General features: G+C 40.6%; 1 protein-coding gene and 1 pseudogene across 1 annotated transcript; both read right to left on the bottom strand.

The window, feature by feature from the left end:
* Nucleotides 1-902: 902 nt before the first annotated feature.
* LOC103228670 (heterogeneous nuclear ribonucleoprotein A1 pseudogene) lies at nucleotides 903-35,123 on the bottom strand (annotated as a pseudogene).
* A 649-nt stretch (nucleotides 35,124-35,772) lies between these two features.
* Nucleotides 35,773-69,660, bottom strand: CASR (calcium sensing receptor). Its single transcript, XM_073009618.1, has 6 exons — nucleotides 69,246-69,660; nucleotides 65,898-66,204; nucleotides 60,868-61,752; nucleotides 47,226-47,456; nucleotides 39,878-40,031; nucleotides 35,773-38,417 (listed from the first exon to the last, which is right to left on the bottom strand). The coding sequence occupies exons 1-6, from the start codon at nucleotides 69,428-69,430 to the stop codon at nucleotides 36,913-36,915; spliced, it is 3,267 nt and encodes a 1,088-aa protein (XP_072865719.1). The 5' UTR covers nucleotides 69,431-69,660; the 3' UTR covers nucleotides 35,773-36,912.
* Between the last annotated feature and the right edge of the window lie 52,236 nt (nucleotides 69,661-121,896).

Raw genomic sequence — 121,896 nt, 5'->3', positions numbered from 1 at the left:
TTCATGTAACAGTTGATACTTGTTCACATTTCATATGGGCAACCTGCCAGACAGGAGAAAGTACTTCCCATGTTAAAAAACATGTATTATCTTGTTTTGCTGTAACGGGAATTCCAGAAAAAAATTAAAACTGACAATGGACCAGGATATTGTACTAAAGCATTCCAAAAATTCTTAAATCAGTGGAAAATTACACATACAACAGGAATTCCTTATAATTCCCAAGGACAGGCCATAGTTGAAAGAACTAATAGAACACTCAAAACTCAGTTAGTTGAACAAAAAGAAGGGGGAGACAGTAAGGAGTGTACCACTCCTCAGATGCAACTTAATCTAGCACTCTATACTTTAAATGTTTTAAACCCTTATAGAAATCAAACTACTACTTCTGCAGAACAACATCTTACTGGTAAAAAGAACAGTCCACATGAAGGAAAACTGATTTGGTGGAAAGACAACAAAAATAAGACATGGGAAATAGGGAAGGTGATAACCTGGGGAAGAGGTTTTGCTTGTGTTTCACCAGGAGAAAATCAGCTTCCTGTTTGGATACCCACTAGACATTTGAAGTTCTACAATGAACCCATTGGAGATGCAAAGAAAAGCACCTCCAAGGAGACGAAAACACTGCAATCGAGCACCATTGACTCACAAGATGAACCAAAGTGGTGATATCAGAAGAACAGATGAAGTTGCCATGCACCAAGAAGGCAGAGCTGCCAACCTGGGCAGAAACTAAAATAACCTGCTATACAATTAGTCACAAATACACTCCTTGAGTTTTTTTTTGCCCGTGTACATGAGTATTGTCTAAAATATGCCTTCTTTTTAGCAGCTAGGCCCTGCCACCACTATGTTTGGCTAAGTTCACAAATCTATTGTAACCTGTAAGCTCCCTGTCACTTCTCTGGCTCTCCTCTCCTGCTAAGCTTTGTTTCCTGGCAGGATTTTAAATCTTCTGCCATTGCCATAGCTACTGCTCTTGCTGGAACTGCCATAGCCACCTTGGTTTTGTGGTTTGGCAAAGTATTCGTCTCCACCACCATAGGGGCCAGAGATTCTGCCTCCAAAGTTTCCTCCCTTCATGAGTACAAATTTTAAGATTGATTGTTATTTTTTCAGAAATCACTGTAGCTTCCATGCCCTCCCAAATTGCTTCCACTCTCACCACCAAAGTCACGTACGCCTCTTCCATTGTTATAGCTGTCACGGCTGCCACCCCCACCATAGCCACTGCCCTGGTTTCCAGAATCCTGTCCACTACTTCCATAGCCTCTGCTTCCTCCAGAGTAACCAGGGCTGCCTCCTTCATAACCACTATCATTACCAAATCCATTATAGCCATCCTAATTGCCGCCATATCCACCATCACCACAGCTGCCACCAAAGGCACCACAAGCACTGAAGTTTCCTCTGTGACCAAAGTTGTCATTCCCACCAAAACCACCTCCACGACCACCACCAAAGTTTCCAGAACCACTGCAGCCTCATTGGCTAGATGAAAAACTGGCCATCTCTTGCTACTACAGGGCTTTCTTTACTTCACAGCGGTGGCCATTCGCAGTATGGTATTTCTGAATGACAATCTTATCTACGGAGCCATGGTTACAAAAACAAAAGCCCCTCCTTTTGCCAAAGGTTACAAAAGCAACGCCCCTCTTTTTGCCACTGTCTCAGTCAGTCATGATTTCAATCACTTCAATTCTTCCCATACTCTTCAAAATAATCTCTTAGGGGATGTTATTCGGTCTTCTTTAATGCCACCAACAAATATCTTTTTCAGAGTTAAGTGGGCACCTAGTCTCTGAGAATCTTCTCTTGAGACAGCTCTCTTTGGTTCCACAACTCTTCCATCCTCCTTGTGTGGCCTTGCATTCATGGCTGCATCCACCTCCTCCACAAGGGCATATGTGACATACCCAAAGCCCCTGGAGTGCTTGGTGTTGGGATCTCTCATTACCACACAGTTGGTGAGCATTCCCCATTGCTCAGAACGGCTCTTCAGAGTCTCATTGATTGTTTCGAAGCTCAACTCTCAGATGAAGAGCGTCTGCAGCTGTTTGGGTTCTTTAGGAGACTCTGACTTAGATATGACAGCAGTGGGAAGAAAGACTTTATGCTTCCTCGGCGGTGTCCATTGGCATAAAAGAGTTAGCTAATGGATGAATCTGTGTATATAATTCTTCTGTTGGTAAAGGCATTAAGTTCCAGGCTTAATGAATTTATGGATTGCTGAAGCCAAAACTATCAGGCTCTCAGATTTCTATCCTTTCACCAATCCCCGTAGATGTATCTGTCCTCTTCTACTTTTCCTCTGTCATCTATTAAAATGGACTCTTACTGAGTCTAAAGGATATGACAAAAAAAAAAAAAAAAAAAAAAGAATGAACTCTTAGAAAAGACTCTGCAAATCTTTTGCAAAACAGTACATGTAAAAAAATCTTATGGGTATCTACATTTTGACTGAGTAAGTGCTTTAAGATGAAGAAATAGAATGGTGAAATTTTATGCATGAGGTGAGCAAATACACTCTGGGAAGTAAGGTGGTTTATAGCATCCATGCATCACATCAATTAGGTGATCACCTCTCAACTTACGTGTAAAGCCGGCGGCGTTTCTTTGATTTAAAAACTTGTTCTGATTTGTTAAACCACAAGAGTCTATTCTACTTCCATTCTTGTCTAGGAACCTGCCTATATCCATTTCAACAGCCTAAAGTTGGCAAGGATGACAGTTCAAAAGTTGCTGCACAAAGCAGGAGGAAGTTTTATAATATTGGAAAAATAATGTTGGATTAAATAATTCTAGAGAAATGTTGAGAACTCAACAAAAATGTATCTAAACATATAGCTATTTATATTTACTTATATTTTCTCTAGATTATAAACTCTTTTTAAATATACAGTTCATCCTCAAACAGGGGCTCATACCTATAATCCCAGCACTTTAGGGGGCCAGGGTGGCAGGGTTGCTTGAGGGCAGGAGTTTGAGACCAGCCTGGGCAACTCAGTGAGACCTTGTCTCTACAAAAAACAAACAAACAAACAAACAAAAAAACAAAAAATGTAAACCAGTCATGGTGGTGCATACCTGTAAGTCCCAGCTCCCTGGGAGGCTGAGGCGGGAGGATCATTTGAGCCCAAGTGCTCAAGGTTACAGTGAGCTATGATCACACCACTGCACTGCAGCCTGGGCAACAGAGTGAGACCCTGTCTCAAATACATATACACAGTTTGCATTAAATTTTCTTTAATGATTATCTTTAATTGAGCTGATAGTTATTTCTCAAAAGGTATAATGTACATATGAATTTACATCTCTTAGCTAACCACATACTAATTATTGGGGTCATGGTATTCTAGCCACTTGGAGTTTCTTTGCCATCCTTGACTTCTCAGGCTATAGAAAATTCCTAAAAGTACAGGAAAAACTTTTTTTATTGTAAAAAGTAAAAATAATTGTAGCCAAGACAAGGCAAATTTAAAAAAAATCATTCTGGCCACAGAGGGCTCTGGCTTTCCACTGGGGCTGGTTGTCAGTAACAACCAGGGAGTGAGGCCATAAGGAGATCCCCAAAAGGTGAGTTTTGAGCCTCCGTGTGTTAGAGGTTAGTACTTTGCAGTGAGTTAGGGATGGAGATGCTTTAGGGGAAAGAAAGGCTGGGATTGGAATGTGAGGGGATTGTTTAACCCATGTCTGCTTCTGTGGTCCCGGACTTGGCTAACTTCAATGAGGCTTACACAGATGCACTGAGAATGAAAATGGAAGATGGGATGAACATAACTAAAGCCAACAAGGCTGGGGGAGTGCCTGCCCTAGGGCTCCTCTCTGGGTGCCAGGACACAGCGGGTGAGGGGTGGGAGTGAAACGGGAAAAGTTCCCTTGTCCCCCTCACAGGGCGTGTGACAGGGGGAGTGGCTCACTTCTTCAGTGCCCAGCTGCTCAAACTTTAAGGGGAGCTTGCAGACGGGTAGGTTGTGGGGCTCCGACCCCACGGTAGCATCTAGGGGTGAATGCTGACAGCTCCTGAAGCCCCAGTGGGTGTGTGTTACAAAGTGCTCTTTTAGCTTTGCTGTCTGTAGGTAGCTTGTGTCAATCAGCTCTATTAGACCTTTTGCCTTATCATCAGGACAGAGGGCGTCCTGTATCCCCGGGTTTTTGCCTTGGTATACCAGAAGACTCCGATCACATGTGGGCTTGGAGAATGAGTGCAAGGATTTTTATTGAGTGGTAGCTCTCAGCGAGGTAGATGGTAAGGCCAGAAGGGGGCTGGAGTGGGATGGTGGTTTTCCCCTGCAGTTGGGCCTCCTAGTAGCTGGGCTCTTCTCTGACCACCCCAGCCAAACTCTGCATTGTTCCACCAGTCGATGGCCTGCCGAAGTCTGTCAGTGCCTGTGGGTGTGCTCTTATGCTGGTGTGTTCCTCTCAACTTCCAGTTGCTTGTGTCCTCAGCCATTGGTGTGTTCCTCTTGATGTCCAGCTGCTTGTGTGTGTGCCCACTAGGATCTTGGAGTTTTTATAGGCACAGGATAGGAGCATGGCAGCCCAGGGTGGTCTTGGGAAATGCAATATTTGGGCATGAAAACAGAAATGCCTGTCTTCACCTAGGTCTGTGGGCACAGGTCTGGGGCTGGAGCCCCAGCCGGGGACTACGCCTTTCCCTTCCCAGCACTTCCCTGCCCCACTTGCCGCACTCTGTATCAGGAGCATAGTTTGCAGGGCTGTAGAAACAACGAGCTACCTACCATCTTTCCAGAGTAAAGTTTTCAGCCACCCACAACTTTTCTCACTTCAAAGTGAGCGTAGCAGCAATCATTTCTCTCCCTCTTCTCTTCAGGACAAAGGAACCAGTGGTCTCAACGCCAGTGGCTTTTGGGTCCTCTCAGAACAATGTAGAGAAGCTTGTATGGGCTCAGGGGTCATTCAAACCTTTGCTCAGTAGCCTGGATTGTGAGTTGGGTTGCATTTTTGCCCTTTAGGGGAGAAAGAAGTTATCGTAGAGGCCTTCCCACCCTGTATACTCATCAAATGAACCAGCAATACTGGAGTTGCCTCAGTTTTTATGACTAATAGTAAATTCCAGGGTGGAGTAACGTTATACAATCAATGTTGCTGTGCCTGTCCCTATAGAGAAAATTATGCCCTGCCAGAAATATACACTGGGATCATAGGCTCTCCCAGTGTGACTTTGTATCAGTTTACACCCTAGGAAAAATGAGCCCTAAGACTCACACATAATCATAGAACCATGCTCTCAAAGGCTTCTTGATAAATGTTCATTTATGAGTTTGGCTTTAGCATGGATTAATTATGCTGCTAGGTTCAACTTTGCAGTGCTCTGGTAAGTTGGGCTGGGAACCACCGACACCAGAGTCAGCTGGGATGCCTGTTCAGTACAGATTCCTGAGTCCCATTCCTTGATTCCTTGATTCATTAAATTACAATCTCTTGAGGGTGGGCCCTAGAATCTGCATTTCAAAAAGAGCTCCCTAGGTGATTCTCATATGCATTAAATTTAGAAGCCTAGTAACTTACAATGTTGGTGTCCTAAGTTTATAGAGGCAGGAGGGAGGTGAAAAGGTGGGAATCTGGAAGAGTAGTCCACTGCTAGGTGGAAGCCATTTTTACAAAGAGAAAACACATGAAAACAGCTGAAGGAAAGAGCCAAAGCAGATGTTGGCAACATGTGCTATTCATATTGAGGTGGGTGCAGGTGGATTCTGGGTTCCTGTTGCAGCACTTCTAGTATATACTACACGGGGGCCTGTAATGTGTCAGTCCTGCAAAGTTTTGTCCTAGCCCAAAGGCCTACCCCCAATCCTAGTTGAGGATGCTGTGCCTAGGCAGGTGGAGCTCTTTAATCAACAGGGACAGGTGGTGGTTATAGCTTCACCACTTCATGGGATTATCATTTTCTTCTATGTCATTTCCACTTGGATCCTTCTAGGGTTCCTTTTTGCCTGCACTGACACAGCCACCTAGGAGAGAAGAGAAGGGAGAGTTAAACTTTAAAACTTCTAATTTTTTTGTATCCATTGATATTTAGAAAAACTGGATTCTTACAGAGGACACTTTAAGGACTGAAATAGCGTATTAGTAACCCAAACCTTACATTACATTAAACAAATGAGGTCTTGGCGTAATACTTCTAAGATGTTGGCAATTTACAACTTAAAAGCTCATTGCGTAGAAACTGAGGGGGAATATTGCCAGGAATTACGCAAACGTACCGGCAGTGATGACTCTGCAAAGTCTTTCAATTTCACCCTTCCTTGCTGTTTTCACAGCTATCACTCCCTTAAAGCTTTCATCAACCTCTTATTGGCTTATTGTTGACACTCCCTGGTTGGATCCTACCCTTCTAGTTTCTCCTGAAAACCAAGCTCTTTCTCATACACTGAAAAAATATTGCTTCCTAACTTGGGTACTTCCTGTCATCTATCAAATTCATTTACAATTTTAAGAATAGCCTCCAAGTACTCACAGGTCTTCTTGAACCAGATTCTTTCTCAGAGTTTCTCTCTAGCTGGGTCTTCTTAGATCCTCTTGCACTTCTTTCTCATTCTCGTTCTTGCTCCTGTCTCCTTGTTCATACAATGCCCCTTGACAAGGATGTGATTCCTTCTGTTCTCCGTTAATTTACGTGCAATACTGCTTTCAAAAACCACACCACCCAGAGCCTTCTGTGGTTTCCTGTAGTTCTTGGTTTGTATGACATATTCCTGTTATCCCAGTTATTACACATATATTTTCTGTTTATCTTCTTGCTGATCTGATTATAATCTCTTCCATGGCAGAAACTGTTGTCTTGACTGTTAGCCATCACATCTCCTAGATTATGAAACACAGCAGCTGCCCAGCAAATATGTGAACAAATTCATAGATCTCACCACTTTCTCACTGGGAGAAGAGGGCAACCAGCTAACATGGACTTCTGGAGTCCTTAAAGGTCATTGGATAAACATGTCTTGGTCAAGTTTTCCATTTTGCAGCTGAGGAAACTAAGGATCAGTTTGGGTTACAGTGTTTGTTAATCAGAGGACTGAGACTAGACTTTGTTGCCAGTTTAAATGGTCTTCCTTTAAGAATCCAAAGTAGGCCAGGTGCAGTGGCTCACGCCTGTAATCCCAGCACTTTGGGAGACTGAGGCAGGTGGATCACGAGGTCAGGAGTTCAAGACCTGCCTGGCCAATATAGTGAAATCCCATCTCTACTAAAAATACAAAAATTAGCCAGGCACGGTGGCACCTGCCTGTAGTCTCAGCTACTCAGGAGGCTGAGGCAGGAGAATCACTTGAACCTGGGAGGTAGAGGTTGTAGTGAGCTGAGATCACACTCCAGCTTGGGTGTACTCCAGCTTGGGCAACAGAGTAAGACTCTGTCTAAAAAAAAAAAAAAAAAAAAAAAAAGAATCCAAAGTAAAGAAAACACAACAGGACAGCCAGGAGTTCAAGGTTATATTCCCTGATGATCAAAGGGCTCCAATCTCTCTGCATTGCTGGCCAAGGGATGGCCCAGATGCTTGGACAGTTTGATCAGAAACTTATCAAGTCTGTTCGTGTAAGTGAGTTGGCTGGCAGTCTCTATACATGGCCTGAATTAAGCCTGAGGCCTGGTAGCTGGATCCCAGCTGGCACAGTTATGGACCTGCTGGGCTGCACAGTTCCAGGAGCATTATTCCTACTGTATTCTAAAATGGAGCTCAAGTTCATTGGACGTTTTTACTAATAATACTTTCTTATTTTTTAGTAAAAAAAGGTATGAAAAAAAGAAGGCTTTTGTGGAATGGCTTTAACTTCATCCCAATTCTCGAAGGAGGGCTTGCTGGAGGTAGAGTAGCACAGCAGTTAATAGCACGGACTTTGGAGTGAGGGACAGCTGAGGTCAATAATCTGCATAACTCTGTAAACCTGGGCAGGTGACTTCACCTTTCTGAGCATCTGTTTCCTTGTCTGTAAAATGGAGGTAATTAACTACCTCACAGGATTGTGAGAATTAAATGGAAAATGTATGTAGAAAATTTAACTCTGTGTCTGGTATATGTGTAGTTAGTGTTCCTAAATGGAAACATCATATTTTTGTTTCCAGATATCTTATAAACTATAGCAACCATCCTTATATTTTGTGTCCTCAGCTGCATTGTGAAGGGTCTAGAAATATAAAAGGAGATGAAGAAAGTAAAACAGGATAGAAGGATGCATTTGGATTTTTGGGTTAATTTTTCAATATTTGAAATAGAAGAGATAAAAGTCTCATAACCAAAACTAAGCCAGGTTGGATACCTAAGTAGTTTTTCTTCTTTCCTTTCATAATGTAAAATGTGGTACTTAGTAGAGATGTTGGGTGGATAATATTGGGTGGTCTCTTGGTTACAGGGTCTACTTCTGACTGACCCCTTCACCTTCTCCTGTACGTTCTCATCCTTTCACAGTCCATGCCTTGTTCTTCTCATTTCCCAAGTTAGAAAGATGGGTGTTATCCTCCACTCTTCCTTGATGCTCAGCCCTCTCATCCAGGAATTTCCAGAGCTTGTCAGTTACATCGACTCCCTTCACTTCCGTCCATCTGGCCTGCACTGCCCTGGCTCAGGCCGTGGTATCTCACCACTGAAGAATAGCAATAGCTTCCCCTGGCCTCCTCCTTCAATCATGTTCCTCTTTCTTCACACAATATCCAAATATTTCTTCTAGAAAGCAAAGCCGACTGTATTGTTTCCTTAATGGAAGCCCTTCAATAGTTATCCATTATCCTTAGAGTGTCCTTCTCACTCTTTAGCACAGCCTTCTCTGACCTGGCTCCTGTCAAGTTCTCCTAAGGTGCCTTATTCCTCTTGCCTCTTTGCTTAGGTTGGAAACACTTCCTTTTGCTTCCATTTGTCAGGCTGATTTCTATTGATCCTTTATGCCTGTTATGGGTTGAACTGTGTCCCCACCTAAATTCGTATGTTGAAGTCCTAACCCGCAGTACCTCACAGTGTGACTGTATTTGAATATAGTGTCATTAAAGAGGTAATTAGGTTCACCTGAGGTCATTAGGGTGGTCTGTAGTTCAATATGACTGGTGTCCTCATAAGAGGAGAAAATTAGGCCACAAAAGCACAGACGGAATAGCATGTGAAGACACAGGGAGCAGATGGGATGATGAGCCAGGGAGTGCGACTTCAGCAGAAATAAACCCTGCCACACCTTAATCTCAAACATCCAGCCTCTAGAGTGAGAAAATAAATTTCTGTTGTTTAAGCCACCCAGTCCGGGGTACTTTGTAATGCAGATCTAGCAGATTAACACAAGGACTCAGCTGAGATGTCTCTTCCCCGGGACACATCCTCCTACCCACCGCATCCTTGTGCCTGTGCTGTATACTCCTGTTGCACATTGTCATTAGAGCTCTTACCACAATCTACTGGAATTCCTGGTTTGTTTTTTTGGAGTGTTCTTTTTGTTTTTGTTTTGGCTTGTACCTCTGTCTAAGCCATAAACTTCATAGGCAGGGACTATGTCTGTTTTGTTCACCATTGTATCCCCAGTGCCTAGCAGAGTGTCGCACACATTTCAGACATTCAATAGTTGAATGAATGAACACATTGGAGATAGTTAAAATCCTGGAGGTTAAACTAGTGTTAACCTCAAGTCTGCTAGGCCTAGAGATCCAGGGTAAAGTTTGGAGGCTTTCCCTGCAGAGTGAATGTCAGAGATCAGGATTAAAAGAATATTAATCAGTTACAGTGCTCAGCCCAAATCACAGAAACATCCCTCTTCTGCTACTGGGGTTACACAGCTACCCCCAAACCAGAGGACAGAAGGGGCATGGCATCGTGGATTGATGCAAACCACTTTAAGACTCCAAGCTGGGCACGGTGGCTCATGGCTGTAATCCCAGCACTTTGGGAGGAGGAGGTGGGCGGATCATGAGGTCAAGAGATTGAGACCATCTTGGCCAACATGGTGAAACCCATCTCTACTAAAAATACAAAAAAATTAGCTGGACGTGGTGGCAGATATCTGTAGTCCCAGCTACTCAGGAGGCTGAGACAGGAGAATCACTTGAACCCAGGAAGCGGAGGTTGCAGTGAACCGAGATTGCACCACTGCACTCCAGCCTGGCGACAGAGTGAGACTCTATCTCAAAAAAAAAAAAAAGACTCCAAGTGGAGGTAAAGATAACTGAGTCAGACACAAGAAAAGTAAAGTAATTATAAGAGAAGTCAGGCCCAGATTTGGCAGTGACAGGGGAGCTCTTCTTACTCACATTCATAATTTTTCACTAGTTATGCCTAAGACCAGTGCTGTTCCTACTTCTGATACCATTCCTCTACCTTATCTGACCTGCAAGCCTATATGAGAAGGTGAGGCTGTCAGATTTCTCCTGAAACAAATGAGACAGAGCAGAGCCTGGAGAGAGAGGGTGGGGCCAGCAGTTACAAAGTCTAGGACAGGTAGTTAGACCAGATTTTTACCCAACAGGTTCTTCATGACTCAACCAGCGAGCCAGGACATTCATCATCTATATGACATATCGAGGTTACTTCCTGGTTCTATAGTCATTTGTGGGGAGACAGTACATTTTAGGACAGTCTTCTCTTTGGATCAGTAATTAGTATACGTATGATTTGAAAAATGTTTTTATTAAGCACATTAATAGCTGAGAATTAAAAAAAATAAGATAGTACATTTTCCATGGGACAGACAGGAAATTTAACTAGTATGTCTCGCTCACAATGTCCTTGGTGAGCGAGAAAGCCCAAGCAGAGACTGAGATAATCTCAGGGAAGGTTTCTTTTCTTTATTATTCTCGTCACTGGAGATCCCTGCTCTTGTATTTTTAAAACCATTTTTTGAAGTACAGCATATACATAGTGTACAAATCATACTTCAATAAATGCTTTAGTTTTAAAAATAGTATTTCTCTGATTATAAAAATAGCACATGTGCATTGTAGAAATGTAACTGCCCAATGGGTTCGCCTTGTCCGCTGTCCAGACAGAGCCCTATCAAGACGGGGAATTGTAATGGAGAAAGAGTAATTCACGTAGAGTCGGCTGTGTGGGAGACCAGAGTTTCATTGTTACTCAAACCAGTCTCCCTGAGCATTTGGGGATCAGAGGTTGGTATTTTTTTTAGACGGAGTTTCGCTCTTATTGCCCAGGCTGGGGTGCAATGGCATGCTCTCGGCTCACCGCAACTTCTGCCTCCCAGGTTCAAGCGATTCTCCTGCTTCAGCCTCCAGCATGTGCCACCATGCCCGGCTAATTTTTCTATTTTCAGTAGAGATGGGGTTTCTCCACGTTGATCAGGTTGGTCTCGAACTCCCGACCTCAGGTGATCCGCTCGCTTCGGCCTCCCAAAGTACTGGGATTACAGGCATGAACCACCGCACCCTGCAATAAAGTTTCCCCAGGTGAGTCCTACACACATTAAACTTGGATAAGTGTTGTCTTTTATTTATTTATTTATTTATTTATTTATTTATTTATTTATTTAGAGACAGAGTCTTGCTCGGTTGCCAGGCTGGAGTGCAGTGGCATGATATCCGCTCACTGCAACCTCTGCCTCCCGGATTCAAACAATTCTCCTGCCTCAGCCTCCCGTGTAGCTGGGACTACTGGCCCATGCCACCATGCTTGGCTAATTTTTGTATTTTTAGTAGAGACGGGGTTTCAACATGTTGGCCAGGATGGTCTTGATCTCTTGACCTTGTGATCTGCCTGTCTCGGCCTTCCAAAGTGCTGAGATTACATGTGTGAGCCACCGCGCCTGGCCAAGATCAGAGTTTTTAAAGATAATTTGGTGGGTAGAGGCTTGGGAAGTGGGGAGTGCTGATTGGTCAGGTTGGAGATGGAATCATAGGGAGTTGAAGTGAATTTTTCTTGCCGTTTTCTGTTCCTGGGTGGGATGGCAGCACTGGTTGAGCCAGATTGCCGGTCTGGTTAGTCTCACCTGATCCATCGAGTGCAGGGTCTCCAAAATATCTCAAGCACTCATCTTAGGTTTTACAATAATGATATTATCCCTAGGAACAATTTGGGGAGGTTCAGACTCAGAGCCAGCGACTACATGACCCTTAAACTGTAATTTCTAATCTTGTAGTTACTTTGTTAGTCCTACAAAGACAGACTGGCCCCTAGACAGGAGAAGGTCTTTTCAGAAAGAGCTATTATCAATTTTGTTTCAGAGTCAAACCATGAACTGAATTCTTTCCGAAAGTTAACTTGGCCTATGTTTAAGAATGAACAAGGACAACTTAAAGGTTAGAAGCGAGGTAGAGTTGGTTAGGTCTGATTTCTTTCAGTGTCATAATTTTCTCAGTTATAATTTTGTAAAGGCAGTTTCAGAAATATTTGAACATATGAAAATAAAATCATTATTACCAATAATCCCACTTGTAATTTCACCACTGAGAGATACCTTTTAAAATTCTGGTGAGGAATTTTGCAACCTTTTTTAAAAGGCTATATTTAAGTATAGACATTATAAAATTGTGATTTTATAGTTCCTACTACCTTTATTATTTTTATTGTGAATATTACCACATATTCTTCCTCAATGTGACATTTAACAGCTGCATAAAATTTTGTCAAGTGATCTTACTCTACTATGGAAATATAGGGCCACAGTAGAGAGAAGCACTTAGTTGAGGAAAATGGGGTTAGAAGTAGAAAGTGTATTTGCCAATTAATTTCAGTAGATGGGGTGATGATTATAGATATTAAATTGTGCAAGCAAGTCATCTAAGAACCTATATAAGTACTGAAAAATAAACATGTGGCTGGATAATATTTCAGGTATTTACCTGCATTTTTATTCTTCTTGAACTTCTCCCTGGCCTTTCCCCCATTAAAGCTAGTGGCCAGTCTGTCCTCATTGTCACAAGAGGGAGATGTTGCATGTTAGAAAGCAGAAGTCTGCAAGACTTTCTGCTTTCTGTTTTTAAGACATGAAATTCTAGAATGGAGAGAGTGTAGACAAGATGTCTGCTTGAAATGGAAGTAAAACTTGAGAATATTGTCCCAGTTAAGTGGAAGGAAATAAATGCACAGAGAACCCTGAGGCCTGGAGCAAAGGAGGGTGGTAGTAAAACTCCAAAGGTGAAGTAGCTTCCAGCTGTGTCCAGGCAGATGATTCCTCAGCTGTCCTAAAGATGTTAAAAGTCCCCACTGACTTCATAATAGGAGAGCTGCTGTGACCAAATGCTGCACGGTTCCTGGCTTACTGAGGGCACTCAATGTGCATCCCCCCAGGGCTTCTCCTCTTCAGCAACCGAAGCTCCCTAACCTCGAAAGACTTATTCATGGAGATGGGGCATTTTATAACCTGTCTCCTTCTAGAAGTAGCTTTAAGGCTGCCTGTCACCAGGTATGGGTCTAAAAGCAGCTAGCTTCTTTCTCTTCTCTACCATTTACAGGAATTTTTGCACAGACTGACCATAAGTGTAAATTTCCAACATTTTATTCTTGTAGCTATTAGAACCAGTTACGTGGCCATCCAACTGATCAGATCTTGGTGGAAAGATGGGTGTTCTCACGGGTGAACAGGGGAGAAGAACGAATGCATGGATTCCTGTTTCGGCTCATACTTCAGATTCTGACCGTGTGGAAGAAAGGACGAACAGAAGGTCAAGTAGAGCTCTTACCTGGAACTCGCTGTTCCATGAAGTAAGTCTAAGTTAGCCATTCTCATTTACAGCAGACTTAGTGGAAAACTATTTTTTTTTTTTTTCAGTAGAAAAGAGAAGTGAGGTTTTTTAGGGGCTTTCCAGTTGGGAATTTTCAAGTCTAAACAACCATAAGGCAGTGATTCTTAGACACATGAGGATAATTCTGGGATTCTGTGGTGAAGATAGGCAGGAAGAAGGACATGTAAAATTTGGAAACCCACATACATATTTGGAAGAACAAAGATAACTACTTTTCAAATAATATGAGCTGTATAAAAGATGTGACATCTTTTAAATTCTTGTTTAATGGGGATATAAGTAAATCAAGTTTGAGAAACTGCTTTAGGCTGTAGAAAAACGTGCAAGATAGTGTAAAATACATATAAACCTAGTGTTAGCTAAATAAGGAATCAATACCAGTTTAATCAACAAAGACACAAAGCTGGAGTTTAGAGAACATCTAGCCCAATGGTTCGCAAACTACAGCTCCGTGAGTCAAATCTAGTTTAGCTGCTTGTTTTGTTTTGTTTTAAATAGCCGTCAAACAATAGTTTTTATATTTTTAAATGGTTGAAAAGAAATGGAAAGAGTTGTATTTCATAATGTGTGAAAACTATGTATAATTCAAATTTCAGTGTCCACCAATGAAGTTTTGTTGGAACACAGCCATGTATTGTTAATTGCTGCTTTCATGCTACAATGACAGTTGAGAAGTTGTAACAAACAGCATATGGCCTGCAAAGTTTTTTTCATTTAAAAATGTTCTTTTCAGAGACAGTCTCATTCTGTTGCCCAGGCTGGAGTGGAGTGGCACAATCATACCTCGCTGCAGGCTCCAACTCCTGGACTCAAGCAAGCCTGCCACCTCAGCTTGCTGAGTAGCTGGGATTACAGTGCCAGCCACTGCACCCTGCTGGCCTGCAAGGTTTTACCTGGTACTTTACAGAAAACATTTGCTGACCTCTGAGCTAGCTCACAGTTCAGGCAAGGAAATTGAAGTCCTGAAAGTTTAACTGATTTGTTCCAGCTCAGATGACTACACAGTGGTAGGTTCTTAATATTATTAATGAAATCTCTTTACTGTCTATGTATTTTTTGATATTACTCCTATGTAAGCAGTTTTACTTTCCTTTTGAACCTTTTCTAGCTCCAAAGATATTTCCTAATAGAATTTTCCAGAGTGTAACCACAAATATTTTTGGCAAACACAAGGTATGTTTTGCTTTGCTTCTAATGCACCTTTAAAGGATATTAAGCATTTAGCTGATCTTTCCAACTAAGGCACCTTGTAAACTGCCTCAAATGTCTTTATAAATTAGCTTCCAAGTCTGTTAGCATGCTGTTTATTACCATTTAAGAACTTTACATGCAATTAGGATGTATTGCCACCAAGTGGCCAATGGCACCTCTGTTATGCTTTCTCCACTGGGCTATCAGAATTATCATAGTCTCACAGGATCTAGTGGTTGGAAGGAACCTTAACTCCAGCTGCTTAACAAGGAATTGTTGCTTAAAGAGATCATTATGCTGTCTGATCAAGTGTTAGAAACAGAAAGAGCTGTTTTTTCAACATTAAGCATACATTCTTTCTTAGTCACTTTTAAAGCCAGATAGAAGCTCGCAAATACGATTTGGTGTTATCCTAAGACTTCAGTTGTTATTAATCATTGATAAAACTAACCCTGTTGTCAGGCTATGTAGCAGCTTCCTAACTCAGTCTGTTATTTCCAGTTAAGTATCCCTCAGATGTGTCTTAAAACAATCTGACATAAAAGCCCTTGCAGCTTGATTATTTCTCTTTTTATTAAAAGAGAGATGGTGCTAACTTTGCTTATAACCTATCAGGACAGGAGCCTGCTCACCTCCACAGCCTTTTTCTTAACTTCATGTAATGGCGTGTTCATGTCTTTTGCCCATTTTTATATTGGGTTTTGGGATATCGCCCATCATCTATGATAGATGTTGCAAATATTTTTCTCTTAGTGATTTGTCATTTAACTTTGCCTTGGTGCTCTTGTTTGTGATGTGACAATTTTGTATTTTTATGTAGTCAAATTTATCAATAAGTATTTTCTTTTACTGAATCTGGATTTGGAGTCACAGAAAGTTAATAATTCACCATTGATTTCTTCTAGTATTTATATGGTTTAGCTTCTTCTTCTTTTCTTTTTTTTTTTGAGACAGAGCCTTGCTCTGTCGCCCAGGCCAGAGTGCAGTGGCGTGATCTCGGCTCACTGCAACCTCTGCCTCCTGGGTTCAAGTGATTCTCCAGCCTCAGCCTCCTGAGTAGCTGGGACTACAGGCACGCGCCACCACGCCTGGCTAATTTTTGTATTTGTGGTAGAGATGGGGTTTCAACATATTGGCCAGGCTGGTCTTGAACTCCTGACCTCGTGATCTGCCCGCCTCGGCCTCCCAAAGTGCTGGGATTACAGGTGTGAGCCACCGTGCCTGGCCAGCGTCATCTTTTATATTTAGATCTCTGATCTATTATGAGGTTCTTCTTCTTCTTCTTCTTTTTTTTTTTTGAAATGGGGTCTCTCTCTGTTGTCCAGGCTGGAGTGCAGTGGAGCAATGTCAGCTCACTGCAACCTCCGTCTTCCAGGCTCAAGCAATCCTCCCACTTCAGCCTCCCAAATAACTGGGAGTACAAGGTGTGTGCTATCACACCTGACTAATTTTTGTATTTTTGTAGAGAGCGGGGGTCTCACTATGTTGCCCAGGCTGGTGTGGAACTCCCGAGCTAAAGAGATCAGTCCACCTTGGCCTCCCAAAGTGCTAGGATTACAGGCGTGAGCGACCAAGCCCAGCAGAATTTATTCTTATGTATAGTTTGAGGTGTGGATTCAATTTTATCTTTCTCAAAATGGCTGTCACGTTGTCTTCCCACCATGTATTAAATAGTCATATTTGCCCCAGTGATTTTTTTAGACGCCATATGATTTTTTCCTACCATATTTTAAATTTCCATTTATACTTAGGTTTAATTCTGGACTTTGAATTCATTTACACAGATCTGTCTATGTGTGTGCCAATATCAGACTTTCATTATGGAGCTTTTCGTTTTATTTTTAATTTAATTAAATTAATTAATTTATTTTTGAGACAGTCTTGCTCTGTTGCCCAGACTGGAGTGCAATGGCACTCACTGCAACCTCCACCTCCTGGGTTCAAGCAATTCTTCTGCTTCAGCCTCCTGAGTAGCTGGGACTACAGGTGCCCCCTACTATGCCCAGCTAATTTTTTGTATTTTTAGTGGAGACAGGGTTTCACCATGTTGGCCAGGCTGGTCTTGAACTCCTGACCTCAGGTGATCCACCTGCCTTGGCCTCCCAAAATGCTGGGATTACAGGTGTGAGCCCTCGCACCTGGCTGTAGATTTTAAAATGTGTTTTAATGTCTGGTAGTGCTACCTTTCCTTTATAGTTCTTCTTCTTTTTTTTTTTCTACCCACGTGAACACTGTCCTTCTAGTTCTTTTTCAGTTTTGTTTTTTTTTTTTAAAGCTGTTCTTGCACATTTATTTTTTCACATGAACTTTAGTATCAACTTATCTAGTTTCAAAAAATCTTCTGGGTATATTTAATTGTGAATTGACTTGGGAAGAACAGACATCTTTTGGATGTGATCCTATTCAAGAACATCTTTCCATTCATTCAAGTCTAGCTTTTGGTATTTTAGGAGTGTTTCAAAATTTTCTTCATACTGATTTTGCACATTTCTTGTTAAATTTATCCCTTAGAGTTCATCTTTTTTGTTGTTATTGTCAATAGGACTTTCTCCTCTATTTTATTTTCTGACTGGTTACTGTTAGTGTACCTAAAGGCTGTTGATTTCTGGATTTCTGTTATGTTAGTTTTATATCCTGCTAACTTTAGAATTTTTTTTTTTTTTTTTTTTTTTTGAGGTGGAGTCTCGCTCTGTCGCCCAGGCTGGAGTGCAGTGGCCGGATCTCAGCTCACTGCAAGCTCCGCCTCCCGGGTTTACGCCATTCTCCTGCCTCAAGACTCCCGAGTAGCTGGGACTACAGGCGCCCGCCACCTCGCCCGGCTAGATTTTTGTATTTTTTAGTAGAGACGGGGTTTCACCGGGTTAGCCAGGATGGTCTTGATCTCCTGACCTCGTGATCCGCCCGTCTCGGCCTCCCAAAGTGCTGGGATTACAGGCTTGAGCCACCGCGCCCGGCCCTTTAGAATTTTTTAATTGCTTGGTTAGTTTTACTTTGTTTCTGTAAGATTTTACAGATACATTATTATGTCATCTGTAAATTTCTAACTTTAGGACTGAGGTGTATATATTTTATTACATTAATACAAAAATACATTAATTCCTACATTCCTGAGTGCTTTTTTGACAGCAGAAATAGGCTTTGAGTTGTGTCAAAATTTTTTCAGCATTTATGGTGATCATCATACGGGTTTTCTACTTAGATCTATTAATATGGCGAATTACAGTAATTGATTTTCTAATAATGGACCATTTTTGTGTTCCTGGACTACCTCCCATTGGACATGGTGTATTATTTTCTGAATGTGGCATTGGATCCTGTTTATTAATATTTTACTTTAGGATTTTTACCTAAGGTACATACGTGATATTGTTCTGTCATTTTCTTTGTGTCACGTTTGTCAGATTTAGGAATCAGTGTTATGAATTTGGATGTTTTCTCTTCTCTAGAACAATTTATATTGGATTGAGATGATCTGGTCTTGGAAGATATGATAGAATTTTCCTTTGCAACTGATTGTGGTGCTTTTTTGTGAGTAGCTCATTGATCATTTCTTACATGGATATTACTCTGTTTAAGATCTTTAAGTCAATTTTGATAAACTGTATTTTAGTAGGAATTTGTCCATTTAATCTAACTTTTCAAATATATTTGCATAAACACGTACGAAGTAGTCAGTTAAGATTTTAAAAAATATCCTCTCTGTTTCAACGGTTATTTTCCTTTTGTCATTTATTATTTTGTTTGATTTGTTGCTTTGTTGATTTTTCAGAGACCAAGGATTTTGATTAATTAGTTCTTTTTTGTTCTTTTTAAAAATGTTCTACCTCATTAATTTTGGCTTTTAGATTTATTAGTTCTTTTCTTATCTTTTCTTTTGGTTACTTTTATTCCCCCTAACTTTCTGAGTTGTGACTTCAATTCACCTATTTTCATTCTTTAACTTTTAGTTGCTATAAGTGTTTAAGACTATGAATTCTCCTCAGATCATTTTTAAATGGATCCCGTGTATTCAAATATTTAGGTTTATAGTCTCAACATTTTCTGCAAATTCTCTCAAAATTTTTTGCAAATTCAATAATCTCAGGGAAAATGATATATATTTTTCCTTTTATCCAAAAATTGTTTAATAAAACGTTTCTTACTTTCAAGGTGGAATGGCCTTTTGGTTTTTTGATTTGGCCATTAATGACTGATTTTTATTGTTTTATGATTATCTTAAATCTCTTATAATACCTACACCCTCCTGCCTTTGTTTCCCATATTGATTTTTTGCAGAAACCAAGTTGCTTATTTTATATGATATTCCATATCCTGAATTTGGCAGGAATGAATGATGTCATTTAACTTTTTAAATAAAATAATCCATGTTTCTGTAAATTGCTATTTATACTTCCAGGCTTGAATAAATTTAGGTTGATTGTTTTAGGCAATAATACTTCATGGGCATGCTATATACTTCCCACTGCAATATGTATTAAAACATGTAATGTTGCACTTGAGTGATGTAGATATTATTCAGGGCTTTAGGTGGGTCGGCCTGATCCTCTCTTATAAAGTTCACCTTCACCCTTTATGAAATGGTTTTGGCATCAGTGTTGTAACCTTGACCCATTGCTTTATTAGGTGTAGTGGAATGGTGATTTTTCTAGTCCTGTCAAACTTTTGCTATTTGTGTTTGTTGTTATATTTATTTTTTGACAGTTTTATTGTAGTATAATCGATGTACAATACACATATTTAAAACATACAATTTAATTAGTTTTGACATACTTATATAGCCAGATAGGTTATTATGTAGTCTGTTACTAAATTCTGTATGTTAATAACTGAATTCTTATATAAAGAAGAATTTTCCATCATCAATAATTTGATTACCCTGAAATACAGTTCAAATAGCGAAAGGAAGGCTAAATGCTTACTTTTTTCTCTTAATTGATCAATGAACAAATAATATTGTCCTGAAACTTCCAATGGTGAGAATTAAGGTTTTTTTAATTTCTTTTTTTCGGAGGGTGGGGTTTAGGAGAGTGGTATTATGAACTAATGAATTTTTATATATTTAAAATGTTTCAGGCAACCTACAGAACGGGAGAAAATTTTTGCAAACTATACATCTGACAAAGGTCTTATATCTAGCATCTATAAGGAACTTCAACAAATCTATGAGAAAAAACAAATAACCTCATTAAAAAGTGGGCAAAGGACATGAACAGGCACTTTTCAAGAGACATACCTGTGGTCAACAAGCATATGAAAAAAAAGCTCAACATCACTGATCATTAGAGAAATGCAAATCAAAACCACAATGAGATACCATCTCACACCAGTAAGAATGGCTATTACTAAAAAGTCAAAAAAGTAACAGGTACAGTCATGGTTGTGGAGAAAAAGGAATGCTTATACACTGTTGATGGGAGTGTAAATTAGTTCAGCCGTTGTGGAAAACAGTATGGTAATTCCTCAAAGACCTAAAAACAGAACTACCATTTGACCCAGAAATTCCATTCCTGGGTATATCCTGAAAGGAATAGAAATCATGCTGTCATAAAGACACTTGCATGTGTATGTTTGTTGCAGCACTCTTCACAACAGCAGACACATGGAATCAACCTAAATGCTCATCAATGGTAGACTGGATAAAGAAAATATGGTACATATACCCTATGGAATACTGTGCAGCCATAAAAAGAACAAGATCATGTCCTTTGCGGGAACATGGATGGAGCCGGAGGCCATTATCTTTAGCAAAGTCATGCAGGAACAGAAAACCAAATACCACATGTTCTTACTTATAAGTGGGAGCTAAATAATGAGAACACACGGATACATAGAGGGGAATAATAGAAACTGAGGCCTATTAAAGGGTGGAGGGTGGAAGGAGGAAGAGGATCAGGAAAAATAACTAATGGGTACTAGGCTTAGTACCTGGGTGATGAAATAAACAGAACAACAAACCCCTGTGACATGAGTTTACCTACATAACAAACCTGCACATGTACTCCTGAACTTAAAAGTTAAAAAAGTTTTCAATGAATTACAATCATGGTCTCTTACTGATGCTCATATCGTTCCATCTTAGGCTTATAGAAACCCCTCAAGTTGGCTCTTACGTCTTTTTGATATAATTACAGTGGACTTTGATAGCTTCTTTGTTTTTTGGCACAATAACATATCATAGATTCAGCTTGTATATTTCCTACCACAGCCATGGAATCAATCATTTCTTGAGGAAGTCCTGGTTCCTTTTAATAGGGAATGGCATACAGAACTATGGGCTATTTTTATATTCTTAAAAAAAAACTTTCCAAAATTTTATGTTGGTTCAGTTACTAATGATGTACATTAATGACATACATTATTGGGTTAATGCTTTTAAAATAAATTGTCTAAGTTAATAGTGTTTAGTTTTGTCTTTTTTATATCAGAGCTAAATAATTGATTTCAAGTAACATTATTCTATTTTGCCTATTATCTTCACTCATATGATCTATATTTACTTACCACAAAAACTGTTAAGAAAGGGAACTGGGACCAACTAACAAGGAGGCCTGAGGACTCAGGCTTACTCTTTAGATGGCCAGAAACTTGAGCAAACAACCAGGTCTTTCTTTGTTTCTGACTCTTTGTGTACATAGGCAGGGGTAAAGGCAATGACCTGTCTTTGTGAACAGTTGGCTGCTGTGTACGTTACTTGGTCATTTGATGTTAGCAGCCTGTCAGTCTTAGCCAGAGAAGCAAAGGCAGCCAAGAGAGGACTATAAAAGGGGCCAGACAAATTAGAGACGCATCCATCTTTCAGACCCAGAAAAAGGAAGTGAGTATGAGTGGAAAAAATAGACCCTGGCCATTTCTCACTTAAGTCTTTTAAGACAAAGTTTTCTTGATGGGGTGATGGGGAAGATAAAATGTGAGCCTTAAATTGGATTAGAAACTCAAGTTTTGGCTGGGCATCGTGGCTCACACCTTGTAATCCCAGCACATTGGGAGGCCAAGGCAGACGGGGGGCAGGGAGGATTGCTTGAGTCCAGGAGTTTGAGACCAGCCTAGGAAACATGGCAAAAACTCATCTCTACTAAAAAAAAAAAAAAAAGAAAAGAAAAAGAAAAATTAGCGGGTAGTGGGGTGTCGTGGCACACCCCTGTAATCCCAGCTATTTGGGAGGTTGAATTACTTGAACTCAGGAGGCAGAGGTTGCTGTGAGCCAAGATCATGCAACTGCACTGCAGCCTGGGTGACAGAGCGAGACTCAGTCTCAAAAGCTCAAGTTTTAAACTAGACAAGACTTTTTAATAAGTGAAAATTACTAGAAAGATATATATTCTACCCAAAATTCTGGTAAGGGATGGGATGAAAGATTTGGCAAAGCCTGGTCAAAGGCAGTAACTGGAGGAAAGTAAAACTATTTGAGTTTGTAGCCCACAGTGTTCAATAAACTGGATATATTTGGTAACCATAATGGAAGAAGTCAAATTTTGTGCATCAATATAAGAAATAGAGATTCTGGAATGAAGACTTAGGTGAGATTTTTATTTATTTATTTTTGAGATGGAATCTCACTCTGTCGCCCAGGCTACAGTGCAGTGGTGCAATCTCGGCTCACTGCAACCTCCACCTCCCAGGTTCAAGCAATTCTCCTGCCTCAGCTTCCTGAGTAGCTGGGATTACAAGCACTGGCCACCACGTGCGGCTAATTTTTTGATTTTTTTTTTTTTTCTTTTTTAGTAGATACGGGGTTTCACCATGTTGGCCAGGTGGGTCTTGAACTCCTGACCTCAGGTGATCTGCCCAAGTCGGCCTCCCATAGTGTTGAGATTACAGGCATGAGCCACTGCACCTGGCCTAGGTGGGATTTATTTTATTTATTTATTTTTTGAGAGGGAGCCTCCCTCTGTTGTCCAGGCTGGAGTGCAGTGGCCGGATCTCAGCTCACTGCAAGCTCCGCCTCCCGGGTTTACGCCATTCTCCTGGCTCAGGAGCCTGAGTAGCTGGGACTACAGGCGCCTACAGGCGCCTGCCACCTCGCCTGGCCAGTTTTTTGTATTTTTTAGTAGCGACGGCGTAGCCAGGATGGTCTTGATCTCCTGACCTCGTGATCCGCTCATCTCGGCCTCCCAAGCTGGGATTACAGGCTTGAGCCACCGCGCCCGGCGCGCCAGGCCGGTGGGAGTTCTTTAAACTAGATGTTGACAATCTCTCCTACCCGCTCACCTCAGGCTTTTACTGCAATTCGGTTGTATTCCACCAGGTGGTAGCAGATGTCTTGGCTCTGTCATCCACAATATGATCAAATTATAATTTTCTGTATGAATTCCGTTGTAGATTTAAACTATATATTTTCAAATAAAAATTAAAAACATTAACTATTTTAATAAAAACTTTTAATTATTAAGTATTATTTTAATACTTAATATCTAATGTATTTATATTACTTATTTTAATACTTAATATCTAATATATTAATATTAAGTATTATTTTAATATAAATAGAAATCAGTATTGACTAGTCATATTTTCCAAAGTCAAAAAGGCAAAGTATATAAAAGTAGTTTTCATTCTATCTCTAGCTAATCCTGTTCTTTTCTCTGGGTTTACTAGAATGATACTGTTTAATTTTTTCTCTGATGTTCTCTTGTATGTCAGTAGGAAATGACTGGCACAGCTCTGGGACCTTAGTCAGACTTAGAAGCACAAATTTCTTGCAGTCTCCTTCTGCTACTGGTTGTAGGATGTTGGTGTTTAGGGAATAATTTTTGTGCCTGCCTTCTTTTACTTGGCAATAATTTTCTATTTATAATATTCAGAGTTTCACTTTTATCCCTTCTGTTGGCAAAATCAAGAAATGAAAATCTCAGACCTGCTCAGACTAAAAATCCCCATTCCACTAAGTAAGTCTTTCTTCAATGAGAGGGCAGTAATTTCCCACTGATTCATAGAAGAACATCACTTTTTTTCCCATGAGCTTTTTGACTGGAAACTTATCTAAACTATTTTACATAAGGTGGTAGTTATCTTGCCACAAATCTGAGTTGCTACAAATAGTTTTAGAAAGTTCTGTACAAAGGGAGCATCTTGAAGCCAAAATGTAAAGTTTCTGAGCAAAAGTTTAACAAACATTCGTAAAGAGTTTTTAAAAACAAATCCCCCAACTTTTTATTACAAAATTTCTAAACATTCAGAAACAGTGTAGCAAATACCTCTATATCACCACTCAGATTAAATAACTATGAGCATCTTGCCATGTATTTTAACATATATCTGTGTCTATTTTTTTGTATAAAACATTTAAAATTGAGTTGCAGATATTGTGACCAGTTACCTCAAAACTGTTTGGCATTCATCCCCTAAATATAAGGACATTTTGTTACATAACCACATTATCACCCCTAGGAAAACTAACAATACTTCCTCAACTTTATCTAAAAATCCGTTCAAATTCACATTTCCCAAATTTGTCTTTAATTCAAATGTTATAATTACATTTGGTTGCTATATCTCTTTAGACTTGTATATTAGAAATGCCATATATATGTATGTGTGTGTGTGTGTGTATATATGTATAGACATAGATATAGATATTGACCTTTTGATGAGACCGGAACAGTTGCCCTATAGAATTTCAGTATTTTGGATTTGTCTGATTTTTCTATGTAGTGTCATTTAATCCTAAAATCATATTGTCAAATTAATTTTATGATAACCAATTCCTATTACCATGTGAAAGTTTTCAGAAGTTGCAGTGGTTTGAACCCACAAAATCTTGTGGTCTGAGAAAGAACTGATTCTTTCATGGTTCAGCAAGACTCGCAACCATAGAATGTCAGAGCAGAACCACCCTTGCCTCCCCCAGTGGACACATTAGAAAACTGAGGCCCAGAAAGGGCAAGTGTGATGGTGTTTGTTCTGTTGCTGTTGTAACAGATTACTGTGAATTAGTGGCTTAAAACAACACAACTTTGTTACCTTATAGTTCTGGAGGTTGGAAGTCCAAAACGGATCTCACTGGGTTAAAGGTACTGGCATTTCTTTCTAGAAAGTCTAAGGGAAAATCTGCTCCTTGCTTTTTCTAGCTTTCAGAGGCCACCTGTGTTCCTTGGCTTCTCGTCACTTCCACCATCTTCAAATCTCTCTCTGACTCTGACCGTGACTCTCCTGCCTCCCTCTTCCACTTATAAGGACCCTTGTGATCCAGCCCACCTGGATACTTTTCCTATCTCAAGGTCATCTGATTAGTGATCATAATTCCATGTGCAACCTAATTCCCCTTTGCCACAGAACATATTTACAGGTTCCAGGCATTAGGACATAGACATATTTGGGGGCCATTATTCTGCCTACCACAGTAAGCGACCTGAAAAAGATTATACTGTGAGTTAATAGCAAGAATCCTTTAGTACACTGCCACCTGAGATGTTTGTTTGTTATGCACTGGAATTTGGTAAAAGGTGATCCTATATTGAATCCTGTTCAAGAGAGTTTAATAAAAGAGGCATTAACGGGATTTTATTGTAAAATAGCATTCTTTTTTTTTTGAGACGGAGTCTTGCTCTGTCGCCCAGGCTGGAGTGCAGTGGCGCAATCTCGGCTCACTGCAAGCTCCACCTTCCAGGTTCACGCCATTCTCCTGCCTCAGCCTCTCAAGTAGCTGGGACTACGGGTACCTGCCACCATGCCCGGCTAATTTTTTTTAAAGTGGAGATGGGGTTTCACATTGTTAGCCAGGATAGTCTTGATCTCCTGACCTCGTGATCTGCCCACCTCAGCCTCCCAAAGTGCTGGGATTTAGAATGAGATTCTTATAATCAGGTGGATGCACAGTTTGGTTCTGGAGGATAGTGCTAATTTGTGTATCTGATATATCTGAAGTCAGATCGTTTTACCTGCTAGTTTTATTAAGGAAACTGAGTGTTTTCTTTGACTATAATTAGAGAATTCAAATCACTTGAGTCTTACTATTAACTTCAGCTTGATATCCTAAATTCTACTTGCCTTCTTTTATCACTTCAAGGTACAGTGAAAGAATCCAAAAACTTAGGAGAGGCATACACACCTTTTGTGGATTATCTGCTCAAACCAAATCCAAGAGGATCATGCATCAATGTCCAAACTCATGTGGTGTCAAGACTTAATGCTTTACTAAAAGGTGAGTCTCTGCTGTGGTCTTAGATCCTTTCAATGTCCACAAGGCTCTGTGGGGTTGACTCTTGTTATGATAATTTCTATAACTGCCAATGTTGCAAAGAAATTTTTGTTTCTGGCTCAAATAAATATTTTCTCCAGATCAAAATTTTTGTTTCTGGCTTAAATAAATATTTTCTCCAGATCACACTCATTGATGTCCATTAAATGCAATAGAATGTGTCTCATTAATGTTGGTGGGGTTTTTCTGAAGTGGCAAATGAAAATCATTGAATATTGTTGATCAAGTAGGAAAGTCTAGTTTATTGGGAAAGGTGAACTATGAGGTTTTAGTTAACAGAAGTGAAATGTTTTAAATTAGTGGTTTTAGATGACTTACTGGGGGGAGTCAGATAAGATAGGAAGGAAGAAACTACAGAATCTTGAATATATAACAGAACAGGGAGTTGAGCCAAGAAAATAGCTAAAGTCAAAACCAAATGTGTTGAGGGATTCAGTTGAACTTTGAAATCTCTACTCTTGGGTGTCCTGATTACGTGGCCAACTCCTTAAGGATATTATAATGAAAAAAGCCACAGCTCCCACCTTAGGAGAATGTCTGGAAGGAGTTTGGGAGGGGGCTTGGGACCAAGGAAGTGATCTTGAGGGCATGATTTTGAATTTGAAATAACAGTTGTTAAAAAAAAATTACCCAAGCACTAGTTAAGATGGTCAGGCAGATTTTACTGGAGGGGGCCATGGCAATAGGTGTAGGGACCACTGCAACAGGGTCTTGCCAATCAGACTTAACTCTGACCCCAACTAGGACAAGAGGGGGTTTGTAGCTGAGGAGCAGGGTGGTGACAGTGGGTGGAAAATGACTAAGACGAAACATCAGGGATAAGGGGTGTCTGGCTAAACTAACTTGATAGGATTCTTGCTGCAGGCAGGCCAGGGTGATAAGATATTGAGGGTGGTCAGATACCTAGAGTGGGGGATTTCCTAACCTGACTTAACAGGATTCTTGCTCACATTAGATTCAATAAGGACAGAGAGGGAAGCCCAAGGTTGGGCCTCGTTAAGAGGAGCACTCAGAGGAGCTTGACTAAAGTTTTGGTCAAAGGAAAGAGTCTTTGTACCTGTTATTATTCACACCTGTGAACTCAAGAACATTTCTGGGCATTTCAGCTGTGTTGAATCTTCCATGGAAGTGGCTGTTGGGGGAAGTAAATGGAGTATTTCTGTGTATCTTCATTGCGTCATTTATTTTATCTGGTGGCCCTTGCTTCCTGGAAAAGAACCCCGGGGCAATAGGATTTTAGAGTTTATTCTTCTGCATGTTCTTAGGTCCCGGTCAAGAGGGATGCCTGGAGGGGCAAACAGAAACTAGATATATCATAGGATACTTCCGGCTGTGGAGAGTATATCACCCCCATTAAGAAACCTGGAGGAGACAGGTCTCCAGCAATGGAAGAAGGATCCGAAGAACACATGAGAGTACCCACAAGCAGAAAAGTCAGCTGTAACTTACTTTCCTTCCTCCCTGTGCCCCAATTTCGGAGGGGTTAACCACGTGTGCACAGAGGAAAGGGCACGGCACAAATGGGGTGAAGGGGGAAATGGCTAACCACACCCTCTTCTCTGACTACAGGTTTGTTCACCTGCAGGAGGCCTGAGCTGAGGAAGGGGAGGAGGCCGAAATGAAACTGTGTTCGGAGTTTTGACTATCACATGAAATTGTACAAAAATGAAGTTACTTTAGGATTCTATCCCAAGAGTTTTGCTTGCTCAATAAGATTGTGACAGTTGTGATGGTCCAGGCTGGAGATGTCTGGGGCCTTCATTAGCATGGTGGGAGGTGGAGGAGGATGATGAGGCACAGAAAGAGGAGACACTGAGCAATGCTAATAACATTTTGTCTGTTTTGTATTTGGTTGCAAAACAAAGTGATGTTAAAAAATTATTCTTTGAATGTTTTGTCTTCCACCTTATCACAGGTCACCTAATATTGACCACAGTGTGGGAAATGAATTAGCACTCTCCACAGCCTATCCAATCAATAATTCTGCTGGATTTACCTCAAGAGCCCAAAACTGACTTCCTCTAATCTCCTGTCTCCTAGAATCTTAGCTGTTTTAGCCCTTAAATCACAGTTAAAATATATATCTCAGATCTCAGATAAGGCTTTCTTCCGTCCTCCCTTCTTTTCTTCCCTGCTTCCCTCTCTCCTTCTTTTTTTACAGCAAAGTTATGTAACTTTACAAAATAAAAACAAATGAACAATAAACTCAATTTCCTCCATCCTATTCCCTTATTTTGCTTTTCAGTGAAATTGTATTCATGTTATCCCGTGTGGACATCCTATTCTGTGTCCTGTTCTTCCCTAAGCATTATTTCTAGAACTTGATTATGTTTTGACATAGTCCACATGTTTGCATAGCTAATGTCTGTGGGCTCCTTGATATGGAATTATAACATAATTTCCTTAGCCTGGGTGTTGGGGGCTGGATCCTCTCTTATTTTTCTCACAGGACCTCAGCAGTTGCCAGTGCTCCCCTCAAAGCAGGCCTCCCCTCAATACGGCCCAGACAGGTTCTCATTTAGCCTGAATATGTTGGTAACTAATTAATTTTGCTACCTGTTGGATTATTTACTTGGGACTGTACATAAAAGAGAAATTTCTGGCACAAAGGCTAAGAAGGATCTGTTAAGAAATTTTTAACATTTTGCCAGAAGACAATAAAAAATGTGAACCAGTCAAGAGTTGGTTCATCTAAGGACAAGATCATAAATGGATGAAATGTTAGAAGATCCAGGGGACTTGTTTTTCATCAAGCTCCAGGAAGACCTTTCTGATATAGTCCTAAAATTACTTTTTAACCTTGTTGTGAAAGTCTTAATTTGATTTTAAATTTTTTGCTTTTCAATGACAATTTTAGCTGCCTGGCAGACTTTCAGGTTCTCTTTTTTGTGAGTGTTTGACAAACTTTTCTTGCAACTAATTTGAACCAGTCAAATCAGTGAAATTCTTTTGTGTCATTTTTTTTTTTTTTGACTAATAGTATTTTTTATCCTTCCACTGCTTTTTAACATTTTTTATTATGGAAAAAAATTAAAACTAAAAAAAAAAATAGAAAAATGAGCATTCCCTTACCTGTCACCCAGCTTCAGTGACCATAATTTTCTGCTCTTCCTGTCTTATCTTTCTCCCTTATTCCTTTTTTCCTCCCCATTCCAGTATTTTAAGGTAAATCCCAGACATCATATGATTTCATCCATAAATACTTCATGTGCATCATATTTTATTAAATGACCATGGCACAAAGGACAAAGCAAATGGGTTAAAATGTAAACGGTAAGTGAATCTGGGTAGTGGGGATTCAAGTGTTCTTTGTACTACTTTTACTTTGGCAAATTTTCTGTAAATTTGAAATTATGTCCAAATAAAAACTTAAACAAATGAACAAACCAAAAACATATCCATAATATTGTCCTATCTGAGAACCCAAGTGACAGATTTTTCTTGTTTTATGATACATTATGCTCATGGAAGGAAATTAAGGAAAAAAAGCCCAGAAAAATATTACAAAGAAAATACAAATCACTAATAATTCTAACACCTGACATAATCACTTTTAAATGATTATGCATTTTCTCCAGGCTCTTAAATAGACACTTCTTGTACTGGACCCGTATTAACTGCAGTAGGGATGGCACCAGGTTCAAGAGGCTGAAGAAGAGACTTGGAGTCAGCAAAGGAGGCATAGGGTTTACTGAAGGGGACTTAAATACAGGGCAGTCCAGTGGTGGTGGACTGGATGGGAGAACCTCAACCTCTTGTAAAAAGCATGCCGTTCACATAGCATTTTCACTTAGCACTCTGCCCCTAGCAACCTCCATCTGGGAACCCTCATTTCTTATTAACTTATTGCTATCAGGCGAGGTTACCATACAACACTGACACACACAAAGACACACATACAAACATATGCGTGTTATTTAAAAAGACAAGTAGTACTAATCCCCTGCAGTGCATGTTCCTGCTCTGTCTCCATCTCCTCTGCCAGCAGGTTCTCCCTCATGGTAAAATGCCAGGTGTAGTTCAGTCTCCAGCACAACATCTTGTGGATCTACCACAGCTGCGGAGATGAAAATAAATCATATTTTGCTTATATTTTTCTTAAGAGAGTGTGTTTTTCATGTTGTGTTTGATCTTAAAAATCTTTGTTTTGGGGTGGTAGACACTGTGGACGGGCTTGTTCAGTAGCCACTCTGACCTTCTTCTAGCAGGTCTTCCTCCACTATAGAGGCTGGGAAGCAAATGCTACATTTCCAGACTCCCTGACAGCCAGGGCTCTGCATGTGGCTGATGTGAGACTTGGAAAGTTCTTATGAGTGGGGCCAAGCACAGGCAGAGGGATTTGGTTCCTCCAGCTGCAGTGAAGGTTCCAGTGTCTAGTTCTGTGTGTCTTGGTGCTAAGTGGAAGGCAGGGGAGGTTATGAAGCTTTTTCCAGAACACCCTCATAGAGGGATTAGGCATTTCTCCTAGGTGAATTGATCCTGATTGTATAGCAACTAAATTTGGATCACCGAGCCTCCCAAAATGTTATAAGCTTCCTAATACTATATAACACGTACCTTTCTGCTTGAACTAGTTAGAGTGAATTCTATTGCCTCCAACTAAGAAAGCTGACAGAAGAAATCATTATATTCCATGGTACTTCCCGAGATTTCAAAAGCAAACCCGCTAAACTTCAGTCACCCATGGTTTTAATAATTATTTATATTTTGCCTATATTCCTGAAGTCCCTTTCAAATCACTTGTTTTATTTGGCAAACAACCGTAGTTGGTAATTATGGCAGGTAACAGTCTATCTACTTTTCTTTTTTTTGAGACAAGGTCTGACTCTGTTGCCCAGGCTGGAGTGCAGTGGCTCTATCTTGCTTCACTGCAGCCTCTGCCTCCTGGACTCAAGGAAGCCTTCCATCTCAGCCTCCCAAGTAGCTGGGATTACAGGTGCACGCCACCATGCCCAGCTAATTTTTTTTGTATTTTTTATAGAGATGAGGTTTCACCATGTTGCCCAGGCTTGTCTCAAACTCTTGACCTCAAATGATCCACCCGCCTTGGCCTCCTAAAGTGCTGGGATTAGAGGTGTGAGCTACCATGCCTGGCCTATGTACTTTTCATAGTGGAAACTGAGACAAAGAAAGCTTAACTGCCTCATCTAAAGACGTGTAACCTATCTGTCGTACTGCCTAGAATCCCACTCCTTTCCACTATTCTATGTCCTCAGCCTGTTCAGAAATTTAAAAGTCCCATGAAAGTCTTGGGAGCTAATTAGAGCTCTAGAAAAATTTGTAGGAGGGATGACTAACCCAATATGGTGATTCCTATCTAATATGATATGCTTATTTGTTTAAAATTTGGTTACATGTTTATTTTAAATTCTTTTCTTTATTTTCCTTTTATAATTTTGTGCTTAATGTACAAAACTTGGGAAAAATTTAGAAAATCCTAAAGAAGCAGAAACAATCATCCATTAGTCCACTACCGAGCAATCTTCATTTATAATGAGGGTATGTTTCTAATTCATACGTTTCTCATTTATAATGAGAGGTCAGATAGAAACCAAACATTTAAAGAAAATCAGGATATTTTGAACAATAACCACATCTTTGGGTTGATATCAAGGAAGACAGTCACATTCTTCCAAAAACATTTCCTGACGCCTTTGTGAGGGATCAAATCCTGTAATGACTCCAGGGGTTATTCTTGGGCTTTGATCTCTTACCTATTTTCACTAAACTTGAAAATATTTGCCATCCATGTGCTGAAATTTCAGTCGCAGGGTTTGCTGCTTTTAGTTGCTCTAACTTCCTGTGCTATCTAGTTACCCAGGTGCCCACATTTTAGAGGCAGGGAGCTGGTGCTGTATCTCTATTATTCCCCCACCTCACCTCTATCTTCCAATAAAGCTCTTTTTCTTTTCTTTTCTTTTTCTTTTCTTTTTTTTTTTTTTTTTTTGACAGGGTCTTACTCTGTCACCCAGGCTGGAGTGCAGTGGTGCAATCACAGCTCTCTGCAGCCTTCACCTCCTGGGCTCAAGCAGATCCTCCCACCTCAGCCTCCTGAGTATCTGCCACTAGAGGCGCATGCCACCATGTCCAGTGGTTTTTTGTTTTTGTTTTTGTTTTTTAATTGTTTGTAGAGATGGGGTTTTGCTGTGTTGCCCAGGCTGGTCTTCAACTCTTGGGGCTCAAGTGATCCTCCCACCTCAGGCTCCCAAAATGCTGGGATTGCAGGCATGAGCCTCTGCATCTGGCCTCAGCTGTTGATTTAAATGGGTACCCTTGCTTCTGTCCTCCACTCTTGTCCGGGGGTCAGGGGAGGGGACGGATGTGGTGGTTATTCCCAACAGAGGAGAAGGTTCCCCTAGCCCCACTTGGTGCTAGAGTCACAGTTGTCCCTCCAGTTCCCAGAGGCACCTTCGTGCTGGTTCTGCCCAGCTTCCTGCCCTGTTGGCCTTCATCTAGTGGTTCTCCATTTCTCATACCACTTGCTGAGCTTTTCCTCTCAACGTTAAGACTCTTCTTTGGATCCTTGGAATGCACCTTTATTCCTGTGACAGGTTCTACCCTGTGCTTGTTGTTTCCCTGACCCCTGCCTCACTCTTTGCATAATAGCAAAGTCACTCAAAGTTGTCATCCAAGTCTTGATATCTTTTCCATGATCTTGGCCAGGAAAACCAGCATCTCCCAGAGGCTGTGATCTCACTATGGCAACTTCCTCCCACCTACCCCAATTCCACCCACCTTTGGGAGGGTTCTTGTCTCCAGTGGACTCCTAAAATGACCACTCAGCCTCAGACAAATGAGGACCACCTCCTCCGGTGATTAGCCAGCAACCCTTATTGATGTTCCATTGTTTTTCTAGCAATAATTATTTCAAATGCAGCAGATGTGCAAAGGGAAGCTCCGGCTGGGCAGAGCCAGCCCATAGCTATGCGATCTCAACCAGAGCAAAACGACAGACAACGTTGCCTTGAAATGTGACTTCTGGAGACAGAGGTAGGGTAGCCCCAACTTCCCCCAAATCAAAATTAATGCAATTAGACAATGTGTGACTATCATAGGGACTTTCAGGGTATTGATGTTATATGTTGATCGTCACCTCTAAAGTTCCAACCTTGATTCTTAAAATCTTCTAGGACACTTTCATTTGAGTGACAATCTTTTTATAATTCATTTTAATTTTCAAAAGAAATGTAATCAGTTTCCCACTGTTAACAAAAGCTAAGAAATATTTTTAAAAGTAATTAAAAGGGGAGCATATATTTACCTCCTGACTTCCTTTATTCAAGAGAAAAGCAAACACTAGTTTGTTGAAGCTACCATTTTCAGGTTTCTGCTACTTATGGATAATATAATGAGACAACATGGCTGTGTATTTTCTATAGCCAAAGCCAGGAAAGACTTAGAATATGAGGTTTATACTTTCCCAAGCAGATGTGGAGGAATAGAATATTAGAGGAGAACGAGTGAGCTAGGTGGAGGAAAGAGGACCACAGTGAGAACAGGAATAAATCCTTGGCTGCTAAAACTCAGGGAAGGAGAAGACGATACAAATGTATTTGTTTTCTGTTGCTGCTGAAACAAATTACTGCAAACTTCATGGCTTAAAACAACACAAATGTATTATCTTACAGATCTGGAGGTCAAAAGTTCTAAAAGGGTGTCACTGGGCTAAAATCAAGGTGTTGGCAGGGCTGCATTCCTTTCTGGACGTTTTAGGGGAGAATCGGTTTTCTGGCATTTGCCAGCTTCTAGAAGCAGCCTGCTTTCCTCAGCTCATGCCCACTTCCCTACGCAAAGGCAGCACTGGCCGGTGGTGTTTTTCTCATACTGTATCGCTCTCACACTGACTCTTCTCCTTCACCCACATTTAAGGGCCCTTCGGATTCCACTGGGCCCACCTGGATAATTTGGGACCCTCTTCCTATCTCAATGTCAGCTGACTAGCAATCTTAATTCTACTGTACTTTAATTCACCCTTGCTATGTAACAACACAGTCATAGGTTCTAGAGATTAGGACGTGGGCATCTTCAGGTGACCATTATTCTGCCCACTACGAAATCTATTCAGGTTTGGAGACATGTACCCTGTTTCTTCTCTGGTACCCTGGAGTCTTTGTTAGCCTCCATAAGCTCTGTGTACTGTCATGGGGAGACAGCAATCAAGTAGATGTGGAAGTGAGGCTGCCAGTGATTTCTGGGCCCCAGGGATGAGCATGGAGGTAGCTGCAAGAGCTGGCAGGCCCCACAGGGACCTACTGGTTAGGACAGTGAGGCATGCGTGAAAACCACCACGAATCCCGTGATGGGACTAGATGAGGACACGATGCCTCAGAGCACGCCAGCGAAGGCCACATAAGATTGCTCTCAGCAATGTCATGAGGGAGCTGCCGATGACTGAGGAGGCCCACCCAACATTACAAAAACCCTCCTGGAGGGGAGAAGGAACAACCTCCGAATTGATCCCCAAACATCTAAATTGACTCAGAAAACACTGAAGTTACTGTGAAAACCCCGATTTGACTCAGATGAAGTTTCTGTTACTAGGCTGGATGGGAATTTGAGATAGAAATTAAGTTGTTTTAGAAAAATAATGAAAGTTTGTATTTCACACCCTGATTTTGGCTGAGTTGCACCTGCTGCGTATAAATGGGCACAGTGTTGCTGTATCTGCCTTTCTGACAATACTATTGGGAGAGACTCCTTTATATGCAAGCACTTGGTGAAATGAAAGCTCACTGTAAACCTATGTTTTCCTCCTTAAGCTCCATAGGTGAGGTGGACGTTGAAGTCAAACTCCGGAGGGAGAAGTATGTGACATTCTGTTGAGGCTGTTCCTTCGTAGCTATTCTGAAACCATCATATTTTCAGCATTTTTTTTAAGACCAAGTAAAATGTTAAATATAAAACCCCACTCAGCTCTGTGAGAGGCATGACTGCAGGGGGGCACAGGCTGGGTGAGGGGTGGTGCCTTTCCTGGGTAGGGGGCAGGTACCTCACTCGGGTCGTCCTGAGTCACCACCTTCTGCTCACAGTTGTGCTCCCACATGGTGCCCTCTAATGGTTTCTCATCATAATCTTAACAAATATCAAGTCAACTAATTTGCCCTACAAATCACTAAAAGGAGCCCCTTTGGAAGGAGGTGGTTAGGGGAAGAAGTCACCAAGAGCTGTACGATTTGAGGCTTCAGGTGATTTAATTGCAACGGTTTGACTTCAGCTTAAGAGTAGCATTGAGAGTGATCTGAGAACTTCCTCCTAGACAGGTGATGGTCTTCCCTGGATGCTGGAGGTCCAGGCCCTGACACTACAGAGACAGGGCATCAGGCTGCCTGAGGGGCTGACCAGCTTTCTGGCTTCCTCACCATGAGCCAGTGTTACTAGGGCTGACCCCATGTGTTGGGCCCCAGAGCTCTTGGGCTTATTGTAGAGAGAGTGATGGTGATCAGTGGGCTAGCTGGTACAATCTGAATGGTTAATATGTATGTTTCATTTTGTATTTGAAGGGAAAATAATTATTATAGTATCAGTAATAATAATATTAACTAATATTTATTGAATGCTTATTGTGTGCTAGGCACCAGGCTAAAGTACTTCACATACATTATCTCATTTAATCTACATCAGAGCTCTGAGGGGAAAGAATGATTACTGTCCTCATTTTAGAGACGAAGAAGCTGGGGCTTAGAGAGGTTAAGGTTCCCTGCCTACAGTCACCCAGCTTGCAAATAACCAAGACAGAGCTTTAACCCTGGTCTGTCTCTCTGGCTCCAGAGCCTGGGTGACCAGCAGTATTAACACCACTGCTGAAGGGAACATAGCTCTGACATTTGAGGGTGGATCTTTCTTGGAACCATGCTTTCCTACCCTTGCAGCTATTAGCAGGCCAATAGTTGGGAGCTTACTCTGCACAGGGACAGGGTGGATCTGGCTTCATGAATTCTTTGGGGTAGGGATGGGAGGGACTTCTGGACCCTTGAGTCACTGAAGGGGCTCACATAAGGCTCAGCTTGTGGGAGTGAAGATGGTGGGGTGGGGAAATAGAGCTCAATAATACTGCCTTATAGAAACCAGACTGACATTTTCCAGTTTATATTGTCTATGGACTATTACAACAGAAGCATTTTCCTAAGGATAAAACTACATACAGGAATATTAATTACAGATACAGCTCATTGATTTATGCAGTCCCTTCCTAACAATTTGAGGTGATTCTTGTGATCCTGGAATCTAAACATGGCATCACTGTCATGGCCTGGACAGAACCAGACATATGGTATAGGAGGGGTGCAAACCTTCTGGATGTTACACAATAGCAGCAGCAGGTAGGAGAGCAAATATCATATGGTTTTCATAAATAGGAGGAGATACATTCTGCATATGTTGTGAACATTTAAAGTTCAGTCGGTTGTCAAGGCATTGGGCAGGACTGGTGTCACTCTGTCTTTCAGGCTCTCAGCTCTGGTGTTGGCAGAAATTTGATGTCCCATCAGTCTGCACACTCTGGAGGGTAGTTTAAAGCCATAGTTTCATCTCTGAGCTATTGGGTGGGACAGAACAGAGGAAGAGACATTAGATGTGGGCGAACAGCAAATCTGACCATGGAGATCTCAATGATTTGAAATGCAACCACAGAAACACAAGGTTCTTCCTCCTTTAATTTTAAAGGGAACATTGGTCAATTCACTGTCATTTAAAATGGTGTGACTAAATTTGGGGCATCTGATGTGTTTATTATCCCTTCTTCCTCAGAGGAAAGGAGTCTGGGGCGATTCCTCATCCCTGGGACCCCAAGAAACCTCTCTGCATTCTCCCTAGACCAGTCTTCTCCTTCCATTTTATGAATGCAGTACGTTTTCTGTAACAGTGCTGCCTCCACCACTGATGACAAAGCTCTGTGAACTGGACACTACAAGTGCTGGGGACAACTCTTCAGGGTCCTCCACCTCTGGCCGGTGGTCTCCACCTACTGGTCCTTGCAGACCTGTTTCCTGGACGCTCAGATCTGAGTCCGCTTCCCCGCACTGCAGCGGGAGTAATGCCTGGTGTCGGGTCAGCGTATCGCTGCTTTTCTGGGCCTCCAGGGAGTTCTGGTGTGTAGAATTCCTGTGGGCCATGGCGTTCTTCTGAGGCTCATCGAAGCTCAGTGAGAAGGTGACCGTGCCGCTGCCGAAGATGACCTTCTGCTTGCATCTTGGCTGCTGCTGCGATTGTTGCTGCTGTGGGAGGGTCAGGGGCTGCTGCTGCTGCCCTTGTTGGGTTAGGGCCAGCGGCTGCTGCTGCTTCTGCCTCTCGGGCTGTGGGAATGGGTCTTCGCTGTTGCTCTTGCTGCTGATGGAGGAGGAGGGGGTGGATCCAGTGGAGCCCCCAAGGCTGCTGGACCGCTTGCGGGAGACGTTGCTGCGGCGCAGCGTGGCCCGGGCAGCCACCTTGAAAGCGTGAGCTGCGGTGCTGCAACGCACCTCCTCGATGGTGTTGCGGGATGGCTTGAAGAGAATGATGTAGATCTTGTTGAAGAAGATGCACGCCAGCAAGCCAAAGCTGGCTGCCAGGATGGCAATCACCTCCACGGCAGAGACAAACTTGCCGTAGGTGCTGGCATAGGCTGGAATGAAGGAGATCCAGACAATGAAGAAGATGAGCATGCTGAAGGTGATGAACTTGGCTTCATTGAAGTTCTCTGGCAACTTCCGGGACTTGAAGGCAAAGAAGAAGCAGATGGCAGCCAGCAGGCAGGTGTAGCCGATCAGGAAGCCCAGGGCCATGAGTGAGCCCTCGTGGCACGTGATGAAGATGATCTCATCCTCCAGCTCATGGTTGCGGTAGCTTGAGGGGGGCGCCGTGTAGAGCCAGATCACACAGATGACAATCTGCATGAAGGTGCAGAGGAAAACCAGCAGAAACTGCAGGTTGAGCCCCCACCACTTGCGGTGGAAGCTGGTGGGGATCTTGGCCTCAAACACCAGGAGGACACGGTTGGTTTTCACCAGGATGCACGAGATGCAGAGCACGAAGCTGATGCCAAAGGCTGGTTGGCGCAGGCGGCAAGTCCAGTCCTGGGGCTCCCCAATGAAGAACAGGGAGCTGGAGAAGCAGCAGAGCAGGGAGAAGAGGAGAAGGTAGGAGAGCTCTCGGTTGGTGGCCTTGACAATGGGCGTGTTGCGGAACTTGATAAACACACCCAGCACAAAGGCTGTGAGGAAAATGCCCAGCACGGCAAAGAGGGTGAGTGCAATCCCAAAGGGCTCCGTCCACGACAGAAACTCGATCTCCTTGGCAATGCAGGAGGTGTGGTTCTCATTGGACCAGAAGTCATCTGGGCACTTGTTACAGGCACTGGCATCTGTAAAATGTCCCGGTGAAGAGTGAGTTATTGTGTGGCACAGACTAAAACATGTGAGTGTACATGTGGTGGTGGGAATACATAGTTTTTTGAATGTGGTCACTACATATTTTCTTCATTTTGATGAAAACATTCTGATTTTTACATTATCAAAAAATATGCTGAACCCCAACATGTTTAATAACATGGTTAATTTCATGTAACTCTGATGGTTCTATTGTTTGTTTGTTTTCCCTTTGCACATGACATGGGTGGGGCCCTTGCTTCATTTAACACTACCTGCTGATGGTTTATAGCAGGGAATGATCAACCTTGTTGGACAGGTGGCTGCCCTGCACACCAGAGGTCTAGCATGGTCCATCAACGCTTCACAGAATGATTCAAGCTTAACCTGATTTATTTATTTAAATATTATTGGGTAATATTTGAGGTTTACAACATGATGTTGTGGGATACATATGGGCAGTAAACTGGCTATTCTAGTGAAGCAAATGAACATATCTGACATCTCATATGGAGACTGATTTATTTTGGATATATGGATGGGCTTTGTAGACACGCCAGAGCAGACTTCCTTTAGATCAAGGCAGAATATCCCACGTACATGACCTATGCTTTCCTCACTCCATATCCACAGCTTTTCGATGAGGGAGGCTGCAGACTCATTCAATTGACAACTGTTTACTAAGTCTCTGCTAACTCCCAGGCAGTGTGCAGTTTTGGGCAGTGAAAGGAGCAGGGTGTTTGGAGTTAGAGATCTGGATGGAATCCTGGCCGTACTACTTAATGGTGATGTGACTTTGGTCAAGTTTCTTAACCTCTCAGAGCCTTAGTTTCCTAATTTGTAAAATGGGAGCAGCAATAATGCCATTATTGGGGTGAGGATAACATGAGATAATAATATCAACTATAGTTAATATTTATAGAGTACTTCTAAAATGCCAAAGTTTTGTTTAACAAATATTTATCTAGAGCTTACCATGTGCATTACCAATATTAATCGTTTAATTCTCAAAACTCTATAGGATAGGTTTACTTATTATTCCCACCTAAAAGTAACCAGAGAAACAGGAAAAGCACAAGTAAGATAGCAAATTCAGTGCCAGGCAGCCAGCAGGCAATTCTATCATGGCCTATTAACTCTGGAGTCTGGAGCAGACAGAACTTTGTCCATTCAGGGCCACTAAACTCTAACAAAAAGGAAATATATTGGTCAGCAGTATAAAGTAAGAGAAAGATGTGTAATAGGTGTTGTTAGCTTTCACGGTATTAAAAGAACATCTAACTTTCTTTTTCTATTCCACCTCCATGATCAACATTTTGTGATGCTCAGACATACCCTTGTTAAATGAGAAACTGTGCAAAGCACCATCTCAACCCAGCCCTTCCATGGGCTTCACTGACCCCAGGCCTCCGAAGTGGACCAAGCCCTGCACAGTGCCCAAGAGGGGTTCCCTTACCTGTCTCATCGCTGTACTCCCCATCAGGACACTCCACACACTCAAAGCAGCAGGTGGGCTCCCCCTCAATGATCCCTTTCCTGGTCCCTGCCAGACAGTCTCGGCTGCAGTTGGAGAAGGGCACCTGGAGGACAGACAGCACAAAGGTGAGTGGCTGTAGCTGTAGGGTCAGGGGCCAACCCTACAGTCTCTTCAAAACATGTAAGAGGGGGGAGTTTAGGCACAAGAATCAGTGTGACAGATGCTGGGCCCATTCCACGCAAAGGGAGGTCCAGAGGTCCCTGGTTCTGATATCTGTGAAAGAGACAGATGCCTGTGGGCAAGTGGGTATACATGCACACACACACATGTGCATGCACACATACACACACACACACACGCATGGGATTCTATGATGATCTGGGAAAAGCGCCACTACTTTCTACTACTTGAAAACAGATGAAAAATACTAAAACACTAGACAACATACTCAAAGGACCTAAGAAAGAAAATGTATTATGACCATGTTGAGTTTATGCTCAGGAGTGCAAAAAAGTCTAATATTAGACAAATCTATAAGTATTATTCACTGTATTAACAAATTAATGGAGAAAAAATCATATGATCACCAACAGATAAATAAAAAGCATTTGACGAAATTCAACACAAACTATTGATAAAAGCTTAGTAAAAAAGGAGTGGGAAGAAATATCTTTAGCTTGAAAAAGGGTACCAAAAATCATCTTAGAGTAAACATCATTCATATAGAGAAAATATTAAAAGTATTTCCATTTAAAACAAGGATGTCCACTATCACCACTACCCTTTAACTTTGCACTGGAGGTCCTAGCTAATGGAATCAGACAAGAAAAATAAGTGCATACATTTTGAAAAGGACCAAATAAAACTGTAATTATTTGCAGATGATATGGTTGCCATAGAGAAAACCCAAAAAACAACCAAATTATTAGAAACAACTGAAGAGCAGGCCCAGGCTAAAATGCCACAGACTACCAGTGTTCTTACCAGAATTTCATTAGTTTTTGTTAAAAACAAAACAAAACAAACAAACAAAAAAGCCTTCACCTTTTGTTGTGTGCTTTTGGTTAACTTCCAGGTTCTTCAGTGGTTTTTGTCGGTTTTGTCCAATTTTATCATTGCTTCACCATTTCAAGAAGTCCTGCTTCTATCTCATTCTTTGCACCAACTAATTGAGTATTTATTCTAGAAATTAATTAGTTATTTACTATCTAACAATCTGTATGTTTCAAAGACAATAAATGTATCATAAGAATGAAGCCCATTTTGCAACAGCATATGCATTTTAAAGGTAGAGAGCACTTCTCACTCATCTTTGTAACCCCAGGTACAAAGCCTGGAGTAATGCTTAATACGTAGTAGGGCTCTTACTATTTCCATAATGTCTAGTCATTAAGTCTCCCCTCTACCTACTACTTTGTAAGATGTCTTACAAACACAGAAAGCAGTAAAATAACCGTCATTGTTTCTAGCAGAAATGACTGGCTTGACAAAGGAGTTAAAAAAAACTTGAACAGAAGATGATTGACATTATCTTCTAATGAATGAGGAATGGAAAGGCAGTAATGGACCTGATGATTGCCAAGACTCTCGTGACCCAGGGAAGGGAAGGGAAGGGGAGGGAATAGGACAACTCACATAATCATCTTCAACTATGGTGACAAGGTCTCCTCAGAGATGTGCTCTCAGTCCTTAAGTTGCCAACCCATTTGATCACTGAATGAAAGCTAAAGGCCCTGTTTTCCAAACCCACACTAGGAATGCTTCTAAATTTTCCCCATTAAAGAATGATGGTTGCTTCCTCTCTTCCTATTTGAATACCCTTTACTTCTTTTTCTTGCCTGATTGCCCTGGCCAGAACTTCCAATACTACGTTGAATAAGAGTGGTGAGAGAGGGCATCCTTGTCTTGTGCCAGTTTTCAAGGGGAATGCTTCCAGCTTTTGCCTATTCCATATAATATTGTCTGTAGGTTTGTCATAAATGGCTCTTATTATTTTGAGGTATGTTCCTTCAACACCTAGTTTATTTAGTTCTTAACATGAAGGGATGTTGAATTTTATCGAAGGCCTTTTCTGTGTCTATTGAGATAATCATGTGCTTTTTGTCTTTAGTTCTGTTTATGTGATGAATTACGTTTTGCAGGAACAGAAAACCAAACACCCCATATTCCCACTTATAAGTGGGAGCTGAACAACGGGAACACTGGACACAGGGTGGAGAACAACACTGGGGCCTGTCCGGAAAGGGTAGGGGGCGGTGGAGAGCATTAGGGAAAAGAGCTCGCACATGTCGGGCTTAATACCCAGGCGATGGGTTGACAGGTACAGCAAACCACCATGGCACACATTTGCCTATGTAATAAACCTGCACATCCTGCACATGTACTCCAGAACTTAAAAGAAATAAAATGAAAAAAGAATGATGGTTGCTGTATCCTTTACCAAGGTAAAGGGAGGTTCTCTTCTATTCCTAGATTAATGAAATTTTTGTTTGTAACCTGAGAGGGTATTGAATGTTAATGGATACTTTTTCTGTGTCTACTGACATTGTAGAACTTTTATCTTTTATTCTGCTAATGTAATAAGCTACATTTATGAACTTTGTAAAGTTTGGCTATCATTACATTCCTGTACATTCACTGCTAACTCTACTAGGAGATGATGTTTATTTTATACATTGCTGGTCTATGTTTGGTGGTATTTTATTTAGGATTTGAGCATCTACATATATAAACAATATTGTCCTATAATTGTCTTTGCTTGTATTGTTCTATCTGTTTTTGGTATCAAGATTATATTATCATCACAAAATAAATTTAGTAGCTTTCCTTCTTGGTTTCTGCTAGGCTGTGAGTGCCAACAATTTCAAAATAATAACTCCAACAAGACTGAACTGTATTTCTGTCTCATATAAATGTCTAGGGATGTGGTCTAGAGTGATATAGCACTCCACAATGTTGGACACCTAGACTCTTTCCACCTGGTGGTTCTGACATGTTTGTCTTTGCCTCATAGTCCTTGATAGTGGCATTTGGTTTCCAGGAGGCAAGACAGAGGAAGGTATGAAGAAGAGAGCAAAGGATACCTGCAAGCACTTTCTTAAAGAAGGTTCCCAGAATCATCCCACAACACTGCCACTTACATCCCATGCTCCAGGATTTAGTCACGTGGCCACACTTAGTAGAAATGAAGGCTGAAAAATGTCAACTTGAATCTGGGTAGTCATATGTCCAGCTAAAATAGAGTTCTATTTTTAAAGAAAAAAAGGAGTATAAATAATGAGGGCTGATAGCAATGTCTGCCATGCATCTTTTTCTCTTCTTGTTAATAGTTAAGGAACAGGCTGAAGGTCACACAATGGCTTGAGACTGGACAGCTGAGATTCGTGATGAGGTCGGTCTTCAAAGTCTGCACTTTTCACTACACCAGACTCTGCTTTATACCAGTCAAGGCTTAGAAGAATGTCTCCATCTGGGTCCTCTTACTGCATCCTTCAGCAACCATCAGCTAAAGAGAAATCCTATCACCACAGGAGTGGGCTGAGGTAGCCATCAGAAAGATCCATTTTTCCAAAAAGCAGTCAGGTATCTCCAAGGCTCCTCAACAGTCTTGTTAAAGATGCCTGTCCAATTCCGGCCAAGGAAGCTCATCTGAATTCCAAGCCCCTAATTAAGGTGTCTCTTTTACTTCTTATTTGTTGCAGCAAAACAAGGAAAGAATTATTGGCAGTGTAGTGTAGGGAATGGAGCACTGAGGTCTAAGTTAGGGTCCTTGGAGTCTAGTCTCAGCTTTTATACTGACCATCTGTTTGGCCTGACAAGTCACCTTTGCATCCCAAAACCTCAGTGGCATCAACTTCAAATTGGAAGCTTGGATAAAAGGATCTTTAAAGATCTATCTAGCTCTAAATTTAGTGTTACATTTGTAAGAAAATTGAGAACATCAGTTAAGTATAATGTCATATTAATAATACTTTGGATTTATATATTAATAGTATGATTCAGTTTATCATACGCTTTTCATCCTTGATCTCATTTGATCTCAATAACAACTTTGTGAAACATGTAGGGAAGTTATTAATATATAATTTATAATTAAATATAGATAGTATTTTTGTGGTCATTTCCACAAAAAGTACAGAAAATAATAGAGTAGATCCTAAGATTTGTTGAGTATCCACTGTGTGCTAGGTTTGAGATAATGTTTCTGTGGAAAAATTAGATTTAACTTGTAACTGTGTCAACTATTCCAAGAATATAAGTGACTGAATTTATGAGAGTTCCCTGTGTTATTCATTTATCAATGTTTAAGCCCATGATGTACATAGCCTGGGAGAGGACATTAGGGCTATGGAGAACTGTACAGGAGATAGTTCCCTGCTGCAGTGGAGAGGAGACATGTGCCATTAGAGAATTCAATTCTATGCATTAATGGGGGTGAAAGATAACCTGGATGATCCAACAGGGATAAACAGGTGGCAGTATAGCTGATCAATTTAGACTCTAGTCAGTGAAAATGCGTGATAAATTAGACAATGGTACAATTAGTGGACAGAGGAATACAACATCTGGAACCCCCAAATCTCCATCTGGAAAAGGTCATGACATGCTTATAATTGAGAACCCACCCTCTGAGATGGAAGCTATTAAAAATGGCACACTGTGGATGAGATTCACTGTCTATAGGAGACCTTCCCAGGGGTAACCCATCTACATACTGGGTAACAGTGAAATTGTAGCATCTCATCAGGAACCTGTCCAACCTAAGAAGCATTTGATAAGAAGATGAAGTGAATCTTTGGTTATGTTATAAAAAGTGGTCCAAGATGGTTGGGCACGGTGGCTCACATCTGTCACCAGAGCACTTTGGGAGGCTAAAGAGGGTGGATCACCTGAGGTCAGGAGTTCAAGACCAGCCTGGCCAACATGGTGAAACCCCGTCTCTACTAAAAATACAAAAATTAGCCAGGCGTGGTGGTGCGCCTGTAATCCCAGCTACTCAGGAGGATGAGGTGGGAAAATTGCTTGAACCTTGGAGGCAGAGGCTGCAGTGAGCCGAGATTGTGCCACTGCATTCCAGCCTAGGCAAGAGAGCTAGACCTCATCTAAAAAAAAAAAAAAAAAAAAAAAAAAAGAAGTGGTGGTCAAGATGCTCAAAGGTGATAATAAAAAGTCAAATGCAAATAGAAATGTGGTGGGTCTTCTAATACCATAAAAACCCTAGAGGAAAACCTAGGTAGTACCATTCAGGACATAGGCATGGGCAAAGACTTCATGTCTAAAACACCAAAAGCAACGGCAGCAAAAGCCAAAATTGACAAATGGGATCTAATTAAACTAAAGAGCTTCTGCACCGCAAAAGAAACTACCATCAGAGTGAACAGGCAACCTACAGAATGGGAGAAAATTTTTGCAATCTACTCATCTGACAAAGGGCTAATATCCAGAACCTACGAAGAACTCAAACAAATTTACAAGAAAAAAACAAACAACCCCATCCAAAAGTGGGCAAAGGATATGAACAGACATTTCTCAAAAGAAGACATTCATACAGCCAACAGACACATGAAAAAATGCTCATCATCACTGGCCATCAGAGAAATGCAAATCAAAACCACAATGAGATACCATCTCACACCAGTTAGAATGGCGATCATTCAAAAGTCAGGAAGCAACAGGTGCTGGAGAGGATGTGGAGAAATAGGAACACTTTTACACTGTTGGTGGGATTGTAAACTAGTTCAACCATTATGGAAAACAGTATGGCGATTCCTCAAGGATCTAGAACTAGATGTACCATATGACCCAGCCATCCCATTACTGGGTATATACCCAAAGGATTATAAATCATGCTGCTATAAAGACACATGCACACGTATGTTTATTGTGGCACTATTCACAATAGCAAAGACTTGGAATCAACCCAAATGTCCATCAGTGACAGACTGGATTAAGAAAATGTGGCACATATACACCATGGAATACTATGCAGCCATAAAAAAGGATGAGTTTGTGTCCTTTGTAGGGACATGGATGCAGCTGGAAACCATCATTCTTAGCAAACTATCACAAGAACAGAAAACCAAACACCACATGTTCTCACTTATAGGTGGGAACTGAACAATGAGATCACTTGGACTCGGGAAGGGGAACATCACACACCGGGGCCTATCATGGGGAGGGGGGAGGGGGGAGGGATTGCATTGGGAGTTATACCTGATGTAAATGACGAGTTGATGGGTGCTGACGAGTTGATGGGTGCAGCATAGCAACATGGCACAAGTATACATATGTAACAAACCTGCACGTTATGCACATGTACCCTAGAACTTAAAGTATAATAATAATAATAATAAAAAAAAAAAGAAATGTGGTGGGTCTTATCCAGGCTTCCAGGGAAAGTTAAGAGGATGCCCTGTCTAGGATCTGTGTTCTTACAGAGGACCTGGGTTCTCAGCAGCCTGCTATATTCTAGGACACAAACATCACAGAATGGTCATCATTCCAATGTATCACATTTCTCTCCCTTAAGTGCAAATTGACTGAGGGGTGGGCTTCTGGTTATTAACAGGCTTCCAGATGTAGTGATACTCAGGAACACAAGCATCTTCCTCTTTGTTATAGGTCTCCTGGAGAAGGAGAATAAATTATCCTTTTGATTTACAGTTCAGCAGCCCCAGGCTGTCTGGATGACAGTGAACTACCTCTGTGTGAACTGTCCAGGCTGTGAGGGTGGTGACAACACCGAATGACACAGTTGAAAACATCCAGCTCCATTTTGGACTCCAGTGTCTTTCAATGGCTGTTACTGGTCATTGAGGTGGGGACAATTCTTTGTCATGTAAGATTGTCCCACACAGGCTGGACACTTGGTATCCCTGGACCCCAAGCGCTGAAGGCCATTAATACTTCCTGGTCATTGTGACAACCCAAAAGCAGTCCCTTCCACTCTAAAACTTGTCTCCCCTGGCCTCGGCCCGGCTGAGAGCCACTGACTTGACCGATGTTTACATTTGCTTAAATAGTTTGCTCTGGTTAGTGAAAGTTTTAGCCAAGGAAAATTTATGACTAGCTAGGGAGTCATATTTGTGAAAAATGAAACTGTTTCAATACAGTAGGAAGGCACTGGGCTCAGGTTCTGGAGATTCTTCTCTTTACACTAAACACTACGAATTTCACAGGGAGCCCCAAGATTGCAGAAGCCAGAGAGTTCAGGGAAGTGGACTCTTTATTTTGGAAGTCCAGTGGTGAAACCAAAGGCCCTCCCAAAGCCCAGCACAGTTTCCTGCCCCTGGTGGAGACATCTGGTTTTCTGATGGACAGCACCTACCTCCCTGGAGAACCCACTCCACAGGATTTTCTCCTCGTTGATGAAGAGTCTTTCTCCCTTCTTGGCATAGACGTTGTAATACCCGACTTCCTTAAACACGATGGAGCCATCCTCTGGGGAGAGGTGCCAGTTGATGATGGAATAGTTCCCCACCAGGTCACCACACTCATCAAAGGTCACCTGCTCCCCCATATTGTTGGTAAAGTTTAGGTGCCGTAGGTGCTTCAGGACCTAAAGAGGAGCAGAGAATGAGTACAAGCCACATGGCTGCCACATAGAACCAATTAGGTAGGCTGTGCCCTGTACAACGACGGTAAACTATCTTGTTCTAACAAAGTGGGAGGAATGTGACTTAAGGAAGAGGCAGCTTTTTCTAATTCACACCAAAGTACTTGCCTGTGTTAGCAGCAGCCCTGGTAAGCCATGGGCTTTAATTATTATTCAAATTACAATTAGGGTAGGAAACACTTTTTCGAAGATGGGGAAAGGAAAGGGAGACATCTCACCTGGCAACTGGCCAGGTCAAAGGTCCTGCAGGTGTGCCATCACCTGGTGGTGCCCCAGGAGGGGCAGGATTTATAAGCCAGAGCCCATCCCTGGCATCTTCTGAGCTGGGCATTGGGGAAGGAGAGGAGAAATGGCTGAGTGCACTTATTCTCTGCACTTTCTTTCCCTGTGATCCTGCAGCTGTGGAAGTGCTTTGCTGCCAAAATTCACAGAGTGGGGTGGAAGGAAGAAATAGATGAGGTTGTGGGTGAAGCCCTGGCCATTATTGCTGTCAGTCATGGCAAATCCTTGAATTTTTATAAGGTTTTCTATGTCACAAAGTCTTTGCACAAAAAAGTCATCATAATAATTACTAACACATATCACATGTTAGTCATGTAAACATTTTAGATATCAGTCATTTTTACTACCATTGAGGCACGACCCTAAGTACTTTATATTCATTATCTAATCGAATCCTCACAACAAATAGTATTAAGCTGATCTTATTGCTGGGGAAACTGAGGCACTGAAAACTTTAAGTATCTCATCCAGGGTCACAAGCCTGCACTCTTAATTGCTATGCTCTACTGCAGCATCGCTGGACTCCTGGCTCTGCTTCCTCACATGTTCCTGACATCAGTCAAGAGGAGGCAGTGGGCACTCAGCCTCTTATCTTTCACATGAGGCCAGCCTTGTGTCACGGTGACACCACATGAGAGTAAGGCAGGGTCCAGCCTGTGAGTGTAGGGCACAGCTTCCAGTGCACCTCCTGAGTCTCCAGCAGTCTTCCATTCTGAGCTGGTTTTTTTTTTGGTTTTGTAGAGACAGGGTCTCACTATGTTGCCTGCACTGGTCTCGAACTCCTGGGCTCAAGCGACCATCCTGCCTCAGCCTCCCAAAGTGCTGGAGTTACAGGCATGAGCCACTGCACCCGGCCATTTATCATTGCTTTTAAGGTACCTAAAATCCGATGTCTAATCTCACACTGAGACAACGTTTGGGCTGGGCCCATCTAATGAATGGCCTTAATAGGCCTTTCTGAGGCGTGCATTATTCTGATATGCGTGACAAATGCGTGGAATGAGCCAGCACCTCTCCTGTCCCACTCCACTCCAGAGATGGCACTGCTTCTTAACAATTGATATCTGTATTGACTCTATTTTTAAACAAACATTGATTTATAGTAAGGAAGATTAAATACAGAAGAGGAGTCACTTGGATTTATCCATAAGTAGCTCCAAGATATGCCTGGGGAAGGAGTCCATGATAGACTGTATGTGCTCACAGGCATAGCACCCTGGGCACCTCCCCTAACCTGCAGTCTGTGACCACTGCTCCACTGGCAGGCCCTGGCTGCCCTGACTTTCCACTCAGGTCTATGAAGGAGAGGGACCCCTCACTCCCTCCTAGCTGGTTCTGCAACCAACTGCTGAGCCATCCTCAAAAAAGATGGAGAATGCCTCTTACTAAGTTTTGTGTCTTCTCCTGTGACTTCTCACCTTCTCTGATGGTTGACAACCATGTCTGCCTTCATTTTTACTGAGGCCTTAAGGCAGTCAGTGGAGAGGAGGTGTTCTAGACATGCTCCTTTCTTTTACCTCCACCTCCACTTCCTATCCCTCCTCACTGTTGGGGTGACCTGACTTCCTCCTACTCAGAGTGGTGTACATCCTTTTGTCTCTACCCCAACACATCCCTGTCCTGACACATCCTTCTTGCCCTCAGAGGAACATGCAGTTCTTCTGCTCTTTAATACTGCCCCTCCTCCTGCATTGCTCGAAACCTTGCTCTTAGCAGCTCGGGGGCCTTTCTGACATGGCCAGCTCATCCTTCTCCATGCCGTAATCATGCCCCTCCCACTTCCTGCTGGGGACCTACCATGACTCAGATAAAATGTGCTTCAAACTTCTCCAGCTAGCTTCCAAAGCCCTCTATACTTTGAGCCCATGTACCTACCATGACTTGTCAGTGCAAATGTTTCATCCTAATCATAGAGTTTCCACTATCTTGTCCACATGCCATGTGTCTGTGCATGTGGAAAAGGAGATGAGAAAAGTGAAGACGTAGGAAACTACCTCTTATTTGTACTTCCTATGTGCCAGTCACTCTTCTAATACTTAATACGCACTATGTCATTTAATCCTCACAACACCTCTATGGATTAGAACTATTAGTATCTTCATTTTCTAGATGATGAAACTGAGGCAGAGAAAGGTCAAGACACTTGCAAAAGTCACACCGCCACTAAGTGCTGGAGCTGGGGGTTGAACATGGCTTTTCTACAACACCATCCTACACCTCCAATATAAATTGCTTACAGTGTCCGTGGCAAATATTTGTCAGAGGTCAGTAACACATCCTTATTGAAATGCATATATAGTGGTAAAGCTGTAGTAGTTAGCATACATTTCTTCCTCCTATTGAGGTTTCAGTTCCTTGGTTCTTAACATGCCAGGCAACAAGCTGCTTCTCTCCTTTGTCCACTAGTTCTCTGCAGTGGAATTCTCCTGGCATCAAGGTAGAAGCGGGGAGGGGAACTGAACAAGAACCTTTTATAATTAGCTGGTCATCTTTCACACTGGTCAGACTGGACAGACAAGTGACTTAAAGCTCATCCCTGGCTACAAGTCTTCTGCATTATTGGTGGCATGGGCTGGAGATTTCCACCATAATCCTAACTTCAAAGGAGAAACAATCAAAAATCATTTTCTTAAAGTTTCTAAGTATTCATTAAAAAACCCATAATACAAGACTGGATTTTTATACTATTGGAATAAATCAACTAGGAAATATTTACAAAATATTCACTGTGTGTTCTGAACTGGGCTGCAGAACTACAAGACATGGTTATTCCATCCTCATAGAGTTTTCATATGGATTAGGGGATAAAATACAAGACATAAATATTCAATGAAGCAGTAAACAGTACAAGATAAAATACAGGTAACTGCTTACTGATGGGGTATCATCTCTAAGTACAGAGAAACTCAGAGGAGATAGAAATTAAAAAGGGCTGAAATGATCAATGCAGGCTTGAGGCATAGTAAATATTTTGGCTGGAAAAGGACAGAGGGAGGGAAGGTGTTAAAAACCGTGGAACAGCATGGGCAAAGATACCACATTAGGAATAAACATGATGTGTTATGGGGCCAGTAAAGAGATCAATTTCTCAAGAATCAGGTATGTCTAGAGAACAAGGGGAAATGCAGAAGATAAGTAAAGAGGAGCCAAGGCAAAAAAAGAGGCTAGATTCATATCAAAAAGGTATGGGATTAGATAAGAAACAGGGCTGAACAAAACGTAGAGAACTTGGGATCCTCCATAGACTGCTGGTGGGGATGTAAACTGGTGCAGCCACACTGGAAAAAATGTTTGGCAGTTCCTTAAAAAGTTAAACATAGAGTTATCATTTGACCCAACAAATCTACTCGTGTATGTATGTGTGTGTGTGTGTGTGTGTGTGTGTGTGTGTGTGTACATACCTAGGAGAAATAAAAATTTATGTCCACACAAACCTTTGTACATAAATGTTCATAGCAACATTACTCATAACAACCAAAGGTGAGAACAACCCAAATGTTCATCAGTTGGGTAAATGGATAAATAAAATGTGGTATATCCACACAGTGGGATACTATTTTGCTGTAAAAAGGAATGAAGTACTGATACATGTTATAATATGGAAGAAGCAGCCAGTCACAAAAGATCATATGTTTTATGATTTTATTTATGTGAAATATCCAGGAAAGTCCAAATGTACAGAAGCAGAAAGTAGATCAGTGTTTGTCTAAGACTGGGGCTTTGGGGGCCTAGGGAGTGACAGTTAAAGGGTATGCAGTTGCTTTTTAATGTGGTGAAAATGTTCTAAAATTGATTGTGGTTATGGTTGCATAACTGTGAATATATTAAAAACCACTTAATTGTATACTTTAAATGACTGAATTGTATAGCATGTGAATTACATCTTATAAAGCTGTTACAAAAAGGAAGGCATGGAAAAGGACTTTAAAAATCCAAATATGACTTAATTAGTGAAACTGACATTTGTAGTTGACAGGAACCTTGATAACAAGGTAGCCTCTAGGATACTTGGTGTAGTGAGTTGAGTAATGAGACATGGCAAGTCCAACTTCAGATGTGGCAGGGAGATAAAGGGTAGGCAGGAGGGAAGACATGGCAATGTAAACATCTTATCTGGAAAAGGAAGCACCTCAGAATCTTTGTGGCTAGGAATTTTGTACCTACACTTCATTAGACCAAACTTTTCTAAAGCAGGAACTGTGTTATTTCTTTCTGTATCTCCAGTGGTTTGTAGAGGGCCTAGATTTTAGTGGATATTCAAACTATGTCTTTTGAGTGCATGATTAATAGAATAGATATTAAACCTGTAGGTATCCAGCATGACTATGTGGACAAGTGGTGCCCATGAGGAGGTTTTTATCAGTCTGAGGATAAATGAGAAAAATAAGGTCAATAAGGCATCTGTATTAGCTGAAAGAAGTAGGCAGAAAATCAATAAAAATATAAGAGACTTAAAAGACTTGGACAGTACTATCAACCAACTTGATCTAATTGATATTTACAGAACAGTCATCCCAACAACAGAATATACATTCCTTTCAAGAACACAAAATATTTATCAAGATAAATCATATTCGGGATTATAAAGCAAGTTTTAATAAATTTAAAAATATTAATATCAAACAGAGTATGTTGACTCCAATGGAATTAAATTAAAAACAAATCACAGAAAAATGTTTGGAAAAATCACCGGAAACTTGGAAACCAAATAACACACTTCTAAACCTGAGGGCCAAAGAAGAAATCAAAAGGAAAGTTGGAAGGTATTTTAAACTGAATTAAAATGAAAACACAGCATATCAAAATTTGAGGGATGCAGCTAATATAATATTTACAGTGAAATTTAGAGCACTAAATGTCTATATTATAAGAAAGGTTTTTAAATCAATGACTTCAGTTTCCAAATGAGTAACTAGAAAAAGGAGAGAAAATTAAACTAGAATAAATCAGAAGAAAGGAAATGACAGAGATCAGAGTAGAAATAAATGAAATAGACAACAAAAATATAGAGAAAAATCACTAAAGTCAAAAGCTGATTCTTTGAGAAGATTAATAAAGTTGATGAATCTCTAGTCAGACTGATCAGAAAAAAGAGAGAAGATGCATATTTACAGTATGATAAATTAGAGAAGTGACATCACTATAGATGCTGCAGGCATTATAATGATAGTCTGAGAACATCATAAACAATATTACAAATAAAGTTATGCCAATAAATTTGACGATGTGGACAAAGTCTTTGAAAGACAAACTATCAAAGCTGACTCATATATACATAAATAGCATTCTATCCATTAAATAATTTGAATTTGCAGTTCAAAATTTTCCCACAGGCCATGCACAGTGGCTCATGCCTGTAATCCCAGCACTTTGGGAGGCCGAGGTGGGTGGATCACTTGAGGCCAGGAGTTAGAGACCAGCCTGGTCAACATGGTGAAACCTCATCTCTACTAAACATACAAAAATTAGCTGGTGGTGGTGGCTCATGCCTGTAATCCCAGCTACTCGGGAGGCTGAGGCAGAAGCATCTCTTGAACCTGGGAGGCAGAGGTTGCAGTGAGCCAAGATCACGCAACTTTACTCCATCCTGGGTGACAGAGCGAGACTCCATCTCAAAACAAAACAAAACAAAAAAATCCCACAAAGAAAACCAACTAAAGGTGGCTTCACTGATGAGTTCTACCAAAGATTTAAGGAAGAATTCATACAAATTCTACAAAAGTCTTATAGAATATCAAAAAAGGAGTCAATATTGCCAAACTCATTCTGAGGTCATCATTACTCAGACACCAAAACCAGGCAAAGATATTACAAGAAAATAAAACTATAGATCAATAGTCCTCATGAACATAGAAGCAAAATTTCTTAACCAAATTTGAGTAAATTAAACACACAAATATATGTACAAAAAGGAATATACATTATGACCAAGTAGGATTAATCCCAGGAACGAAAGATTGGTTTGACATTCAACTACATTAATATACTACAAAAGAAAAACCACATGCTTTTCTGAATAGATACAGAAAAAGTACTGATAACATCCAACCTCCATTCCTGATAAAAACTCTCGGCAATATAGGAATAAAAGGGAACTTCCTCAACTCTGTAAAGGGCATCTGTGAATGTGAGCATCATACTTAGTGGTGAAAGACTGAACGCTTTCCCCCTGAGATCAGATGCAGACAGCAATATCTGTTTTCACTGTATCTACACAAGATTATACTGGAAGTTCTAACCAGTTCAGTTGGACTGAATTAGGCTAAGTAAGACTGAAAATATGATCTAAATTCTAAACCCAAACAAACAAAAACAAGCAACCAAATAAAAAGGCCAAAATAATTTTTTTGAAGTTGCTTCTTTTCTTCTTTTAGGCATATTCATTAGTACAAATTAGGCTAATAAATTTTTCCTGATAAAGATTCTTAGGGGGCCTACATCAGTTAAAAATATAAGAATAATTTAAAATTTAATGGTTTCTGGATCTTTGTACCTCAAAAACCCTGTTTATAGTCTTAAAATCTTACCAAAACATGTTTTCTTTCATGTAATTTACTTTGTTGATAATGCAGAGCTAAGTTTCAGCCCCAGTTTATGAAGTCAGCATTACTGTGGTTTGTTGTGTGAGAGTTTTCTGACCACTTCTCTGAGATCACTGATCTCCCTTATCTGTACCTGTCTCTAGGTACTGTGTCACTGTCCTCTCAGGAGTTATTTTTGTCCCATTTTCTTTCTTTATTCATTTGTTTATTCAACAAGTATTTATTGAAGAACCACTACTGGCCAAGCAGGCACTGTTTTAGAAAGAAGAAATGCAATAATATTCAAGATAGACAAAGAGATGTTTAATAGACTCCAACCTGATTGATTGTGTCCACTCTCAATTATTTGCACACTATACTTTCTCTTTGTGTAAGGACCGAGGTGTCAGGACAATTGGCGAACACCCAGGGTTCAAGGTAGTGGACCAGTGTCTTCACTTGGAGACCACTGGCTGATCTGGCAGCCTCTCAGGAGCTAGAAGGCATGTGGTGCTCAGAAGGCAAAACTGGTTCTTTTAGCAACTCCTATGGCCTCTTTGGGGGAACAGATCACCTGGAGCAGATGTGGCTTTCTTACTAGCTAGATATATTACTTTAGGAAAATCATTCCGACTTCTCTGGGTCTTACCTTCCTCACCTATGAAAGAATAATACTCAAGAATATTTACCGAACATAGTATATAGGCACTACCCTAAGCACTCTGTGTATATTAACTAACATTATCCTCATAATAAACTTATAAGTTTCATGATCTCTATTTCTCAGGTGAGAGAGAAAAGTGAGGCACAAGGACACTAAGTGACTGCCCGAGGTCATAAAGCAATTAGGTGGCCATTAAAATTTAAACAAACTCAGTCTGGCTTGAGATTCCAAACAGTTAACCATTACACTATACTACCTACTTACATGCAGGAGTGAAATTAGACATCTATTAAGTTATCTATCTCTAGTTACAACAGGTTAACTGGTACAAATGTAGGTTGAGAAAATGGACATATTTTAAAAATGAAATGGTAGAGATGTGTAATGCTTGTGGCAACATGAGGGGCCATAATTGGGAAAATGGTCTAACCTGAATGACATCCTGATCTCCATGCATAGCCAGGACTTCCCTACCTGGGGACTTTCTATTATTTTTTTCATCAACTTTTTTGAGGTATAATTTATATACACTCATTTTAAGTGTATAGTTCTGAGTTTGGGCAAATGTATATGCTTGGTAACTACCACTGCCACCATCCCAAAAGGTTCTGTGGTGTCCCTTCCCTTAAAGTCAGCCTCTACCCACTCGCAGCCTTAGGCCACCAATGATCTGCTTTCTTTCTGTCAGTAGAGACAGAATGTCGCATAAATGAAATCATACACTATGTACTATTTTTTTAAGTCTATATTCTTTTGCTTAGCAGGACATTTTGTGACTCTTCCTCCAAGGAGTACAGTAGATCCTTCTCCATATCCACAAATCCTATCTACTCTTCAAGACTCATCTCCAATGATTTTTTTTTTCCTTACTTCAAATCCTAACCTGAATTGTATTGTAATATGCCCTCACAGCAGGTATACAAATAAAATCACATAAGTGTGGAATGTTTTCTACTCAAAATTTGTATGTTATCCACTTATAATCAATCAATTATTATGCTTACCAAGTCATATCTCTAAGTCACCTCTTTAAACATCTTTAATATTTCTTTTGGCAGGTTGACTTGCAATTTTTGCATTTGGGCGTTTTATTTTCTGCATAGTATCTTGCCTTTAATTCACATAACAGGGAAGATGGAGATGAAAACCATTTCACTCTTAAGAGCAACGACAGGGAATCTTTAAATTGATAATCATTGATCCACAAAAAAGTAACATAAGTTAAAAGATAATTTAGATATCTGCACGAGAGAGAACACTCTTTTTCTTATTTATTTATTTATTTATTTATTTATTTATTTATTTATTTATTTTGAGACGGAGTCTTGCTATGTTGCTCAGGCTGGAGTGCAGTGGTGTGATCTTGGCTCACTGCAACCTCTGCCTCCTAGGTTCAAGTGATTCTCCTGCTTCAGCTTCCCAAGCAGCTGGGACTACAGGTGCATGCCACCACACTCAGCTAATTTTTTTGTAGTTTTAGTAGAGACGGGGTTTCACCATGTTACCCAGGCTGGTCTTGAACTCCTGACCTTGTGATCCAACCACCTTGGCCTCCCAAAGTGTTGAGACTGTAGGTGTGAGCCACCGCACCTGGCCTCTTTTGCTTTTAAAAATGTTTTAAAAAGGAACTGACAGTTCCTTTTAAAATGAAATATAAAATTTTACTTGAGATTATTATCCAATATAATATGTTTCCAAATTATTTATTTTATTTGGGGAGTAATATGAGGGAAAAGAATAAATGAAGGGGAAGAGAAATAAAAAAAGCTAGTAGAAAGATCTGAACATAGGAGAACTGCTTGAACCTGGGAGATGGAGGTTGCAGTGAGCCGAGATCACGCCACTTCACTCCAGCCTGGGTGACAGAGCAAGACTCTGCCTCAAAAAAGCAAACAATCAACAAATAAAAAGATCTGAACATAGAACATAGCATACAGACACAAAGAGACTTACAGGTTCACAAAGAAAACACCACCAAGAAAGACACATAGATCTCACAGAGGGGCAAATACAGGACACGCATGCACTTCGAAGCTAACATATTCTTTTATGCCATAATATTCCCATCTTGTGGTATTTTAGGGTATTTCCCCTAAAAGATTTTAAAGTCAAATGGTTGCTCATTATCAGCATAAATGGGAATCACCTCTTGGCACACATTCTTAGTTGCGTCAATTGAATTAAGCTGAATGCTAGAGATTAGAAATCCCCCGCCGGTCTAGGACTTCCAGCTCTTACACAGATAATGAGGGCCAGGTCACACAGGTAATGAACTTGATGCTTCTTGCCCAATTCCTGTGGTAAGAGCATGGGGGAAGATGCAGGCCCAATTCCCTTCTCTAATCCCAGCCATGTTTTTTTATCTCCCTTCCATCTTCTCTGGCTGTCCCCACAATTTATCCCCCATTCCCCAACTTCCAGCAGTACCAGCAATTCCTAGAAAGATCAGCTCCATCTGACTTCCATCCTCACCATGGCTGCATGCCTGTTTTTTGACTAGTGAGTATTGGTGTGAGGTGCAGGAGAGTATGAAGCACACCTTGTGCATGACCATCCTGAGAGAAGAAAGAAGGTGATTTCGTACTTACATGATGTTCCATTCAAACTTGATGGTGGGGATGTGACCAAAGCTTGTCCAAACAGAGCCTAGAATACCTTGGCCACAGTGATTGATTCAAGAACAGGTTGTTGGCTCAAACAGTTCCCTGCAAGGGCCTCTAGGTAGTGCTGACAGGTGAAATCAACTAGACTGCTATTCACTCCTTCATTCTATGAATATTCCGGCATCAGGCATTCTGCACATACAGATGAACAATACAGGCATGGTTCCTGATCTTAGGAAGCTTAGAGTACAGCAAAGGAGTAGTGAAGAGAGAGCTGAGAAGGGATGTGAGGAGGGCTTGAGGGTCTCCAAGAAGAGGTCAGAAGGCAAGTGTGGGTTGTATGCTCATAAATCACCTGCTAGTGCTACTTTGGAGGCATATGAGTTGATTGATATATATATTTTTTGAGGAGAGAGAAAGGAAAAAAAATTGTGATTGACCCTTATAACCAGAATTTTAACTAATAAGTGTCTACTTCAGTCAACTGAAGAGATGTGGAAGCTTAAGCTGGGTATATAAACATCAAAAATGAGGAAGCAAGAATAATCAGAAAGTGTGTTGTGGGAATATGATTTGAAAAGACTTCCAGGGGAAAGTAGATTTGGAAAACAATTTAAATGTTCATGGTGGAAAATGACAGGAAAGATAAAAATTGATGGCCCTTCTGGTGTGGGCTATGGCCTATGCAAAGATGCTGTGCCAAAAACTAATGAGTGATTTGTGAGGAGGTGTCACGCAGGTTGGCTTACAGGGTAAGAACTGAGAGAAGCCAGACATGGAGTTCTAGCTGGACACTTGGATTAGATTATAGGTGATAAATTTCCATATAGGCCTTAATATTGAGAATGAATAATTGCTAGTTGATTTCCTGATGAAGATATAGGTCTTAATAATGAGAATTAATAATTGCTAGTTCATCCCCTGGCCAAGATCTCAAATTCTGGAATGCCCGCCCAACAACCTGGGTTCCTGAGGCTCAAAGGAGATCCACACCAAGCACTCAAGACATTTTGGCCAATATCCCATGTTATTCCTCCCTAGAGTTCTGATCCCATTTTCCCATCTGTGCTCTCTTCTGGGGGGATTTTGCCAGACCATGTAAGCGTCAGGAGAACATATCTTTACCTGGGCCATGGTTGGGTGAAGTGTCTGTGTAGTGGACATTTTGAATGTTGGCTGCTTTGCTTCTATTTCTTCCTCCTTTTGATAATGGCATCCTGACTTCCCCCTGGAGATTCGCTCCCCCCTTACTCTAAGTGTATGTAGTCTGGAGGACTGCTAGCATTAGGGATGGATCCATTACCTAGGAATGGTCAATAAATGTGGTTTCTGGAACTTTTACAGGATATCTTGGGAAGTAAGGAGATCCTAGCTTCAAGCTGCTACAGAGGCTGAAAATTGCTAACCCTGGGGAATGAAGAACAGAAAGATGAGATGAAAATACCTAGCTGTACCTGGAACACTTCTGAGATTTTTAGTAACATGACCCACTACATTTCCTCTTTTTTTGTTTATGCCAATTTGGTTAGGGCTTTCTATTACACAACTAAAAGTCCCAGTTGTGACTGTTGTCTGTCATGGCTTTTTTTTTCTCTCACAGGTCCAAGCTCTGGTCTTGACTATCTGAATTTTATTTCCTTATCTGGAAGAGGAGCCATTGAAGGGTAGAACTGCCAAGTTTCCCCCTTGAAACCTGTTTTTCCTTCAACCCTACCCTTGTCTTGAAGTTTTTTCGAGTTGGGGTCCTCCTTGCACTGGACATGAAAGGTAAGAAAGAAAAGACGATAGTATCAACCACCTAAAAGATTGTCCCCTTACTCCTCCTACTTAAAACCCTACACCTTAGCATCATCACTCCTGAAGACTTTAGAGTTTCTGACCTTTATTATGGCACCTCTATCTTGACAGGGTAGGGGTTCCATGTGAAGAAGGAAGCTCTGAGTACCCCACAGAAGTTAGAAATTTTAGCCAACAGTGATGGTTGGGTGAGAGGTTCCCATAAAAGAAGGGCTGAGAACTTGTAGATTCTGACTCATTCGACCAACTTAGACAGTCACTCCTTGTCTTTCATGAGAATCTCTACAGTGACTGATACAAGTTGTATGCTTTTTGCTTCTTGGTATCCTTCCCAAAGGGTTTGTGGTGGTTGGGTTCTGTATACAAAGCTGTTTTAGTTATCATTTTTATCTAAATGATGGATTAATTAGAGGTGTACTGAAAGTCTACTATAATAATCATACATCTGTTTAGAGTTTGAAAGTTTACAAATTGCTTTTACATATATCATGTCATTTAATGTCACGAACCTAAGTCAAAAGAACCTTGAGTGGAAAGTAAGCTAGACATTAAGTCTGTGTCACAGATGGAGACACTGTGACTTACAGCCGTGGTTTGCCTGAGATCACACAGCTAGGAAATGGGGGCACTGGAGGATGGGACATTCCATTCAAATTCAGGAGTCCCCGCCCTCTCCACTGTCATGCAGTCTCTCTGATAGGTCAGTTTGGAACTAAGGAAAATACAAAAGGAGTGTAAAACATGGTCTGATTGAAAAAATAAGGCACATATGCAAGACCCAAACAGCTATTTAGGATATAAGCTCTTGAAATGAAAAAGATTATGATGTCTGTCCTGTGTGTAATTCAAAAATACAAAACAAGGCTAAACAAGTGTGGGAACTCCTCTGAAGTTCTGATTTTTCCTACGATAACGACTTCAGTACTTCTTTTTGAAACATTCAATATCAAATCTTTTTACAAAGAGTTTTTGTTTTCTGTGCCTTTGATTTGCTTTTGTCCTCAGTTGCACTTAGCTGACCTGCTGGGTGGCTTGGTATAGGCTGTCGTAATGTAATGGCAAAAGTGGTGGCTGAACACAATAATACTAGCTTTATGCCACTTAGTATATGGAATGTAATAGGTACTCAAAAGATACTTTACTCACAAGGGAACAATATTGATAATTTAGACATTAGAAAAATACCCCACTCATTGCTAAATCTGTTCTGGGATATTTGAAAACTTTTAGGGACCATACTTTAGTTATTCTGAACCACTGGACTAAAGAACAGTTGACTCAAGGCTTTAAATAGATAATCAAATTACTATCAATTTTGCTCAAATCAGTTGCTCAAGGTTTAAAAAAAGTACTTTGAATCCAACACTCCATTTAGTGGCCTCATTTAAATATTGCCCTTTTCAAATAACCACTATTTTTCTTGCCTGGAGTAGAAGCCCAACTCTGCTTTATTATACAGCAAATTGCTATATAAGTGAAGGACGCACCTGCCACGCCTCAACTTTCTTGATGTCTGCACAGGAGCCGTTGGTGAAGAGCCCTCTCCCAGGTAAGCAGGTATATATATCCTGCAAGGCATGGGCAATGGAGTAGACTGCTAAGTACACATTGTAGGATATCCGTAAATGCGTGTAATCTATGTAAGGGGTCTCAACACTGCTGATGTTCTCATCCCCTGTACAGAGGGGTCGGAAGGCTGTCGAACTGTTGCTAAACCTGCCTCCACTTTCTTCGTGACCTCTCAGAAAGGTGTCCACAGGTAAAGGTCCTTTGGCACCTTCTTGGAGGTGGCAGTTAAATGTTTCTTCCCAAAACTCCTTGGCAAAACCATTGTGGACAGACTTCCTGGGATGGACTTTCTTCAGGAATTCCCGAAAGCCTGGGATCTGCCCAGCCTTCAGAGCAAATCCAATGGTGCCTCCAACCACGTGGAAGTACTCGGGCATGGCGATCAGGGAGGAGCTGGCCCAGGCCTCACTGGCCAGCCAGATCTTGCCTGTGATATTGCGCCGGACAATCTCCTTGATGAGGGGCTCAAGGTCTGGGCCACTGGAGAAAACCACGATGACTTTGGCCGTGGAATTTTGAATCACCTCCACCACATGCTGGATCTCTTCCTCATCAGAGTACTGGGAGATAAGTTCACTGAAGTCAATGCAGATGTCCCTTTCCTCAGCTTCCTCTCGGAACTTCTCAATCCCTGGCCGCCCATAGTCGTCATCAGCTGCAATTGTGCCCACCCAGTTCCAGCGGAAATACTCAATGATGTCTGCCATGGCAGTGGCCTGGTGCTCATCATTGGGGATGGTTCGGAGGAAGGACTTGAATTGATTCTTGTTGCTGAGGAGTCTGCTGGAGGAGGCGTAACTGACCTGGAGAGAACCAAGAACATGGTGAATGAGTGAGTGAGTGAGTGAGTGAGGAGGGGCTGAGTGAGCCTCCAGGCTGTTATGGAGGTGGCTTTCTGAGCATGCCTTGGTCTCATTTATCAACTATGCTGTTCACTGTGTACAGGATGAAAGAAAGCGTAAGGAAAAGCAGCATCTGCTCCACTCCAGCGTGAGCACTTAAGCACCTCTCAGTCTATGAGGGAGCATCCCAATTCCCAATAGATGGTTCTTCACAATGCTACCTTCAAAACTGGGTCTGGCCGTAAAATCAACCCAACAATAGTGGGATGAGCTTAGCCTTTCAAGAAGAGTCTTTATGCACCATTTCCTGTTTCCTCTAACCTCCTCTGTGCTGCCTCATTGGTTATAGTATATCCATGTACACTACTTTTGCCTGTTGTGCTCAGCTTCTGATCTGAACAGTTTAACTTCCCTTTACTGCAATAAACACTTTGTCCATAATCTGCCTCTGGAACGAATCAGGTTCCCCATGGATTATAAACTTAAGGCTCTTCAGAGGAGTCCCCGGGAATTCCCTTTTCTTATTCTACCTAATTTCTTTCTTCCCATCCTCTGGTTATTCCTCCTCCTCCCTCTCCTCCACACACCCCAGTACTTTAGAAAAAAGTAACCTTAATTGCAGTCATTTCTGAGAACTGTTTCTTTTAGGCTCAATTAGACCATTAGGCTCAATCCCCCTGCATCACAATAACAATGACGTGTGTAATTAAATATCATCAGAAAAACCTCCCTTCCTCTCCATCCCTCTATTGTTGGATTGATTTTATGACCAGACCCACTTTTGAAGGTAGCATTGTGAAGAATCTTCCATTGGGAAGCACCTTCTAGAGCCCTTTCCTTTATTCATTTATAGGTGATGACTGAGCCTGCTTGACAGGCTTTTGATGTGGGTCTCGAAAATCTTAGAGGCTAAACAGGAACCCTGGAGAAGCTGTCTTGACATGTTTGCACTCTCTAAGACATAGCCACTTCTGCATCTGAGCAAGGGTGTGGACTACCAGGGGAAGAAAGTCTTGCCCTCGACGTTAAGAGATCGTTGCTTGAAGAAGTAGCCAAATACCATGTAAAGCATTAGTTAGTGCAGAGCTTTCCCACTTCTTTTCACATTATGGCAACACAAGGAGCAAATGGAAGAAGCTGATCAACCCTGGTGGGAGTGCTCTGACCACTCAGGCCCCACCTGGCCACCCCAAAGTTTGAGGGGATCCACATCTTTGATGAGGCCAGCTTCAGCTCACTTGCAGCACTCTGTGTCATCAAGGCTCACCACTTAGGAAGTTCCAAGTTATGGGAACATTTTTTCTGAAGAACGAAACATTTTAACACAAATAGAATTTCTTCTAGGAAATGAAGTAGCTTAATACCTTGTGTTCTCTAGTTTTTCCAGAGAGATTTTGAACTTCTTAAGAAAACAAGTCAAAGGTATTTGGGAGAATGCCTTTTTAATATCTCTCACCAATTAAAACAATTAATTTTCCATGTCCAATATTTTAAAATAAAATTTTCCAAAGCGTTTCTTCTTATCAATGGATAGTTTCTACATTAGAAACATAAAAGGTGTTGGTCTGTGAAAAAATGAGGCCAACTTGACTAAAAAGCAAGTATGATTGTTTTCTGACAAGTGCTTTTATTTTAGAAGCTTTAGTATAAAATTCATTATTTTTTCCTTTATCAGAATAAGGTATTCTCGAAATACAACAGAACTTCATGAGGCAGGTGGTTAAATTAAATAATTTGTTTAGATGTTACTGTTTTCAGAGAATTCTGTTAGCAGACCCAAACGATAGGCCTCTGAATCAGATTTTTGCAAACACAAAACCTACCGTTTAAAAAAATCCATTCACGGTGGCTCAAGCCTGTAATCCCAGCACTTTGGGAGGCCGAGATGGGCGGATCACGAGGTCAGGAGATCGAGACCATCCTGGCTAACACGGTGAAACCCCATCTCTGCTAAAAATTACAAAAAACTAGCCGAGCAAGGTGGCGGGTGCCTGTAGTCCCAGCTACTCGGGAGGCTGAGGCAGGAGAATGGCGTGAACCCGGGAGGCGGAGCTTGCAGTGAGCCGAGATCTGGCCACTGCACTCCAGCCTGGGTGACAGAGCAAGACTCCGTCTCAAAAAAAAAAAAAAAAAAAAAAAAAAAAAAAAAAAACAAAAAAAAAAAACAAAAAAAAATCCATTCATTATTGCTTGCTTCTTGATTTTTTTGAAAAACAGGTCAAAAGGGCTTTAATGGAATAAAAAAATTAAAAACAATAATATTCCTCATGGATATGTTCTCTTAAGGAATATATTTATAATGTTTCCCAAGTTTTTAAAAGCAACTCTAAAGTGGGGTAAATACCATTTTGTGTCCCAACCCCCCCAAAAAACTCTCAGAAACACACAAAACTTTTTTTATTGTAAGAGGGGAGAATTTCATGAATGATTCAGAAAACTGTTCCAACCGCAATTTGTCTAGCTGGTCTGCCTGTTCCATCCACTTGGTGGCGTGGCTGGCATACAAAATACCCCTGGGTTCATGACCCCACCCGGCAGGGCAGTGGCTCCCAGCCCAGCTGCACATTAGAATCACTTGTGGAGTGTTAAAACCTCCTGACACCCAGGCTGTATCTCAGCTCAATTAAAGCTTGTTCTTTGGGGAGTGGGACTTAGGCACCAATATCTTTAAAGCTCCCTAAGTGATTCCAATAGGTAGCCATGGCAGACATGGCAGAGAACCCCTACTGTAGATAGACTTATGTTGGTTTGATTGATAATCAAAGGACTTTTATAATTCAAATTCAACTTAACCTTATCTTTCATCCAAACCACAAAGAATTAACACCCCCCTGCCCCCTGCCACATTCCATGTTCTTTCTTTACTTGACATCTTAGCCTGTTGGCTATGGGGTAACAATAACTTACTTTAACTGTGTATCTAAATTTGAATATACGCAGCACGTTTACTGATACAGGCTTTGTCAGATCACTTTGGCACAAAAGTTACAAAGCCAGGGCTTCCCCATGGGAAATACCTTTAATTCCCTGAAGTAAGGATTCCGCAAATAATGACAAAACTACCTCTTGTCTCATGTATATAAAGAGATAATGGCAATCACCAAAAAAAACCCAAAAAACAAGAAAAAACAATGGAGCCCTCCCAACATAGAAATGTAAATTTATCAAAGGTACTCTTACAAATTTTAAATATTAAGCATTCAAAAAAATAAATTTAAGGTGTAGTTTATAATTTAATTTCAAACTTAATGTAAGGATGCATCACAATTGAGCTAATTCTCCCACCCACAGACATTTAGGTTGTTTCCATTTTTTCACTATTATAAAATGATGTCATAGATTCATAAATATTAAACTGAAAAATGCTTTGCTCTATAGTGTTAAGAAGGAAAATGCCAGGTTATAAAATGGCATTTCACATTTGTTATCTTTTTTTGGTGAAAAAATATACCATTGAATGTTTATTAAAGCACTTACTTCAATAAACTGTTAGTATATGAAAATGCAACCATCTCTCCACATAGGCTGAGTTCCTGCTAAGTGGAGACTGCTTATACATATATACTGAATAAATATTTGTTGAATGAAATAGAATTTTCTCCATTTCTGGAATATGCAACACAATGATTAAGTTCCTGTATTGTGAGAAAATATGCTCTGCTTCCCTCTGAGCTAAAGTTTCAACTAGACAGTAGAGAAGCAGAGACTTTTCAGGAAATGGAATTAGGGACAGATATTTTGAATTTGAGAGGTGGGATTTACCTCATATGCTCTGATTCCTTTTAGTAAAAGCAGAAGGAAAAAAAGCATTTACTAAAGGAATAGAGTGGGAAATAAATAATTGAATGCCTCTTTTTTAAAAAAGACACAGTTTTATGCAAGATACATTTAAAAGAATTTTGGAAGAGTAGTGAAGGAATCATTGACACTGTGGACACTGGAATTTCAGAAATCCAAATGGTCATGATACAGCATATCAACTAAATCATAGGTCTTTTGTGCCAGAGATAAGAAAATAGCAAACTGTATGGATATTGGGCATGGCACCCCCAAGTCTGCTTCTTCTGATCCTGCTCCCAGTGCCCCATCTGAGAAGGCGTGAGTACCTGGGGAATGTAGAAGAGCCCCAGCAGATTTGCCACTGCCGTGGAGACGCCTGAGCCAGTTGCTCCCACCACAGCAATCGTAGAGGGAATGTGCTCTGAGCAGTTGCAGAACTCATCAAGGTTCAAAGAATCAATTTTGTTTTGAGCAACAAAACTCAGGGTGGCTTCCAAGGCCTTAGAAACGGTGTTGCAAGTGTCAAATATCCTGTATCCCAGCGTCAAGTTGGGAAGAAGGGCTGGGCTGCTGTTTATCTCCTCTATGGCAAATATCATAGCCTGTAACCAGCGAAACCCACGGAAATTATACCTGGAAGAAAGAAGAAGTGGAAGAAAATGGGAAGCTTTCTAGTCAACGACTTAAAGACCGGGCAAAGCTGGGTTTGAATCATGGAACTGTTACTACTCTCTGGCTTCATGGCATGCTCTGTACAGAGCCCTCTCTGTTAAAATGGGGATGACATGGCCGGGCGTGGTGGCTCACGCCTGTAATTCCGGCACTTCGGGAGGCCGAGGCAGTTGGATCACTTGAGGTCAGGAGTTCGAAACCATCCTGGCCAACATGGCAAAACCCTGTCTCCATTAAAAATACAAAAATTAGCCAGGCGTGGTGGTGGGTGCCTGTAATCCCAGCTACATGGGAGCCTGAGGCAGGAGAATCACTTGAATCTGGGAGATGGAGGTTGCAGTGAGCTGAGACTGTGCCACTGCACTCCAGCCTGGGTGACAGCATGAGACTCCACCTCAAAAATAAATAAATAAATAAATAAATAAATAAAAATAAAAGGAGGATGACACTTGCCTCACAGGGTGACTGTGAAGATGATGACATAAGATAATTATGCAAAATCTTCAGCACGGTGCCTCACACAGAGACAGAGAGCAATAATGACAATAATAAAAAGAAAAAGAAAAATGAAAGATTGCTATTTGTAGTTCATTGAATAATTTGTATCTGTCTTCTCCAGTAATGAATTTGAAGTAGCTAATGTGAGGCACTTAAATAAAAGCAATATGTAGATGTACAAGAAAAAGACGAGGGTAAACATAAATAGATTAGGATATTAATATGTGGGTGCCTAAAAATAACCTCAGATCAGATTTGCAGAGTCATAAGTTTAGACTATGACATTCCTGAAGGTCAAGGGGAAAGGGCCATGAATGATCTCATTTTTGTAAACAAATAACAAACCTATGAAAGCCATACACAGACCGTGGTTATTCTGGGCTGTACCACAGTGGTCATGTCTGGGTGGTGGAATGCTTAGTTTTAAAATTACGTGCTTTTGGTTTATTTATACTTTATGTCTAAAAAAATGAACATGCATTGCTTTTCAAAGAAGAACATTTTAAATAAAAATCAAACAAGTTAACAAGAGAAATAGGGTCAGAGACATAGTTTTCACTTCCCCAGCACTTTGCTCAGCGTGAGGGCTCAGGAAATGTGCTGAATCAGTGTAATTGTGTCTAGAGGAAAAAACAACTCGCCAGGTTCTTTCTTTATATTGTGAGTTTCACTACTTGAACTCAGTGACGGTGACAGGAGGTGAGATATACGATCTTTTGTACTCCATTGTATTGTTAGGTTCCCTAATCTCTTGGTCTAACTTTTAATGTGATGTTTTCTGTTTACCATTTTCTTTATGTTTCCTTCATGTATTTCTTTTTTTTTTTTTTTTGAGACGGAGTCTCGCTCTGTCGCCCAGGCTGGAGTGCAGTGGCCGGATCTCAGCTCACTGCAAGCTCCGCCTCCGGGTTTACGCCATTCTCCTGCCTCAGCCTCCCGAGTAGCTGGGACTACAGGTGCCCGCCACCTCGCCCGGCTAGTTTTTTGTATTTTTTTCAGTAGAGACGGGGTTTCACTGTGTTAGCCAGGATGGTCTCGATCTCCTGACCTCGTGATCCACCCGTCTCGGCCTCCCAAAGGGCTGGGACTACAGGCTTGAGCCACCGCGCCCGGCCCATGTATTTCTTTAACTATTTGTTTTAAACCTACAAAGTTATTATGAAATATTACAGATTTTTTTTACATTAAACAACTATGCTGCTAAGCTAATTTTATTATCTTTAACATAATTTGAAAATATATATTATTTTAGGGCAAGCCTTTTGCTTGATCTTAGGTCTGTATACACAAGGCACATGTACAGCTCTGTGCAGCGGGGTGCAACAGAATCTTTGTCCACATGGGTTATGTGAAGGATGCCATCAGCATCAGTGCAATTCTGCACTTAGATTTCCTGCATTCATAAGAAAAATATGAAAATATTATCAATTTACTAGCTCTCATTAGAACATGAACAGAAATCTAGTTTTCTTGGAACAATTCTAGTTTTCATTTTCATTTTCCAGCTATTGGGAAGAGCAAGGAAAAGTGTTGGATCCCTTTGGGAAGTTGCAAGTCTCTCTAGAAGATTGGTCCAGATTTGGAGCACAGTCACAGTCTCCAGTGTAGATCAGGGGAGGTCGTATACAGTCCGCTGTATTCTGCAGAAGTCAGATCCTATTTTAAAGAGACGTGCTTCACCCTGGAGACTATATTCTAAAAGGGTCACAGTAAATTAGGGGGCATCAGATGGAGGACAAGCAGGATGGTGATGGATCTGGAAAGCATATCATGGAGAAAATGACCGTAAAACAGACTATGTGGCTTGGAGAAGAAAATATTTGATGAGACATTAGCTCTCTTCAAGTGGCTGCAGAGAGAATCCATTGAGAGAGTTAGATGCATTCTGGCTTGGTGCGGTGGGATGAGGGGTGGGGAGGGTGGCAACCTTCCTATGCAAAAGACTTTCTAATGGCAGTAGTTCCAAAATGCTATGGACTACATTTTACAGTTTGAAGATGCCTGGGTCATGCTGACTACTGTGGTTTCTTTCAATTTAAATGCCTAAAAAAAAAAAAAAAAAAAAAAAAAGAAAGAAAGAAAAAGAAAGAAAGAAAGGAAAAGAGTGAGGCAGCCAGCACTCAGGTATTATTATCCATTGGAGCATGTAAGGTCAATGGGGGATTTTACTACTCAGGTTTGCAAGACCTGCAATAAATTTCCTTCTAGGTACTTAGTCTTCCATTAAGCAACACTGCTGTCAGGTGAATGATGATAATTTGGTCACCAAATGACCACCAGGTGCTTTAACAGGCCATGCATGGATTTTCTACTTAACATAATTGACATTTTATTTAAAAAGAAGTCTTCAAAGAAAAAAAAAAGGCAGGTTGTGGGGGCAATAAGCTTCAGCATGATTACCAATCAATCTCTATCCTTGAAAAGACAGGACAAAGTTATTTGGTGCAGCTTTTCTCCAACCACTCAGAAGAGAAAAGACTGGCAGATTAGGCCCCTCTTCTTACCTGATACATTCCACAGACTCCGGCCTTGATTTGAGATCTTGATCTTTAGCTGCTACTCCAAAATGAATAGGAAAGAGCCCGCCAAGTATAATGTCTCCTTTCTTTTGGGCTCGCTGGTCGGGCCCATAGGCAGAGGTGTGCCAGGTGAGTGCCAAGAGGACCCAGAAGCAGCAATAAAATGCCATGGTTCTGCCTTCTCTCCAGGGCGAGGGACAAGACAGCTAGGAGTTTGGAGGCTCCCAGAAGTTTTCTCCCTTGGAGCAGTTCACTCCCTGCAGTGGGGACACATGTCTACAGAGTGATTAATAAAAGAATAGAAGAAGTGGTGTTTGAATCTCCATTTCTGCCTTCTTCATTGCAGACTTGTAAGGTGGGTGGTCCTTGAGTCTTTGGAAGCCACATCATGTAGAGGCCTCCTGTGATGCCTTTAAAAGAAAAGAAAGACAAAATGGATTCAGCTAAACCTAAATCCCATCTTGTTATGACTACTACAACCGAGGTGGCTCAGAATTTCCATTTAGAGGGGTCTAGGGGTGGTAGATTGAAAAGGCCTGGCTTGGAGTCACATTTTTATAGCACTTACGTAAAATACAGGAAACTTCAATTGCCCATATTGGGGAAGAACTGTGTTAGGTTATGAAAGGTCAAATTTTAAAGAGGCCATTGATAACCTAAGACCTCCACTGGTGCTGATGCTGGATTTTAATCCATTCATTTTCCTGTGTGAATGAGGCATACATTTGGCCTATTAGTAGCAGCAGCCCCTTTTGTTATAATAACATTAGTGATATTTTATTCAGCATGTAAGTTCTTATAGAAAATATAGGATGAAGCCGAGTACAATGGCTCATGCTTATAATCCCAGCACTTTGGGAAGCTGAGGCAGGTGGATAACCTGAGGTCAGGAGTTCAAGACCAGCTTAACCAACACCCTATCTCACTCACCCTGTGAGTCAATTACCAATTACAGGTTGATGGGGCTAAGTATCCAGCCTGCCTTGAGGTTCAGGGCCAAGCACTGGACTGCCAACTGGACACTGCCACATGAATGTTCCACAGATTCTTTGAATTTAACAGGTCCTAAACTCACCTCCCTACCGAACTTGTTTCTCCTTCACTGTTTTCTATTTTAGAAGATTACACGCCATCCACAGAGACACAAAATAAGGAGCCATCTTTTCTTCTTTCTGTTCTCATAATTGTCCTTCATATTTAAACAACCCCCAAGCCCTATAGATTCTACTTCCTAAACCTCTCTGGAATCCATTTACTCCTCACCATTTCCAAGACTATTTTCAGTCCACCATCATTTTTTTTTCTTTTTCTTTTTCCCTCTCCTCTCCTTTCCTCTCCTCTCTTCTCCTCCCTTCCCTCCCCTCCCTCCCTCCCTCCCTCCCTCCCTCCTTTCCTCCCTCCCTCCCTCCCTCCCTCCCTTCCTTCCTTCCTTCCTTCCTTCCTTCCTTCCTTCCTTCCTTCCTTCCTTCCTTCCTTCCTTCCTTCCCTTTCTGTCTTTCAGAATCTGGCTCTGTCGCCCATGCTGGAATGCAGTGGCGCCATCACAGCTCACTACAACCTCAACCTCCCTGACTCAAGCAGTCCTCTCACCTCTGCCTCTTAAGTGGCTGGGACTACAAACACATGTTATCCACACCTGGCTGATTTTTAATTTTTTCTTTTGTAGAGATGGGGTCTCACTCTGTTGCCCACAGCTGGCCTTGAACTCCTGGGCTCAAGTGATCCTCCCACCTTGGCCTCTCAAAATGCTAGGGTTGCAGGTGTGAGCCACCACGCCTAGCCCTGCTATCATTTTTAACCAGATTTCTGCAACTCTTTCTTAACTGGCATTCCCATCTCCAGTTTTGCTCTTCTGCAATTTGCAAATCTTTGGATGCCACAGGACAAGTGCTTTGGAGCACAGGCTCTGGAGTTAAACCTGGCTTTGAATCATAGTTCCACTTTCTAATATGACTTTGGGCAAGTCAATTAATGTCTGTGATCTAAACAAAACAATGCATGGAGAGCCAGCCATTAGCACAATGTAACTAGTAAACTCATAGAAAATACTGGCTTTAATGAATACCCTTCCACTCTTGTCAGTTTTCTCTTTGAATGTCACACTTCAACCTCGCTGAACTTCTTTCAGTTCCTCAAGGACATCAGGCTTTTAAAATGCTCAGACCTCACACTTGCTGTTCCCCTCCTTGGTCCCTCTGGCCTAAACTTGGCCTGGAAAACATCTACTTATCTTTCAGCTTCAGATGTCCATAATTGTGGGGTGTGTCTGGGTGAACTGTAGGCCTTCAGGTGAATGAGGAAAAGAGCTCCTTCTGGGGCGCACACAGCTTTGAGTCAAGGTGCACAGCTTTAGTGGAACACAGGCTGGATTTCAGCCCACATTAACCCCTCAGTTGTGCAGTGAGCAATTTGCAAGGCTCTTGAAGGAGGCCTTCCCTGAACCCTTAGGTGAGGGAGGTCCACCTATAAGAACATAGTCTCTTATATAAATCTTGGATCTTGAGCTTCCCTCTTGGAAGGTTCATCACACTTTATTATAGTTATGTTCATAAATGTCTGATTCCAGAGCCCAATCTCTTAATCGTTGTCATATGGTGCCTCTTGGTCCTTAGGAATTCTACCTTCTCCTCCAACAGCATTCCTAGCAGAGTGTGCTGGGCCTCAGGTGGAAGGACCACCCCAGCAGACACTCAGTTTTAATGGAATCTCCTCTTGTAATGTCTGAACATCCATGACCACCCCAGTTTTCTGACCCTAGTCCTGCTTTTAGATTTTTGGCTTCATTACTTGGACCCTGGACATATGTTCACTCATACATTTAATAAGTACCTGTACTGGGAATATAAAGGTGACAAACACATGCATGTTTACATCGTTAGGAGCTCCCAGTCCAGGGGGTAGGCATGCTGGTCTAAATGATCAGAATTTACCTTAACACTCAGAAGTGAAAAAAAGTAACATTTTTTCTAAATTTAACTTTGCCCTCCAGCACTTAGTACAGTGTCTAAAATAGGAAATGCTGAATAAATGTTTGTCAAATAAAAGCATTAAAAAAGAAAGTACTTTGGAAAGAGAAACTAGCATTTATTGATCCAGGCATTGTACCAGGTCCCTTAAACATTCTATGTATTTTAAACTTCACAACAATTTTGTAATGAGGGTAATACCAAGTCCACTTTCTAGATGCGGAAATAGATTCTTTGTATATTCAGCTTACTCGAGTGAGCAGTTTTGGCACTTGACTTAAGAATGCCTTAAGAACTCAGAATTTTAAGGAGTCCCGTGGACTGAATTAGGTAGGAGAGGGAACATTATAACTGGCTAAGGTTAGTCACTGAGACCTGTTAAATTTTTCCTGTAAAATATTAACTACTTGGAGAAGTTTATTAACTTAATTAGTTCATTGAACAGAAAATTCATGGCAAGAAGGAATAAAGGAAGGAGAGATTTGGGGTCAATTTGCAGCAGTTAACTCTCTCAGTCTAATGTATGCTTCAAACCACCCTTTTGAGTCCAGTTGCCAGGGTTGAATTTGCTTTCAAAGCTAAGGGTCATTCTAGATCCACCATCTCCCTCTCCTTCAACATCCAGTCTCCTGGTCCTGTGATTCTGCCATTGCTTCCCTCTCTGCCTTCTCCTACACACCCCTGTGGCCAGTACCTTTGTCCAGGCTCCCATCACCTTTCACCTTCCATGTTGTAAAAACTTTATTTTCTTTGTACTTGACTCCTGGTTGCCCCTCATCCCTTCTCCCCACTTCCTCTGTTCTGTTGCACGGAGGTGGATATGACAGCTGGAGACCATCTTGAACAAGGAGCTACCACCTAGGGAATGATGGTGCCATGAACTAAGCATTTCATAGTGCAGAACCTAAATATTGAACTATTCCTGGACTTTTGCCTGACAGAGAAAAAAGGCTTCTGACTGGTTTAAACTGCTGTTATTATATATATATTTTTCTTACTGTAGTTATCTCCAACAGTATCTAGCAAAGAATCACAAATAAACTCATTTGTTCTCCTTACTATACGTTTATTCCATTTAAATCATATATAATCATGCTTGCCCTCCTGCAAATGAGTATTACAAAGCTGAAGCTAATATTTGTTCTTTCTCTCAATGGCAGATACATCTTGGAAGAAGAAATGACCCGTGCACCAGGTGGTTTTATGTTTAGAAGGTTCTTGACATCAGGAGGAGTGTTTCAGTATGGACAGATAATGGCTTACTAGGCTCTTCAGCCAAGGATCGGAGATGGAAGATGAGGGCAGACTGGTCAATGTGTTCCATGGGTTCATGAAGTTACAAATTCATGCAATGATTTACTCATTCAAAAACCATTTATTGAGCTCTCTATGTGCTAGATACTAGGGAGTGCAAGACACTAGGGAAAGAAAGTTGAAATTTTTGCCTTCAAGGTGCTCATAGTTTAAAAAGAGACAGAAAGGTGTATTATAAGGACGGTGATCTAAATGCTATAAAGAGGCATGGATTAAGTTTTGAGGGAGCACAGAACAAAGAGTGATATTCTCTGTCTGGTGTTTGCTGGGGAAGAGAATTAAGTCAAGACAGGGACCAGAAACTTCATGAGGCCAAGGCCTCTCTCTTTTCTTCACCATTGCTGCCTAGCACCCAGCACAGCACCTGGCACAAATGATTCACAAATATTTGTTGAATAAATGTATGAAGTGTGCCCAGTAAAGAACAGAGGCTGGTTGGGCAATTCCTGGACAGGACAGGGAAGGGGTCACCCCACAAGACTGATGGTTCCTGTAGGCAGAGGCTTCTCCATGATCACAGCTGCATCCTCAGCATCAAACAAAGAACCTGGTACTAAATGGATGCTCTAAAAATGTCTGCTGAACTTGCTGTTCAAAGAGTAGGTATGTGGCTAATCCAAGTTCCGCAGTCAAGACAAGTTAACAGAGGATAGCAAAACAACGTTAGGAGTGAACACTACCACATTTCAATTTTCTTTCAAATAAAAACCACCCCTACTCTCACCTCTTGCCTCAACATTTCTGGAAATTGTGAATCTCTAGAGCAGAATGATTTTGCTCACATTTCAAATAGAGAAAACGTAGGCGCAGACCTTCTGAACATAAAATCACTCAGTAAATTAAAGGCACAGTAAGCTCAAAGGCTACTACTTCTGAATTCCTAGATGGCAGAAAAAAAATGCTAGGTTGCCTAGGAAAAAGATAGTTATAAGACCAAATTTGATTTCCAATAGAATTTATCTTTGTAAGGTGAGTACACTGCTATGTCTCTGGTTTATTGTACTGTAATCTTTGCCCTCTTTCATCACAATGATCATAAAGATACTAACAGTAAGGTTTAAAGCCACTATTGCAGAAAGGTGAAATGTGTATGTTTTAATGAGGGTGAACAGGAAAAAAAAACCTGAAAAAGTTTAATCAATAATCACCGAACTCATGTGCCTGGCTGTGGTTGCAGCTTCCTTTACCTCTTGCTGAAGAGACATCCACAAGATGGGTTTCTATACACAGCTGGTGCACATTTGCCAAAGAATTAGGGACATCTTACCTGCCATCATTAATACGGCCATCCCTAGTTCTATATCAGACTTCATTCCTTCTGTACCAAAGCAAGGCACATCTTGTTTTAAAATGAGGGCCCTCTTTCAGCGCTGGGGGAAACACAAATTGCCCGGTCACCCTTGGCTGCCTCCCGCAAGCCCAAGCCCGGCTTCTGCTGTCTGCCTGCCAGCTGTACACAGTTTTGCCCTCCATCTCCCTGACAACAGGTGTGACTTTTGGGGAGTCCATGCCTCATTTAGTTCTGGTAATGGCTTAATTGAGTTGGAAAAATGCAAAGACAGGAGCATAACGAACAGCAGCTGAGCTGGGTTCTTGTGAGTCATTGGAAAAAGCTATCAGGGAAGGGAGGGAAAAGGATGAACAAGAGTGGTGAGGAGCAGCACAGGGCACAGAGCAAAGTGGGGAGGCAGAAGCCTAGACAAAGCAAAGAAAGGCTATAAATAGAGGAAGCTGACATGCATTAATGCTGCATCCTGAGCTCCTTGAAGACAGGACCAGGTCTGTCCCATCCACGGCCTGGAACATGGAGGGGCTCCATGATGATGGTTGAGTGGATGCATACTTGTGTGTACTGTGTGCAACATAACAAACTCTGTGTCCATCATAGGACTGAGTGAGTTCCTGAGGACACAGCCCACAGGAAATTAAGAAACTTCTTGTCCTGAATTGTTTCCTTCATGCCTTAAGTCAGCTCTGCTGATGGATGTATGAACACCAACAGAGTTAATGAAGTGGTTCATTTGAAAAGCGAAGATATGCAACTCATGTTTTTATAAACAAAAATGCCAGAGCCTCAAGTCCTACATAAAAGAAACATTTCTGTGGAATAACGTCCTGGGATTGCCTCTCCAAATCATAAGGAACCCTGACTACCCAGTCTGATGTCCCAAGATGTGTCACTAGGAAGTGTTCTTGGGTAAAACAAGTTTGGGAACTAATGTGCACTCTGCCACAGGGGCACATATGCCTCCTTAAAGGCTCTGAGAAGTCCCGTAATAAAGATTATGGCTTATTTTGGTATGGGACATTTTTTTTTCTTCCCTGAAGGACACTTTTCATGATGCTGTGAAACACAGGCTTGGAAGTGCTGACTAAATGGAAAGCATAAAGTCTGTAACCTGAGATTCTCCCATTTGTTTAGGTGTATCTTTGAATGGGGATATATGTCTGCCCCTCAATCGGCATAGCAATTTTTGTAATCCCAGGTATGAAATTCCAAAGGGTATTATTGGAAAGAAGGACTCAGGTGGGGTGGGTGACTGCTGATGTAACTTTGAAATCATTCTCTGGTCTTGGGCATACGTTTCTGTTCTCTTCTACTCCGGAGGGATGGGTTTCTATTGTACATAGAAAGTTGTACACTGAGCCTTTGCCCAACCACTTGCAACTCTCCTGACCTTATACGGTGTCTCTGTCTGAGGACCACCGGGGACATGTGGTGGTGTGCTGGCAAACTGGTTTCTAAAAGAAAAACAAGTCCTGACTTGCAGTGTTTGCTAAATATTCCTACTATGGTCAATTTCAAGCTATCAATGGTTTAACAACATATTTGTAAAAATTCTGGATATTTAACCATTGACTCTCAAGAGCTGATAGAAGCCTGTTCTAACACATCACGGGGACATCTTTCTAAGCATACAGAAATTCTCGTTTTCTTTGGAAAACCTGACCAAAATTATTTTATAGGCATTACAAATCTTCTCTCTTCTCCTGTTTTCCTCTTTGTCTTGAGTGTTAGGAAGCTGTAAGCCAAATTTGTGGCTCCGCTGTAGCTAAAATAGAAACCAAAAGCATGCATTTTAGTGTTTTAACATTATGTGTGCATTATTTTATATTCTTGCACATATTTTACCACGATTTATTCACCACATTAAACCTTTCATTTTTATTAAGAGCAACAGGGATATAAACACAAAAACAAACCAATAAATCTGGATTTTTGCTGTGAGCAATAAGAACTGTCCCCAGTTGAAACTCTCTGTGTAATTAACAGGAAAGGGTCTGGAAAAGTCATTCTTGCTTTATTAATTGAGTGGGTAGACACACCAGGTCATTAATCTAAAATATAGAATTTTAGAGGTAGAAGGGACCTGGGAAGTTTATCTGGTTTACACTGAAACCTTCTGACGCATGAATGTTTGAATCATTATGGCCAATTTTATCATGAACAGGAGCTGGAATTCACAACTCATTGTAAAACTATGTGAGGTTTAGTAATCAAAGGGCAAGCTTCTTCTTACTGAAAAGGGAAGTAATTTTTCCCCCTTGATTTGCCAGTGCACAGTTTGTCTTTAAAATGTCAGTTTAGGACTTCAGAGGACTAAACTTACTTTCAATTACAGCACAGAATCTATTTATTATGAGAATTCTTTTAGTTTTAATTGGACCACAGGCACACAAAATTGGATTGATCATAATCCCTGGTTGGTGACACATCCTCATTCTTGGTCCAGACCTGGCCCACTTTTATTTCCTAAGTTATTTTTAATAATTAGTCTACCACCTACAACAAAAAACATCCATAGTAACCTACCAGTGGGTTCCTGTATTACATCCTGTTCTTGTGACTCTTTTTTTTTTTTTTAATTATTATACTTTAAGTTCTAGGGTACATGTGCACAATGTGCAGGTTTATTACATACGTATACATGTGACATGTTGGCACCAAAGAAGCCATTATCCTCAACCACATGTTGATTATTCCTTGCTTCCCTTCCCACCCCATCCTTTTAAAAACTTCGTAAATCATAAGACAGAAAGACTGGTAGGATACACACCAAAATGTTAAGGATGATTAGATCTCAGTGATGGAATTCTGGTTTCTCCTCTGTTTTATTTTTTGTTTTTGAAATTTAATAAAATAAACATGTACACTTGGTCCTCCACATATGTGGGTTCTGCAGCCATGGATTCAGTCAACTGCAGATTGAAAATATTTGGAAAAAATGAATGGCTGTATCTGTACTGAACCTGTACAGACTTTTTTTCTTGTCATTAGTCCCTAGATAATAGAGTATAACAACTATTTATGGAGCATTCACATTGTATTAGATATCGTAAGTAATCTAGAGATAATTTAAAATATACAGGAGGATGCGGATAGGTTATAGGCAAATACTATGCCATTTTATATAAGAGACTTGAGCATCTGCAGATTTTGGTATCTGAGGGGGTCCCGAACCAATCTTCCATGGATACAGACAGACAACTACATTACTTTTAACTGGAAAATATATGGTAGAATGTTATTAAAACAATGGCTATATGAATAGACATAAACGTTAAACATGAAAAACACTGCAAAAAAGATTTTACTTAGATTTTACTACCTATTCATACTGTATATCCTTTGAAATATGTTTTGAAAACTATGCTTATTGATACGTCATATCTTCCATCCTTTTTGTTATTTTTGTCTATTTTTACTCCCTTCTCTTTATCTCTCTTCTTTCTTTCACTCTTAAAATAAATTTTTACTTGAAGTGTAATAAACATCAGATATGCACAAATCATACATGAATTTCCACAGTGGAAACATTCATGTAACCAGCATCCAAATCAAAAAATAGAACCAGAACTCCGGAGCCCCTACTCATGCCTCCTTAGAGTCATTACCTTCCCCAAGGATGACCAGTACTCTGACTTCTACCATCAAAGATGGGATTTTCCTGTTTTTGAACTTTATATAAGTGGAATTATGTAGTATCTGGCTTCTTTTGTCCAACGTATTTGCAAGATTCATCTATATTGTATGTAACTATAGTTTGTTTTTTCTCATTATTGTATAGTATTTTCCTAAGATTCTACCACACATTACCTATCCAGTCTCCTGTTAATGAATGCTTTGGGGTTTTAATGAACAGTGCTGCTATGAACTTTCTTTTTTTAATTTTGAATTTTTGTGGGTACACAGCAGGTATATATATTTCTGGGGTACCTGAGATATTTTGATACATCATAGTAAATGGGGTATCCATCCCCTCAAGTATTTATCTTTTGTGTCACAAACAATCCAATTATATTCTTTTAGTTATTTAAAAATGTATAATTAAATTATTATTGACTATAGTCATCCCATTGTGCTATCAAATACTAGGTCTTATTCATTCTTTCTAACTACATTTTGTACCCATTAACCACCCCTGCTTCCTCCCCACTCCCCGACTACCCTCTCCAGCCTCTGGTAACCATCTTCCTACTTTCTATGTTCATGAGTTCAATTGTTTTAATTTTTAGCTCTCACAATTAAATTACAACATGCAAAGCCTTTCTTTCTGTGCCTGGCTTATTTCATTTAACATAATGACCTCCAGTTCCATTCATGTTGCTGCAAATGACAGGATCTCATTCTTTTTTATGGATGAATAGTACTCCATTGTGTTTATGTAACACATTTTTTGTATCCATTCATCTTTCGATGGACACTTAGGTTGCTTCCAAATCTTGGCTTTTGTGAACACTACCGCAACAAACATGGAAGTGCAGATATCCCTGTGATATACTGATTTCCTTTCTTTTGGATATATATACCTAGCAGTGGGATTACTGGATTGTATGGTAGTTCTATTTTTAGTTTTTTGAGGGACCTCCAAAATGTTCTCCATAGTGGTTGTAGTGATTTTCATTCCCACCAACAGTGTATGAGAGTTCCCTTTTCTTCACATCCTTGCCAGCATTCATTATTGCCTGTCTTTTGGATAAAACCATTTTAACTGGGGTGAGGTGATATCTCATTGTAGTTTTGATTTGCATTTCTTTGATGATCATGATGTTGAGCACCTTTTCATATACCTGTTTGCCATTTGTATATCTTCTTTTGAGAAAGGTCTATTCAGATCTTTTGCTCATTTTAAATTGGATTATTAGATTTTTTCCCTATAGAGTTGTTAGAGCGCCTAATATTCTGGTTATTAATCCCTTGTCAGATGGCTAGTTTGCAAATATTTTCTCCAGTTCTGTGGGTTGTCTCTTCACTTTGTTGATTGTTTCTTTTGCTGTGCAGAAGGTTTTTAACTGGATGTGATCCCATTTATCCAGTTTTGCTTTGGCTGCCTGTGCTTCTGGAGTGTTACTCAAGAAATTTTTTGCCCACTCCAATGTTCTGGAGAGTTTCCCCAATGTTTTTGCTTAGTAATTTCATAGTTTGAGGTCTTATATTCAAGTCTTTAGTCCATTTTGACTTGATTTTTATATATGGTGACAGAGGTCTAGTTTCATTCTTCTGCATTTGGATATCCAGTTTTCTCAGCACTATTTATTGAAGAGACACTCTTTTCTCCAATGTATGTTCTTGGCACTTTTGTCAAAAATGAGTTCACTGTACGTGTGTGGATTTGTTTCTGGGTTCTCCATTCTGTTCCACTGAGCTGTTGTTATTCCAGCACCACGCTGTTTTGGTTACCATACTTCTGTAGCATAATTTGAAGGTCGGTAATGTGATTCCTCTGGTTTATTCTTTTTGCTCAGCATAGCGTTGGTTATTCTGGGTCTTTTGTGGTTCCATATAAATTTTAGGATTGTTTTTTCTATTTCTGTGAAGAATGTTGTTAGTATTTTGATAGGGGTTGCCTTAAATCTTTTATTGCTTTGGGCAGTATGAACATTTTAACAATACTGATTCTTCCAATCCATGAACATGGAATATATTTCCTTTTTTGGTGTCCTCTGCAATTTCTTTCATCAGTGTTTTATAGTTTTCATTGTAGAGACCTTTCACTTCTTTGATTAATTCCTAGGTATTTAATTTTACTTGTGACCATTGTAAGTGGGATTACTTTTTTGATTTATTTTTTAAGTTGTTCAATTTTTTGAATGCCTTAAGACTTGTTTTGTGACCCAACATACGGTTTATACTCGAGAATGATCCATGTGCTGAGGAGAAGAATGTGTATTCTGCAGCTGTTAGATGAAATGTTCTGTAAGTATCTATTAGGCCCATTTGTTTCATACTGCAGATTAAGTCTGATGTTTCTTTGCTGACTTTCTGTCTGGAAGATCAGTCCAATGCTGAAAGTGGGGTGTTGAAGTCTCTAGCTATTATTGTATTGTGGTCTCTTTATTTAGCTCTAATGATATTTGATTTGTATATCAACACTGGGTGCTCCAGTGTTGGCTGCATATATATTTAAAATTGTTATACCTTCTTTCTGAATTGATCCCTTTATCATTATATAATGACCTTTTTCATCTCTTCTTACAATTTTTGTCTTGAAATCTATTTTGTGTGATATAAGTATAGCTAGTCCTGCTCTTTTTTGGTTTCCATTGGCATGGAATATCTTTTTCCATCCCTTTATTTTCAGCCTGTGTGTATCTTTATAGGTGAAGCGTTTTTCTTATAGGCAACAGATCACTGGGTCTTGTTTCTTTAGCACTTTAAACATGTCATAGCACTCTCTCCTGGCTTATAAGGTTTCCACTGAAAAGTCTGCTGCCAGACATATTGGAACTCTGTTGCATGTTATGTGTTTCTTTCCTGTTGCTCTTTTAGTATCCTTTTTTATCCTTAACTTTTGAGAGTTTGAATATTAAATGCCTTGAGGTAGTCTTCTTTGGGTTAAATTTGCTTGATGTTCTATTCCCTTCTTGTTCTTGAATGTTGATATCTTTCTCTAGGCTTGGGAAGTTCTCTGATATTATCCCTTTGAATAAATCTTCTACCCTATCTATTTCTCTACCTGCTTTTTAAGGCCAACAACTCTTAGATTTGTCCCTTTGAGGGCATTCTCTTGATTTTCTAGGTGTGCTTCATTCTTTTTTGTTCTTTTTTCTTTTGTCTCCTCTGACTGCATATTTCCAAATAGTGGTCTTGGATAAGACCCAGAAGAATTCTCTGTAGTACCAGGCAGAGACTCTTGTTCTCTTCCTTACTTTCTCCAAAACAAACACAACCTTTCTTTCTGTGCTGAGCTGCCTGGAGCTGGGGGTGTGGTAACACAAGCTTCCCTGTGGCCACCACCACTGGGATTGTGCTGAGTTAGGCCTGAAGCCGTCACAGCACTGGGTCTTGCTCAAGGTCCGCTGTAACCACTACCTGGCTACCATCTATGTTCTACCTCAATGTCCTAGGGCTCTGCCATCAGCAGGTAAAGAAGCCAACTAGGCTTGTGTTTTTCCCTTAAAGGCAGTGAGTTCCCCCAGGCCTTGGGTGGGTCCAGAGACACAATTGGGAGCCAGGACTTGAGCCAACAACCTTAGAAATCTACCTGGCATTCTATTCTACTGCATCTAAGCTGGCCCTTAAACCGCAAGACAAAGTCCTTCTCACTGTTCCCTCACCTTTCCATAGGCAGAGGAGCCCCTCCTGGTGGCCACCACCACTACTGGCTCAGGGGGAATTCTGCCTGGCTACCGCATATGTTCACTTTAAAGCCCAGGGGCACCTCAGTTAGCTTGTGGTGAGTGCTGCCAGGCTTGGGACTCACCCTTCAAGGCAATGGGCTCCCCTCTGGCCCATGGCAGGTCCAGAAATGCTGTCTAGGAGACTACACCTGGACTCGGGGACCCAAGAGCCCACTTGGTGCTCCATACCCTTGTGGCTGAACTGGTACCTAAGGTACCAGCAAGAAAACATCCCCTTTACTTTTCTCAAGCAGAAGGAATCTTTTGCCATAGCCACCATAGCTGGGAAGGTAGTAAGTCACACCTGAAACCAGCACGTCTCAGAGTCTCACCCAAAGCCCATGGCACACTACTTGGGTATTACTGTTGGTTATTCAGGGCCCAAAGACTCTTTAGTCAGCAGGTGATAAATTCTGTCAGGACTAACTCATTCCTTTCAAGGCAGTGAGTTCCCTTCCGGCCTGTCTGGAAATGTTGTCAAGGACATGCCTTCTAGAGGGCATGTCTAGAAATGTTGTCAAGGAACTAGGGCCTGGAATGGAGGCCTTATGACTCTGCCTGGTGCCCTATCCTACATTGGCTGAGCTTGTATCCAAGGTGCAAGATCAAGTCTTCTTTACTCTTTGCTCTTCTCTCCTCAAGCAGAAAGAAGGAGTCACTTTAGTTGCTGTGAGCTGTGTTACCCAGGGTTGGGAGATGGGTGGAACAAGCACTTCCTTAGCCACCCTGGATGGTGTCTCTCTAGGTCACCTGCTGCCCTAGTTCGCTGCTCTAGTGTTAAGCCTAGCCCAGCACTAGGACTTGCTTAGGAATTGCAGTCCTTTTGTCCTAGACTGCCTTTCAAGCTTACATAAGACCCCAGAACACTTTAACACATGGTGGTGAGGCTCGCAGAAACTCAAGTTCCGACTGCTTAAGTGGGTGATTCCCCTCTGGCTAGGGCTGGTCCAAATGCTCCCTCCACCTCAGCGAATCACCTCAGCTGAGCCCAGCACGGTTTTTCTCTCTGCTGTGACAGGTCAGCACTGAGTTCAATGCCAAGTGGCCCAGTTGTTATGCTCTCCCTCCCCCAAGTGCACAGATTTTCTCTTGCACCACACAGCCACTGCTGGGGGAACAGGGGAGGGGTGGTGTAAGCAATTCAAGGCTGTTTTTCCTACTCTCCTCAGTGCCTCTTTGAGCAACAAGAAATTAACACCAGGTGCTGTGATTGTTCACCTAAGTTTTGCTTCTTTTGATGGTTCTTTTTTGTGTGTAGTTAGTTGTTAAAATATGGTGTTCCTGCAAGGGGGAACCATCAATGGAGGCTTCTATTCCGATATCTTGCTCCACCCTCAGCTATGAGCTTTCTTGAACATGTCTTTTTGTGAACATATGTTGAATATATACCTAGAAGTGGAGTTGCTAGATCATAAGAGTTTTTGCATCTTTAGTTTTAGTAGATACTATGAAAACGTTTTCCAAAGTGTTGTACCAATTTATCTTTCCACTGCACTCTATGAGAGTTTCTATCACTCCATGTCCTTGTCCACCCTTGGTACTGTCAGTCTTTTTCATTGTGGTCATTGCTTGTCTTCCCTTTTATATGATTATATTGTATCTACCTATATTCCTAAAATGTTTTTAAAATTTTTAGTTGTTTTAAGCATTATGAAAGGATATCATACTGTATGCAATCTTCTGAGCTTCTTTCACTTAATATTATATTAATAAAATTCACCTATATTGTTGTATTTTACTATAATCCATGATTTTAACTGCTGTATAATATTCTACTGTGTGAATACATCACAATTTATTCATTCATTTTCCTGTTGGTGGGCATTTGGACTTTTTCAATAGTATGGAAATTCCTTTCTTCAATTGGCTTTGAGATTGTGCAGGAACCAAGGAAGAGCTCTATGGAACTTTAAAGACACTTAAACTGCATAAGTACAGCCAGGTGTGGGGGTGCTCATGCCTGTAATCCCAAGGTGGGAGGCTGAGGTGGGCGGATCACGAGGTCAGGAGATTGAGACCATCCTGGCCAACAGGGTGAAACTCTGTCTTTACTAAAAATACAAAAATTAGCTGGGCGTGGTGGTGCACTCCTGTAATCCCAGCTACTCGGGAGGCTGAGGCAGAAGAATCGCTTGAACCTGGGAGGTGGAGGTTGCAGTGAGCCGAGATCACACCACTGTACTCCAGTTTGGTGACAGAGCAAGACTCTGCCAAAAAAAAAAAAAAAAAAAAAAAAAAAAGGCGTAAGTACTGCTAGCTACAATTAGCATCTCTACAAATTTCCAGGCTCAAGATAACAAGCCTCCAGTGTTTCATTACTTCATTTTAAAGAAGATTTTACTTCACAGCTAACTAAAATTACATCTATTTTAAAATTAAGGCCATTTATTCTTGCCTAATTTATCACTGCAATGAAAGGACAGAGACAAAAATTTTCATTAATTTAAAGGTAGAATCATTTTCACTTTTTTTCAGGCTTAACTATCCAAATTTCTTTCAAACTTTTCTGCTTAGGACTACTTCATATCTTTCTAGAGATATTTGTTAATATGCCAAGAACCTAGTCTAAGTTCTTCATGTCATTTTTTACAGCATGTTAACAGAAATTGGTACCATGCTTTGGGGCTGACCTGAGGTTAAAAGAATTTGCGTCCCAGCCCTTATGTGACAGGTTTCAGGTTATGCTTTTGTCCATAACTCCACAATTTGGCTGACTCATGTCCACATTCTGGCCTTCTTGGGCCTCCTTGATTTCCTAATATACATTTGCTTGAGTAGTCCCTTCGGAACCGATATATGTATTTTTTTATCCCCAAATATCTCAGATTGAAATTGTTCAAACTGAATTTTATCTCCCCTCTAAATTCATTTTGAATTTTGTTCCCATTGTTTGAAGGAACATGTCTCCCTGTCAGAAAATGTCAGGAAATATGTGTTGATTTATTAGCTGGCCTCTTCAGCTTTGCTAAGAAGAATCATGAACCCCCATTTAAAGAATGAATTTTAGAGCATACCACATTCAGTTGCCTCTGTGAGAAAATTCTCCATTGCTAAGGACACCTGAAGCTGTTCTAGAGGAAGACTGTCTGGAATAAACTTTCCCCAAATAAGCCCATGTATGTTTCTAACCCTGACTTTGATGCTGGGTCAGCCAATATATCCTGACGCATGGTGGAAACCCATCCAACTGATTTCTTGTAATGTGGTAACCCTCAGACAGAAACTTCTTGTTACTGTAAAAAGAGCCTCCTATCTGTTGGGCATAGAGCCAGATGCAGGACAGTGAGTCTTAAAGTGTGGTCCTTGGACCAGCATCAGCACCATCACTTGGGAACTTGTTAGAAACACAAATCCCATCCCAACCTACTGAATCAGAAACTCTGGGTGTGGGGCCCAGCAACCTGTGTTTTAACAAGTTTGAAAGCCATTGCTAGACCATCTTTTATATGCATCTGTCCAGGTTCATATTCTGTTCTGAGCTCTAAAAAATGTGTTTCCTAAGAATTATTGTTTAAATTTAATTTTATTTATGTATTATTATTTTTAGAGACATGGTGTCACTATGTTGCCCAGGTTGGAGTGCAGTGCCATGATCATAGCTCACCGCAGTCTCAAACTCCTGGGTTTGTGATCCTCCTGCCTCAGATTCCTGAATAACTAAGACTACAGAAACATGCCACTACCCCAGGACATGTATCACAGGAACATGTCCCACTACTAGGGACAGGACCTTGCTGTATTGCCCAGGATTCTTCCGATACTATTACTTTTCTCCAAGGATAACACAGCTAAACGAAAATGTATTTTGAATGGATACACAGCAGTTTTCTGTCAATGTCAATTCATTCTTCAGTTTCCCTGAAACCTTTCTCCTGCAAAATAACTGCTAACATCTTTTGAAACCAGTATTCCAGGAAAGCACAGTTCAGAAGTCATTGCTGTAAAGCTAGGGTAACTTTCTGAATCTATAATCAATATGCATGGTCTGTGAACTAGAGAAAATGGCCATTAACTGTAGATAGACTACTTCTCACCCTCTCTTCTCAGCCACAAGCAGGGGATTTACCTATGTGGTTATCATTTGTGTCTACCTTTCCGAGCAGAGTCTTGGGTGCTCTACTTTACATTTAAGTCTTCCATTATTAATTCCCTTTTTAGATTTGTGGAATGAGTATACATTCTTCACAACCAGTCCATCAGTCCCAGATGGGAAGGTCTGGGACCCTGTTTACCTGTGACTGTTAGAAGTCACAATACCTGTGACTGTTAGAAGTGTGCAGCACTCCCTGGTCCTTCTCTACTCCCCTGGGAGACCTTTCTATGAGCTCTTCAGGGGCTCTTTCTTCGGGAACTGAAATGGTCCTAAACATTCCACAATCTGTGCTGATGCAGTGCACTCTCAGTGTCTCTCTGCCTTCTTCAGCTTTGCCCAGAAGAATCAGGAACTAGCATTTAAAAAATAAATCCTGGAACATGCTACATTCAGTTGTCTCTATGAGAAGATTCTCCATTGCTAATGACACCCGAAGCTGGTCCAGAGGAAGACTGTCTCAAATAAACCTTCCCCAAAGAAACCCACATACGTTTCTATAAACCTGACCTTGAAGTCAGATTAGTCCACATAGCTTGAGCCTCAGTGAGTCACTGAGCCTCAGTGAGTGACTCCTGACCAGCTGGTCGGGGGAAGAGATGACTAGGGTCAGCCTGCTATGTAGAGGCCTTACAAAGAACCCTTTCCACTCTGATTCTTCCATTACTCATTTGAAATAAATAAAATTCCATCCTCTCATGTTTGCTTTCTTCTCTCTTCTCTTCCTCTTTTTCTTCATCCTCCAGCAGTTTCCACACTGATTTTAAATCTCTCAATCATCTGTCTAATGAGAAGTAAGCCCTTTAGAGAGTAATGGGCAAAGGTTATTATTCCTCTTCTTATTCATCTGTGCTCACGTGTTGGTTACATTATACCAGGGGCCAACCAACCACAGTCCATGGGCCAAATCTGACCTGCTTGTTTTTATAAATAAAGTTTTGTTGAAATGCAGTCATGCCTAATCACTTGCACTATATCTATGGTTGCTTTTGTGGTGCAAGGGTAGATTTGTGTAGTTATGGCAAAGATTGGCCCACAAAGCCTAAAATAGTTACTATTTGGCCTTTTACTGAAAAAGTTGATTGACCTCTTCATGAAACGGAGCACAAAGAAAACCCTACTTTTGCCATGAACTGGACATTTCTATGGCTTTGGAAACAGTTATGTGCCTGATGTGAGCAACAGCTTCTCCAAGCTGAAAGGAGCTGACTTCACCAGCTTTCTCAATCAGAGGAGTAAGGGTCCTGTAGTTGGTTTTGTGTCCAGAGAAAGGGGTCACTTCTTTCCCTCAGTTATTATCTGACTCAGGAAGCACCGGGAGTCTGGTTTGTTTACCACTGGCTCACATGAACAGAATAGAGTAGGTTGTGTGGTGGGGACTCCCCACAGTGAAAAACTTTTAGCTAAGGGTGGGAAGTCCAAGCTGTGAATCTGAATCAGCAGCAGCAGCAACAATTTTTGTTCCCCTTAGATACTGTCAAATGGGTCAGTTCCACTGGGAGCTGGTTACCTTCCTGTGAAGATGACTTTCAGGGGAGGTAGTGGTTATGGTTGGGAAACAGGAATACCACAACCTCCCAAGTAGCCCATGCGTAATCTGGGTGGGGCATAGACATAAAAGGAGGAAGCCCAGACTTCAAGTGAGAGAAGAAACATTTGCTCTGGAGACAGTTTTAATTCTGTTCCCACATCATCAGGTGGACAAAATTCCCCTGTGAAGTTGCCCTCTTGCATTTCTCTTCCTCATTTTCTCCTCCTCTACTTCCCAGCTTTACTCCCCAACACCCTGAGGCCCAGAGCAGGGTACGTGTGGTGAGATTAGAGAAGAGCAGGGGAGGGGACTGATGTCAACTCCCTCCAGCCAAAGACCTCCAGGACTGGGCTGGAACTGGTGAGACGAGAGGCACCTGGAGAGCAAAGTGTAGGGTGGCATTACTTCTCATGGCCAGCCCTGCACTTGCATGAGGAATGCCCTGTGCTTGGACAAGTTTGGTTTATTACCCATAACAGAGAAGAACTGTGGGCTGCCTCACCGACAAGGTGCTAGAAAGGACTTACAGCCCTGGGGTTTGTGGTAGGCGATTTCAGGGAGGGTTTAAGGAAGCGGGGCTTTGCATGCTGTCAGAAGCAGGGGTAAATTCTATGATTCCATATCTTAATAAATCTTGTCTAGAAGGGAGGAAGACTAAGTGAGAGTGAAGCTGTCCCAGAATAGGGAAATGTTTGGTCAGTTCCACGGTTTGGACAATGTTAATGTTTTTTGTCTGTGTTCAGACATGATTGTGGAGTGGTCTTATATTTGTCTTTATCATGGTCACAGAGACACCTTGCTTGCTGGTGATGTTCTGTGAAGTTGTTTATGTTTAACAGGAGAATGCCAAGGCCTAGCTTGTAGAACCACCCAGATCCAGGTTGTCAGGGGCCACTTTTCTCTTTCTCAGCAATCATTTCACTCTCTTTGAAGTCACAATATCACAGGATAGTAGAGTCAGAAAGAGATTTTGGGATCATCTAATTCAAGACTCTCACCTTTAAGATAAGGAAATGGAACATGTGAGCTCTTACCTGCCTTACCAACAGCCCACAGCCAGCTAGCATCCCAGCTGGCGATTCCTGGGCCCTGCATACACTGGCCCTGCCTCCTCTCTGGCTGCATCTCCCACACCACTCTCCCTCTCTCAGCACTTAGCCTGCCCTCCTTTCAGTTCCTCCAGTGGACCAAGTTCTTTATTGCCTTGGGCCCTTCCCATTCCTCTCAGAATGCTCTTCCACCCTTCTGATCTGCGCCTCTTGCTTAATTCATTTCTCTTCATCCATCAGGGATGAGTCATTCTTCAGGGATCCTTCAGTGGCTCAAACACCACTTCTCAAGGAAGCCCCTCCTGGTTCTCCAGGCCTCACTCTTGTGCTCTGTGCATCTGCCTGGCACTTCCCTGCCACAGTCCCTCTTGTTCTTTATGCAGCCAGGGACCTGGTCTGTCTTGTTCATTGCTGGCATACTCAGGACACAGCAGATGCTTAATGAATGGCTGCTTTACTTCAAGCCCTGTGGAGGTTTTATCACTATAATTATTTTTATAGCACAATAAAAAAAAGGGATTGTGAATCTTTTCTTGAGGTTGCAATATAAACTTGGAGTCCAGTTGCAAGTAAATAATACAACAAGCTGAATTAAAAATGCTGAGGTGTTGCAAGCAGGTGGAGGGTGAATCTGATGATCCCATCTCCATGTCATCCTTCCTGCGATGGCTATCTGGACATGCGGGTGTGCTGGAAAAGCCAGCGCACAGCCTGGAGCCCTTCACACCCCTGAATCACAGAGTTCTTTGGCTCAGGGGTGACTGAAATCTGAATCTGCCTATCAGTACTGCTCAAGCCCATCCGTACTTTACAATGTTAGATGACAATGTAAGGTAGATTGTTTAGTGTGAAAAAGGCTATAAGATGAGATAGTCCCAAGAGTTCTTTGGTTTGTGTGTGTGTGTGTGTGTGTGTGTGTGTGTGTGAGTGGGAGGGGGGTAATGGGTGTCTTTGAGATGCTGATGAAAATCGTGGCTGCTCTTTCCAGAAAAATGCACATATGCATATAATTTCATCCAATTCAGATGTTTCATGTACCAGAAAGCAAGGTTAAGTGACTTGCCTGAGATTACAGAGAGATAGAACAAGAATGGAAGCTGAGTTTCCTTATTCCCCATTTAGTAACCTTTTCCTTATGTGCCTCCGTCTCCTCATTGTCCACACAGGAATAACAGTAGTATGGTTGCTGTAAGGATTATATTAAAACAATACTTGTAAGAGTTTAGCATAAAGCCTACCACATAGTAAATGCTCAAAAAACATTAGCTCTTCATATGATGATGATAGTGACCCCTCTCTCTTCCCAAACAGTGCCTTTACTAATTGAATTGATCAACATGGTGACTTGCCACCTCCTGACCAGTCCTAGAATGCCTAGTTTAGCCCACTCATGGGATGGCCACCTTCAAACAGCAAGTGTATGATGCTGAGACAGGACTGGGGCAGAAACCCAGGTAAGCCACCCAACAGCTGGGCCAGAGGAAAGGTGTCCTCTGAGACTGGTTAGCATCCTGTCTGCATGGTGGATGGGATTAGCTGCAGGACACACTTCTCACCTGTACAAGGGGATCATGATCAGGACACTTTCTGATGTCTCTAAGGTGATTGCAGCAGATGGATGATGACCCTCAAAAAGCTGCAAAAATTCTGAGTGGATGGTAAGCAGAACACACAAGAAGGTCCTTGGGGGTAGAGATGAGTTTCAGGTGTCAAATGCACAAATCCTTGATTCTTTTTTTTTTTTTTTGAGACGGAGTCTGGCTCTGTCGCCCAGGCTGGAGTGCAGTGGCCGGATCTCAGCTCACTGCAAGCTCCGCCTCCCGAGCTTACACCATTCTCCTGCCTCAGCCTTCCGAGTAGCTGGCACTACAGGCACCCGCCACCTCGCCGGGCTAGTTTTTGTATTTTTTAGTAGAGACGGGATTTCACCATGTTAGCCAGGATGGTCTTGATCTCCTGATCTCGTGATCCGCCCATCTCGGCCTCCCAAAATGCTGGGATTACAGGCTTGAGCCACCGCGCCCGGCCAAATCCTTGATTCTTTAAGTATCAATCTGATAGGTCAATGCAAATATTTGGAAGTAGATTTGCAAAGAAACTAAAAGGAGAGAAACCCCCTTTGGCTGAAGAAGTCTAGTGGAGGGGACAGAGAACTAGAAGGGGCCAGGAGATGGTGGTTAAGTTCCCACCCAGCTGCTCCTCCTTGGGACAGCTGCTTCCTTCTCTGGACTTTGGTGTCTTCTCTTGTAAGATGACCAAGTGGCATCAGGGGCTTGGTGGGTCCCAGGAAGCCCCTTCTATGCAGGTGGAACCTCAGTGGAAGAGGCCGAGTTTGGAAATGGGCTCTCTTCCTGTCTCCTTTCCAAGTCCTGCTCAAGCGAGAGGGTCCTTCTCCTCCCTCCCATCTCACCTCCCACCTACAGAGATGGGCTCAGCCACTGCCCTGTTGCAGGGGGTGGGGGATGGTGGCGCAGAGAGGGGAAGCCCCTCAGGGAAGGAGGTTGCTTTCTCCACGGTCAGCAGCACCCCGCCCCCAGCCGCTCCTGCGTCCCCCTCACGCCCGCATCCACTGCACGGCAGGCTGTGCTGGAGCAGAAAGATCTAGGCTCGATTTGCAGCCCGGATGCGGCGGCAGCGTCAGCAAGGAGGAGAGGTTGTTTTGTAACGCGTGGCGCTAAAGGAGCGTTTTCCCTGGACTTGGGCTCTGGCCCTCACCGCGAGGCGTCGCTGCCTTTGCTTTACTGGTCCATGCGAGTGACTCCTTCAAACAGCCGCGGGTGAGCCTGGGCTGGGCCTGCAGGATCTAGTCCCAATGTCCCGTACTCTACCAGGGATTATTGATAAGACCAGAAACATTTCTGAGCAGAATGAATACATGATCAGAATCTAATACTGTAATGCCGGGGCCAAGAAGGCATCTCAGAATATGTTTAGTATAAATCTTCCATTTTACAAATAGGTAAACTGTGGCTCAGAAATAGGAAGCAGTTTGCCACGTCACAGCGCTAGACACCAGCAGTGTTAGGAGTAGAACGGAAATGTACAATCTCTCATCATTTCATAGTTCACTTGGTTAGGAATGAGAGGCTTCCTTATTTATTTATTTATTTATTTTAAACAGAGACTCACTCTGTTGCCCAGGCTGGAATGCAGTGGCACAATTTTGGCTCACTGTGGCTTCCACCTCCCAGGTTCAAGCAATTCTCCTGCCTCACCCTCCGGAGTAGCTGAGATTACAGGTATATGCCACCTGTAATTTTTGTATTTTTAGTAGAGGCGGTGTTTCACCATGTTGGCCAGGCTCCTCTTGGACTTCTGGCCTCATGTGATCCACCTGCCTCGGCCTCTCAGAGTGCTGGGATTGCAGGTGTGAGCCACCGTGCTCAGCTGAGGCTTCTAACTTCTAATTTTTAGTGTGCAAACTTTTAACACAGTAAAGTAAACCACAATGGAAAGATGCATTTTATTGGAACATTAAGATATGGCCAAATTATGCAGAATTTTAAATTTGGAAAGGATATTAGAAGTCGTCTAACTCCCTTCATTTGTTTGTGACTGCTTAGAGGCAGAGAAGGGTATAGACTCCTGTGGGCTCTGCCCACTGCCATGGCTGTTATGAACTAAGCTCACCTAAATAGAAATGCAAATGAATGCTACATACTCTGGTAGGAAAGCAGAGAATTTTGCTACAAGGGTGGCCTGATTTTGAGGGTGGGTGGAGGTGGGTGGGAAGAGTACAGAGGCTGGTAAACAGTGTTTAGCAGATTTAAACAATGTATATGTTTTATTTAAGATGTTTATAATAACATATATACTTAGTCCAGAGTATTCATGTTGTCAGATTACCACATTTTAAGTTTAATCAGGGAGTTTTCCATCTTGAAGTGACTTAACTGCACATAGGCAAGGCTATGTAAATCAACTGTTGTAACCCTAAGAATCTGAGCATTAGATCATTTATAATAAGATGGTAAATACATGATTGAGAAGTCCTGAAAGGATAAACCAGTGAATATCTGAGGGATGCGTTTGAGAAGAGTGGGGCAGTGAGGTGGTAGGTGTGGCCAGGCAAAGGAGAGGGTCAGGTGTCATGGTGTGGAGGAGAGGATGGTGGAGTCTCAGGGGTGGTGGCACAGCGGTGGTTCTGGGCCCTTCTCAGTTTCCCCTTTCAACATGGTAGCTGTGAGCATGGATTCAGTTCAGCTCTTACAGCAAATGTAATGGGGTATAAGCCTTACCTCACAGGGTTGTTGTACTAACACATGTAAGTATGTGGCATGTCAGTACTCAATAAACAAATGCACCTCCTGTCCTGTTCAGCCCCGTCTACTCTTAAGTGATCAGTCCTTCAGTCCCTTCTCTTTTTAGGCTCCTAATTCCAGCCAGAGACAGACGGGTCTATGTAGCTGAAACACATGAGGTGTAATCTCAATTGGAGAAGTCCAGATTAATTCCTTTTGTCTGCACCTGGTTAACACTATTTTTAATAGGAAATAAAGGCATTTCCATGTTCCACAAGTGAGGCTTGATGTGCAAAGATGGTATAGTCTCAGAAGAGAAAACAATGCGATCTTTAAGAACATGTCATAAAACTACCTAAAGACATAGGAAAATGCTCATGATATGCTGATAATTTAAATACATTAAAAAACAAACTTATGAAATAGCACGTACAGTGAAACCAATTTGTTTTCAAAATATGACTAGACCTAGGAAGAAAAGATGGAGCACTATTAGACCAAGACGAGATTACTAGTGTTAGCCCCATGATGCTTAAACAATAACAGCAATAAAACTACCTGAGAGTCAGGGGATTACGTGACTTGTCCAATACTAAACAACTGGTAACTGGCAAAGCTTCAGCTGGAACTAGTTCTCAGATTCCCAATTCAATGTTCTTCCACTGGACCATTCGAATCTGCTCTTCCCTCAGACTGCTGGTGTTCTTCAGGCATATACATCTCAGGAAGGACATATTATTTTGAAGTAGCCATACTGACATGACCACAGTCATTAGAAAATAGGGATTTATTTATTTATTTATTTTTAAATAGTTTTTATTATCTTGGCTTTCATTTTAGGTTCAGGGAGTACACATACAGGTTTGTTACACGGGTAAATTGCCTGATGCTGAGGTTTGGTGTACGAATGATCTTGTCACCCAGGTAGTGAGCGTAGTATACTATAGGCGGCTTTCAACCCGTGCTCCTACCCCCCATCTTCCCCCTTAATGTAGGCCCAAGTGGCTTTTGTTCCCATCTTTGGGTCCATGTGAATTCATTGTTTAGCTCCTGCTTATAAGTGAGAACATGAAGTATTTGGTTTTCTGTTTCTGCATTAGTTTGCTTAGGACAAAGGCCTCTAGCTGTATCCATGTTGCTGCAAAGGGTATGATTTTGTTCCTTTTTATGGCTGCATAGTGTTCCGTAGCATATATGTACCACATTTTCTTTATCCAGTCCACCACTGATGGGCATCGTGGTTGACTCCATGTCTTTGTTCTTGTGAATACTGCTGCAAAGAACACATAAGAGCATATGTCCTTTTGGTAGAATGATTTGTTTTCCTTTGGGTATATACCCAGTAGTGGGTTTGCTAGGTCAAATGATAGTTCCATTTTAAGTTGTTTGAGGAAACTCCACACCACTTTCCACGGTGGCTAAATTAATTTACATTCCCACCAATGGTGCGTAAGTGTTCCCTTTTCTCTGCAAACTCCCCAACATGTTTCTTTTTCTTTTTTTTTGGACTTTTTAGTAATAGCCATTCTGATTGGTGTGAGATGGTATCTTATTGTGGTTTTGATTTGCATTTCCCTAATGATTAGTGGTGATGAACATTTTTCCATATATTTGGCCACATGTATGTCTTCTTTAGAGAAGCGTCTGTTCATATCCTTTCTAAAGGGTTGTTTTTTTTTTTTTTTTTTGTTTTTTTTTGTTTTTTGTTTTTTTGCCTTTTCAATTGTTTAAGTTCCTTACAAATTCTGGATATTAGACCTTTGTTGGATGGGTAGTTTGTGAATATTTTGTCCTATTCTGTAGGTTGTCTGTTTACTTTGTTGATAGTTTTGTTTGTTTACTGTGCAGAAAGCAGCTCTTTCCCTTAATTAGATCTCTCTCATCAATTTTTGTTTTTGTTGCAATTGCTTTTGGGGACTTAGTCATAAATTCTTTCTCAAGGCTGATGTCCAGAATGGTATTTCCTAGGTTTTCTACTAACATTTTTATGGTTTTAGGTCTTATATTTAAGTCTTTAATCCAACTTGGGATAATTTTTGTATATGGTGAAAGGAAGGGATCCAGTTCCAATCTGCTGCCAATGCTAGCCAGTTAACCCAGCACCATTTACTGAAGAGTAAATGATTCTGAGATGATTACATGGGGAGTCCTTTCCCCACTGCTTGGTATTGTTGATTTCGTCAAAGATCAGGTGGTTGGAGGTGTGTGGCTCTATCCTGTTCCATTGGTCTATGTGTCTGTTTTTGTACCAGCTCGATGATGTTTTGGTTACTGTAGCCTTTAATATAGTTTGAAGTCAGGGAGTGTGTTGCCTGCAGCTTTGTTCTTTTTGCTTAGGATTATTTTGGCTATTCAGGGTCTTTTTTGGTTCTACATGAATTTTAGAATAGTCTTCTGATTCTGTGAAAAATGATGTTGGTGGTTTGATAGAAATAGCATTACCTCTGTAAATTGCTTTGAGCAGTGTGGACATTTTAATGATATTGATGCTTCCTATCCATGAGCGTGGAATATTTTTCCATTTGTTTGTGTCTTCTCTGATTTCTTTCAGCAGTGTTTTGTAATTTTTGTTGTTGAGAACTTTTACCTACTTGGTTAGCTGTATTCCTAGGCATTTTCTTCTTTTTGTGGCTATTGTATGTGGACTTGTATTCTTCATTTGGCTCTCAGTTTACATGTTATTGGTTTATAGTAATGCAACTGAATTTTGTACATTGATTTTGTATCCTAAAACTTTACTAAAGTTGTTTATCAGTTCTCTGAGCCTTTTCGCAGAGTCTATGGGGGTTTCCAGGTATAGAATCATATTGTTTGTGAAGAGAGAAACGTTGACTTCCTTTCTTTCTATTTAGATGCCTTTTATTTCTTTCTCTTGCCTGATTGCACTGGCTGGGATTTCCAGTACTATGCTGAATAGGAGTGGTGAGAGTGGACATCCTTGTCTTGTTCCGGCTCTCAAGAGAAAATGCTTCCAGCTTTTGCCCATTCAGTATGATGTTGGCTGTGGGTTTGTCACAGATGGCTCTTATTTTGAAGTATGTTCCTTTGATGTCTAATTTGATGAGGGTTTTTAATATGAAGAAATGTTGAATTTTATCAAAAGTCTTTTCTGCATTTATTGAGATAATTATGCAGTTTTCATTTTTAATTCTGTTTACGTGGGAAATTGCATTTATTGATTTGCATAAGTTGAACCAACTTTGCATTCCAGGAATAAAGCCTACTTGATTGTGGTGGATTAACTTTAATGTGCTACTGGATTAGGTTTGTTAGTTTTTGTTGAAGATTTTTGCATCGATGTTCATCAGGAATATTGTCTGAAGTTTTCTTTTTTGGTTGTGTCTTTGCCAGGTTGTGGTGTCAGAATGATGTTGGGTTCATAGAATGAGTTAGGGTGGAGTCTCCTCCTCCTCAATTTTTTGGAATAATTTCAGTAGGATTGGAATAATTTTACATCTGGTAGAATTTGGCTGTGAATCCATCTGGCTCTGGGCTTTTATTGGTTGGTTGGCTTTTTATTACTGATTCAGTTTTGGAGCTCATTATTGGTCTGTTCAAGGTTTCAAGTTTTCCTGTTTCAATGTTGGGGGACTTGGATTTCCAGGATTTTATCCATTTCTTCTAGGTTTTCTAGTTTGTGTATACAGAGGTGTTGATAATATTCACTAAGGATTTTTTGTATGTCTGTGGGGTTGGTTGTAATGTCACTTTTGTCATTTCTGATTGTGTTTATTTGGATCTTCTCTCTCTTTTCTTTATTAATCTAGCTAGTGGTCTATCCATCTTGCTTAATTTTTTGAAGAACTAGCTTTTGTCTGGATTTTCACATCTCAGTTTCATCAAGTTCAGCTATGACTTTGGTTACTTCTTTCTTCTGCTAGCTTTGGGGTTGGTTTCCTATTGTTTTTCTAGTTCTTCTTGGTGTGATGTTAGGTTGTTAATTTAAGATATTTCTAACTTCTTGATGTAGGCATTCAGCACTCTAAACTTTCCTCTTAACACTGCTTTAGTTGTGTCCCAAAGATTCTGATATGCTGTATATCTGGTCTTATTAGTTTCAAAGAATTTTTTGATGTCTGCCTTAATTTCATTGTTTACCCAAAAGTCATTCAGGAGCAGGTTGTTTACCATGTAATTGTATGGTTTTGACAGAACTTCTTGGTTTTGATTTCTATTTTTATTGCTCTGTGGTCCGATAGTGCGGTTAGCATGATTTCTATTTTTTTTTTTTTAATTTGTTGAGACTTGCTTTATGGCCAAGCACGTGGTTGATTTAGAGTATGTGTCATGTGCAGATGAGAAGAATGTATATTCTGTTGTTTTTGGGTGTAGTGTTCTGTAGATGTCTATTAGGTCCAATTGGTCAAGTGTTGAGTTTAAGTCCAGAATATCTTTGTTAGATGCTGCCTTGATGATCTGTCTAATCCTGTCAGTGGGGTGTTGGAGTCTCCCACTATTATTGTGTGGTTATCCAAATCTCTTCATAGATCTCTAAGAACTCGTTTTATGAATCTGGGTGCTCCATTAAGACTTCTTGTTGAATTGAATCCTTTATAACTACTACTACTAATAAAGGATAATTATTATTATTATTGACCTTTTTGATTGTTGTTGGTTTAAAGTCTGTTGTATGTGATATAAGACTAGTAACCCCCAAATAGGAATTTTTTTTCTCTAAGAAATGATGCAGTAGTGTGCCCAACGGATATCCTCTATCTTCCTGAATCTTTCATGAATGAAGAGGTATAGGCAAGCTGCTAGGCACTCTATGTGTGCACCCAGAGTACACAGGCTATTAAAACTGGCAGATATCTCCGGACTTATTTAGAAGATGAGAAGACCAAAAGTCAGAGATAATTACCTTTACCCCCAGCTAGGAATGGACCCTCCCAAGGGCAAAGGGTCTCTTCCAGTCCCCTTTATCTTGCTTTGTAGAATCTATTAAAAAATAATGCTATTGTCTTTTAGAGGCTATTCCAGAAAAAGATCAACCTACTCCAATATTGGCAGAAAGCTGTCAGCCAGTTCTCTCTTTTGGGTAGAATTATAGTCAGTATGCTAGGGCAGGGAGGAAGGCTTTGAATAGACGTGGATTCAGGTGTTTTAAGGGAGACCGTGCTGGCTTAATGGATAGAAAAAGAAATGGGAGAGGATGGGAGTTAAATGGAGAAATAAGAGGGAGGTGAGCAATGGGTAAAAGGTATTATATATTTGCCATAGTTGTTCATTAAATCTTCCCAGTAATCTCCACAGATACTATCGCTACTCACAAGATGAACTTTGTGAGACTCAGAGAGGTGAAGCAACTTGTCCAAGTCATGCCGTAATAAATGATGGGAGAATTATTTAAACCTAGATTGCATTATTCCCAGGTGTACTGGGATTTCATTGTTCACTGCTGTCCTAGAGATCTGTGTTGTTGTTGTTACTATCTTTCTAGTGGCAACAGATCAGTAAAGATTCTATACCTTTAGGAACCAAAGATTCACTGAGTTTGGGGTTCAATTCTCAAGGTGGCTTAATAAAAATTGCAAAAGTAGAGCCTCTTCCATTCCATCAGTTTCATTTTTTCATATTTGTTGAGTGAAGAATTAATGAATTCAGAACTTCCTCTGAACCTCTGTAAATTCCCACTGTGCTACACCATGAGCCATCTAGGTGAAGGTGTGCTATGGGCAGGGGTATCCTAGAGCTGGGGTAGAGGGGCTTGGGCTGAGACAAGAGAGACTTTAGCACTAAGATGGCAGCTGGAACAGTGAGCATTGATGGTTCTTCAAGGAGGGGGGTGAGGGGAAAAGAAAATGAATGGTAATCTTAAAGTAGCATTTCTCAAAGTGTTCTTGGTCAAAAATATATGGCAAAATTCAGTTAAATAAAACTCAATGTCTCTTTCTACACTCTGTGTCACACTAGATTCCCAACATTTGGAAATAATTAGTACTATCAGACATATCACTGGTTCCTGGCTTATCGTTGGGATAAACTGCCAACTTTTAGGTGTTGTTGGGTAGAAATTAGCACTGGCTGGGAATTGAGAGAGGAGGAAGGGCAGGATGAAGTGGTCAGACACAAACAAACATTTATCAAAGTCGTTTTTCTTTGAGGCGGAGTTTTCTCTGTCGCCCAGGCTGGAGTGCAGTGGCATGATCTTGGCTCACTGCAACCTCTGCTTCCTGGGTTCAAGTGATTCTCCTGCCTCAGCCTCTCGAGTAGCTGGGATTACAGGTGCCTGCCACCACATCCAGCTAATTTTTGTATTTTTAGTAGAGACGGGATTTCACCATGTTGGCCAGGCTGGTCTTAAACTCCTGACCTCATGTGATCCATCCGGCTCGGCCTCACAAAGTGTTGGAATTACAGGTATGAGCCACCACGCCCACCACAAAGTCTTTAATAGCTTAATGTGCATTGTTGAATCACCAAGAAGAGGACCCAGTAACCAAAGCAGAGAGTTTAGAAGACAAAAATAATATCGTTCTTACTTTTCTTAATCTGTCTTCTCTTCATCTGGATATCAAGCTCAAAAAGCTGTAAATCCTTGGTCTTCTATGATTTATTTAATGCATGTGGTTAACTGTTATCAAGGATGCTGGTAAATGACATACAGCAACAGAGATGTTGCTCCGTATTTCTTCAGAAATTTTCAGTCTATGTAATGCTGGATTCCCAATATTTGGAAATAATTAGTACTATCAGATATATTGCTGGCTCTTCGCTTATTGTTGGGATAAACTGCCAAATTCTTCCAGGTGTTGTTGGGTAGAAATTAGCATTGGCTGGGGATTGAGACTGGAGGAAGGGCAGGATGAAGTGGTCAGACACAAACAAGTTTCAGGAAAAGGCATGCTGCTGCTTTTTGTATCTGACACCAGAATGGATCATCCTTCTTTGTTGTCTCTATCTTGGGATCAGGTATCTCTTCTCTTTCTCTTTTTAAAAAATGGAGATGCTTGTGGCCCTGAAGGTTAACATGCCCTGATGTACCATTTCTCACACTCCAGCTGCCACACATGCTCATCACGGTAGGCACAACATGTGCTTACACATATGTGCGTGCAGGCATACCCACACAGCAGCAACTGAGCTGAAACTTGTCACAGAATCCTGAATATTTTACCTCATGTGGAAAAAATGTTGAAATAGCAGAGAAATAGACAACATGATCAAGGAGGCAAGTATTTTACTGGCAAGGCTACCAAAAAGCCCCACGCTTTAGATCAAACTAAGTCTGCAAGGCAGGGATCCCTTTTGTCTAAATCACAAGGAGCTAGAGAACACTGAGATTTCACTGCTTGCTATTCCACAAATAAATCTCCAATGTCTGACTCATCCACTAAATGTCTCATCCAACGGGTGTCATAGGTGGCATATCTCCATCCCTGTAACCTTGAACTGACAGCTTTGCCACTTTAACCTCCACTATTGACCCAGCCCTACCCTCACCCAGGTTCTGAATTGCTTACCATTTCTGGCCCCAGATAGGCAGCACAGATAGAAACCCAGCTCAACAGATTCCTTCCTTTACAGTAAGCTGCTACAGACCCTGATGTGACTTTGGTGACCCCAGTCTTGATGACCCCTGGCCCTGAGCCCAGCTACTCTGGTGCTGGATTTGAGTCCCTGAATCTTGATCTGGGCTGGGTCTGATGAGATGAATCATAGGTAGGCTACACCAGGCTGTCAACTTCTGCAACAGAATCATGCCACCACTTCTTCAGGGGTCATTTGGATCTTCAGTGAGGCCAGTTGGTTAAAATCCCTCTGATATCTGTTTCCCTCTCCCTCATCCACCACCACAGCCCTAGTGCAAGTTATCATCTTCTATCACCTGAATGACTGGCTTCTAACTGGTCTCTCTGCTTTTACTCTTGGTGTGAAATAATTAATTATTCCCCATTTTTCAAACAGCAGAGTAATCTTTTAAACATCAATCAGGTTATTCTAGCTGCTATATTAAAAACAAATCCAAAATCTTCAGTATGACCTACAAATGACCTACCACCCCATTTTGTACAATTCCTTTTTGCTCACTATTTCCGGCCACCCTAATTTCCCACCTGTTCCAGGAATACATCAAGCTCTTTGAACTTACTGTTTCCTCTACCTGGAACGCTCTTTCACTGGCTCTTTTGGCTGTCTCTTTCGCATCCTTCAGGTCTTACCTTAAGTGTCACCTCCTCCTGAGTTACTCTCTCTGACATGCCCCTTAGTTTTTCGTTGTAGCACTTACCTGTAATCACCCACACTGTAATATGTAATTATAATTTGCAATGCAAACACATCATTATTTGTTTACTTACATATTGTCAACTCTTCAGTTCCAGTCCCCTCCAAACTGTAACCTATTGAGGGCAGAGACTTGTCTGTTTTGTTCAGAGCTGAATCCTTAGTACCTAGCAGAGCATCTGGAATTTAGTAGGGGTTCAGTAAATACTTGCTGAATGAATAAACGGATTCTCCTCACCTTATCTTACCTCCTTCATCCAGTTCACCACCAGATCTTGTAGATTTTACCTTGTAAATAACTTTTTTTTTTTTTGAAACAGAGTCTCGCTCTGACACCAGGCTGGAGTGCAGTGGCATGATCTTGGCTCACTGCAACCTCTGCCTCCGGGTTCAAGCGATTTTCCTGCCTCAGCCTTCCGAGTAGCTGGGACTACAGGCACCCGCCACAACGCCCGGCTAATTTTTTGTATTTTAGTAGAGACGGTGTTTCACCATGTTGGCCAGGCTGGTCTTGATCTCCTGACCTCATGATCCACCCGCCTCGACCTCCCAAAGTGCTGGGATTACAGGCTTGAGCTACTGTGCCTGGCCTGTAAATAATTTTTGGTTCTTTTCAGCTCTACCACTATGGCTCTGTGTTAAGCTACTGTCAACCCTTCCACAGCCTGCTGTGACAGCCTCCTACACTTAACTACCTGCATCCACTGGGGCCCCCTTCCAATCCATTATTCTCCTTGCAGTGGCATGATCTTTGAATACAGAAATCTGTTCACCTTGTTTGAATCACTTCAATGGACTCCCTTTGCTGTTAGAGTCAAGAGCACAATTCTTAACAGGGTATGCGATGAGATCATGCCTGCCTTGTTTAGTCTCCTACAACCCCAACCTCATTTTCTGCTCCACACCCCCTCACTCTGCTTAGATGTGACTATGCCTATGCCAATATCTATCTTTCTTTCTTTTTTTGAGACGGAGTCTTGCTCTGTCACCCAGGTTGGAGTGCAGTTGCGCCATCTCGGCTCACTGCAAGCTCTGCCTCCCGGGTTCATGACATTCTCCTGCCCCAGACTCCCGAGTAGCTGGGACTACAGGCGCCCGCCACCACACCCGGCTGATTTTTTGTATTTTTAGTAGAGACAGGGTTTCACCATATTAGCCAGGATGGTCTCGATCTCCTGACCTCATGATCCACCCAGCTTGGTCTCCCAAAGTGCTAGGATTACAGGTGTGAGCCACTGCACCCGGCTGCCAATATCTTTCTAACTTATAGAGTCAAGAAGTTCTAGTCCTTGTATTAATAATAATAACATCAAAAATAATAGCTAACATTTACTGAACTTTTTTATGTGCCAGGTTATGCTAAGTACCTGAAACTTTGTCCTTTCAACCACTATTGGAATGGTACAGTTATTACTTTCATTTGTGCAGATAACTATTGTTTTTAGTCCTTCTTCCCTTTTTATGCAGCATGAGAACTTCTGAGAAACCTTCCAGATCTCAGATTTCTCTGTTCGGTGTAAGATGAGTTAAGTTGAATGTCAAAATCCAGCCTCAAGGCCTTTGCACATATTCCTTCTCTCAGGAATCTGCTGCTTCTCTCTCACTGTTACTTTAGTCCTACTCATTCTTTGGATTTCAACTCACATGTCAATTACTTTAGGGAACCTTCCTGAATCTCCCTTGCCCCTTTGCCATCCATCGCACAAGACTGAGTACCATCATGAACTCATGGAATTGTATTTTCCCGGCCAGGCGTGGTGGATCACACCTGTAATCCCAGCACCTTGGGAGGCCGAGGTTGGCAGATTGCTTGAACTCAAGAGTTTGAACCAGCCTGGGCAACAAAGCAAGACCTTGTCTCTACAAAAAACTACAAAAAATTAACTGGACACGGTGGCATGTGCCTGTAGTCCCAGCTACTCAGTAGTGGGAAGATGGCTTGAGCCCGGGAGGTGGAGGTTGCAGGGAGCCAAGGTCATGTCGCTGCACTCCTGCATGGGTGACAGAGCCAGACCCTGTCTCACCAAAAAAAAAAAAAAAGTACTCTCCCTTCACTGCCCTCAAAACAAATTTTAGTCAGATATTCATTCCTATAATTATTTGTTTACTGTTTGTCTCCTTTGCTAGACAATCAGCTCCATGTGGATAAGGTCTGCATATCTCACCATTGTATGTTCAATGCACAGCACAATGCCTGGCATATAGTAAGCACTCAATAAATATATGTTGAATGAATGGATACAAATCAAAAAGTAGACATTCCAAAAGGTAAAATTTCATTTGTAAATTATGCATGAGTAACAGTATCTCATTGTTGATGAGGCACTCTTTCATGTGTCAAAAGTCACTGATGACATATAAGCTAATATCTTTCTAACTTATAAAGCCTAGAAGTCCTTGTATTAGTAACACCCAAAATAATAGCTAACATTTAATGAGCATTTTTTTATGTGCCAGGCTATACTAAGTACCTGAAATTTAGTCCTTTCAACCACTATTAGAATCATATAGTTATTACTCTTGTTTGTACAGATAACTATAGTTTTTAGTTCTTATTCCCTATTTATGCAGCATGAGAACTTCTGAGAAACCTTCCAGGTCTCAGATTCCTCTGTTTGGTGAAAGATGAGTTCATAAGTCAAATGTCAAAAGAACTTCCAGGTAACTAAGGAAACTGACCAGATCCTTCTAAAATTCCATAGATACCCCAGACTGAAGTCATTTGCCACACAGGTTGCAGGAAGTTAGAAACAATGGTGGTAGTGATTCAAACTGCTTCCTGCCTGCCTTCTATGATTTCCCTTGCCCATGCTCAAGTACTGGAAAAGTCAGGTAAAATGGACATCACATCAAGGACAAGGTAGCCCTGAAGGGACAAACCTGCAGCCCAAGGCGAGTACAAGGGGAAAGAACAGCCCCACCCAGGTAGGATTTGATGATGTGGCTGTCTGTGAACTGACTGTCTGTAGGAGGTGTACCCATCAAGAAACAAGATTAATTTGACAAATATACTTAAGCAATAATGCCTAACATTTGTATAGGGCTTAATCATTTGCAAAAGAGCTTTCATGTCTTCATGTCCCTGACCTAATTTGAGTCTCATAACAGCTTGTGAAAAGTGGATGTTATGAACACCCCATTAAAGATGAGCAAACACAGGCTCCATGAGGGTAAGGACCTAACTGAGGTCCACAGATCTCAAGAGACACAGCCTTGGCTCAGTTCCAGTGGTTATGATCCCTAACACTTCTGGAACCTCATGTACCTGTCCTTCAGATACAGCCTCTCTGAGGGCTGGTCTTGTTGGTTACTTCTGATATGGGTGCCTCTCATGGCAATACCTGAGCTGTCCAAGAAAACCAATTAAACCTGACTTGGCACCAAAATCTTGATACACGGCTTAATCATTACCTTACTCACTGGACTTCAATGGCTCCTGGCAACTCTGACCTATTTTGAAAAATCAGATCCTTTTTCCAAGGTGGAAACTTTGACAAAACTGATGATACTCCATAAAATGGGATATATAGAAAAATATCCTGAAAAATGTTCACCAAATATTAATGATGAACTTTCAGGTGTTTTTAAAAAAACCTTTAAATTTGTGTTCTTTTCTGCACTATTTGAGATCTCTGTAATAATCTGTGTTTCACTTTAATAAGAAACAATAGAAAGAGATTTCTTAAATAAAGAAAAATGTTGGAAGCAAATAGGCCAAAATATTTACAGTAGCTAATTATGAGTTGTGGATATAGATAGATGGCTCTCATCTTTTTTTGTGCATTCCTTTACTCAACTCCCTAAGAATCTCTTGAGCAACGTGGAAGCATCATGGGATAAGCAGAAAGCTTTTCAAGGGGCTTTACTTAAAAGGGGACCACATTCATTTGGTCGTGCACATACCAGCATGATGGTTTAAAATAAATCAGCAGATTGTTTGCCTCATACATAGCCCAGCTGTCCAGCTGTGCCCTTAGTTCACCCACGGAGGCAGAGGGCCGTAATCACGGTATGGTCCAGCTTTCTCAAGTGCATAGGCAAAGACTTTCTCCATCTCTCATTCAAGGTGCTAGAGGCAGTAATGTTTGAAATGGCAGCAAAAGCAAGGATAGACCTACCTCCTTCCTTCTTTCACCTGCTTCCTTAGCAGTCTAGAAAACTCTGCTTTATGTCCCTTGAATGTGTGGCATGGATTAGTCTCTCAGTGATGCATTCCACACTTCTGTGGTTAATGACTGAAGAAAAGCAAGTCATTTATCATGGGCTTTCGTGTGACCCTTCATCCAGTCAATGAAAAAATACTGTGCTATGGATGCTTTCAAACAAGGAATTTGCCTTACTACCCTGCTGCCACGTGTCCAGTTAGGGGACATGGTCTTTTTTTAGTCACTTTCATTCCAAGGACTCCTTAGCAGCCAGGAGAGATTTTATTTGGCTAAATTCTAGCCATTAGAGTCTAGGTTGTAAAGTGTACCTATACAGTTTATGTACAAAATGAATGACAATTGAGTTTACCTGAATAGTAGTACATCTTTCCTTGTTGGATCAGAGTTGGGACTTAGATTATGTTCAGAATGTGGCATTAAATGATCTCAGTTATCTGCCCACTTCTGTATCCATCCCACCTCCTCACTGAGGTTTATGCCTTCTAAACTAAGAGAACAGCAATGTCATCCCTTCATTATCCTGTCTGAGCCATAGAAGTGATAGTCTGCATAGAGTTAGTTCAATGGCTCTGGACTGCGGATTAGGAGGACTGGGTCCTCTTCAGCTCTGCAATTGTTTGTCTATGCTGCCCCCCTGCCACCTTGAGATACTATAAAGCCACTATGGTACATTTTAAAAGAAGTTCTGAAGAATGCCCTTTGTTTTTCCTTTAGAAGACAGCACAAATTAAAGTCTCTAATGAGAAAAATGGATATACTCCATTAAAGAATCTTCAAACGGATATGTATGTAGAAAAAAAGAAATCAGGGCCATAAAGTAGAATCAACAAACCTAAAAGAGCCAATGACAAGATCTGGCACAGAGATTAGCAGGACAAGAGACAAAGAGATAGTAAGCAACAACAACAAAAACTAGGCACTTTCAGCAGTCACCTTGGAGTTTTCAAGAAGAGGACATGACACAGAGTCAAGTGTTGAAGAGTTAAACATGGGCAGACAAGACACTGATATGGGTCCAGAACAACGGCAGCTCCTGGTTAGAAGAGACAATCATGTAGAAGAAATGAGAAACCTATTCTCAGGCGGAGGGCTGTCCCTCTCAGCAACCACAGCTGCAATAGTCAGGATCCGGTATGAGCAAGTCATCTCAGATCATCCTTGCCTTCTCTTTGCCGTGGTCACTGAAACGAGTGTTGATTTCAGTAATTCAGCTAGGTTTTTTGACACTGGCTTAGTAATTGTACCCAAATAGTTAGCAAAACTATAGAAGAGTCTGGATTATACATAGGCAATATATGAGCCACAGGGTCCAGGTAACTACTAAAGGGCGTTATTAACAAGGACCGGGAGGACCAAGAGACATATACTCAGCCTTGGCCCAGAATTCATATGGGGTATGGTGCCAAGTATGCATATTTCAGTCTTAGACACAAGACCCAAACAAGCTGGTGTTTATCCAAGCTGGACAATGAAAGCTTGGTAATGAAGTCATAAAGAGGAAACAATTATGGGAACGAACTCTGAGAGTTTCCCTGGAGAACTCTAGTCAGGACATGAGTGGGGTCTGCAGGATGCTGAAAGAGGTCTCAGTGTTTTCCTAGGTGGGTATGGACAATAGGGCTGCAGGCGCAAGTTAAAGGGAGACAGATTTTGATGCGATGTAAGGAACAATTTTCTAACCATGAGATCTGTAGAGTAAAGCACTAGGTTTTCAAAAGAGCATGAGAAAAATGTCCTTATTCCAACAATGGGGACTATGCAACAATGGAAATACATGTGATGGTGTAAAAGCATTCTAAAAGAGGCTGAATGATCATCTCTGAGGGAGGCCGAGAGGGCATCTGGCCCTGGGTATGTGTGCACATGAGATCTGCATGTCCCACTAGAAGAATCTGCAGTTCTAAGAACTATCTTGAACTATATTGCATATTTCTTTCTGGGCGCTTAGGTAATTTTACCTTGAGTCTCACAGAGTAAATGCATCCAAGAACAATGAAGCAACTTGCTTAAAAATTGTAGAAAATCGGCCAGGCATGGTGGCTCATGCCTGTAATCCCAGCACTTTGGAAGGCCGAGGCAAGCAGATCACCTGAGGTCAGGAGTTCGAGACCAGCCTGACCAACATGGAGAAACCCCTTCTCTACTAAAAATACAAAAATTAGTTGGGCATGGTGATGCATGCCTGTAATCCCAACTACTCAGGAAGCTGAGGCAGGAGAATTGCTTGAACTTGGGAGGCAGAGGTTGTGGTGAGCCAAGATTGCGCCATTACACTCCAGCCTGGGCAACAAGAAGGAAACTCTGTCTTGGAAAAAAAAAAAAAGAAAAAGAAAAAGAAAAAATTGTAGAAAATCTGGAATCAAAACTCCTCCTAGGGATATAATTCTCATTGATTTCTTTTTTTGAAAAATTATTTAATTTTATTTTAAGTTCCAGGATACATGTGCAGGACGTGCAGGTTTGTTACACAGGTAAATATGTGCCATGGTGGCTTGTGGCATCTATCAACCCATCACCTAGGTATTAAGCCCAGCATGCATTAGCTATTTATCCTGATGTGCTCCCTGACCCCAACTTCCACAGGCCCCAGTGTGTGTTGTTCCCCTCCCTGTGTCCATGTGTTCTCATCATTCAGCTCCCATTTCTAAGTGAGAACACATGGTATTTGGGTTTCTGTTCCTACACTAGTTTGCTCAGGATAATGGCTTCCAGCTCCATCCATGTCCCTGCAAAGGACATGATCTGGTTTTTTTTTTATGGGTGCATAATATTCCATGGTGTATATGTACCACATTTTCTTTATCCAATCTATCATTGATGGGCATTTGGGTTGATTCTATGTCTTTGTTATTGTGCATAGTGCTGCAATGAACATATGTGTGCACGTATCTTTATAATAGAATGATTTATATTCCTTTGGGTATATACTTAGTAATGGGATTGCTGGGTCAAATGGTATTTATCTTTCTAGATCTTTGAGGGATTGCCACACTGTCTTCCACAATGGTTGAACTAATTTGCATTACCACCAACAATGTAAAAGCGTTCCTATTTCTCCACAGCCTCATCAGCATCTGTTGTTTCTTTACTTTTTAATAATTATAGTTCTTACTGGCATGAGACAATATCTCATTGTGGTTTGATTCACGGTTCTCTAATGATCAGTGACGTTGAACTTTTTTTCATGTTTATTGGCCGCATAAATGTTTTCTTTTGAGAAGTGTCTGTTCACGCCCTTTGACCACTTTTTTTTTTTTTTTTTGGTGACAGGGGACAAGGTTTCACTCTGTTACCTAGGCTGGAGTAAAGTGGCATGATCTAGGCTCACTGCAACCTCCACCTCCCAGGCTCAAGCAATTCTTGTGTCTCAGCCTCCAGAGTAGCTGGGACTACAGAGGTGTGCCACCATGCCCAGCTAGTTTTTGTATTTTTAGTAGAGACAAGGTTTTGCCATTCTGGCCAGACTGGTACTGAACTCTTGGCCTCAAGTGATCTACCTGCCTTGGCCTCCCAACATGCTGGGATTACAGGTGTGAGCCACTGTGCCTGGCCCCTTTGCCCACTTTTTAATGATTTGTTTTTTTCTTGTAAATTTGTTTAAGTTCCTTGTAGATTCTGGATATCAGACCTTTTTGAGATGGATAGATTGCAAAAGTTTTCTCCCATTGTCTAGGTTGTCTGTTCACTCTGATGATAGTTTCTTTTGCTGTGCAGAAGCTCTTTAGTTTAATTAGATTCCATTTGTCAGTTTTTGCTTTTGCTACAATTGCTTTTGACATTTTTGTCATGAAATCTTTGCCGTGCCTATGTCCTGAATGGTATTGCCTAGATTGTCTTCTAGGGCTTTGATAGTTTTAGGTTTTAAATTTAAGTATTTAATCCATCTTGAGTTAATTTTTGTATAAGGTGTAAGGAAAGGATCCAGTTTGAACTTTCTGCATATGGCTAGCCCATTCTCCCAACACCATTTATTAAACACAGAATCCTTTCTCCATTGCTTGTTCTTGTCACATTTGTCAAAGATCAGCTGGGCATAGATGTGCAGTCTTATTTCTGAGTTCTCTGTTCTGTTCCATTGGTCTATGTGTCTGTTTTTGTACCAATACCCTGCTGTTCTGGTTACTGTAGCATTGTACTATATATAGTTTGAAGTTCGGTAGCATGATGCCTCCACCTTTGTTCTTTTTGCTTAGGATTATCTTGGCTATACGGGCTCTTTTTTGACTCCATATAAATTTTAAAGTAATTTTTTCTAATTCTGTGAAGGATGTCAATAGCTTAATAGGAATAGCATTGAATCTACAAATTACTTTGGGCAGTAAGGCCATTTTAATGATATTGATTCTTCCTATTCATAAGCATGGAATGTTTTTACATTTGTTTGTGTCCTCTCTGATTTCCTTGAGCAGTGATTTGTAGTTCTCCTTGAAGAGGTCCTTCACTTCCCTTGTTAGCTATATTCCTAGGTATTTTATTCTGTTTGTAGCAATTGTTAATGGGAATTTATTTATGATTTGGTTCTCTGCTTGTCTATTGCTGGTGTATAGGAATGCCTGTGATTTTTACACATTGATTTTTGTATTTGAGGCTTTGCTGAAGTTGCTTATCAGCTTAAGAAGCTTTTGGGCTGAGACAATGGGGTTTTCTAGATATAGGATCATGTCATCTGCAGACAGAGACAGTATGACTTCCTCTCTTCCTATTTGGATGATTTTATTTCTTTCTCTTGCCTGATTGCCCTGGCCAGAACTTCCAATGCTATGTTAAATAGGAGTGATGAGAAACGGCATCCTTGTCTTGTGCCAGTTTTCAAGGGGAATGTTTCCAAATTCTGCCCATTCAGTATGATATTGGCTGTGGGTTTGTCATAAACAGCTCTTATTCTTTTGATGTATGTCCCATCAATACCTAGTTTATTGAGAGTTTTTAACACGAAGGGATATTTAATTTTATCAAAGGCCTTTTCTGTGTCTATTGAGATAATCATGTGGTTTTTGTCTTTAGTTCTGTTTATGTGGTGAATTACATTGATTGATTTGCGTAATTTGAATCAGCCTTGCATCCTGGGGATGAAGCCAACTTGATCATGATGGATAAGCTTTTTGATGTGCTGCTGGATTTGGTTTGCCAGTATTTTATTGGGGATTTTTGTATTGATGTTCATCAGGGATATTGGACTGAAGTTTTCTTTTTTTATTGTATCTCTGCCAGGTTTTGGTATCAGGATGATGTTGGCCTCATAAAATGAGTTAGGGAGAAGTCCCTTGATATGGTTTGGCTCTGTGTCCCCACCCACATCTTATCTTGAATTGTACTTCCATAGTTCCCATGTGTTGTGGGAGGGACTTTGTGGGAGATAATTGAATCACTGGGGCAGGTCTTTCGTGTGCTGTTCTTGTGACAGTGAATAAGTCTCATGAGATCTTATGGGTTCATAAGGCGGAATTTTCCTGCACAAGCTCTCTTTGTTTGATACCATCCATATAAGATGTGACCTGCTCCTCTTTGCCTTCTGCCATGGTTGTGAGGCTTCCCCAGCCACATGGAAGTGTAAGTCCAGTTAAACCTCTTTCTTTTGTAAATTGCCCAGTCCCGGGTATATCTTTATCAGCAATGTGAAAATGGACTAATACATCCCTCCTTTTCAATTGTCTGGCATAGTTTCAGAAAAAATGGTACCAGCTCTTCTTTGGACCTCTGGTAGAATTCAGCTGTAAATCCATCTGGTCCTGGGTTTTTTTCTTTTGGTGTGAGGGTTTCAGGGAGACTGCTTTAGGGCAGTGTTCTTCAAATTGTGGACTCCAGGACCAGCAGTATCAGCATCAACTAGAAACTTCTTAGAAATGCAAATTTTCAGACCTCCTGAGTCACATAAACTCTGGGGTAGAACCCAACAATGTGTGACTTTGATACACACTTGAGTTTGAGAACTACTGCATTAGGAGTTGGTTTTTGGCTGGGGACTTAGAAATCCTACCCTCAAGGTTTCAGGGGAAATGGCATATACTGAGAATATTCGCTGAGACCCTCAAACCCCAATGTCAAACTCTAGTGACTGAGAGAGAACTACACAAAAGATCTTCTTCCTCCACTATGTTAGCCTAAATAATCTACATCTAAGGCATGCACTCTTTCCTTTTTCTCCAAGGCTAAACTTCAGGTTCACTCTTTGTAATCAATATGAGGAAGGCATGTTCCAAAATACGTAATCATTCAGCGCTGGAGGGAAAGAAGCCTAACATGTTTTCCACAAATTCCAGGTCTCCAGAGGCTGACTCAGTAGTCTCGGATGTCTGCTCCCATAGGGAGAAAGATAAAATTGATAAAATTCAACATCCTTTCATGGGAAGACCTTAGCAAGCTGGGAGTTAAAGGAGGTATCATTAATGTAATAAACAGTGATTATTAAAAAAATCTATGCCCAATACCACATTTACTCACAAAAGGCTTAAAAGTCTTCCCTTTAAAAATCAAGAACAAGACAAGGATGCCCCATCATCACTTCTCTTTATCATTTTCCCAGAGGTTTCACCCAGCTTAGTAATATAACAAAAATATATCAAGTATGTAAGGTTTAGAAAAAAAGGATCATTAATTACAGAAAACATGACAATCTTAACATCTACATACAAATAATTAGAATTAATAAGAAAATTTAGGCTGGGTGTGGTGACTGTATTCCTAGCTGCTCAAGAGGCTAAGGTGGGAGAATCACTTGAGCCCAGCTTGAGCAGCATGGTGAGACTTGTCTAAAAAAACAAAGAGAGAATTTAGCAAAGTTGCTTGATATGAAGTACAAAAGAATCATTTGTATTTCCATTAATAACTGATAAGTGAAATATACACTTTGTAAGTAGATACTACTTTAAAAGTTTCTAAAAAATAAAACGAACTATTAAAGTTTTTCCACTTTTTTGAGATATTCATTTATTGCTATGAACTCCTTTCCTAGTACTACTTTTGCTATAATAATAACACATTTTGTTATTATTAGACCTAAAGGGAGAGAGAGACTGCAATACAGCAATAGTAGGGGACTTTCACACCCACTCTTAGTAATGGACCAATCATTCACACAGAAAATCAACAGGGAAACATCAGAGTTAATGCTATGAACTTCCTTTTCAGGAGGGAGTTTATTTATTTCCTTCTCAAGAAAGAAGTTTATTCTTAGGAAGGAAGTTTATCATAAGTAGTTGCTACTTATAACAATAACAAAAAGTAATTTTCTCAAAAATAAAATGAACCATTGAAGTGTTTCTACTTTTTTGACATAAGCATATTTATTGCTATGAACCTCTTTCTTAGTACTGCTTTTGTTGTATCCCATAAATTTTAGTACATTGTATTTCCATTTTCATTCATTTCAAGACATTTTAATATGTCCTTCTTAATTTCTTCATTGACTCATTGGTTGTTCAGAAACATAGTATTTAATTTCCATGTGTTTGTGAAGTTTCCGAAGTTCTTCTTGTTACTGACTTCTAGTTTTATTTCATAGTAGTCAGAAAAGATATTTGATATAACTTCTATTTTTAAAAAAATGTGTTTGGACTTGTTTTGTGGCCTAAGATATGGTCTATTTGGAGAATGTTTCATGTGCTGATGAAAATAATGTGTATTCTACAGCAGTTGGGTGAAATGTTCTATAAATGTTAGTTAGGCCTATTAGATGTGTTGTGTAGTTTAACTCTGATGTTTCCTTGTTGATTTTCTGTCTGATCTGTCCATTACTGAGCGTGAGGTGTTAAAGTCCTCTACTTGTTGTAAGGGACTTTGCAATACAATACTATTGTACTGCAGTCTATCTCTCCATTTAGATCTATTAATATTTGCTAATATGCACCTCAGGGAACTACAAAAGCAAGAACAAACCAAACCCCAAATTAATGGAAAGAAATAATAAAATCAGAGCAGATATAAATGAAATTGAGACTTAAAAAATATGGGTCAACAAAATGAAAAGTTGGTTTTTTGAATAGATAAACAAAATTCACAAACTTTTGCCTAGAGTAAATAAGAAAAAAAGAGAAGACCCAACTAAATACTATCAGAAGCAAAAAAAGGGAACATAACAATTGAGACTGAAGAATTACAAAGAATCATTGCAGATTTTATGACTATTATGCCAACAAACTGGAAAACCTAGAAGACATGGATACATTCCTGGACACGTACAACCTACGAAGGTTGAAACATGAGGAAATCCAAAACCTCAATAAACCAATATTGAGTAATGAAATAGAAGCCATAAAAAAAGTCTCCCATCAAAGAAAAGCCCAGGACCTGATGGCTTCACTGCTGAATTCCATCAAACGTTTAATGAAGAATTAATACCAACTCTACCCAAACATTTCAAAAAAAGTAAAGAGAATACTTACAAACTCATTGTTTGAGGCCAGCATTATCCTGATACCAAAACCAGATGAGGACACAGCAATAAAAGAAAACTTACAGGCCACTATTCCTGATGGACATAGATGTAAAAATTCTCAACAAAATACTAGCACAATGAATTTAACAACACATTAAAAAAATCATTCACCACGATTAAGTAGGATTCATCCCAAGGATGCAAGGATAGTTCTGCATACTCAAATCAATAACCATGATACATCACATTAACAGAACCAAGAACAAAAACTATATTACTTTAATAGATATTTAAAGGGAATTTGATAAAATTCAACATTCCTTTATGATTAAAAAAACCCTCATCAAACTGGGCATAGAAGGAACATACCTCTAAAAGAATAAAGACCATATATGACAAAGCCACAGTTAATGTCATACTGAATGGGGAAAAATTAAAGGACTTTCCTTTACAATATGGAAGAAAACAAGGATGACTATTTATACCACCTTTATTCAGTGCAGTACTGAAAGTCCTTGGTCAGAGCAATTAGGCAAAAGAAAGAAATAAAAACATCCAAATAGGAAAGGAAGAAGTCAAATTAGCCTTGTCTGCAGACTACATGATCTTATAATGAGAAAAACCTAAATACTCTACCAAAAAACTGTCAGCACTGACAAATGAATTCAGTAAAGCTGCAGGATACAAAAATCAACACTCAAAAATCAGTAACATTTATATACACCACCAGTGAACAATCTGAAAAAGAAATCATAAAAACAATCCTATTTATAACAGCTACAAAGAATATAAAATATATAGGAATAAATTTAATCAAAGAAGTGAAAAGTCTATATAAGGAAAGCTATAAAACACTGATAAAAGAAATTGAAGAGGACACACACAAAAAATGAAAAGCTATTCCACACTCATGGATTAGAAGAATTGTTATTATTAAGGTGACAATAGTACCCAAAGCAATTTACAGATTCAGTGCAATCCCTATCAGAGCACCAATGACATTCTTCACAGAAATAGAAAATAAAATCCTAAAATTTACAAGGAACTACTAAAGACCCTGAATAGCCAAAGAGCAAAGAACAAAGCTGGAGGCATCACACTACCTGACTTTAAAATTTACTACAAAGCTATAGTAACAAAATCAGCATAATGACATAAAAAAGAACAGACATATAGAACAACGGAACAGAAGAGAGAACGCAGATATAAATCTATGCATTTACAGCCAACTGAGCTTAAAGGTGCCATGAACATACAATGGGGAAATCATAGTCTCTTCAATAAGTGGTGCTGGGAAAACTGGTGACTTCCCATATGCAGAAGTATGAAACTAGACTCCTGTCTCTTACCATACGCGAAAATCAAATCAAAATTGATTTAAAAATATAAGACCCAAAACTATGAAACTAATAGAAGAAAGCACTCGGGACATTGGTCTGGGCAAGGATTTTTTTGGGTAAGACTTCATAAGCACAAATAACAAAAAGGAAAAATAGAAAATTGGGATTATATCAAGCTAAAAAAATTCTTTACAGCAAAATAAACCATCAACAAAGTGGAGAGACAACCCACAGAATGGGAGAAAATATATACAAACTACCCATCTGACAAGGGATTAATAACCAGAATACATAAGGAACTCAAAAAACTCAATAGCAGAAAAACAAATAATGTAATTAAAAAATGGGCAAAAGATCTGAATAGACATTTCTCAAAAGAAGACATACAAATGATTGACAAATATATGACAAAATGCTCAACATCATGTATCATCAGAGACATGCAAATCAGGACTATAACGTGATATTATCTCACCCCAGTTAAACTGGCTTTTATAAAAAAGATAGGCAATAACAAATGCTGGTGAGAATGTGGAGAAAGGGGAACCTTCATACACTGTTGGTGAGGATGTAAATTAGTGCAGCCACTATGGAGAATAGCTTGGAGGTTCTTCAAAAAATGAAAAATAGAACTACCATATGATATAACAGTTCCACTACTGGATAGATATCTAAAAAAGTCAATATATCAAGAAGATATCTGCACTCCTATGTTTATTGCAGCACTGCTCACAATAGCCAAAATATGGAATCAACGTGAAGTGCCCATCAATGGGTGAATAAATTAAGAAAATATGGTACCTGTACACAATGGAATATTATTCAACCATAATAAAGAATGAAGTCCTGTCATTTACTGTAACATGGACGGAAGTAGAGGTCATTATAGTAAGTGAAATAAGCCAAGCATAGGAAGACAAATATAGCATGTTCTCATTTATATGTGGGAGCTAAAAGGTGGATTTCATGAAAATAGAAAGGAGACTAGTGGCTACCAGAGGCTTAAGGGATGAAGAGAAGTTGATTAATGGGTTCAAATAAAAGATTTGATAAAATAAATAAGACAGTGTTAGATAGATCAGCAGGGTGACTTTAGTTTACAATAATCTATTGTATATTTCAACATAGCTAGAAGAGAAGAATTGGAATGGTACTGGCATAAAGAAAAGACAAGTATTTAAGGTGATGGATATCCCAAGTACACTGATTTGATCTTTACAAAATACATGAATGTATTAAATTATCACAGGTATCCACAAACTATGTATGTCTATTATTCATCTATTAAAAATGAAAAGATGGAAAATAACTAAAAATGTACAAGAACTTTATGGAGAAAAATTCAAATGCTGAAAGACATTAAAGAAAATCTAAATACAGTCATACACTACAAACTGCATATACCATGGTGGTCCTGGAAAATTATCATGGAGCTGAAAATTTCCTATCACATAGTGACATCCTAGCTATCCCAACATCATAGTACAGTTACTCTATTTTTCCTATCACATAGTGACATCCTAGCTATCCCAACATCATAGTACAGTTACTCTATTTTTAAAGATAAATTTAGTGTAGCCTAAGTGTACAGTGTTTATAAAGCCTACAGTAGTGCACAGTGAGTTCTAGGCCTTCATATTCACTCATCACTCGCTCACTGACTCGCCCAGAGCAATTCCCAGTCCTGCAGGTTCCATTCATGGTAAGTACCTTATTATACAGGTGTACCATTTTTTTGGTCTTTTATACCGTGTTTTTACTGTACCTTTTCTATGTTTATATATGTTTAGATACACAAATAGTTACTACCGTGTTACAATTGCCCACAAGAATTCAGTACAGTCACATGCTGTACAAGTTTGTAGCCTAGGAGCAACTGGCTGTACCATACAGCTAGGTGCAAGTAGGCTATACCATCTAGGTTTGTGTAAGTGTACTCTATGATGTTCGAACAACAATGAAACAACCTAACAATGCATTTTTCAGAACATATTCCCATTGTAAAGTAACCCATGACTGCCTCTTCTGTGTTCATACAGACAGGAAGGCTCAATATTGTTGGAATGTCAGCTCTGTCCAAATTCACTGCAGTTCTAATAAAAAATCTCAACAGGTGTATGTGTGCGTCGCAAATGCACAACTTGGCTAGTTGATTCTTACAAGTTATGTGGACAAGCAAAGAGCTGAAAATAGTCAATACTTCAGAAGAAAAAGAACACAGAGGGGAGGCTCACCCTACCTGCTACCAAAGTTTAATATTTGGCTGGAATAACTGAGATAGTTGATAATGGCAGGAAAGACAAACAGTACAGAACAGAACTCAGAAGCAGACTCATGCATACATGGGAACTTGATAATTGACAGATAGGACTGTGTATTGGGGGGAGAAAGGGCAGACAATTTTGTAACACTATTGAGGCAATTGGTTATCCATGTTGAAAAAATTAATTTGGATCTATACTCAGATCATACACAAAAATCAATTGCAAATGCCTTGAAGATTTAAATGTGATAGGAAAAACTTTTAAGAATTTAGAAGAAATTATAGAAGAATGTCTTTATAACTGTTTCTTAAGAAGATTTCTTAAACAACAAAAAAAGCCACAAAAGGTGAAAGAAAAAATGATAAATTCAATTACATTAAATTAAGAACTACTGTTCATAAAAAGAACCTAAAGTGAAAAGAGAAGCCACAAATTGGAAGATGATAGTTACAGCAATGTAAATGGAAAAGACTAGTATCCAGAATATACAGCATTCCTATTGAAAGAAAAATAGAAACTTCCCACTTGAAAAACAGTGGGCAAAAGATATTCACAAGCATTACATGGAGAAAAAAATGTGAATGGACAAAGAGAAGAAGCACATATTCATTGGTAATCAAATTGAAAACAACAATTTGGCAATGGTTCAACTGTTGGCAAGGATGTGCTTAGCTGAGCTCTCTCTTACACCAATGAACAAGTGTAAATGGGTAAAATCACTTTGGAAATCCATTTAGGATTGTCTAATAAACATAAGTGTTTTTTACTCCTAAGTATAATTCCCTAAAGACTTTTGTACAGGTGCCAAACATTTTTACAACAGCAGGAAACTGCAAATACCAACTGCTCCACTGACAGAAGAACAGATAAATAAATTTTGGCACACTCATACATTGACATTCTATACAGCAGTAAAAAGGAATAAACTACAGTGATAGTCATTAGCATGGATTACACTCACAAATATAATACATTTTTTAAAAAAACTGAAAAAATGTAAAGAACATGACTCCATTTGTACAAAACTCAAAACAATGCAACATTAAAGAATATATTGTTTAGGGATACAGCTGTTTCTGGTATAATGTAATATATGTACGTGTGTATTTATTTTGCTTTTATTATGATTTTTGACACACAATTATACATTTTATGGGGTACTGTGTGATATTTCAATACACGTATACAATGTGTAATGATCAAATCAGGGTAATTAGCATATCCATCACCTCAATACTTTATCATTTCTTTGTGTTGGGAGGTTTCAAAATCTGCTCTTCGGCCAGGTGCGGTGGCTCATGCCTGTAATCCCAGCACTTTGGAAGGCCAAGGTGGGTGGATCACCTGAGGTCAGGAGTTTGAGACCAGCCTGACCAACATGATGAAACCCCATCTCTACTAAATACAAAAAATTAGCCAGGTGTGTTGGTTCATGCCTGTAATCACAGCTACTTTGGAGGCTGAAGCAGGAGAATCGCTTGAACTCGGGAGGCAGAGGTTGCAGTGAGCCAAGATTGCGCCATTGCACTCCAGCCTGGGCAACGAGAGCGAAACTCTGTCTCAAAAAAACAAACAAACAAAAAACAAAAAACTGCTCTTCTAGCTATTTGAAAATATACAATAAATTGTTGTTAGTTAGAGTCATGGTATAGTCCTGTAGAGCACTTGAACTTGCTCTTCCTATCTAGTAATTTTGTATACCTTAACCACTTGACCAACTTCTGGTTATCACCTCCCACCCCCACATGCTTCCTACCCTCTAGTAACCACTATTCTATTTTTTACTTCTATGAAATCAGCCTTTTCTTTCTGGTAATATATGTATTTTTTTAAACCCTCACATTCTGCAAACCTAAGGATTAAAAGTAACAGGTTATGGACTATTTTTATACAGAAAAACAGAAAAAAATTTCTCTATAATTTTGTGACCAGAATTTAATAAAACAATAAAAATACTAATAAAACATTGGGAAAATTGTAAGACAAATTACATTCTTCATCAATAAATACTACTTTCTCCATTTACATTAAATAAATACCACTGTGAATACAATAATTCAGCTTATAGAAAAAAGGAAGATAATTTGTTAGGAGAAGGTTTAAGGAAGGGTTGAAGAAGCTACCTTAGGATAAAATGCCCAAAGATCAGGAAGAACTATGTGATAAGCACTTCTCAGATCGAATAGGAAGCCAAAGCGACCCAAGAGGAAGAACTTGCAGTGGATGAGTTCCATGTCAGAAATTCACAGCTTGCTGCAATCGGCTGTGTTAGTGTACTCTGCAGGCAGCTGCAGTTCCTTGGTGGTCACAGATCATTTATGTATCCGGAAAGATGTTGTATAAGCAATGTGACTTTCATGCATATTGACACAATTCCCTTATTTACTTATTGTTTATGAACTAATGTGCATTACAGCAACACAAGTAGTAGCATAATGAACTGAATATGTAAATGTCATAAAACTATAAAAAGAGGGAATGTGAAATACAAATTTGGGAATGATTACTTCTTTGGAGGAAAGAGTGTGAAAGATTTGATTAGGAATACAAAGAGGTTTCAAAGAACTAATTTTCTTAAGCTGAATTTGGGAATAGAGGTGTCCATTTTATATTATTCTTTATTCCCCATATATATATCCTCTCATATATATATAACGTATTACCTCTAGTATGAATGACAATTTTATAATAAAAAGTCAGACAAAATTTTTTTGAGTAATTTCATAGTAAAATGTTAGGAAAATATAAAATGAACAATCAAAAAATGAAGTTAGCTATGTAATTCACTCAGAAACTAGTAGTTGTTTTATCTGTCTGAAAAACAACATTTCTTAACTGTAAAATATACGAACGATGTAGAAAAGTAGAAAGAAGAAACAAAAAGAAACAAAAAATAAAAAATCCCTCAAAAAGTTCATCACCAAGAGACCTTATTTCAGTGATTATGTATGCACATACATATATAATTTTTACAGAAATGGGATCATATTATACATTCTGGTCTGCAACTTTTTATTCAAAAATATATATTTATTATCATAAATACATAATAATATTTAATGACTCCTAGTGATTCACAGTACGCATGAGTCAAAATTTACATAGCCAATCATCTACTGTTGGGCGTTTAAGATATTTCTGAAGTTTTTACTACTACAAATAACATTGCAATTACTTATTTTCAAGTACTTATTTAACATTTGTCTGATTATCTCCTCAGCATTTCTTCTGAGAGGTAGGAATTCTGTGTCATAAATCCTTTTCTCTGAGTTGGCTACCGATAAGTTGCTCTTTATTATGACTTGCTTTTTTTTTCTAATCTTTTTTTAATAGAAGGAATGCTAATTGATGTCTTGTTTCAGTATTTTATCTTCTGAGGCTAATTATTCCTTCTATGATAGATTATGCCCTAAAGAAAAAGGCATGAGTCAGAAAGCTTTGCAGAGCTCTGAGGAGTCAGAGTGATGAGACATTTTTTAAAAGATCTGAAAAAACGCTTCAGGGAAGGCCCAAATCAAAGGCTTAAATGATTAGACTCAGGACTAGCAGTTGAAACAGTCAATGAAGAATAAAAATAGATGAGGGACCGATAGGTGGACTTTATAGGTGAGGAATGAAAGGGGATCAATGAAGGAAGCTAAAGCTGGCAGACAGATGATCAAAGTGATGACAGCAGAAAGAAAAGCTGAAGAAGGAATGGGGCACTCTGCAAAGACATCTTGAAGCCTGAAAGAAGGGGAGGCGATGTGATAAGTTTAGGAGATCGATCTGAATCAACAGCATAAGGCAGCTGGGAAGTGGCCTGCTCCTGATACTGGATCAAATGAAACACCCTGGGTCAAAAGAGAAGAAAAACAAATGAAAACCCAAATTAAGAAAAAAAGAGTTATTAAAGAAACTGAGGAGACAGAACTTCGTGTCTATAGAAATGCTTATTTGGTTATGGGGGAAATTATAAATATAAAATGGGAACACTGGTAAATATGAACATTGGTCAAAGGTCTTGTAATTTTTTAAAAAGCATAGAATTTTCTTCACAATGTGAGTGAGGGTTAAGAAAGATAGCTACTAAACTCTAGAGGAAAACATAAGGGCTGCTGGGGTTCACAAAACTAGCAGAGGGAAGCGGAAAGGACATTTAGTTAGTTAGCTTGTTTTGATCAAACAAGTTATGAATTTCCCACTGGAGCCACACAAGGATACACAGCACCAGACAAAAGCTCAGTTTTGTGCCAATATTTCCAGGGCAAATGGTTAGCTCCCAAGTTCAACCCACCAGGTTAGTGGGCAAAAAATTGACCAAGGAGTTAGCATAAAAACACCAACAGAGGAAATGCCCAAGATAGAAGTCCAAAGAGATGTTGGTCAAAGGGTACGCACTTTCAGCTATAAAATGAATAAATTCTGGAGCTGTAATGTACAGCATCTTGGTTGTAGTTAATAATACTGTATT

The sequence above is a fragment of the Chlorocebus sabaeus genome, chromosome 22, assembly GCF_047675955.1.
Source record: "Chlorocebus sabaeus isolate Y175 chromosome 22, mChlSab1.0.hap1, whole genome shotgun sequence".
NCBI classification, from domain to species: domain Eukaryota; kingdom Metazoa; phylum Chordata; class Mammalia; order Primates; family Cercopithecidae; genus Chlorocebus; species Chlorocebus sabaeus.
This window is presented reverse-complemented; position numbering and strand designations above follow the sequence as displayed.

Bases quoted from the DNA above. Each gene is read 5' to 3' on its own strand.
- CASR (XM_073009618.1), bottom strand. From the start codon at position 69,430: ATGGCATTTTATTGCTGCTTCTGGGTCCTCTTGGCACTCACCTGGCAC. The intron at 66,205-69,245 runs GTAAGAAGAGGG...TCTTTCTTCCAG, and splicing joins GAGTCTGTGGAATGTATCAG to GTATAATTTCCGTGGGTTTC. The intron at 47,457-60,867 runs GTGCGTCCTTCA...GCTCCTCTTTAG, and splicing joins AGAAAGTTGAGGCGTGGCAG to GTCCTGAAGCACCTACGGCA.